We start from the raw sequence: 107,392 nt of genomic DNA on the forward strand, positions 1-107,392 counted from the left end.
TGCAAACTTACATTTGAAATTATTGTAATCGTAAAGCTTACTTCAACTTTGGTACCATTAATTTTACTTGAAAAACTGTATCTTATCTTGGTTAGTCTTCTTTCAACTTAATTTCTGGTCTGAGGTTAGACTGAAAATTGTTCTTCATAAACTTGGTTTCAGTATCATTAAAGGCTGAATCTTGTCTTGGACTGCTTTAGGTAGTTCTCTCTAAAATCGGTAAACACTTAAATGCGCACAGTTGTTTATTTACACTTATGCTGTATAATATTCATCTGTGAATATTGAAGTAAATTGTATTAGAGCTGTTTTGCCTGTGGCTACGTTGTCAGGATTTCTACCTCATCAACTTTTTTCACATCGTAGTAGAAAAGTCCCATTCTGGGATATGACAGAAATACTGAATCAAATTATTAACAGATTTTCAGTATTTTTCTAAAACGTAGTTGATACCTCATCCTAATTTCTGACTAATCCCGTGGGGATGTTATTAAGGAATGCCAAATTATTGTTCATAGAGCAGACTAGACATTTGCTTGTTGAAACTGCAGGGTCAGCTTTTTTGTCCACTTGAAGTATATATTTTAAGTTTGGGCTTTGTGGAAATTGGAAGGATCTTGAGATTAAACTTGTTGTGAAAGTGAAATACTGTTGTTTGACTTAATGTTTTATTACACTTAAATTGCCTCAGATTTTTTTTCCTGCCTCTTAGTTTTTGTTGCATCATATTCTTGCAGGAGCTAATAATTACACGAATGCTTGCACTTGGGTCTCCAGAGTTCTTTTTGTGCCCCCAGTTCTGAACCAAGATTGTGGCTGTCTCAAGTGTCCTTTGACTTCCTGGGACAAGAGTGACTTCCACAAGCATTTGCCCACATGAAAGCAACTCGCTGCTGCTTTAGTCCTCCCACGGCTCTTGTTCACTTTCCCACATACCGCCTCTCCTAGCAACTAGTCATTGCATTTCAGAAGATAACTTTGGCTGCAGTAGTCAAAAGTAGTCACTTCGTCTGCACTCATAAGCAGGAGAAAGGAAAAGTGAATCTTTGCTTATTCTACTCAGGCAAGCACTCCTGGAAAGCAGTGATTGGTCTTTCACTTGGAGATGTAGATATGGTGCAGCACAAAGGTACCTGGCAGTAATCTTTTCTAGGCAGTGGAAGGAGAGGAGAAGTAAGACTTCTTATGGTTCAGAGACTTAGTTCACTCCTTAATTTCAGATGAAATCTTTGGGAACATTGACATAGGGACAAATCAAGCAAAAAATGTGGAAATTTCTTGGACTTCTTGATGTGGCTGTGGGTTCCTCTTGCTTTGTTTTTCTCTGGTACTTTTAATCTGTAATTGAAATCTGTTCTTGAAGTGATAACTATCAGCTCTGGATTATATTTATCTAAATGCTAGTATAGACTCTAATTTTGAAGTAAATTTCCGTGTGTGATTATGTCTGAACAAAGGTTATTGTATGAAACACATACAATGCTACTGAAAGGCAATGTCCTGAGGCTTGGACTCCTGAGGTCTTGCTGTCTACTTTCAAACTCTTACTACAAGTGGGTCTGACACCTTCTCCCCTCCTAAATATACCTTGACTTTTCCTGAAGGTACTCATTTATTTCCATGAGCGTTGCTCAGTCACAGTGTGGGCATCACTGGTGGTCAGCTGCTCCTTCTGCCTGCGGTACAGCCGACCCTCGGGATGTGTCAGGGAGAACTTGCGAGTGGGATTCTGCACCTGCTGGGCTATGCCAGACCCTGTTTGGCAGCTCCAGCCAGGTTACGGTAACCTTCTAAGAACTGCGTAACCCTCTAAAAAGAAATTCAAGATAACAGCTAGGGATTGATTTAGATGAGCTAGTACCCTAATCTCTTAGCTCTTCCCTACCAGGTAAATTTGAAAGTACAGTAACAGTGATCCTCTCAGTGTTTTAGAATTACAGGTTTTTAAGAGCTGTGTTCTGGTAACCCTGTCGTGTAAGACAGAAATGTTCTCTCCAAAGCTGGACCATCCTATAGTGCCAGTGTATTTAAAATTAATTCCTCTGGTGCTGATGTCTTCCTTGGCTTTTATTGTGGGAGCGGCTTTTTGTGGTGGGGTGGAATCTAATCCGATTACATACCCTTTCACTCTTGAGTCAGACCTTTGCAGGACAGAGAAGAGCTGAGCAAGGTCCAGGTGCTGCTTGACTATGGCACAGCTTATCTTGTGTCCTCGCTGTGGAGTTCTTCCATTGCTCAGCTTTCAAGGCTAAGGACTGTTTACAGGGTGAGTATGGTAGGCACTGCATGTCCTGCTGGAGAAGAGTAAAAAGCAGAATACAGAAAGCTGATCTAGGACTGGGATCTGCTATTTTAGTATAGCTTCTGCTAGGGAATAATCTTACTGCATACTTAAATTCCAGTTTATTCTTAGAAAAGGTAGCTATTTATAACTCCACAATACGTGAAATTAACACTTTTCAAAGAATATTAACTTGTAGAGTTCTTTTCTGCTCCTGCACTTGCACATCTTCAGTTGAAAAAAAACCCAAACAAACAAACCAAAAAACACCAAAACAACCACAAACAAAACCAACCAAAAAACCCCTGCAATTCTTGAAACAGGCCCCCTAACTAATTCCCCCAAGTGTAGTGGGTGTGAATATGGTTCTTTTACTCAGAGGTGGAGAACAGTTTTCTGTGTAAAAACAAGCATTAGGGAAAACATTCTCCAAAAAAGTTGACTCCTAAATGAAGCTACTTTATGGCTGTTGGTGGTGCAGAGTCACCTGTAGTCTGTGGTTTTGCTTCTGCTCCGTGTTGCTGCCAGGCCTGTGCTCCAGGGGTTTTCAGCTGTACTTGTATGAGCAGATACAACAGCGTAACTCTTACATGTAACCTAGAGCAATGTGGGTGTTCTTGGGTTTGGTTTTTTTCCCCCAAATCGTAACTGTAGATGGCAGGATGTGAGGGTTGAGGAGGAGGGGCTGTCGCAGCTGAACACGGTATAAACCCAAGTGTGAAGGAGGCTGCTCATACGCCATCAGGTGTGCGAGCGCTGCGCCAGAGTCTTGCAGAGAAAAGGTAAAACACAACTTAAACCGCTTTTTTTTTTTTCCCCCTTTTTGATAACATCTTAAACCTCTGACTTAGAGCTTGGGGACCGTGCGGGAAGGCAGAGGTGCTGAGAGTAAGCTTAGAGCTGCGATGGGGGCTGCGAGTCCGTCCCGGCCCCTCGGCAGAGCGGAGCGGATCGGGGCGGGCAGCCCCCGCCCGGCTCCTCCTCCGGCCGCCCCGGCTCTCTCGGGCGGCGGGGACGGCGTGCGCGGAGCCCGGGTACGCAGACGGGGGCGGCTGCCGAGCGGGACGGGTGGGTGCGTGCGCCTGGGGGAGTCTTCCTCGGGGGTAGCGGAGGGTCGGTCCCGGCGGCGGCGGTGGAGCCTTCCTGGCCCCTCTGCGGGGTGCTGGGGGACAACGGGGGGCGGCGGGACACCGCTTCTGGCCCGGGTGCCAGTCGGGATCAAGGGAGGTGATGGTAGAGGGCACCCAGAAGCCCCATTGCTCAGCCGAGGTCCCGTCCCAGGTCAGGAGAAGCCCTGGCACCCGGGGCAGGGTGAGCACCAACCTCGGTGTGTTTTGGCTTTGGTCCGGTTGCTCGGTGCCACTGAGAGTGTGAGCTTTGCTCCTGTGCTCGCTAACGGGGATTGGGTCAGGCTCGTCTGGAACAAGGGATGAATTTGTTCACTGTAGTGAATAAATAGTGCTATGCTGGGTTATTAAAATAACAAAAAAAGACCCACCACCCAGAAAACCAGACCTAGCCCACGCTGTACTGCTTTAATTGACTTGTTTCTAGCGGTTTTGGGGTGCGGCCAGGGGAAAGTGCTGAACTTGCCAGGACAGACTTTCCGACAGGTTGTCTCTCATGTCCTTAATAAAAACCTTTCTGCGGAAGACACAAGGACAACTTGATCAAGTCTTGATCAAGCAAGGATTGAAGGACCTGGAATGATCTCTGTAGTATGCCCAGACACTTGTACTTCATTGAAGAAATTAGAGTAGCTGCTGTCTTTGAGTACACGCGGCAGTAGCTTTTCCTGCTGTGGTGTAATGGCTAGAGGAGGACTATCTGGCTGGTTCCCAGTTGTGCTACAAATTCATGCACCTTTGTCTCTCTGTATCTTGGTTTCTGTGTATGTTAAAGAGGGATGAAGATGCCTTCCCTGGTGGCCTGGAGTGGAGAGGAAACAGGGAGGTGGCAGGACCCTGCTTCCAAGTTATCTGGGAAAATATGAACAGACATTAAAATGGGACCTGGAAGTTGTGAAGATGATTTCACAGGGGCTTCTGCTAAGTTGACTTCAATTTTGTTTGTTTATTTTGTGTAGTGAAAATTAGGCATCACTGGGAGACACATCCCACATACAACCAGTTTCCCCCTTTCTTCAGAGGGCTGTGCTGGAGAGGCTGCTTGTGTGCTGCCCCACTCCTCATGTGCTGAGTGCTGGGATAGTTGACCACATTATCTTCAGTGTGTGCTACCTAAGATGTCTGGGTCTTCTGGGAAGAGGCTAAGAGGAATAAGTAGATGGAATGACTTTAAAAAAAAATCTCTTTGACCTTACCCTTGTTCTGAAATAAAATAATGTGGAAGATTCCCACTTTCTAAAGCTTATTTAGGAAGGGCCCACAGACCTCTGTCCTGAAAATGCATGCAGGCAACAGCTTGTATGTGTCTGCAGGAGTGGTGCCATAGAAAAAATTAGCAGGCTGTGGCTTGTCCCTGGGGCTCGTAGACAGACAGCAGGAGGATAAGGTGTGAGTTGGGGTTAGTTCTGTAAAAGCGACTGGGTATGAGATGATCAGGAACATCTTGGCATCATTCATGCTGAAATGAGGACAGACTTTCTCATGTTCTTAGAGCTAAATTGAATACCAGAGATGTCAAAAAAGGATTTTTCCTATTTTCCTCCAGCCTCTGCTGTAGGTAATCAGTGCAACTGGCTGGCTTGGAAAGGTAGAATTCCTCTTCTTCTCCAGTATCGGGTGTTTGGGCAAGGACCGACCAGAATTTTGTTTCCTTAAGAGGGAAGCTTGTTATAGCAATCTTTAAGACCCTATTCCTGCTTGTGGTACTAATGAGGCTTGTCCTTCCAAGCCAGCCAGCAGGTGCCTATGCTTTGAGGCCTGGCTTCATTAGCAACCAGCTTGATGCTCTTTGGTCATCCGTTTGCTTCTGCTGCAGACAGCAAGCACCCCTTCTAGCACTGCTGTGAACGTGTGCAGGGAAGGCTCTCGGGATAGGGATACCACCAAGTGAAGTTACAGAGGTTTTTTGCCTTATAAGATGAAGTGGAAAACCTAAGGTCTTCCTGTCCCTCTGGGAAGCTTTTGGACAAAGGCATGTGTGTGGCATGGTGGTACATCTAAGGAATAAAGCAGAGAGATGCTGTCTTGCTGATATGCATGAGAAAGCTGCCGGGTGCAAGAAGCCTGATCCTCTCCCACCTCATTCTTTGGGAACAATTCACACCTGCTTGTGGTGTGAGTAGATCAGTAGCTGATCCACCTCAGGTGTGGATGTTTCGGGCTGGTGCAGGGCAATGCAGGTCAGGCCCCAAGCCAGGCACCCAGCTGTAGCCTTCCCAGATTTGCACAGCTTGGGGCAGGGAGTGACAGGGGACAATTACAGTAATTACATTGGAACCCAAAGCCTTGAATTAGTAGTTCCCAGCAGGGTATGTGACCAAGTTATCTGCCTTCTTTCATAACCTCAATATAATTATATTGTTTGCGTATTTATTTTCTTGTGCTGCCGTTGGTTTGTCCAAAGACACCAAGTTCCTACAGGTCGCTGTACGCCTTTTCTCAGCCGCTCCACAAAGCGTTTCTTCCCAGCATCTGCACTAGCTGCCTGCTGCCGCGAGCAAGTGCTGAGTGCTTGCAGTGCTGAGCAGGCGCTGGCTCCCTTGGGTGGTCTTGCATGTGGCATCCAGCACAGGATAAAAAAAAGATGAGACACTCATGGAAAAACTCCTGTTGCTTTAGCCACAGGCAAAGTCAGCAGCGTGAGCGCTTCTGTTAGAACAAACTACACAATAAGTTTAGCATAAGCTCTTGGGTTGGAAAAGTGTCCTTTATTCCCTAACTCGTGGGTCACACAGGACCTGATTTGCAGTGTGTTCGTGTTTGACAGTACCCCATGTGAGCAGTGCTGTGAGATCAAGGTCTCTTTGCGTACAGGAGCCCTGACTGCACAGGGGAAAAAAGCCTGTCAGAACTGTTCCTTGCTGCAGAACCAGAGCGCTTGAATAAACAAGCTGGTTTTGCAGAACATCTTATGGAAATTTAATCTTGTTTATCACTTGGAGGAAAAAAAGTCAGAAGTTTTAGACTGAAATTTGTGATGTTTGTTGTAAGGAGAAGTTAAACGTTTCCTTGTTGTTTTCTTTCTCCCTGTGGCTGGGCAGAGGGGGTGCCTGGAGTTCCCAATGGAGGTGGCCCACTGCCTCCAAACCTGGGCAAGAAAAAAAAAGTAAAATTTACTTATGGAAAATAGGCTGAGGGAGACTGAAAGAGGGGGCAGCAGAATTGATCTCTTTTCCCTCCCTGCACTCAAACGTCAGATGAGCCCCTAGCAGTGGACACCTCTCAGCAAGCCAGTGCCACATCCTTCCCAGCAGACAGAGCAGCACTGAAGGGAACCACAGAGATAACTGCAGTGACAGGGGGTCGCTTGGCTTGTTAAGAATATGCTTTAATATTCTTAACAATATTATTCTAACAATGCAGCATATTCTTTTCTGCTTTCTCTCCTACTCTGAAATAAAAGGAGGACAGTTTGAAAAATGAGCTGGAGATGCCTTTTGTTGCAAGCCAGGTCTCTGAGATGAGAAGAGGTGGTAATTAATTAAAGGAGCTGACTGGTGCTTTTGAGTATCTTCCTGTCCCAGTACAAGAGTAACGTTTGCCCCAAAGTAGTGCACATGATGTGTTAACTGCTCTGATAACTGTAGAAATGGTGTGTATGTGTTTATATGATACACACAGATAACATCTCATGGTAGTGTTTTGTGCCAGGCAGGTTTAGCAAGGTACATGACATCAGCTGCAAGCCTGTCTCCCTTTCTTGCAGAGACACCAGCCCCTGGTAATTTTGGATTCCTTCCCAGCCAGGTGCTTGCCCCATTGTAGGTGCAGCTGTGCTGTCGGACCTGGTTTCACATCTGGGTGACCACGGTGGCTGGTGGTGTTGGGTTCACTGTGTTTTCAGATCAGAGTTTGGTTCTATCTTGTTAGTAAGACTAAGCAAGCAAGATAGTTTGCAGATGGTGAAAGTCATGTTGGGAAGATACTTGTCAGGAAGAGCTTACCTCTCTCTTCCCTCACTTGTCTCACTCCTCCAAATAAGGTACACGTGGTTACACTCTTACTTAGCTTTGCGTAAGTTGTCATCATATTTATGTGGCCAAGTGAGAATCTGAGTACAAAACATACGAGATTTGACTGCATCTGGTTTAAAAAAAAAAAGATTATATTTGACTCACGCAGATGTTTTTGGAATTCCCTTTCTTAATGGCCAGGAAGATAAAATGAAAAGGTCCTTCACCCACCGCCCCATCCCCCAGCAAACCTGCTGTCTAAGGTTGCTCTGCTGCTGCTAATCCTGGGCTAATGCTGATGGGCAGCAGGTGATGATGAAGCTTTCTTTCAACTCCTGCTCCTGTGACTGTAGCTGGGCTGAAAGGCAAAGAATTCATCCTACAGATTAGTTGATTTAAGCCCAAGATAAGACCAAGTTGTAGAAACATCTCGACCTGTCAATGTTTTATATGAAAGAAACCTGAAATCCCCCCACACCTGTCACATCTGGTTGAAAGCAGAGACTTGTCCTCCTTTGGGTGTTGTGTGCTCTGGAATTAGCTCCTAGAAAGAATGTCCCGGAGGCATGGCAAAAGGGTGACCTTACCTCTGTGACATGTGCCAGGGCTTGAAGGTACTGAGGGACAGAAGGGCTTCTGAGATGAAGTCATGTTTTGTATTTACCTCCTTTTACTTAAGTGAGCTTGGGATTTGGCAGCAGCAGTCTGGTGGGGGTGTTGGGAGGATGCATTGAAGGGTGATGCTTGTAAAGCACCTGGAACTGGGTAAAGAACTGCAAGACACAGAGTGTTATTGTGTCTGTAATCCCTAATGACACTTCTTTAATCCCCTCTTCATTCTGGACCCATGCAGGTAACTGAGCCTGGCCTGCTACAGGTATCTTGCCTTGTCTGATGTGAGAGGTATGAGGTGCAGGCAGCAGCATGGGCTTAATGGGTCCTTGCTCTGACCAGGCGTGTCTGGGATGGGTGCTAGAGGTTTCCCTGGCAGAGGGAAGGGTCAGAGACTGATGACCTTGTACAAGACAGAGGGATGCCCCTTGCTTCAGGTGTCTCACCCACTCTTCTGAAGAGAAAAGCCTGCCCAGAGGAGAAGTTTCTGTTGCTTAAAACTTGGCTTGTGTTGTGGGGTTTAAAGTGTTACATGTCCCCAGACTTCTGGGATTACGCATAGGAGGGTCTTCCCACCTGTGGAAACACAGGGGTGCTGACATGCAGTTTCAAAAATTGGGGAAACTGAGGAAGTGAGATGCCAGCCCTGAAAGTTAAATCCAAAGTCAAACAATAAGAGAGAGGAACTACTGCTCAGCTCCTTCCTCTGACTAAATATGTTCCTTCCTGTAGGAGCTAATACACAGAGACGTGTCCGAGGGTGATAGCAGTGAAAGGCTGGACTGGGACAGGCAGCGTGGGGACCCCGTGGGACACCCCGGGAAGCTGTTTCCCGACCCCCTGCTGTCCTGATGTGTGAGGTTGGCCAGACTATGCTTTCAAAAATTGTCACCTGGAGTGATGGCAATGGGCCTATTTTGGCGATTTCGCTAACAAGCATCATTTCTTCCCAGCTGCTTATTAAGTATATCACTTGCTGCAGAGACAAGTCTTTCCTGAGAAAAAGCCGTCTCTATTTTCTTGGAAAAACAATTGGTTAATAGAGCTGGTTATGAAGAAATGCACTTATTCGTCTTTAACCACATGAAGAAAATCTGCTTGTGCAATGAGAGAGGCAGAGACCCAGCATGAATCTGGTCAAATTTGCTCTAGTGAGTGCACCCAGCGCTTTTAATCTGGAGAAAAAAATAAATATACATGTTTTAAATAGAAAGCCAAGGCCTCTGCCAGACATGCTTGGTCTAGATCTGGGCAGGCTTGGAAGTGTCACTGAAGTCCACCTACGATGTGATGGCAGCCTTGCTGATTTCAAAGGAAAAATGAGCAGAAAATTGACTTTGCTGGACACTTATTCATAAAAACATCTCCCCAGAAAGCCAGTCCTTGGAAAATATAAGGCATGAAAGAGCCTGTGGTTGAGTGTTCTTGAAGACCCGCAATGAGGGTGGGCAGCAGCGCTGGCCGTGGCAGGCCATGCAGGACAGGTCCCCCTCTGCTGTACTCCACAGCAGGGACCTCTCAGCTGGACCCCAACTGATGGGGGGCCAGGGGGACGTGGCTGTGCCCTGTGCTTGGTGAACACCCAGAGGAGCCATGTTCAGCTCTCCACCAGCTCCCCAAGGGCAGCGGGGGCCCTGGTGGGACTCAGCTTTGAGAGGGAGGTGCAGTGAAGAGGAAGGAGATGGAGGGAGGAGAGTAGAGGTCTGGATGGCCACAGAGGGAAGGAGAGGAGGGGAGGCTGGGCAGTCTCTCCCGCCCCTGCGAAGCCTGCTTTCTCTGGTTTCGATATGAAGGGAGATGAGTATCTAGGGAGTAGGGAGACTTCCTTTTCTGTCATTCCCTTTATTTTCGTGTTTTTTCCTTCTATCTGTTTCCCACCCTCCTCCTCGGGGTAGAAGTTGCTTTTCTCCCTCAGACCAAATGTTTCTGAACTCATCACATGAGACAACCAGCAAGGAGATGGTCAGCTGCAGGTAAAGAAACCGGCTTTAGGAATTGCATTAATATTCCTCTCCTTTTTTTTTTTTTCTTTTTTTTTCTTTCAGATTTGTCACCATGAGCCTCTTGTCATTTGAGTCCATCTGTGTTTTCCTGCTTCCCCAAAGTATGTTTAAAGTCATCGTTTTGCATCAGTGGTTTCTGTCTTGGATGCTTCCCTGTCTCTGGCTGGAGTTCTTTGTTCCCAGGAACAAGAGCTGAATTGGGGCCTCTCCAGGAGGTTTATGGATAAACCTCTGAAACATAGTTTCATGCAGAAGGGGGGAAAGTAATACCTGGAGAAACAGCTTTTCTGAGAATCCAAACACATGTGACATTTGTATGTGAAGTGCCTAATTGATATGGGAAAAGCTGATGTTATTATTATGATAGTAAAAGTTCATAAATTTCTCCAGTGCAATTATTTGGTGCCTCCAGTGCTTATGACTGTAATCTTTGGAGCCTAAGCCTGGCCTAGCTCCCTGCAGGTGGTGAGCAGAGGGACTGTCCTCCTGTGTGCTGGAGTCGGGTCCTTGGCATTTTTTATGCTGTGTCCCTGCTAGAAGGAATTTCCTCCCATACACTGTTGTGCTGTGTCACCAAATTTTTTTTTAAAAGTGTGAAATCTATGCAACAAAACCAGCAGTTTTTGCTGCTACACATTTTAGCCTATGAGTAATTTTTTTTAAAGTCAGTTTCTAGTGTTGATGGGTGATTATCTGTTTGATCCCACAGTTTTGCTGGCATTGGGTATACAAGAAATTCATGCTGACCAGGAGATGATTGGCAAGATCTCAGCTGCTGGCCAGTGTAAGTTTGCTTTTTAAAGCAAGTCATCTACTTTCTGAATTCCTTCTTTCTTTGTTTTTCTTGTTTGTTTTTTTTTTAATTGTTATATTCTTTGTTTATTGTACCCTATTCAGTCCCTAAAGTCCCCAGCAATGCTCTGGCAAGCACAGCATTGTGGCTGCTTCTGCCCTAGCCTGGCTTTTCCCCTCATTGGTATTAGCTCTGCTGGGATGCCGACCTACTCTGTTTTTCCCAGACTGTCTATTTGCCAACTGGCTGGTGTTTCTGTCAGTTCCTTCAGAGCTTGTTTCAAGCAATCCTGATTTAAGCAGCCATGTTTAATGGCAGACTTGATTCATGGGCAGACCTCTTGTGGCTGATCTGTTCAGGCTGTAAAGCCATCACCAGCCACGATGTGGTGAGAAGGGACGACTGGGCTCTGGCTGGCCAGCAGACCATGTTCCCCTACAGCTCCCTTGATGTACATGCAATTGGTTACCCATAAACTGTATCACGCATTCTCCTGCTAGCCATTATTTTCTGTTGTTTGTCTGTCAAATGATAAATTACATTTTTTCCTATGCCAGGCATGCCCTCCAGCCCCATCCCATAGCACTGTGTGTTCAGCTCAGACTTTCCATCCTGATGTGCTGTGTTTGGATGTTTCTCACTGATGCACATCACCAAGAGCCCTTCGATGGGCTGCAGACGTCCTGCTTACGAGTCTCCTTAAGGACCTGCATTGCTGCAGCTGTGCAGCTGCAATACGGAGATCCCCACTCCTTGTACCGCTGTACTCCCGAGCAACCTGAAGACCATTTCTCCATGCCGAGCCCATACTGGGATGGGGGCACAGCAGTTTTCTCAGTGCGTGCTTAGGCAGGCAGCCATGGTCAGTGACTGTGGGCGAGCACCCAGGTTGTTGCATCTCCACGTTCAGATCAGCTGTGAGGGCAAGGCTGACAAGCTGGGATGGTGCTGACAAGGAGGCCATGCTCCAGCTCGTCCCCAGTGCAGTGCTCCAGGGCAAGGCTGGTTGCCCTATGAGAACACCCAGCGACCCAGAAGGGAATGCTTTACAACTTTCACTCCCTCATAGTCTGGTATTAGAAAACCCTAATTATAAAGACAGGTTTTTGCTAGCAGGACTGATTTGGAAAAAAGCAATGATAATAAAATGATGATGATGATAATGGGGATAGAGAAAGGGCACGGGTCCAAGGGCTTTTAAAAGTTTGTTGTGCTTGCTGCCTGTATAGAGCTTCTGGGTTCAGTTTCCCTTGAAGTTGGTTCTGGTAAATGCTGCAGAGGTGACTTCAAAATTTCTGTGTGCTTTGAAAATATCTCTTCAGAGTCTGCAGGCTGACACTTTTTTTTTTTCTTTTTGTTTGTTTGTCAGTGAAATTATGGGTTTCCACTGCACCTCAGGAACTTGTACTTGGGAGCAGACATGTTCATGCAGGCAGGGGTCATACAAGGACGTATCTCTGAAGACGGGATAAAAGGCAGATTTTTGTGAAAAGTGTTTCTGTCAGTGCCTCGGAGCTGTTCAGGGAGTTTGTGTTCAGAAAAATAAGAGTGTGTTTTGAAAAACATGCTGCAGATGAAATGCATCTGGCTCTGTGGGACTCTGTACACTTTGCAAACACCTCTGTGGCTTGGCTGGGAGAGGCTGCAGGTCCTGCTGGGCACAGCCGCCGCTCCCCGCTGCTCACCCCTCCACGTCCTCGATGGGAGAGCAGCTCTCTCTGTGGTTAATGGTATCACTGCATCAGCTCATTGGGGTTGTTGCTCTCATGCTGTCACTGAGCTGCTGACACCAGGCTGGGGACCTGAAATCTCAGGTGAAAGTCTTGCAGACTGTGAGGGCTGAACGGGCACTGCTGCAGGCCAGTGCAGGAGTGCACGTGGGCTTTGGGTTGTGAACACTGGGCTGCCCCAGTCTGTCCTCGGCAAGTCCATTTGTCTGGGCTTTCTGCTTTTGACTGTCTGCTTCCAGAGAGCGGGACTAATGAAGTGCAGTTTCACAGTGTGTATCTTTTTCTCCTAGTGATGCAGTGTTCTGCTTCATTAGACGTCCTTTTCCTCTTGGATGGCTCCTACAGCATTGGCAAAGGAAGCTTTGAAAGGTCTAAGCACTTCGCAGGCAAGCTCTGTGATGCCTTGGACATCCATCCAGACAGGGTGAGTGTCAGGAATGTCTCAGTTTCAAGCAGCTTGGCAATGTGTGGAAAGGCCAGTGATAACGTGCTGAGTGAAATTGCAAAATTCAGCTTAGCAGCTACCATGGAGTCAGAGTATTTATTCAGAAAGATGCAGTGGAGGTTTGTGAAGCAGTGGGGTCAGAGGACACTTCTTGATTCTTTACAGATTTTAAGCAGTTCCATTTGGTCTTCAGAAAAGACATAATCTTTCAGGTTAGAGATTATGACTTGTGGGGGTTTCCGCAGCTTGGGCAAATGATGGTAAGGAGTCAAAGTGCGTGTGCGAGGCTTTGCAAGATGCTGGGTGTCTCAGGTTAAATGGGCATTCACTTTTCGTGGCTCATACTAAATTGACTGAAAGTAGAGACTTGCATCTAGGAACCAACTTCAGTGTAGGCTTAGGCAAAAGAATTTGGACATTTAATATTTGCAGATTTGGTGGTTTGTTTTTTTTTAAAATACCATCCTTTCCTTAGTCTTTCTCTTAATTCTCGCATAGACTGGACTGAAAATCAGTAGCCTTTTCTCCTTTGAAGCTGTCACATTCCATAAGACTTCTTGTAAGGCTTCAGTGAAATATTCTGGATGTACTGCCCAATACAGACAATTTAGTCTGTTTGCATTTTCAGGCATTTTCAACTATAGAAAATGGTTTTAGAGGAGGTAGTGAAAAAATAATTGGTTTGTGTTGCCTACTGTGCTCAGTGCCAGAGGGAGCTGCTTTTAGTAATGGAAAGATTGCCTGCACGGTGTATAAATGGCTTGGCATAAAAGGTGTTATTTATAAACTTACTGTCCTTGAGGCTACTAGCTGCTCTGAATGGATATAGATCTTGAGTTGCCTGTAACTGCAGCAGAGGCTCCCGCTGTTTGCAGATGGACTTTTTTTGCCTTGTTTATAGTCTATATAGGTGATGCTGTGGTTTATGCTCTTTTTTTTTTTGGCGTTCATTTTGATTGCCGGTGGCTCAACATGCAAAATGGTGTTTGTCTCGATACAATATAGTGCTCCCAGATCTGTAAATTGATCAAAAGTGTAAAACTCTCACAGGCACCTTTCATAATCTTTAACCTTTTCTTTTAGGTCCGCGTGGGAATGATACAGTTTAGCTCAACTCCCCACCTTGAATTCCCGCTGGATTCGTATCTAACCAAACAAGAAGTGAAAGAGAGAATCAAGAGGATTGTGTTCAGGTCAGCTTGTTTTACAGCTCTTCTTTTTTTCTGGGCTGTGAGTGATATCTGGACTGAGAGTTTTTTGAGGTCCAGACACCTCCGTCTCTGCTGTGCATATGCCAACATGATGCCCCAGGGAGGGGGATGGATGAACACTGTCTGTGGTCCATAATCCACAGTCCGCTAAAAATGTGCAACCTGGTCTGTGTCAGTGAAGGTTGATAGGGGAGAACGTTTTCAGCGTCCCACTATAACATGGTAAATAGGGGAGAGTTTTCCATGAGCCTCCTGGCAGGTGTTTCTGGCAGTTTGTGCCAGGCGGTGGAAAATCAAGTGTGGCATTCCCACGGGGCTGAGCAGAGGCAGGACAGTGGTGTGCATCTTTGTTTTTTGGTGGTTACAATTTCCTTTGTCCTATGAGGTAGTGACGCATTGCTGGTCCCTAGATATCTGTGCACACGTGTCTTCTGAATTCAAGAGGATCAGGTTTTCAGGTGGAAATCTTTTTTCTTCCTGAATGTTAAGACTTGGATGTCTTCCCACCACCTCAGGAAACAGAGCCAGAAGCCCAAAGAAGCACTATCCTTAGAGCCTCTCAAAATCCAAACTTTTCATGTCTGAGAAATACATGTGGATCTACACAAGATCTGACAACCACCCCAAAATAACACTTGTTTTGATGATAGATGAAGTACTGGTATGGTCTGTAAGTGTCTGCTATTTCTTTAGCTGATCTGCATTAGGGCTAAAGGTTAGCTCAGTGTTTTCCGTGGATGTCTGCTGCTCTCAGCATGATGTACATATTGCAAGGAAATGTGGTCGCTTTTGACTTTTTCAAGCAAGATCAATTGGCTGGATTTTGTTGTATTGCTTTTGATGTTTATCAAATCAAGAAAATCTCTCATGTAACGTTACAGGAAAAACAGAAAACAACATGCACTCCTCCTCTTTGGCTGTTGCTCACAAGTCTGTGAGAGCAGAGAAAGTGAAGCAGTGTTTGGTGTCTGGCACTGAAATTCCTTGATGACAACACATGGTTGCTGACAGATCAAACAGAAATAATGACCTTGTGCTTGGCTAGTTTAAATGAAAAGCTGACATTTCAAAGTAGATAAAATAGTCACAGATGGATTCCAATTGGCTTCCGAAAATACGGGGTGTTTGACATCTTGGTTGAGAGGCTCCTTGATGTGCTTCTGATGAGCCTTTGGGCAGCGAGGCATTTTCTGACTTCAGCCCTGTGCTCTAGACATGGAGCCGAGAGCACTTGAGAGGAGGCAGCATCAGACTAAAGTGAAGCATCTGTGATTTATTTGGAGACTGCCAGTCTCTCTCTGTGAATCTCTTCCAAATAGCTTTTGAGTTCGTTGGCCAATTTCAACTAAATTTTGGTGGTGATCTCCAAAGCTATTTTTTTTACCAATTTCTTTCCTACAAGTCCATGGCTGGTTACAGGAGAGAAACCTTCATAGTGCTGTTTTTGAGAAAAGGCAGCAGGTAAAGTCCACATCTCCTTTGGCTTCAGAAAATCCTTATTGGAGTAATGCCTTAAACACACATCCGCTGTGTCAAAACCCAGTGAACCTCCAAATGCAAATTAATAAGAAACCAATGAGCTTTGGTACAGACTCTATTAACTTTTTCTAATCCTCAGGGCTCACATCAACTCAGCTTACTGAGTTCGTCAAGATTTAGTCATCAGCCTGACTATGCACAATATATTTTCCCTCATGCACAGCACTTTTCACTGAAGTGTCTGACAGCTACTGACATACTGGTCAGGAAAAGGCAGATTTGGACATGCTGTGAACACAAGGTTGTTGAGTATGCTTTGAAATGGTGGACTGCAGAAGAGGAAGTACCTGAAGAAAGAAGTTCAAAGCAAAAGGGCCTGGCAGATACTGAATTAAGAAGTCTCTGTGGAAATCAGAGAGTATACAGAAAAGAATGAACTTGGGCATGATCAAATGCTTTTCTAAAACACACGAATCAGATGCTAAAGCACAGGAGAGATGTTCAGAAAGCAAATGGGGTGTGTTTGTATCAAGGAGAACATGATGCCTCCAAGAAAGGGTATCACTTGTGGTTTGGTTCCCCTTGGTTGCTCTCGAGGGCAATAAAAGCAGCCCTAAAAGGCAATCATAGAAAGTGATTTGTAGCACAGCTTCTTGGGCAGAATTAGAAGACAACTGGAAATGTCTCCTCTGATCTAATGGCTTAATTACCAACAGGTCTGGAGTGTGTTCCCAGTGAGCTGGGCTCTATCTGGTGTCAATGGCCTGTTGGGGCTGGCACATTACAGACCTCTTGCATTGTGCAGATGGAGAACTACCAAGAAAGGAAGAGGGAGACTCCTGTCCATGCAGGATTTATCCCTTTGAGATAAGCAAATGTTTAGCCCTCCAACAAAAAAAAAAGAGATAATGTCTTGTAGGTAGGGATCAAAGTTGGTGACAATAGCTGAAGAGCTTGCAGTGAACCTCCGGCTTTGTGCTGACATGCAGCATACCTCTCAAACAGGCAGCTCCAGTATCTATGGGCTCAGCAGGGCAGTTAGGCTCTTAGGTTGAGGAGGCGTCCAGCAGTTAGCAAATCTCATTCTTTAATAATCTCACAAGAAATGAGTCTCAGGATTTCTAGAGCATCTTTGACTGAAGCTGCTCTCTGGCAAGCTGTAGCTTATTTTCTACGAAAATTGCATTCAAGGTTGCTTTTCCTTGGGAGTTATTGCACAGCTGCAAGGCTTGATCTGCCATTCCCTAACACTTAGCAGCAGCCCATTTTACCTGCTGATTTAATGCCACTGCTGGAATGTCCCCCCTTTGGCATCAGAGTCCTTATGTGGGTTTAGTACTTTGCTACTGGGAGGATTGCATCAGAGTCCTTATGTGGGTTTAGTACTTTGCTACTGGGAGGATTGCTGAGTATTGAACTAATCGCTTTCTACCTCAGAAACCTTTCCTTCTCCAGGGCAGAATTCAAAGGCTGTCAAAATATTGAGGTAGCTGGTTTCTGTCTCCGAAATGAGAAGTAAGGGGTACAGCTTGTGTGAACATAAGTGGCTGGTGCGCCTTCACTATCATACCAGCACTGCTGGCAAGCAACCTTGCAGATGTGAGAGTGTTGCTTTTGAGTTTAGCATTGGTTTTAGACAATTGGAGCATCAGGTGGCTTTTCTTAATGTTTATCTGTCTTAGTGCAAAAGGTACTGGTGAGGCCCTCAAGAAAGCTTGCCTTGTGTTCAATCCTTCTGAGTTTCCAGGGGTACACTAAGAAGCTTTCAGTATTTTTATTTCCAGGAGCTTTACTACTGGATGGACAAATGACTTTCTGTAGAAAACCAAATCAACCTGTGGATCAGCGAGGGAGAAAAAGGCAAGGACTCTGCATGCTGCTGGGCTGCAGAGTCTCGGTTACAAACTGGGACGTGTAGCTCCCTGCATTAGCCTTTGGTCCAAGAAGAGCAGAAGGTCCCGTGGAGGGAAAGGGATGATAGATGACAAGAATTTGTAGCACGTTTATGCATCAAGAGAAAGGAAAACACTTCAAGATGCTGGTCTTCGTTCATTTTGCCCACTTGTGCTGTGCTTTTGACTGGAATACAAGAGGTGGTTGTAAAACAGCTTTTCCACACAACTGTTAAAGAAGCGAATGCAATTTTCAGATGGAAAAGCAGAAGCAGTTAAAACATTTGTCAGAGATGGAAATAAAACTCAAATATCTGAGAGCTCTGGTTCCTCTTCTGATTGCAGGAACGCTCTGCTGTGTTAAAAGTCTTCTGGAGACTACTCTGGGTTGGAGAGGAGGAAGGTAAGGGTGGGTAGATGGGACCTATGGATAGGAAGATGACAAGAATGGCAAGATCAGACATCTCTGTGGATGAGTTCTGTGGCAACAGGCAGAAATATGCTAAGTTCCCCACTACCCCACCAGGGTGGACATTTGGAAATCAAGTGGTAAATTCAATATTGGGAAAAGAGTTTTGATTTCTGTTTTTTGGTTTTTGTCTCACTTCTTTCTAGAGGTGGGAGCACAGATACAGGTCGGGCTCTGAAGTACATTCTTCGCAAGGGATTCCCTGGTGGCAGAAACTCGAGTGTCCCTGAAGTCCTGATCATCATTTCTGATGGAAAGGCCCAGGGCAGCACTGCAGTGCCTGCAGTGCAGGTGAAGGAGAGACACATCACGGTTTTTGCAGTGGGAATCAAGTTTCCAAGGTAGGAAGCTTGCCACAGAGTTGGAAATGGAGGTCCAGCTAGCCAAATGGGAAGTCTAGCAAGTGAGGGATGGTCTTGTGCTAGATAGGAGTTTTGGAAAGAGAAAAGGGAATTTGTGGGGTAACACAGGCATGGAGGAAACACTAATTTGGTGGCTGGTGTAGAAGGAGGATCAGAGTTGGTGAAGAAAGCTCTTCCACTGAGTAGAGCTAGGCTACTACCTGAAACTAAAAACACCAGGATCTTGAAAACTGTTTGAAGGCTGTCATGGTGTTGCATCAGCTCTCTACTTCTTCACAGGGTTTGTTTTGATACTGAATTCTTTGGGGATGACTAAGTGTCTCTTGACACAAGTGGTTGATCCCCCCCTCCTTGCTCGGCAGGTGGGAGGAGCTGCACTTGCTGGCTAGCGACCCCACCGAGCAGCACATGCTCTTTGCTGGAGATGCTGATGATGCTGCCAACGGCCTGTACAGCACCCTCACCGGCTCTGTCTGCAGCACCACCGCTCCAGGTAACCCCTGTCCTGGCTTCTCCTGCATGCCAGTATTTTGAGCTTGGACAATGTCACTGAGTGAGAAAGATGAGGCAGTGTCAGAAAGCGTATAGGGGAATTAGCAGGTGTGCACTTTGAGGTAATGTGCTTCTGGTGCCCAGACCGGGTGGCATGCTTGCCATCTACCTCTCCAAATACCTACAAGCTGCAGGATGCTAAATCTTTCCATGTCTCGATTCACCTCTGAAAACAAGAATATTGGTCCTTGCTTTTATCATAGGGGATAGAGGGATAAACACAGTTGTGTTAAATCTTCTAATGGACTTGGCTGTGTGTTAAGAAGAGGCCACCAGGGACTTGCAACAGAGAGAAAAGATAGAACTAGGGTGGCCCAACGGTAGAAGAAGATCAAATACGTGCATGGTGAAGGCATCACAGGGACTGAAAAGTTGTCATTGAACCGTGAGCTCAGCAGTGCGAGTTTTATAGCAAAGCACAGGAGGGTGAATAGTGAAAACCCCAGAAAGCAGGGTAGGCTGGTGAGCTTGTGGACAGAAAATTTCTCTTCTGGGGTTTCATGGATGCTCTTTGAAGCATTGCCTGGTCTGCTGTTGGCAGGCAGATGAGGAGGACCAACCCATTTCAAAATGGTGCTCTACTCCCACAGACTTTGTATTTTCAGGCAGTTGATCCTCATTTGCATTTGTTCTCTGCTACAGGCTGCAAAGTTGAATCCCACCCTTGTGAACGCAGGACCCTGGAGACTGTGAAAGAGCTGGCTGGATACCATGTGTGTTGGAAAGGCTCAAAGCAGCCAAATGCAGTACGTGCGTCGCTGTGCCCTTTCTACAGGTGAGTTGGACACCCACGTCTCTAAAAGTGAGTGGGGCTGAGAGAAGATGAGAGATACAGTAATGAGGCTTTTATCTGACCTTGACTCTTTACTGGGATGAAGATCCCTCAGAAGACTGGTGCAAACATGGTCTCTGGACCTAGAAAGAGCCTCTCCCTGCTCTGACCATTGGCTGATCTGAGAAGCAAAGGGTAAGAGGAGGAGCTGAGACAAAGAAGCAGAAGATGATTTAGCCCAAGAGCATCATAAATATTATAAATGGAATTGGGATTAGTTTCTTACCTGTTGAACTGAGATGCTTTGAAGTTTACATCTCTGTACTGACTGTGCTGCAGAGGGTTCCCAGGTCTGGCTCCCCGTGCTGGTACTAGTTCTGTTTTCATCCACTCAGGCTTTCTTCCTTTCAGAGAAGCCCCTTTTGCTTTGCTTGGCTGCCCTGGGGGGCTTGGGAAGGACTTTCCTATGGAGAGGCTCCACTCACTGGCAGGAAATACCCCCTAGTCATAGTGCGGCAGTGCCAAAACTGGGATGCACACAAAGAGATGCATTGTCAGGTCGATGGCAGTGAGCTGCATGAGGGAAATGTCCTCTTGCCCAGGGAGAGGAGACTGGAGCTGAAAACCAATAAAGCACATCAGGTCTTTCAAATAATATTGTCACTGCAGTCAGTGCAGCGGGAGAAATGCTTTAAAAATGAGCTGTGAAGGGAAAGGCAGCTTCGTGCCCTCTTTGCTGATAAAAAGAGCTGAGTGAAGGTGGTGGTGTACAGAAATTGGTAGGGGGAGTTGTTTTTCCTTTGAAGAGGCGCTTCGTGTGTTTGTTTTAATACCAGGCAGTCAGATTAATGTTTGAAAATCACCCTAGATGCGGGCTGTGCATTGACGGCCTGCTGCATAGATATACTGGGGGACGATTGTATGGACAATTCCAGACAGGTCCTAATGGCTGTGAGCATTTTCAGATACTTGTACCTCAGAGCCAACGTGGGAAAACAGAGCAGCTCGTGGCTTGCTTACGGCATCCCAAAACTGACAGTTTTGGCCACAATTGCTGTGAGTTTGAGCAGCCCTAGTGTAGAGCACTGGAAGATTAGTGGCATGGTAAAGCTGCAAGTATTAAAGAAATAGAAAACTGATTAACAGGGATGAAAGTTTAAAGCAGAAATCATCTCACTGTCAGGAACCAACGTTAGCTGCCGCCTTATGTGTGTCAAATATATGTTCCTGCTCTAGGGTGGGTTTTTTTTTCATATCGCCTTAGGGCAGGGAAATGATGGAGGAAGTTGAAAAATCCCACTGGGAGGCACAGCTGAGAACTGAGGATTTCTTCCCAGTCTAAACCTTGCTTGTCCACTAGTTGTTACAGCTGGATAAGTTAGATACTAGAATTAATGTTGAATAAGAAATTCTCACCACTGTAAAATTTTCTTTTCATTCCAATTTAGAGCAAAAAGTTTAACATCTCTTTTGTAGCAACTAAAAAAAAATCCTTTGAACTTTAAAAAATCCATCCATAATCTTTAAACGTAAAACGTTAAAGTAGAATTAAAAAACAAGAGTAGATTTGATGAAATGATGTTTTTTCTTTTGCCACCCCACTCAGAATGGACATCTTATTTTGAAATACTTGTTTGGAAAAATTGTGTTTTCTAAGGAAAATTTGTTCCATTTAAAACACAGTAAGGTCAACCTTGAAGATACCTTGTTAACCTTTAAATTTATGATAGGTTTTGTTCTTCCTGTTTCAGATGGAAGAGAGTCTTGATAAAACACCCATCCAGATGCTTCCGAACTGTATGTCCAGGTGGGACTTAGCCTTTTTAAAAATTTTTAAAAATATTTACAAAGCAGGAAAGGCAATAACTAAAGAATAAAAATATCAGTTTTTACTCTCACTTCTAAAAATTTTGTTCTGAGTGAGAGATTGTGATCCTTAGCAAGAAGTTGATATTATATCCCATTTTTGTTGTCTCATGGCTACCTATGACCAGAGTTCTTTTCGATTCAAATATCTCCCCATCATTTCTCCTTCCACTTGAGAAGCCAGTTAATCCTCACCTGCTCGTGTTCCTGGGGCAGAGGCTTGCACTGCTCCCCAGTGCCTGCAGGGAGTCACTGCTCTCCAGCTAGAGGAGTATGCAGTGAGATGCCTCCACGCATTCACTTGGTACCACGAACATCATCAGTTAGGAGGGAACCTGACATTTGCTGATTGCCAGCCTGTTTTTGTGACTGTGGAAATAGCTATGGTCCTTGAGTTCTGCCCTTAACCCCATACTTTTGCTGGTTCAGATGACAGTTTTCTTTGTCAGTACAACACTGTCCAAGCAGCAGGCCAGACTCTGATCCCTTAATTGCTGGTGTGAATCTGGAAGGGCTGCATGAACCTTAGCAATTCTGTATTTACATGAATGTAACTTCATCGGCGTTATTCCAAAGCAAGTGAAGTGAGGTCGCAGTCTGGTTTGCTCTCTTCACCACTGCCTGTTGGAGAGCCTTCCCAAAATGACATCGCCATGGAGGTGAGTGAGGGTGCACGTGGCCTTGCATTAGTTCAAACTCTGCAGCAGGATGGACGGAAGTTTGACCCCTTTTCCACTAATGGCGATGCTTACACTGGCAGGGGATGGGAAGGGTCAGGCTCCCTGCTGACTCCCTGTCTTTCCCTTCCTTGGTCCTGTTTAGACCCTTGTGACTCCCAGCCATGCCAGAATGGGGGCACGTGTGTCCCAGAGGAACTGGACAAATACCACTGCCTTTGCCCGGTGGGGTATGGAGGAGACATCCACTGTGGTAGGTGTGAACCTGCACTCTCCCTCCTTCCTTCTTGGCCGTGTCCTGCCTTTGTGATGCCCGTTGCATGGCCGTAGGGACAACCAGGGTTGGGCTGCAGCCTTTGGGCTCTTCTCTGGGAGACAGGCTGAGTTTTCTCTCGTGCTGGTTATGGCAGTGTCAGGCCCGGTGACTGGGTCTTGCTGCTTAGAAAGCTTGTGGCTATGGAGAGCACCAATACTGACAGTCTCGCCATGGTGTGGCTGCCTTTGTTTCTAAGTGCAGGTGCTACGTGAGCAGAAGGACAGAGAAACTAGGAGAGATGCTTAAGTATGTCTGTTGGTCCCCTCCCTGCACACATGGGCCCAGGAGGGACTTCTGATTTGGGGGTTCAATTTAAGAAACTCAGGAAGGTCCCGATCTCCAGAAAATGCTTTGTACTTACTTCCCCCAGAATCAAGTGAGACACTTTAAAGTGTCTCAGGGTGTTACACATGAAGGTCTGGTGCTTGGACTCTTTCTCCACATTACACTGGAATTTGGAGTGTTTTCCCCAAAGTACTAAGAGAGTGGAGCTGTCATTTCTAATTTGAAGTTTGCCATCCAAAGTCCAGTAATCCCCCCCAGACTCCCATAAATATTTCCTGTCTCTAAAGGCTTATGTGGCATCCAACCAAAATAAAGTGCACTCCTGGCACAGTTGTCCTCCAGCTCATGCCATGTCTGGCAGACCATTTAGGTTACTGGACACAATGTCCCTTCTCCACACCACAGGGCTTCCAGCAGGCCCCAGCTGAGGTGGCCGGTATGCTTGTCTTTTTCAGCACCAAAGCTGAGCCTCGAGTGCAGCGTGGATCTCCTTTTCCTGATGGACAGCTCGGCAGGGGTCATGCTGGAAGGGTTCCTGCGCTACAAAGCATTCCTCAAGAGGTTCCTCCAAGCAGTGATGGGCCAGGACTCGCCAATGAATGTGGGGGTGGCCCAGTATGATAACGATGTCAGGATACCCATTGCAGTGGGCCAACACAAGGATGCATTCAGTCTCATGAAGAGCATTGATGCTTTGAATTTCAGTGGAGGAGGAACCCTGACAGGCAGAGCCCTGCAGTACATTGCACAGCACGGTTTTAGGAGCACCCCAGTCTTTGCAGATGTACGGGATGATCTCCCACGTGTGGTTGTCCTGCTCACTGACTCCAAGTCCCAGGATCCAGTGGCAGAAGCCGCTAAGTACGCGAGGGACCGAGATCTCTTCTTGATTGGTGTAGGCAGCAGCCTCCTGAGAGCAGAGCTGAACAAGGTGACTGGCAATCCAAAGCAGACAATTGTCTATTCGGACCCCCAGGACCTGTTCAACAGGATCCCAGAGCTGCAGAGAAGAATCTGCAGTGTGGACAATCCTGAAGGTAAGACTGTGATATAGGCATTGTGGGATGAGTTTGTCAAACCATGAGAAGGTCTTCTGAACTCCACTGGGGAGGAGGGAAGGACAGACGGATGAATGTCCTTGTTTTCTTTGTGTCAGTCACAGATCCAGGGACTAACCTTCCATCACTGCTTTTTATGAAGGGTCTCTCTCTGTTGATGTGAAAGGGTCATAGATCACCCTTCACAGTTAGTGTTTGGCAGTGATGAATTTTGCCCACCACTTCCCCCCCTGCTTCTTTTTGGTCAGAAAGGAGTACATATATACTCTGAAAAATACTGTGTTTGCACTCTCTTATCCAGGCTGCCAGGCACAGTCTCTTGATTTGGCATTTGTGGTGGATGCCTCAGCTGGAGTTGGCCTGGAGAATTTTCTGCGGCTGAAGGACTTTGTCAGGAGCAGCTTTTTGCACTTCAGCATCAACCGGGATGTCACCCAAATTGCCCTTGTGGTCTATGGCAGCAAAGCTCACACTGTGTTCGCTTTGGATACCCACACGAGCAATTCGGCTCTCCTCCGAGCCATCGACCAGGTGCCTTTCCTTGGGGACTCAGCCTCTGCTGGCAGCGCCTTGCTGCATGTTTATGGTGATGTGATGACAGTGCAGAAAGGAGCAAGACCTGGTGTCAACAAGGCAGTGGTGGTGCTCACAAACGGAGGCGGTGTGGAGGATGCAGCTGGCCCAGCTCAGCAGTTGAGGGACAACGGTATCTTGGTGTTTGTCGTTGTCATTGGGGATGCACAGAGGGACACGCTGCTGAGGGTTGCTGGGTCTCCCAACTACCTGGTCCACATTTCCTCCTATGAAGACCTGCGGCATTACCAAGACCTGATCATTGAAAGAATCTGTGAAGGTGAGAACATGCCAACCTTGCTCTTTATGCTGGTGCCACCAGCTGGTGGTAAACTTCGTAAAGCAGGCGTAGCAGGGACTTTCTTCTGTAGCCATTGTTATCGTAGGTTTTCTGATGCTTTACTGAGTGAGCTTGATATTACCTTTTGCATTTTACAGATGGGGAAACTATGGCATAGATATGTGGTGATTGTCCAAAGTGTTCCTATAGGAGTAGGAACCAACTTTCTTAAGAATCAGTCCAGTGGGTGAGGCCGGGCTTAGTGTGACTGGCTCTTTCCAGCCCTGCCAGGTCTAGGTTCTGCCTTCTCTGAAAGAAAAAGAAGTTTGCTCATTTTCTGACCTTGCTTTAAACCTGTAGAATTTGCTGTGCATTACTGTACGTCCTGCAGCGTTGTAGCGGGGGGCTTAAGGGGACACATTTCTGCAGCTAACAGTGTTGGTCCCCAAGTGAGGTCTCTGCTGTCTTGTTGAACAGGTTTGTGCCCAGGTGTTTGTGAAGTGGTGGGTCTGAATCCTCATCGCTCCTGTTCCTCCTTAGTGTCCTGCCACTGAAGTTATCATGTAGGCTCTCAAGATTTTGTCTGTGTTGCACAGGATTTAATCCTAAATTCATAATCTGTCCATTTTGAAGCCTACAAGCTGTTAAACTGAGGCCTTCAGACAAGTTATGATTAACTTTATTTGCAGGACAAAATCCTTATCTCCAAAGCATTCAAGAGGGAAGAATTTTCAAATATTCATATATAAGCTCATGTTTGTGGGGGGGAAAAAAAAGCGCACTTTCTTCAAAACTTTGAGTCCTGAGGGCCAGTCCCCAGCTGGAAAAAATTGACTCTGATACCAAGTTTGAAACAGTTGCCTGCTGAGTGTGAGTGCCTGTGTTTGATGGAAGTCAGCTTTTCAGAAAGGATAGCAGCCCTGGTTTGCAGGCATTTGTGGTGGCGAAAGTGCTTCTAGTTAAAATGCCATGCCTTGTTTCTCATTCAAAGTAGTCCGTGTTTAACATTTAGCTATTTGCTTTTGTTATGTTTTAACCCATTTGAAAGATCAAAGAAGAAACATGTTGAACTTCAGCACAGTCAAAGGTCCTTTTCATCTCTGGGCATGCCAGTTGCTCCTTCAGGGTTAGAAAGAACTACAGCGCCGTCTCTTTGGGGTGAGGAGCCGGTCTCCTGGCAGGCTCTGCAGATGGTTTCTACCTGGAGCTTTTCAATGTGCTCCTATTGCAGTGGTATTTTCAGCTGTGTTATAAAAGCAATCTACTGTACCATGAAATTAACTACGACGCCACGGATGAAGGGGAAGAGACGCCAAGGTTCAATGAGTCAGGGTAATGACATATCATTTCCTGAAACTGAATTGCTGCTTTCATTTCATGTGCAGGTAATCACTGTTTGTACTAGATAGACTGGGACCAAGGGCGATGTAAAGATAAGCCCTTCATTCAGTCTTCTACTCCAAGTCCAAGACTCAATAACAGAATCATTGTCTGTGAAAGGACTTCAAAAAATTTATGACTCATGATAAAAGTATGTGAAAAACAGACCCTGCCTCTGGACACCTGAAATATCATATTTATTCCAAGGCTCAGCTGAAAAGAGAACAGAAAAAAATGATCCAGGCTCTAGGAGAAAAGATCCCAAGCATTAAATATATATGAGCCTGATTAATGGAAATATAGACTCTTGGGATCATCAAAGGGTATAATCCCTGAAGTTTTTTTTAAGATGATACTGTGTTAACAGCAGGCTTGAGTTCAGAGAAATGGTGTCTGGATGGAATAGCATCATTCCCCCAAACAGGGACCATGAGGTTATACTTTGGGGCAGCTGTGGGGGGAAGTGGTGGACACATGGCATGTGGAGCAGAGCACCATGGAAAAGCGCTCTGGGGAGCAGCCGGCACCTGGAACACAAGTAGTGGACCCAAGAGGTCCCTCCAGCTTTTGTTGCCGGTGGCTTTACCACCCTACGATGAAAGCGAAAGCGCCTGTTCATGGGGATATGCTGTCAGGCAGGAGCCCATCTGGGATGTCTCATGACAACAAAAATGTTGTTGAACCCAACTTGGCTTCATATGAAATCAACAGGATCTAAAGACTGAGATGTCTCAGATCGGGGATTTGACTGTCAAAAAAGTGAATTTCAAAGATAATCTTGCCTATCTGAGGTGTAGGTTGAGAGCTGATGTGCGAACTCCATGTGTGAGAATGAGTACAACATGCGCTAGCTGCAGTATCTGTCCTGATGGATAGTGATAGAATTTACATTCTTTCCTTCTCCCCATTTTCCTACTCTGTGTGCTTTTTCTACCGTGGAGCAAAAGGCAAGGCTAGGAGGTCCAGACTCTGCGCCATGTAGTTGTTCAGCAGAGGAATTTCACACCCTTACCAACGCTGCGAAGGAGTTGCCAGCAGACTGGAAGCAAATTCCTCTGGGATGCAGCTACTTAACCTAACACATTCACAGCAAGGCAGCATGAAACACTGCCAGCCCTGCTGACAGCTGGGCTCTGCTGTGTTAAGTGGGTTGGGAAAGCTGTCACATACTTCACAAGAACAGACTAACAACAACTTGGGCCATGGTTGCAGGCTTTTCTGTCAAACCTCCTAGAAAAAAGCCCAGAAGTTTTTCTTGTGGTGTTTTCCATTCGTGCCATCCCTGCTTCTCATCTGACTTCTTGTCCTTGCTGCTCTCTGATATAAACTCAGGTCCTCTCCAGGATGAAAATGGGGTTTGAACTCTAGTGGTGTTTGGGGTTGTGAACTGCTTGGAGCAGGGCGTGTGTCTTGCTCTGCACTGGCAGTGTCTGGATCTGGGAGGGGTTAGAGTTGCTCAGGTGTTCATTGCACAGCTCTGAAGATGCTCTGTTTTGCTTTTCTTTGACATTCAGCCTAATGTGATGTCACTTTTTTAAGCTTTATTAGGAATATTGGCCTCCAGATCAGAACATTCAGCAAAGCCGTTCTTCTCCCTTTTCTCTAGGTTAAACACAGAGGAGCTTGTCCTCTGTGTCAAGAAAGGGTTGTGAGCTTGCTCCCTCTGCCAAGTTAATGTGGTTTTCCCATGCCATTAACCCTAGATGATGTTTTCTGACGTCTGGGATATATAGTTGCTGTTATTTTTGCTGCATTCCTGAGGGACACAGGTCCTAGCTATTAATACTCTGTAGATGTGCCTGAGCTTTCTGTTCTGCTTGTGTTCATTGCAGAAGCAAAAAGCCCCGTGAACCTGTGCAAACCCAACCCATGCATGAACCAGGGCGTGTGCATCCTTGGGCCTGGGAGCTACCGGTGCGAATGCCACGGCTGGGAAGGACCCCACTGTGAGAGCAGTAAGGATCAGCAGATGGCAACCGCAGCAGATGTCATCCGTTCTGCCCAGCCCCTCTGAATGGATCCCACCTCTCCACTTCTCCCTTGAGCAGAGATGTGGCTGTAACTCTTGGACAGTTGTTTGGTGGCTGGGTCTTGGTGCTGATGTGGCTGGCCTCTGTCACATGCAAGGTGGAGATGTTTGGGCTGCTGAAGGGAACAAGGGCTTCTCTCAAGAAGCTGTGCCTGTTTTACACATTCACTGAGCGAGTTGACTGTGAGGGGACCCCAGGAAGGTCTAGTAATTTTGATAATCTTCCACTCTGTTCTGTTCTTTTTTTCGCTCTGCGCTGTTAGGAGAAACAAACCCTCCTTGACTCCTAGAGTGGAAAGCTCTGGCTCCCTTTTAATGGGAGGGAGCTGTCTCTGTTGGAGTGTGACCTTCTATTGCTTTCAGTGCTTTCCGTGCTGCAAAAGCCTCCCCATTGCCTTACTCCTCTTCAGCAGGGGAGCAGTGGCCAGGAGAGGTGAGCCTCCGGCTCCCTAGAGGTGGTCCTGTGCCCCTGGTGAGAAGTTCTCAATTAAATGCTTTTTTCCCCCCCTTGTATTGTGCTCTTTACCTGAGCCCAGGAGTTCTGACTTCCACCCCATGGCCTCTAACGTCTGTCAGCTGAGGCCAAGGGGGTGCTTGTTGGGTTGTAATGGACTGAGCATGAACTTATCCCTTGGTCCTAAAGCTGTTATCCCATGTCTGTGTTTCTGTTCTGCAACAGGAGTTCTCCGGGGTGATTCTCCGAGATCCCTGGTCCTTCCTTCCCACTCCCATGTGCAGCGGAGTTCAAGCGGTTTGCAGCACTTCTCCAGAGCTCCCTGGCACACCAAAAGGCATGTGGATCAGAGACGCTGACACAGATGCGCTGAGTGCTCCAGTTCTCTGGCTGGGAACCCTTGCTGCCACTCGCAGGCACGATCCAGCAAGCCACTCCTGTCCTTGGCAGTGACTGAGTTGCTCCAGCACAGGGACTATGCTGAGGCCATTCCCAGTTCCTGCATTGCACAAACTGGGCTTCCTAGTGCTCTCTTTATTTTTTAATTGAAGTAAATATTTGTGTTTAAGTATTTATTATTGGCATTTTGCATTTCCTCATCCAGATTCTAGTGCTGTTTGGGGTTTTTTTTTTTTTTAAATAGACTTCTTGAGAGGTCTTTGAGGTAGTCTGAAAATATGTAGAAGTCTGAGCAATTCTGGAGCTCTTGCTGAGGTGGGATAACATAGGTTACGCACTGGCAGCCAGGTGCTGGAGTGAATGGCTTGTTACAGGCAGGAAGACAAATAAGAGGAAGAGGAAGGAGAACTCATTAGGAGCCTCATTCTGTTTTGTAAGTTGTCCATGCTGCTTTCTCTGAATTTATTTGAAGTGATTTAATATGGTTTAGCTTCATGGGCATTTTGTAGCTGCTTATTTTTGGTAAGGAGAGGTATGAAAAAGATTGGTTCTGCAAGAGCATCCAATGGTTTGTGCAACTCCAAGGCAGAGCTGTGACCGTCAGTGTGTGTTACAGTTGTTAATAGGGGTGTTGGCTATTTTTCTCTTAGATTTGACCCAGGTCAAATCCAGTTACCTGTGCTGCAAACACACCAGGTAAGGGCAATCCCCCAGTCATTTCCAAACAAACGTTTGGACTCTTGTAGTCTCTGGACGGAGCCATGGTTTGTACCATTCTGCTGGTCTTCGGACCTTGGTCTGTCTGCTTTCAGGTTTAACTCCATTCCTTCCCTCCTGGCCTCACTCTTATCTGCCAGCCGTGGTCTGACCTAGAGGGGACAGGACCAGGACAGCCTCCTGAGTGGCTTACGTGAGTGCTGGGAGCAGGGCATGGCAGGCAACGTGCAGGTCGGAAGACTAAGAGGCCTGGACCTCTCCTCCCAGATCTCATCTACCCTTTCCCCTCTCCTCCTCCTGGCCACCCCTTTGCTCTTTCCTTTGCCAGTGCATATTTTTCTCTTATTCCTCCTTCTTTTCCCCATTCCAGGTCAAGTCCCACCTCTTCTTTTTGATGCTGTTTCCATGGCTCTGAGCTTTGCCATGTCACTTTGCTCTCCTTTTGGAGCTGGCTGGCGAGAACAGGGTGCTTGTCCTGGCCTGAACCTGGATGGGTGAGCTGAATGGCATTTCTGCCTCCCGTCGTTTTAAGCTGGTCTTGTCCTCAGTGCAGCAGTGGTCTGTGCAGCACAGCCTGGGCCTCTGGTGGGCTCTGATGGCTCACGTGTCTCCAAAGGCAGTTTGGCCACATGCCTGCATCCTTCAGAGCATCAGCCTCACTGGATCACTAGATCAATTTGCCCATGAAGCTGTAAAATTTACATAGTTGCTCCCCCAGGGCCCATGGCTCACACTGTTGTGTTGTTCTCTGGTGCCTTTCCCATGGCGTCCATCACCTCGGGATAGCAGGAGCAGCTCTGGGCAGGGCTGAGGGAGAGACATTAACTGTGACTGCCAGCGCTTGTGAAAATAGCATCTGTTGTTCCCAGAGGAAGAAAAAATCCCTTCACCCAGATGTCCTGGCCCCATGTTTGAATAGTAACATTAGATGTACAAAGAGAGTCACAAATTACTCCGCAGGTTTGTTGTCAAAAGAAGAATGGTCTAAGGCACTCTCAGGGTTGAAAGCTGGCACTGAGACAGAGGCAACAGTGTCGTACCTTGTGGGAGAAACCAGGCTAGGAGAAAGGAGAATTTCCTCTTTCTTTTCACTGCCACTTTAGTAGATTGTCTGTGTCCTTCAGTGCCTAAGGCACAGCAAAAGAAAGGCTTAGTTGAAGGGCTGACATTTGGGATAGAAAGAGAAACTAATCTATTAATGTTACTTAGGCATGGCTGTAGCTAAGCATTGCCTCTGCTGTCGGTCGTCTCTTGTTGTAGGGAGAATGGGCTAGGCCAGGCTCACAGCTGATACCCAAAGATGTGGTTTGTATTTTATGGTGCAGAAGTGCGCATGGAGATGGCTGGATTCCAGCCAGACTGCCCTGAAACCTCTTCCCAGCCTCCCTGCTCATCCTCTGTTGTATGAAGAGTCAGAGAGATCGTGACTTCTCACCGTTGCTGCCCTGGTGTGTCATTGGGTTTGCAGCTCCATGGTGGTTCCTCTGCTATAGTTTGTCTAACAGCATCGTTAGTTCACTCCTCACAGGCATTTGTCCTGTGCAGGATCAGTCTTCCATCTTAAGCGTATTTACCTTGTCTGGCTCGCTGCTCTGGAGCTGGGACGTGTTTTCCTAGCCTCATACAGGTGTTTAAAGCCTTTTCCTTGTATCTCTGTTGCCTGCAGTATAGTTTGTGCAGTGCTGCTGAGCACTTTGCCTTGTGGCAAACGTGGTTTGGATGTAGTCTTTCTTTGTAAGTTCTTTTTATGTTATTACTTAGCTAGTAAGTACATTTTTAGAGTGCATGGGCTTTACTGGGGCAAAGCCTGCTTGCTTGGGTCCTGAGTTGGGGGAAAGCCTGTGTTTGTACTGTTGTGCTGGTTTTAAGCTCAGATAGACAAACCTGTGTGATTCAGGGATCGCTGACTGTGAAATCTCATGCTGGAGACAACATTTTAACGCTGGATGGGATACGTCTAGCCCTGTGCATCAGTTTCTCAAGTAGAGATTGTATGAAAGATTGGAAACTCATGGAGGAATTTCAGGAAAGCTGGCTCCTAAACCCAGCCCTTGGCATCTGGGTGTATCTTGGGGAGGTCTTAGTGCCCGAAATGCCGTGGGGATCCCTGTGTGTCAGGGATCTACGTGTGCCGCGACTGTGACCTTCCTCCTAAATGCGTCTGATTGCTGAAGCCTTGGATGGTTGCTCAAACGTGCTCTGGCAGCGGCAGCACCCACCAGATCTCTTCTTGTAGAGGACAAAGCACTTTGCAAGGTAAGGAGGTGTTGGGGCATTGGGAGGAGATGGGAAAAGCTGAGCTGGTAGCAGAATCAGAATATATGGGATGGTCTTGGAGAGACTTGCTGATCCCACGGGCAAGCAGGACATTGCTGAGCAGTTGTTGGGGCTGTTTTGTTTTGTTTTTATTTTTAAAAAAATTTGAGTTGAAGATCCTGGCTAATTTCGAGGCTCTTTCTCCTGCAAATTTTAATTTAAAAAGAGTGAGTGACTTGTGTCTCTGACATGATCCCTTATTAAATTCACTCTCACAGATTTGCTTTGATTCAATCAAATACTTAATGAGAACTTACTTGATGGGAGATCGTTCCCTTAATGCTGGGTCAATGTTTGAGCCTGGCACAGCCACTGAGGAGGTGGAGTCCCTGCGAAGCCAGCGCTAATCCTGTCTGGCATCGGGGGAGTGCAGAGGACACTCTCTGTGCCAGGTCGTTGTTAGATGTCTGGGCTGTTACTCATGGAGCTGTGAGTTACTCTCGCTCTGTGGGATTGCTGGATGAGCCTTGGCTGGTCATGGGCCATGTGCTGACTTCAGGGGAGAGCCTGTTTCTCCTTTAAGAAACTGGGATGTAAGTAAGTGCCTTGAATTTCACTCCCTGTAGTCTTACCTTCCCTCAGCAAGCAAATTCATGCCTGTTTGTGATGAGTAAATGTGTTTAGTGCCTGTACTGTAAAGGCTGCAGCAGGGATGCTGGGCTGCGGACCCCGCTGTGCCACCCTCCCTGGGCACTGACACCCAGGACCAGGCTGTGAGAGGCAGAAAGGCAGAGGGGTGCTGGGGACAGCCGGAGCTGATACCGAGGCCTTATAAAGCAGCCGTAGGTGATGGGCAGCACTGCTGGGAAAGGGCAAAAACAACTGCTGCTGGCCCTTCAGCTCACAAAAACAGCAGTCCCAAATCGAGTTGTTCTTTGGGGATTCCTGGGCTCAGAGGCTGACGGGACAGTAATCAGCTTGTTGGCAGGTTTCTGAGGAGAGGAAAGGGAGCGGGACCTTCCCCAGGACTTTGTGCCGTAGCTACGGTGCCTTCCCAAGCTTTCTGCAGGAGTGGAGCCTAGTAGTGGTACAGCCACCAGAAGGTATTTCACAAACGCGTCTGGTTTGGTGTCTGTTCTGTAAAGACGGGCCTCAATCACTTCCTTTACTAACTCTTTTCCTTCCTTTCCAGCTAAACCCCATCCTGGTTCTCCCTTCAGTGACTGCAGCAGGCACTAAGCATTGCACACAGTTGCTATCTAGTGGCCAGGGGAAGGTAGTGGATGCGTTTTTCTCTGCTGGGTTTTGTGCAAGAGGACTGTGCTACTGAGCTACAGGCAGGACATTGTTACATGTGTTTGTGCAAATTGTCAGGGTTATTGCTATTTTTCAGTGGGTTAGCTGTCCGAAAATATTTTTGTTTGACAGTGCAGTCACTATAGAGGACCAAATTATTTAAGATTCAGTCCACTGCAGTTGTAGACTGCGTAGCTAAGGGACGTTGTAGTAACTAACAGGGGTTTGATGTGTTTGAAATTTACTGGAACGTAAGAGCAGGGACAAGACACATATTAAAAAGAAAAAAACACTGGTAACATAATATACTCAATGTTTTATTATAAAACCCTCTAAAGCGCCACTTTATAGGTCACAGTTACAACAAAGGAAATGCCTTGAGTTAGGAGAACAATGGGGATGCAGAGACATTGTTTAACGATTCTTGTCTGGGGAATGTGTTGCTCAGGACTTGCCTATGTTTACCATCCCCTGATGGAAATATCCCAGCAGGACCACCAGAGCTGACTGGGCTGTGGTGCGGAAAGCAGAGCTGCTCTCATCCATCGCTGTCTCAGTAACACTGTGAAATGCCTGGACAACTTCTGGAGAACGACAGCAGGGTGTATGGTGAGGTCATGGTACTACACGTATATTTAGGGTGTAGGGAGGGTCTCCTACCAGCTCATGATGGGGCAAAACAAAAGCTTCATGGTGTCCGTGGCCTCCCTGGGCTTTGGAGAGGAAAGTCCCCTGCGTCCTGAACCAGAAGTTTCAGTGGTTTATTTGCATGAGTTCTTCCTATGTGCGACGCTCGCACAGGGACAGGCCTGACAGCTGGGGCCGATGACCTCCTCCCAAAGCCTGGGATTAGCAAATTCCTCCCATCTGCACCACAGCAGAGACTTTAAAAGTAATAAAAACAGGAGGGCACTTTTCTTGCCTCCAGGATAGCCTGATGAAGTGCTTTGTTGCACCCCAGCTCCGTGGCGGTGACGAGCAAGCCCAGAGCCCCTTCGCATCACATCCTTACTCACCCCAGTGCCATCACCAGCTCCAGCTGTCACAGCCCTGTGCAAGCTGTCACAGCCCTTGTGCAAAGAAGGAGCATCCCTTTAGAGATGGCCTCAGGCCTGTCAAAAGATTTCAAGGGTTAGGAAGGTCTATTTTGCCTTGGCTGATGCTCATCGGTGTGGCTGCAGGACCCCAAGAACAACCCAGCCAGGGTACTGGTGCTGCTGTAGCTTTGCAAGGTTGGAAAACAGCTGCACTCCCTGTCAGGTTACAGGGAGGAGAGGGTGCATGGACTTCTGACACCTACCCCCCCACACCTCCCACCTCCTTTCAAATTTCAATGTTTCTAAGTTTAGCAGTCCTGAATGTCCAACATCATTTCATTCAGTTGGACTCAATGATCTTAAAGGCCCTTTCCAACCAAAAAGATTCTATGATTAGAAAGCTTGGCTAGGGTGGAGGGGGGTGGGCTTTGCAGGCCACACTGCCAGGGCCCAAAGGCTATATTAAGTTTAATAATTTGGAAATAAGGATGAGAGCACCAAGACAGCCAGCAGCCCACCAGAGACATGGTGGTGCAACCTTGTCTGCTGGGGCTGGAGGAGAGCCCTGCCCATGTGGAGGGGCCCCTTTTGCACAGGGATGTGTTCAGCAGACTCAGAGAGCATCAGCAAAGTGGTACTCACAGCCAGGGCAGGAGCATGGGGGCAGCTTTACCTCCCCTCCCCTTTGAAAGGGCAAGCCCTGAAGGGTGCATCCAGCTTACCAGTCCAACAAATGAGCAGGCCTGGGCCTTTGATAAATTATTAACAAGCATTCAAATGTGATTATTTATTATTTTTTTTCAGAACAAACTCCTCAGGTGAAATAGTTCGAGATCTTCAAGAAAATTAACTGACTCTGCTTGGCAGATCTTCTCTGCCCAGAGCTCTTGGTGCCACCAGTCTGTAACACAGCTTACAGCCCAAGAAGGTGAGCAGGGACCTTCCTTGATATTCTGGCAAATCTGCACCAGGCTCGTAGGAGTAAGCACATGCTGGGATGCATCGGGACATCAACTAAAAATCCCCTGGACAGGCTGCTGCGTGCTTCTCGTTCATGTCTCAAGCATCGCTCAGGCCCTTGACTGAAGGCTGGATGATCCGCAGCCGAGTGATGACTGGCAGCAAGACAAGTGAGACTTGAGTTGACTGCAATTTGCCATGACAGGTTGAAAACCACTGGGGTATAAAGAATAGCAGAGGCCCTTTCTGAACCCACTACTGTCACTAATATAGAAACCTTAATAACTCATTGATAAACCTTCAGAGTAGAAATACACAAAACACCCCTATGTACAGTAACATTCTTGTTTACATCAACTGGGTTAGGAATTTGATGCAAGGATTGCCACTGGCTGTTATTGTTTTAGCTACGTGATTGGGACTTGTCTGGAAAGAGCAAGATCATTTGGGATAATGTGTATCGGCAGCTGTTGTGACTCCATTGCTGCGTCCGAGCAGTTGGCGCGATGTGGAGGAGGCACTTGTGTCATTGTGTTTCACACCCAACCTCCACCTACAGGTCATTGAGTCCCCTTGGCCATGCGTGGGCCATTCCAGTCTTTAGTCCATCTCTGAAAAATGTGGTTCTAACTAGCTCCCTTCTTCTCCCATTCCTGCCAAGGAATAAAGGCAAATTAGTCAAAAGGCAAATCTGGCAAGCCACATAACGTGCACAGGATCAACCAGATCATCTGGTCCCCAGGTGTTTTTGGCTGCAGGGTGAGTCGGGGATGTCTCTGTTATCAGCAATACACACATTCATTCATTTAAATTGCAGCCAGGGCAAGCCCAGGTGAAAAGACCAGATAACAACCAGGCTGGCCTGCTCCAAGCGGTGCTTGGTCAGGGGTGCTTCCCAGACCACGACACCAGACCCACCACAATCCCATCCCACTCCAGCCAGTCTGCTCCACTGCCAGGAGCAGAAAGCAGCAGCTGTCCCAGATGGGTTTTAATCCTTAACATTACCTTAGCTTTCTGTAGGACTGTTCCCTTCCCCGTCACCATGACTGATAAAGGCCGGTTTTTTAAAGCCGTTGCTGAATTGACTGGTGAGTTCTCTGCGCTGTTTGCTGGACTGACACTTTTTGCCTGAATCTACAATAAAAATAATAGAAATCGTGATGACTTCAGACTACCAAGAGAGATTGCTGCCCTTCACCGCCATCTCCTAGAAAAGCTCAACACAGTCACGGCCCACTTGCACTGAGAGGTGTTTTTCAGTGACATGCTGACTTTGAACCACCACCAAGATGTGCATGTGGGGTGTGTTTGGGTGCTGAGGGCTCAAGCAGAGGTACACAGCAGGGCTTAGGCACTGACCATCTCCATTTCAGGAGAACCAGGTTCTCAGGAAGGACTTTAGATGCCTGAATTTCCCCCCAAAAAACTACCATGGCTCAGCTGAGCACAGAAGGAGCTGGGCTCAGACCTGATGGCCCTGGAGGGTGTTGCTTAAGGTCCCACAGGGAAATACAGCCTCTCTCCTGAGCCCCAGCTCCCTTTCACTTCCCCATTGCTGCTCTTACCTTAGTATTGTATTATTATAATAATATTTATATTATAGTAATTAACATAAAGATAATATATAAATCTAATCTATAAAAATATATAATGTTATGTATTATAATAATATAATACTGTTATTAGTTATTATATTAAGCAGGCCTAGACCATGCGACTGCCCTGCTGCTGGGAAGCTGCTCTGCAGCCTGGGGGTGCCCCCCACATACCCGGGGGGCTGCATTCTCCAGGTGCGTAGTGTCCACTGCAGTGCCCAGTGTCACGGGGCCAGACTCTGCCTTCTTCAGGTTCTCCTTCACTTCCACCAGGCTCAGCTCCAGGTCCACCCTCCGGCTCTCCTTCCTTTTGCACTCTTCTTCTATTTCCTTCAGCCTCTGCTCCAGGCTCTTGTCTGTGAAGGGAGGGGTAACTTGGTGATGGCTGGGAACTCAGGGAGCTCCTTAGGGGAGCAGGGATCAGGGCATGTCCTGTTACCTTTTCCTTGTATTTTGCCCCAAGAGGGACTGTGACAGAGCAAGCTCTCCCTCTAGTGCCATTTGGGCTATGTGGTTTGGCTCAAAGCACCAGGTCTTCCCTGTGCCCCTTCTGGTCCCAGGTGGGCCAGGTTCATCACCCACTCCTTCCCTGTGGTCCCATCTCAGCTCATTTCCATGTATCACCCCTTGCCCTGCTGTACCTGTGCTGCCTGCAAGCGTTTCCTTCAGCTCCCGCCTCTCCTTGCGCAGCTGGGTGAGCTGAGCCCGGATTTCATCCTTCTCCTTCTCCAGCCGCTCCTTCTCCTCTGTAAACCGCTTCACCTCCGCCTCTGTCCTGTTTTTGCCCAGCTTGGTTTCTACTGCCGCTGGAAACACAACCCACCAAAACAAGCTCAGCCAGGGGAAAAAGCAGGAGGGAAAATCTTTTCAGGTGCTTGGAAACAAAACAAATGAGGGTCTGGAAAGTCCCCAACCAGGAGACTCACCAGCGCCTTGGGCACTGCAAAGGTACTGTAAAGCCGCAGCAAACCAAACCACAGGGCAAACCTCATGCCTGGAGCCCCACCTCCATCCAAGCCCCTGCTGCAGCAGGCACCCACCGGGCACCCACCTGCGCAGTCCACTCACCTGGCAGTGGCATCTTGGGCCGGTGCGCGGGCAGGAGCTGGGGACTGCCCGCCATCACCATGCCCGCCAGCAGCTCGGGGGCTGGCTGGGGGAAGGCAATGTTCTGCTGCTGTGTCTGGATTTTGACGGCAGGCATCTGTGGTGGTGCCTCGTCAGCCTCTGGCTTCTCTGGGTGTTTCTGGAGGGGAAAACGAGGTGGGATGATGTGGTGGGGGGATCTGGCCCACTGATGAAGCCTGGCCCCACACAGCACATCAGGACAGTACCTGCTCTGAGGTCTCCATCGCCTTACTACAGGGCTCGGCCTCCTTAGCCACGAGGGCTGTCTCGGCTGTGCTCTCTGCTGCAGCCTTGGTGGCAGCCCTTTCTAAAGATGGTGAGCTGGGGGGTGAAGGCTGGCACGACTTCTTGCTAGCACAGTGTAGGAACGACTTCACTGGGGTGAGATCCAGGTACACTCTGTCTTGGTCCCCCTCCAATTTGTTCTCACTCTTGGGTGCTTCTTCCTGCAAAAGGAGCAAATTCCCCTTAAAAGGGATCATCTGCTAAAGCCAGACATAGAGGCAGTCTCACTGCAGAGCAGCAGCATCACAGGCAATCTGGAGTTTTTTTCCCCATAAACCTTCAAGTGCTCTAAAGGAACTGAGTCATTCCTTACAGGACTTTTTGGTGTACTGAACGAAAGTCCCCTCCTGCCATCCTTCACTAGATCTTTCCAATGGTAGCAGCAGCCTCACGCAGGGATCTCACACTGTTGTACACATAGCAGCCCCTGCCAGCTCCTTTGCCTTTCCCAGGATAACAGCCCTGTTCCCCAGCATGGCCCATCTTTCTTGCCCTTACATGCAGGACTTGTTCTTACAGACAGCAAGAGGAATGTTGACAGACTGGGCTCCAAACTATCCACTGTCTATCTCCAAATAATCCATGCTGTTTGCTGACAGAAACTGGGGGGTTTCATCCCAGCTGCCTGAGCATCCCTACAGCAGCCTGCTGCTCTCTCCTGTTCCTTAGCAGCTCCTCTGCAGCATCCACTTCTGACCATTCCAAAAGCCTGGATTTCCCCAGGGGCTGGGAATCCCTTTTCTGCAGTTTGAAAAAAACCCTTCTCCTTCACTGCTGGAGACTCTGCCTGGCCTGATGTTTGCCTGTGGTCTCTGCAGAGCTCGCTGCAGCAGGGCAGCTGCCTGCAGCACGGGGCATCTTACCGCAGGCAGGTCTGGCAGATCCACGTCGTCGTACAGCTCCTCCTGCGGCACCCTGCCCTTTGGCAGGTTGTCGATATAGGCGTTGGGCTCAGAGTACTTCCTCTGCATTAAGCTGTGAACAGGCAGCGGGACATCCCATCAGGAGGGAATGGTCTCGCTGCATTGTGCTGAATTTTGGGGCATGAGCGTCCTGGGGTCTGGGCAGGACTGCAGGTGAGGCGAAGGTAGAGCCATGCAGTAATGTGATTGCTGCTCCTGTTTCCCCATTAAGCAGCACCCACCAGAGCAGGGCTACATTTCCCCTCGGCTCCTTCCTTTCTCGCCCAGCCCTCAGGCACAGCACCGCAGCAGCACAACTGCCCTGCCCCAATGGCACACTGAACCATGTGGCTGGGTGAACACAGCCCTGCACTCCTCCCCAGCCAAGCCCACCCCCACCAACCTGCCTTTGCAAATGCCACCTGGGCATGTGGCCCTAGCCCCAGGGCAACCTGCAGCTCAGGTTAGATGGGTCTTGGTGGGACAACGACAAGCGCTCTCCTGTCCTGCACTGAGCTTCCAAAGAAACCGACTGAGCCGCAGCTGTGAATTTACCACCTCTTCCCATGACAGCCACCATCCTGCAAGCAGAGGGACTCCCCACCCTGGCTCTGGCTTGCTTCCCCTCCACCAGTCCCTGCGGCCTCATGCATTACCACTGACGTACAAGAAGGAGTTCTTTGCGGCGCTCACAATGCAGGAAACCCGGTCAGCATCCACGTAATCATAGGTAAATTCCTCCGGGTCTGTTTTCGAACCTGACTCAGACAAGAGGAGGCCCAGCCAGTGACCCATTTCTTCTGAGGACTTCGCCTACGAGGTGATCAGACAGATAGTACAGGTTGCAAGAGCAGTTTCTCTGCATGCCCAAGGCTAATGCAGGCTTAGCCTTGGGTAGGGAAATAATGCTGGCAGTCCTCTGGGCTTGCAAGGGGAAAGATGAACAGCTGGGTATTTATATTAAACCTGAGACTGCATTAAAAGAAGAAAGAAGTACTGCTCTGCGTATGGACTGATTCGCAAATTTGGAAGACACATGAATGCAGCTCTTCCCTTAACTCCTTCCTAAAATTTCTCGTCAGTCTGCATTTTCCTTTCAATGATCAACTCATCTGCCTGCAAGAGTAAGAAAGAGAAGTCTCTGGGGCTGGAGATGCTGGCGGGGAGCCAGCTTTGGCAAGGAAAGCGTGAGGATTTTATTTTGCACCAGCAGAGCGCAGCAATTGGATTGCCAAACACAGACATGCAAGGGGACCTGAGCACACCAGGAGCCTGGAGTTCCTGAGGCCAGAGCCCAAACCCCTGCCAGGGCTGTTTGCACAGGGGTGAGGGGAAGGGAAGAGTTTAAAGTGGGATCAGAGAACATCAAAGAAAGAGAGCTCCTCGCTTTAACGTGGTCAGTACCAAATTCCCAGCTGCAGTCAACAGTTCATTTTGCAAAATGAAGAGTTAAATATGGTGCCCTGAAGTCAGCTCTAGCAAATAGCCACATGCACTTCCCAGCAGTGGGAGATTTCTACCTGAACCAAGAAGTGGGCTGATGCAGCCATCTTTTGCTTTGATTTGAGGCGTTAGAGCAGTAAGCACAAAGTAAAATTCAGGGCAAGTGAATCCCAAACTGGAAAGTATATTTTAAGCTTTCAATCTGTTTTATTTAGCAGAGACTTCAATCCCTGGGAAGCCTGCCAGCCAGCCAGTCTGTACATTGAGTCTGACATCCCAACAAAATACAGATTCTTCCATTCCCAAAATGTAAGTTTTCCCAGCACCTCTTCTTCACATCTGTAATGAGGCAAAATTTCTTAGAAACAGACCTACTCTCAATCAGAAGCTAAATAAAAACACCTTCAAACTTCATGGCAGGCCCCCGAAGTCAGTTGTTTAGCTATAAATATTCCACCCACTGGAAAAATACAGGAAATTGCTCACATTGTCCACCTCCTACTATAATCACACTGTCGTCAGAGAGAACTAAGATTAGAGATAAACAGTCCTGGATGCAGGCAAAGGAAAGTAACAAACAGATGGAGATGAATTCACTTGCACTTTCAGGGGCAGATCTGTGATTGGTTTACTTGGGATGCATGACCCATGTCTTTGAGACTGTGTTTTCAGAAGATGAAGTTCTCTGTTCCTCCTAACCACAGACTTAAATCCCTGAACTAGCATTCATCTAACATTAACCATCTGAAATGCATTCCATATAACTTAATCGTCCAAGGTTATCCTATAGTCAGCGGAGAGAGATGGGCACCTCCAGAGGACCCTTCATCCCATCCTAAGATGAGTGCCTAAGATGAAGGCTGAATGGTCCTCTGGAGGCACCAGCATCAGAGACAGCCTGGCTTACCAGCTAGGTGGGACACCTTCTAGGTGACTGCAGGCAGGTGAACCAAATTCCCACACTTCAGGTTCTGTTTTGCTACACTGAGGGTTCCTCTGAAGGACCTCACCAGCATTATTTAGGCCTACAAAGAAAGACACCCAAGCTGATATCTTAAAGCAGAGTTTTCTTGGAGATATACACCCTACCTCCAGAATGACCCGTTCTTCCCCGTTGTGCAGGATGCGGAAGGAGTAGAGATGATCAGGGCTTGGCTCTGGGATAATTTCACAACCTGCCAAACTCAGGGGCTGCTGAGCCAGTTTGCTTCGGTTTTTGTCCTGGTAGAAATGGAGGTGACCATCTTTTATCTGACACCAACGGGACTTCCACTGGCTGTTCACTAGCACATTCAGGTAACCTGCAAGCAAGCACAGGTTACTTAGACGCATTTTCCACTCCACAGGGAGAGGGAATCCAAACTCATTTGCGTGCATGGGGATGTGTAATGGGTTAAATTCTAAGATCACCACACAACACAAAGCCACAGGCAACAACGAAGAGCAAAAGCACAAAGACAAGCTGTCCTATCCATATGAAACAGGGTAAAAATGGTAAAAATCTTCAAAATGAGACCCTTGAAATTCAGGTTAGGTTTGGAGCAGCAAGTTGGCTGCAGATGGTTGGACAAAGTTGGTCCTAGATGGTGAATACCAGCTGACCCACAAAACTCTCGTCCTGCTGACTCCCACACCCTGGGCTGATGCCCAGGAAGAGGAGCACAGATGCCCTCTGTATGCATGTTTGGTATTATCTGCCCTTCCTCGGGTCACCCTGCGAGCTACTGCTCGCCCTTGTAAGCTACACAGTCACCTTAATGTGTATGAGGCACCACAATCTGCATGGATGTACTGGCACGGACCAGCAGACTGCAGCCTCTTTGCCTCCCCTAGCAGAACAGCCTGGCACATGCACGTTTGAGGAGGATGATTCCTGGTGCTTATCCTGCCCTGCACACCAGGACCCAGCCCTGAGACAAGTCCCTGCAGAGGGGCTCATGCTGCCACTTACTTGAAGTCTCCAGGGATCTCTCTGGACTATCCAGGGAGCTGGATTTTTTCCTCCCGAGGTTCATCAGGTTGCTCAGTTTCAGGCCAGTTGTGCCCTTCTTCTTAACTACCAGAAAAGAAAAAGACGTATGTGTGGCTTTCCCAACTCACAGCCAGACACACAGCCTGCTGTCCCAGCTGGGTGTCCTCCCCCAAAGCTGCCTGCGCTGCCGTCCTGCACCCAACAGCGCTGCAGCACACACATCTGTTGCAGAGGGCAAACCTGCGACTCAGGGACAGGCTGTAATAGTCCAAAGCCCGGGGAGATGATGATCAGGATGGCACCAGTAATCTCAGTTAAGTGATTTGCCGAAGACAATCTATATTGCTTTAAACTTGGGTTAGTTCTGACCAAACACCAGTCACTGCAGGGGCTGGGGGAAGGCTGTTTGCACAGGTCTTGCTGTGCAGGTGCCAACCTCCCTTCACTTTCTTACACTACAAAGAATTGAATTAAAAACCATTACCCATAAATATTTACTGCATTTGAATCTTTTCCTTTCTAAAAGCGGGACTTAAGGTGGGCAGGGGGAAAGCTTATGCCGAAAGAGCTGCTTCAACATTTTCCTACCGAGCACATCAGTCAGAGCATGAATACGGCTGTGTAATCAAAGAAGAAATCAAGTTGGATCTTTTTAGTCCTGATTTTCCTTCCCACTGTCATAACAAAATGATGAAGTCCTAGTGTAGAGGGGACTCAGCAGCCAAGCTCCATCTGTTGGGTGACTCCAGTGAGTCCTCAGCATGGATTTCTCTTCCTCTCTCTCTGGTATATACAGCTGGGTTCTACTGTCCTTCTAACAGAGCATCTCCTCTTTTAACGTACTCACCTGCCCCATCTTATAGATGGGAAATGCAGCTTAAAGCCCAGAGTCGGCTGCCCTAGTATGAAGGTGTAACTCTCCCATTAGACACAGCTCAGCATTTCACACAGGTACTCCAGCTTCTCTGCAGAGATCCAGCTTAGGCTGGATTTATGCCATCTCAAACTGTCCCAAAGTGACTTGCTCAGAGTCACACAGGATCTCTGTGGTAGGGCAGGTATCACACCCAGGTTTCTCCAGCCCTATCCTAATGCTAACTGCTGAGAAATCCCAACGTCCACCTGTCACTTCATTATGGAAAAAAACCCAATGAAATCAGATGCACAGGCAGTGAATTCACATGCAGCTTTCACCCTGCAGTGGCAGGAGACGCTACAGAAACCCTTGCTGCACGCAGGGTCGATGGCCCGGTTTCCCTGTTGTTCCCAGCATGAGGTTTACCATCTTTTGTCTCAGCTGTCTCTGGGTGGCCGTCCGTGCTGCTCCCGCTCTCAGAGGCTGCAGAGTACCTCTCGGATACCTCCACCTGTCAACAAGCACCAGACACAAGCTCTGCAGATGCACGTGACCCATTCCTCCAGCCAGCACCTGCCACAAGTGCCTTTCCCCCCCTCCTAAATTACGAGGTCCCACCCTCTCCACAGCAGATGCCTTCACACAGACATCCCCTGCCCGCCCACCCACGCTGTGCTCTCCTCATTGGTTCTGAGCCTGGCACAGGCAGACCCGGCACATGAACCGCCCCAGCTGGGCTCGCCTCAGAGGTGACGCGGTGGCACCACCGGTGCCACCCTATGGCCTCCTGCCCTGCAGCCTGGCTGGTGGGGGTATTTGCCAAGTCCCGGTAGGAGGGTGTGGTCAGAGGAACTGGCCAGGTGCCCAAAGAGGTCCATTTTGGGTGTCTACCAGAAACTTATGAAGGTTTCTTTCTCCTTCCACTGTTCTGGAACAATCTGCCCCCAGGGGAGTGTTGCCTAAACCTGGACTAGAGACTGGCCCAAGCCCTGGAGCCCAAGGGTCTATGTCCCTTCCAAAGCTCTTGGTGAGCACAACTGTGCCGTTGGATGAGAGAGTGGCTGCTGCCCTGTATGGTGGACAGCCCAATGCTGAGTCAGTTTTGGGGGAAAGATGTGGCAACAAAATTAAGATTGCAAAGGAAAACTAAGATTGTTCCAATAAAGCTCCTTTTCAGCAGAACAGGGGTCTGGTTACACTCGTATCAGTCTTTGCTCAGATAAAATTACTGCACCTACAACTATTATTTTTTAAAGGAACAGGGTAGAAAAGCCTAAGTGCCAGTTCTCTCTGTAGAGACAAGATGTACCTTCGGGTAACTGAGACGCTGCGAGTCTGGGATGTACTGGTTGCCTTCACTGCCTCCTTCGCACAGCAGACCGCTGGTCTCCTGGATTACCTGTGCAGGAGGGGAAGCCATAGCCTGTGAGAGAGCTGCAGTGACAGGATCAGTACTTCTCCTCCCACCCAGGACAGGCAAAACCACTGCAGCCTGGGAGACCTACAGTTTATGCTCCCTGCGACCCTGGGGACTTCCCTGGTGTTGCAGCAGGCAGCCAGCAAAAACTGCTGGATCCGAGTCAGCCGGGGAGAGGCTGCCAGCAAAGGCAGCCCTGGCGCCTCGCAGCCCTGCTGCCGCCCCAGGCTCCATGGAGGCTCCTCCTGCTGCTGCCATCTCAGGGAAAGGGCCACATCTTCCCCCATTTTCAGCCACTTCATGCTGGGCACCCCCACCAGACATCCCTCCTGCCGCTGCAGTGGGGCTGGGAGGTCCCTCCATGGCTTCCTGCATGCAAAAGGCAGCAGGGAGCTGCAGGAAGAAGCTATCCCAGGACATGAAAATGAAGTGGTGTATTTGTATACAGGCTTGCAGTGAGGAAGGGAGCCAGAGCACACAAGGACAGGACTGAGATAAGATATGGCCTCCCAGAAAAGCCAGGGTAGAAGCACGGGAGCACCAGCAGGGCAAGCCCCAAAGGCGCCACTGACCCTGAGCCACTGCTCTGCCTGGTCTTTACTCTGCAGCCCCAGCACAATGACGTCAGCGTTCATGGGGATGATCTTCAGCTTGTGCTCCTTCTTCCTCACTTGCTTTTCCTTGTGAATGACAGTGCAGCCCAGCAAATTCACGTCGAGCTGAGGGCTGTGGTCTTTGGAGCTCTTGTAGCACTGGGGAAGGAAGATGGGAGGGCAGGTAAGAGGCTGAGGAGGAGCCTTCCCTCTCTCTTGTTGTCATGAACTCAACCCTAGAAGTGGCTCAGTGCCACCGTGTGCATTAAGTTCACTGAACGCAAGGAGGTCCTATAGGTCCTACAAGGCTGCGATGTCCACACAGACTATGCACAGGACATCTCTATATGTATAGAGATACACACACATCTATGTACATGCATATATAGTCTCAAATACCTCTCACAGATACTGCTAGAGGGTCAAGTTTATGGTTAGCCAGTGGGAAAAGCATCCTTTCTGCTTAACCACCTCAGAAAATTTTCCCAAACACCATCTCTAGGCATCTTGGGAGTTTGGGATTTTGGCCACAGATGTGCCCTTGTGTCTCCCTCAGCAACCCCATGCCTGTGTCCCTTCTGAAACAGGAATGAGATCCCCAAATCCCTGGGACATGGGTTTTGAAGCATTGCTTCTAGAGGTACTTTGTTTTTGCCAGCTAGTTAATGTAGCCTGAGGTGCCACTTCCCTCCCTATCTCATGAAAATAGATTCTTTTAGGCAGAGAGTGAAGGATCTACCCACCAGTAACCTGGTGTCCTTGATAACACACAGCTGTTTTGCCCACTGTCCCAGCCACTTCTTTCTCCACAGGAACGCACAGATGCGGGCATCCTTCATCAGCTCAATGGTAGCCTCCGTGGATGGCCACTGATGGGTTGCTGACTTGCCTTTGCTGCTCTCTTCTTCATCATAGGATTCATAGGAGCTACTAACGGCTTCACCATCTTCTACAACAAAAGCAAAGCTCTATCATTAAATACATTCCTAGGACAACCCTGAGCCTATTGCTTGCCTCAGCCATGCTCACACATGCAAAAGCTTCCAGCGTAGGGACGTGTCTTTTGAGGCTCTCCTACAGAAGGATAATCAATAGGAAAACAAGTCTCATAGATCCTTTTTTCTTTCTAGCCCAATATTGATCTCATTGCAATGTTTTATGCCTAGTAGTCTCAGTTAGCAAACACTCAAAAGACACTTCTCAGTTGACCATAAACCCAAGAACATTCCCTTAGATATTTTCCAATGTTTGCTGCTTTTTTCCCCCCCAAAGATTTTTTTCTACTTTCCACTTCAAGCCACACACTCACAATTTTTAAGGCAACAGCAAGCTACAATCAGCCCTTGTCCTCTGAATGTCAGAAGTAAAAATGGTATTTGCAAGGCCATGCAGCAAGCAAATAATCTATTGTATTTGAGATGTCATTCCACTTGCCCTCCCTGGGCTAACAGGTCTCTCTCTACTCAGCATCTAAGGGACATCAAGGGGCTTTGAAGTAATACACTGTTGCAGCAGCAAAAATTAGGCATAAGTGGCAGCTGTAAATCACAGTAATCACATTTTTCAATGTGATTGAAGTAGCAAATGGATTGCTACTTTATTAGGATGAGTTGGGATTTTCAATACCCAGCTCTAAGGTACCATAGGTTATTGGACTTTTCAGCTGATAGGAACAGCTGGTCATTGGCACCAGGTTCATCAGAAACAATGAAAATGTTCCCACTGACTGCAGGGGAATTTGCAACGTTCTGCTGGCATTCCCAGTACGGCTCTTATTTGCAGGGTAAGCTCACATAGCAAGATGGTGAGATTTGGGCAGCATCTGTGTAGGGTTTTGCATTCCTGTCCTACCAAACAGCACGGAGGAATATCATTAAGTTTCTCTCACCAGAATTTAATCTAATTTTGATTCTCATCAAATCTTATTATCCACATAAAAGTAACATTATTGGATTGGTGCAAAATAAAAAGAGGAAAAGCAGCCAGAAAAGAGAAAAAAAAAAAAAGCATTAGGAGCTTCACTGAAGAACATTTCTTAAGTTGGGTTTATTTGTTCTTAAAATAAAAGGAACAGAGATGCAGTAACAAAGCTACAGCCCTACCCCCAGTCTCCTCTGGTGAAATCTCACTCTATAACAACCCTCAAGTGATCAAAGCTGCACCAATTAAACTAACTCATTAAAAAGCAAATACTCCCTTTCAAAGCCTCTGAATGGCCCTGACAGGACACTACTGACTCACCATCTCCATACCCTCAACGTATCAGACAGTCCATCTTTTACGGGAAAACATTACCCCGCGATGCATTAGCAATACGTAGACCTTGTCCACAGGCACCTGGGCAGAAATTCAGCTGGAGCAAAAGTGACGAGGTTTCTCGTCCCTAGAAATACCAAGAAGCTGAACCTCTGCACTGCTAGGGACCCTTCCTTACGCAGCAGCAGCTGCAAGAATGCCGAAGGGAACCTCATCTTCTAAATCTCCCCCCTTATCAACACGGGGCTCTTACTCACTGCCCCTTCTCGCCCCTTTTGAGTGTCTCTGGTGCCCCTCACCTAGGCGTTAGGCCTCAGGCTGCCACCATTCTCCCAGGGGAATAACACGTCTTCCATGCTCTCAGCAGGAGCTCTGGCTGCTCTTTTGTGCATCAACCACAAGAGCCTCATGAAATGAGGGCTTCTCTACTTGAAGAGCTGCAGCCATTGCTGGCCAGTGACACTGCCATGGCCTCATGATGGAAAGGCATTTTCCAGGCTGTGTAGTTGGCAAACTGGGACAAACTTTGCTTGGGTGACCTAAGACAACACTGTTGTTACTACTACGGCTCACTTGATCCCAAGTCATAGAGCTCAGGCACTTCAGTACAAGGTCTCTTCCACCTGCTGGCATTTTCAGCTAAGAGCACAGATTTATCTGCTCATCGAGGTGACATTGGTGGCAGCCATGTTCTGGGATGTCCTTATCAAGATCCACCTCTGCTTTCCTGTTTGTCTTCCCATGACCTCCCAGGGATCTAAATCAATACTGTCACGCTCCAACCATCTTGTATGCCAGAGCATCCTTTGCCTGAGCAGAGAACCTTCAACATTCACTGAACTTATCAATACAGCCAGTGTCACCACATATCAGCTCCACATCAGTGGCCAGAACCAGCAGAATAAAGGCTAGGAAAGTTCTCTTCACTGTCATCCTGAGCACAGGGAAAGACACAAAAAATGCCGCCTTGTGTATATCTAGCATGGGCAGAGAGAGGGGAGAGGTGGTGACCCTCCATGCGTGTAATGGGCAATGCCAGGGGGAGGCACCTGATCATCTTTGCTAAAACTGAGGTTTTTAAAAAAGAAAAGAAACAAAAAAAAAGCACTTCAGGTTTGGAAAGCATGCCATACCCATCGTTATTGTGGCATAAATAACGCCCTCAGTAACCTGCAACCCTGGCCTGGGTCCGGCCGCAGCAAGCCTACCAAAAAGACCTGCACAGTTCAAAGCAAAGAGAAAAGGAGACAAAGAGAGAAAGCCACAGGTAAGCAAATGCAGAGAACAAGGGCATCAGTCCAGCTCAGCCCCACGCTCCCCCCTCAGCCGGTGAGGCTGCCCCGTCCCCACGGAGCACACCGTATGGTGAGACTTCAAACAGGGACAACACTTTCAACCCACCCCCTCAAACAAGGCAATCCCTTTAAAACTGAATCATCGTCATCATAATTAAAATCAACCAGGGCAGATGAGCTGTTTCAGCCAGAATAATTATTGCTCAGTTGGCAGTCACGTTGCCCCTCACGTTTTCACTCTGTTTCTTATCGCAGCCTTCAATTATGCAAACGCAGCCGAGGACGATAACGGTTTAACACATTTTAGCCCAGGAGGAAAGGGAAGCAGCAGCATTTGCTGGAGCTGTAAAATGAAAGGCAGAGGCATTCCCAGCAGAGAGGTGGGAAACCTGCTGATGAAAGAGGGACCCCCAGACCCAGCGGTCTCACCCGCCTGCTTAATTTTAATTAATTCACAGTTTGTTACAGTGCCTCACAGTCCCACCTCTGATGCTGCACAAATCCTCTATCTCCTCAGCCCATCTGGAGGCTTGCTTTGATGTCCTTTCTTGGCAACGCACCCACTAATTTTAGTGATGTTCCTATTTTTGTTTGATTTCACTACGCCCATTTGTTTGGAGACACATGGGTGTCTTCCAAGGCTCGTGCTGTAATTCTGTTGGAAACACCACCAGCAGCTCCCTGGACCGCCAGCCCTTTCCCTGCCCAGCTTGTGGGGAGAGAACGGGGTGCATAGAGGGCTTGGGGGGTTAATGGGGTGAGGCTTTAGCATCCTTGGCCAGGGCAAACCCACGCATGTCCAGACCACCCTTCAGCAACACCAGTTGCACCAAGGTCTCAAGGCAGTCACTAGCAATGAGCATCACTCCACGAAGGACAGGTACAGGGTACTATTGCCATCTGAGAAGGCGAGGGGGAAAAGAAATGGGGAGCCCAGTTTTGTACTTGCTGAAGCAACGGGCAGGACTGAGACCTGCAGGTTTGCCCCATGTGCCGTGGGATTTCGGGCTTGATCTCTTGAGGCAAACCAGGACAACAGCAGCTTCCCAGCATTACTGCCTGACCTACCCTCTGCATGGTGTGCCACGCTTTGTCCTCTCCCGAGCCCCCTACAGCCTCCTCCTGCCACATACCTGCTGCTCCACATCTCTCCCTGCTCCTCCTTCCCGCTCACCCCACAGCACCTCCCCAAGTGTGAGGTTACTGAAAAGCACAGAGATTCTTGGCGACACGATGCTGCCTTCCTTCGCACCGAAACCACCTTAAAAGCCACTGGCATTATAGCACACCAGTTGGTTTGTGTAGATAGGACCTGCTGGGGCCTGCAGAGAGGACCAGCAGCTGAGCGGTCACAGGAGGCAAAGGCACCACACTCCTTGGTGGCGAGGGACTGCCTGGACTTGCATGTCCCATCTCTGCTCGCTTCACCGGCTCCTACCTCCGCTTACCGCTGTGATGCTGCTTGGTAAAACCCCAAGCCCGCTGGTCAAACAGCATTCATAGCAGCCACAGACTGCCCCATTGTGACAGTGCTCCCATCATATGGGGGTTTTCCTCTCTTTTTTCAACCATGCTTGCAGGGCTCTGATCTCTCACTTCCTTAGGCATCTGGCTGCCCTGAATTTCAGTGGATGGGGGGTGTATTTGCATCTTTGAGCAGCAGGTCACCAAGGAAAAGAGCTGGGTGTGCACTTATCGCTCCTGCCAGCCAAGGCTCTCAATGCAATGTGAGTTTATGGAGCTGCCTGGATGACATAACCTGATTTTCGCAGCACACAGATCCGTGGCCGTACTCTAGCTAATCCAGTGTATGTCTTTACATGCCATGGCTCTTAGAGTGTTATCCTCTTTCCCAATGTGCAGTGGGGAAAAAAAAAGTCCATTTATCTTACAGTGCAGGCAACTGGAAACCCTCTGCGGGGACAAGGCTGCAGTGACCTGTGCTGCCCCGGCTGCAAGAGGGCTTCACCCCCCTGTGCCCCGCACATCACAGCCCTGCCCTTAGCCAAACAACCCACAGCTTTTTGGCAAAACCGAGCTGGCACCTAACTACATGTGGTAGAGCTGGGGGTACCTCTCTTCCGCACCAGATGGCACGTTTCACCCAGGCCGTGATGAGCTTGCACCTTTTCCCACCTGAGCTGGGTGTGATTTTCCTGTTCACTGCTGTGATGCAGTTGCAGCCAAAATGAGATGGTTCAGGGAAACGAAGATCTTTCTACACCTCCCTTTTCTGTTTAGCACTGTAACTCCTGAGCCATTGTGAGAACGGCGACCCGCACTGAGCTACAAGCTGCCGAGGAGTGCAAGGTGCACACCTGCAGCGAGGGCTGTTCGGATCCATCACCCCTGGCCGCTTCAAGCGGTGGCACCACTGGTGCTTCCCTGACAGGGAGCTTCAAAGCCTGGTGATGCACACTGGGGCTGGAGAGGACTGTTTCTCTCATGAACAGCTCAGATTCAACAGCCAAGGGTTTAGATCCAAATCTTTTACCCTTAACTCTCACTTCTCTGCTTGCCTCAACTGTCCCTGCCCAGCTCTGCCCCACGCTGCATACATCATTGCACCCTACTCTGCTGCAGTCCAGGCTGATGAGCAGAGATCTGCTTCTGCAGCACAGTGATACAATCTGTCTCATTTGGGCTTAAATGGATTATAAAGTGATGACAAGATCAGCTCCGCTATTAGATCAGAGGGGGGTAATCTCTCATGAGGGGTGTTCACTGCAAGAAGGATGCATGAACACATCTTAAAAAGTGAGAACGTGGGAGCTCAGCCTGTGTGCAGCAGTCTCCTCCTGATGGGGTGGGGAGCCCACGGGTGACAGCTATCAGTGACACCACTAAGGACACTGCTGGGAGGTGCCAACCCAGGCAGCGAGCGAGCGTGCGCGGAGCGAACCCGCACGCTGTCCCCTCACATGAAGCGTGGCTTTTTAATCAGGTTTACAGATGGCTAAACTGCCACAAGAGACAGAGCTGAGTAAATGGCCAATTATAAAAGCGGTTATCACAGCTCACAGACCAACAGAGGCCGGGATTTTGAACCCCAAAGGGACATGAATGCAAGCCACCACAGCTTCACCACTCCTCAAGAGAAACCTGTGTTTGACTACAGCCTATCTGCCAGAAAACCATCAAGATGAAGAGAACCCACAATGGTTTATAATATTTTACAGTGATGTTCTATTAACTCAGGCGTACTACTTATTTCTACACAAAAGTTAAAAATTTGAGTAATTCAGTAGCCTTTTCTTTCCAACTAACATCAGATCTGTAATATCAAGTGTGACCAGCATTGGAAAACAAATTTGTCACACAAGCTGTAAGAAATGTCTGTGCTGTCGTTTACTCATTCTCATAAACCTCAAGTCCTCCCTCTCCCTCATGAAACCCCCCAGAGAGTTAGATGGGATATACCATTTACAGAGACATCATACGGCTCAGCCTCTTCGTAATAACCCTCTGGGGATTCAATCTTCGGGACCGGAGGTTGTTTTGTTTCAGGAATCTGCAGAATAAACAAATAAAAGAAGCATGATTTAAGGTAAAAACAGACACTTGAAAACAATGGGGCATCGTGGGGTTTTTTAGCACTGAAGTGCGTCCTAGTGGATGAGATCTTTTAGATGTGTACAGCAGGATTTTCATGTAAACTGGATGAGATGACATGGAAGAAAAAGACTGCTGAGGGTTTCCAGTGTACAGTTAGCTCAAATATAAAAGAATGCTCTGAAATTACTGTATAATTGTGCAATAAATATTATTTTCTTTAATATTGCTGAAAGCTCTGGGAAGATCAACTCACAGGTTTCCTCAAAAGCACCAATTGCAACGCATCAGCCTTACTGTGAACTGGACTTCTGCCTGCTGCATTGACACCCCCCAAGCTGCTCATCATGACCAGGGATGATCCTCTGTGCTATTGATTATCTTAACAGGGAACCAGAAGGGCAGACATTTGGTGCAATCCTGGCTTTACACTGAAAAGCACACCCTGAGTGGTCACTGGTCATGTCTCCAAGTCTCTGATAGCAAACCAACAGCTAAAAGTCTCTGCTTTAGGAACTATATCAGGAATCTTTAATTGTGCTCTGAGCAAAAAAAATGAAGGAAATGGATAAACAACACTGATGGAAAATAAGCCTTTGAAAAGAGTCCAAGTGCTGGAAAATCCCTGTGGTGCCTGCCAAACCCCTCCCTAAACACAAGCAAGGGCTGGCAGGAAGAACAGTGCCTTGATCCTTTAGAAATACCAACACATGAGGAAAAAAAAGGGGGGGGGGAAGCTAAGAAACAAACTTTTTACTTTTCAAGTAATTCACATGGCTGTTGAACGTGAGACAGCAGAGCTGGAGATCACAGTAGGATAAGAGCACAGCTTACACTTTTCCCCAAATATGTGGTATCCCATCTCCCATCATGACCCCACAGCAGTATCCCCTCTCCTCGCCCAGGTCAAACCACTCCTGGTCATCTGACAACAGTATGTTCTGGCTCCCACCGCTTCAACTGGCTTCTGGCTGAGACCTGTGCAAATCCTGGATAGGCTGTTCAGTGTGTGCAGGGCTAAAGCCCCACTCCTCCCAGAAGGACAGGCAGAATAGCAGGTCTCTCTCTGCAGAGACAGCAGTGTTGAAGGTCATGGATCATGGATGGTCCTTCATGCCAGCCCACATGATTGCTGCCTGGAGAAGAGAGGCCAGCTGGGCACCAGCACTGCAGAGCAGTCTAAGGCAGGATCAATCCCTTTGCATGTCATGCCAGCATCATCAAATGCAGGTTAAAAGCTGTCCATGCTGCCCTGGATATTTCCACCAGCAGGTACTTCTGCCCAGAAGTAGAAAGGAAGCTTTGAAGGAAAAGATGTTATGGCCAGCAATCGCCCACGAAGGTGGATGCTGCTGAGCCTGTGGGAGCTAGGTACCCTGATCACACCGACCAAAATCACACACCTCAGCTCCCACATGGGCAAGCTGCATGTGGCTCTGCCAACCTTGCAAACTTCTCAAGTGTTTCGGATGAAAACTTCCTACATGGGTCTGCCAGATGCTGTAAGCAGACTCTGAGCTTGCTTTCCAGAGCCACGTAGGACACACTGATGGAAAACACTTGCCTCCAAACACTTAAAGGTTTAGGAACTTGTCCTAATGTGTTAAATTAAAGAAATAAAAACAAACCCAGCCACTCCAAAGCTTTACTTAATCCCTTCCCTGGCCAGGGAATGTGTCTGCAATTGCCATCTGTGGTGGCCTCCTGTGTGTAGCCAGCTCACATTGTGCCACGGCCATAAACAAATTGCCTACACAAAGAAACACTGTGGGTTGGTTTGACACTGTCCCACAAGTGTCAGGGAAGGCAGGGCAGGGTGCGGGGGAAGGGGTTGCTCTGTTTTGTTTCCTACAGACAATGGAAGCCAACAGGGACTAGGTGGGACTGCACCTCAGCTGCCCCAGAAGTTATTTTTTTCTATTCTCTTTCCCTAAATGCATGGAGTTGTTTTGTCTCTAGCTTAAGTCAAAGAGTACATGCTGTGTTATCTAACCCAGGCTGGTCCTCTCAGAACATTTGCCTGATGCATTATGGCACAATGGAGCATGCAATTAAAACCATCTTGGGCATCCACATCTGCAGCGCGTGACCTTCTCAGCGGATGGCTACAGAAAGCGGCAGAGCTGCCAGGGCTACCGCAGATGAAAGGTCACCGATGTCTGAGCCACGGCCCGCGGGACTCATTGTTTAAAGGTTGCTTTGGGACAAATCCAAAGAAATTAGTGGGATGCAGCTGGGCCAGCCCTGTTGGGTTGCCCATTGACTGCTGGTGTCAGTGAATACCAGGGACAATCTGCTGTGCAGAGCTTTGTCACCAAATTTCTCCTGTGCCTCAAAAGGAAAGTGTAAAGCAACACCACAGGGTGCCTTAACATCACCAAATCACAGATATATTCCGAGGTCCTCTCCTAACCTCCCCGTTTCTGTGTAAGGAGTTGCACTCTCTCTTCCGTCGCCCCAGTGGCCATGGCTCCTGCCCGCACCACGAGCAGCAAACGCGGACAGGGAAGAGTCATTTCCCCACAGCAGCAATTTCCACACACTAACTGGGACCACATTAAAGCTCTCCCCAGCCGCACTCCTTGAACTATGCTCAGACAGCTTTGCTGCCAACAGCTCACTGACACTCAGATGCTCACAGTGAGGAGGTACTTGATTGCTTTATCCAACGGAGGTTAGCTCCAGTGGTACGCAGGTGGGAGAAGGTAGTTCCCAGCACAGGCCTGGGAGAAGAGAGATGGCTTAGGTACCCTCCTCAGCTAACATCCAAGACTCTTTTTTTCTAATTCCCTGATTTAACTTCCTGATTGCCCTATCAGAAAGCTGGGCTGCACCAAGCACAAGCAGAGATGCCTTGGGGACACCCGGCTGCTGCTTCCCCAGTCATGCCTTCATTCCACCGCACCACCATCCTCCTGCCCACCTCCCTGTCACAGCCATCACCCCCTCCAGCTCTGCGAAACCCAAAGCCAAACAGTGATTCCTGCTCCAGTCATGGCTCCCAGGTGACTATCCCCAGCCAGCTGCATGGGCAGAGCCCCCCAGGGCTGGAGCAGCTCCCAGCAGACAACCGCACTGCGTCCGAGGGTTTGCCAGCTGCATCCCATCCTACCCCCTCATATTCCCAGCTCCTGCAGCTAACTCCAGCTGAGCCACACAGCTCCCTGGGCAGAAGTCCTGGGGCCTTACCCTGTGTCCTGCTTCCTGGGAAAGGAGCAGATCCTCCTCTGTGGTTGATGGATGCACCACCTGGTCCTCTTCCATTCCTCCCCCTCCTCCCCATGCACACTCCCTGCTCTCCTTTCCTTTCACATCCCGAAATCCCAGCTACAGCAATTCCCATGTCGGAGCAACTACCGAACAGAAAGATCCAGGGGCTCGAGGATGACCCGTGTCTCTTGAGGACAGCCAGGCTGGCTTGCCGGCACAGAGACAAAATCCCACTGAAAGCTGATGGTGTTGAACTGGTCCCTGGCTAGATTTATAACTGGACCCTGACCAGATTTATAGCGGCCCTATGGAAAAAACTACAGCGCTGGTGACTCCTCCTCTCAGCCCTGTGGGCTCTGCAACCAGCATTAACGCCTGGCACGTCTGCCCACTGCACAGACAACACCAGGTGCTTCAACTGGAAGCAAACCTGATCTTCTCTGCTAAGGGTCAAACTGTGCAAGGCTCTGCCGGCGAGGGAGATCCAGGCACTGCCCAGGGATCACCCCACCACCTCGCAGCTGAAGTAAGTTCATGCCAGCAGCCCACGCACAGCTGCTTGGAGATTTCCAAAGCAACATTTGAGAGCCAACCTCACCTTTGTTTCTCTGGAAAACCTCAATTCTCTTCATTCTCTGAGCTTGGATTGCCATGCAGCGGGTGGGGGTTTCCCTGGCAGGGAACACAGCCTGTTTTGCACAGCGCTCCTGCACATGCATGGGAAGCCCAAGGCTCCTGCAGGTCCTGCTCCCTCTCTGCACAAGCTTTGGGAGCCACAGGGGTTTCTGGATGTCCAGCCGCCCCAGAGCATGGCCACCCTGCCTGGGCCACCAGCCGCACACTGACCTGCAGTGTTCGTAAAGACCAAACGTATAGCAGGAAACCCAAAACAATAGGGAGCCCCTAGTCAAATATTTTTAATTTCATTTTTATTTTTTAAAATAAAGCTCACCAGGACTATCTGTCTTAGTAAAATACACAGGCAGAGGTCTCTTAGTTTACCCATGCTGCATGGTACGTAACAAAAGTGAAGCCTGCAGGAGTTCAGACCCCCAGGCTGAGGGCTGGGCAGTGAAAACCAAAGGATTTGCAAAACATACCTTTGGAGGGGGGAGGTCCGGCAGGCTCTTCTGAGGAGGGGATGAATGCAGCCCTGAGTCTCCATTGGTCAGGGAGTTTCTCCGATCCAGCCCTGCAAGCCAGACACAGAATTATATCGATGGCACGTGGCATTTCCCAGCAGAACACTCGCTACCCGGGGCTGTGCAGGAACAGCGGGGTGCTATTTTGGTAAGAAGCAGAGTGACAATTACAGGCAGTGCTGCAGGGCCACCATGTCATTTCAGGCCATACCCAGGAACGTGGCACTTGGGAGACCCAGCAGAAGAACTGGCCTCTGGTTTTGGGGCATGTTTTTCCTTCTGGAGGGAAAACTGTGACCCTTAGACCCACTGCTGAAACTTTAAAGGGTCGTGAGAAGCAGCATGGGCGGACATGTCACAGTATCTGGAAATCCATAGCACCTCAGTCCTTGCTAGCTCTGATCCCTGCTGCTGCGAGCAGACACATCAGTGGCTGCCCTCACCTCACCTCTGCTGCCTTTCCAGAAAGCTGGAGCTAATACCACCCTGCTCCCCAAGCGAACTGCAAAGGCCGCTGCCTAGCTGGGCCACACAACGGTTTATCAAAGCCAGCCAAGAACAGCAACTGAATTGCTACTGAAGGAAGAGTTGCTCTTGAAGCAGCCCAGGCCAAACATGCAAAAGGGCATATGGCAGCAGAACTGCTCCAGGCGATCCGTGTCTGCCTCTGGGAAGCCAGATTTTCCAAGCAGCTGAAGGCAGAGTGATTCAGTAGCTGGAGGGTACATCGAAGGCTCAGAAAGCTTGTGTTCAGTCCCTCTTCTCCCACCACAGAACTCCTGGGTGGCCTCAAACAAGTGCCCCAGTCCCACGACCTCCGAGGCGGCGCAATGCAGCAACACTCAGGAACAAGTGGGAGCAAGGCACCAAGTGGCTGAAAAATTAAGGACTCTGAAGGCATTACAGCGTGCAGAGGGGAGGTCCCCTTTGACAGCATGTCTCTTGCCAAACACTTCGAGAGAAATGAGGGTAAGGTATTCAGATACTGCAAGTCCAGTAAATTAAAAGGGAATTGGGTCCAAAATACGCAGCGAGTTGATGCTCTAACTCCCTTTGTCACCTGCTGATGCTCCAGCCACGTTCCTCGGGCACACACAGAAACCATCACGGCATCACACAGTGCCCAGCAGCAGCTAGCACTACGCTCTGAAGGCGCAGGCAGGAACTTTGCTGCATATTTCTGGGCTTTAAAAATAGAAGCTGGAAACCACATTACTTTGTTCATGGCTGGGGCTCGAAAGCCACGATGACAGCTCTGCCCTGCCAGGCTGCAGCCAGCTCCTGGCCTGATGGCACAAGAGCTCAAAACACATCTCCCGTGACAAATTGCTTCCTGTGACGCAGGTCTCCTGGTCGTCAGCGCTGGTGAACTTCAGTAAGTCAGGAGGACATGGAGACCCATGGATCAACAGACACCAACTCCAAGCAGCTGTTTGCACCTTGCAACTAGGGCTGCTGGATATCTTGTAAGGTTCAAACAGAGTAAAGCAGATGAGCCTATGACACAGACTGATCATGGGGAGATCCACGTACCAAGATACCCCATGATTATACTGCCAGAGTCATATATACAGGCTGCTGTTGGAGATCGGTCTTTTCTGTAAAGGATCAAGGAGATGGCACTCTCAGGGCAGACACCTTCCATCAACAGCAGCTGCTGAGGCCATTGCTGCTTTTGGAAACACCAGAAGTAAGTCTGAGATTTCCTAAAGCCCCTCTACTCAAGAGGGGATTATCTCCACACTCACAGTTGTCCACACAGGGAACTTTTTAGAGGCCTCTTTAGCAGAGAGAAATGGACAGGCCAACTCACATCCTCCTGCGCCAGGCAGAACCTCCCATGCTCAGCTCCACAGAAGAGAAATCATTGCAGCAACAAAAACCACTGCCAAACCCTTTGCAAGTGGTGGCCATCTGTTCTCAACCCTCCAGCAAACCTAGCAATCATCCCACTGAACCTCACCATGCCAGGAAAATGCTGTTTCTGTACCAGCAGTTCATCCTCCTCCCACCAACCTTGGAGCACGGGACGGAGACCACAGCTTTGGTCCTCACCCTGCTGGAAACCTGCCCACCTCCATGGACACATGCCCATGTACTCCAGCTGAGGAGCAGAGCAGGATGCGATGGAGCTTTGATTTTCAGGCTCTGTGCAGGAAGAACTACCCCTTTAACCTTCATCCTGACAAGAACCCTGGGAGATGTTACGGGGTTTTCTGTTCCAAGCTTGCAGAGGGCAGCTATCACTGTGCCGAGCACATGGGGACATGCACCTAATGAATGCTTTCTGTACGGAGAGTCCACACAGCATGTACTGTACGTATCCCTTCCTTCTCCTGCTACACACGTCAGCACCACAAATCACAGACTCTTTCCTTATTGGGGTGGGAGGGAATGAATATTTTTTCCTAGGCAAGCATTAACACTTTGCAGGTGTCTTCTGATAAAGATGTCTCTCTAAAATCCAGAATTTGGAGAGAATTTAGAAGAGGGAAGGAAGAAGTAAAAACAGCCAAACGCCTGCTAAAATTCACATCTGTACTAACTGTTATTTATCCATGCTCTCTGTTCTTTGTAAAAGTGAATCGCTCCTGGTATTTGGGCTAAGAGGACTGCAGTGCGCACCACCAGGAACCCTACGCTGCGCATCCATCCCACCTCCCAGACTCCTGCACCTCGATCCCTCTCTGCTGACTTCCACAAGGAGATGGCATTTGGCTCACTGAAGAGTCCCATGGATTTGCAGGGTAGACACTTGCTGTGTTTCTCAAGAAAATGAGACCAACTAAACGATGGTGCCTTCATCATTCACTGCAGTCACTTCATTTACTGTGCCATAAAAAGGCATGTCAAAAGCAGCGTACTGTTCAGCTTCAGTCCTTACTGATGGAATGGGAAGCAGTGAGTGAAATACAGTTTTTGCAGAAATAGCATGTTTCAAGGTTTGGAGGGGGGACTTTTGGAGCTGATGTATTATTACTTTGGAAAGCATTTCACCCTGGACCACTAGAGCATACTCGAGCACAGCTACGTCAGTGAAGAAATCCCACAGGGCATGAGAGGTCCCACTGACCTCAGCCACAAAAGTGTGGTCACCACATTTCGGTGGTGGATTTTGGTGAAACAAACTGCACAGAGAGGCAGTGGATAAAAGGGGCAAAGGGAGCTGCATAATCACTGGGGGATCCATATCACACCCCCTAGCACCAGCGGGTACTAGGGCCCCCTCCATCTGCTAAATCTGAATCTGCAGGTCCCACTTCTGACCAGGCAGGCACAGACCTCTCCATGCAGTTACAGAGGCAGGATCAGGGCTGTACACCCAGCTGCAGCTATGGCTAAGATCCCATACATGTGTCTCACTGACTTCAGCATTTCCAAATAACTCAAAAGTTTTACTTGGAAGAGTGAGGTTGTTGAAAATGGAGAAAGAGAGAAGCGCCAGGTCCCACAGGGAGCGACTGAGTGGGTAGGCTCATGGCCTTGATAGGGAAAAGTCTGAAATAAAAGAACCAACTCTAAAAATAAATTGTCTGAAACTGCTCCCGTGTTTCAGCATGGTGGATCAGTGCAAGTCTTGCTTTATCCACCCAAATGAGAACTTAGGTAAAGAGATGTTTCTGTTGCTGCTCAGCTGCCGGGAGCTACCGGGAGGCTGCGCAATCCTGTTACGGAGCATTACAGCATCACCCAGAGGGCCCTGTCTGGAGATCATATTGAGGCTGCACACGTAATCTGGGAGGACATACTGTCTTCAGGGGTATTTGAAGTTCACCTAAATTCAGCTGCAGGTAGTTTAAAAAACAAAACAAAACCAAACCAAACAAAAAACCCCACCACAAAACAACAAAACCAAAACAAACAACTCTGGAAGTGGAGCTATCCCAACTATTGCAGGACCAGCACATCAACAGCAGGCTGCACTGCGTCCTCTTGTCTCATCTATTTGGATCAGAAACCGTGGGGCAGGGTCAGCCTCTGACTACGTGTGCATTAAGGAGATGCATGTCAGTAATAATCTCACCCTACACAATTATCAAAAACAGCCTTTATGATGAACTTCAAAGAGCAAGGACATTTTTAAAGAATTATGTTCTTTCCCATGTTACAAATCCCAAATCTGTGAAATCTAAATTGGAAATGAATATTTTATCTTGGTTTAATTCCTTGGCTCGTACACTGCAGAACTCTTGCGTCCCCCGGGAGATGAAGGTGCTCTGCCCGTGCAGATGGCGAGGGTGCAGGCTGTGCCTGGGAACTTGCCTCGCAAGGTTGTGATAACGCAGACCCTCTGGGCTAGTACAGAGCGACATGCTAAAGAAGACACATACTTTCAAGGTCTCAGAGAGGTGAAGTGACATGTTTCGTGGCCAAAGGAAACATGAGGTCTTCCTTAAATATTTCAGGCACTGGAGCTGCAAGCCTTAGAAGGCAACATTTTTATCCCAAAATAACGCCCTCCAAAGTGCTACTTCCAGGAATAACCTCACAGTGTTGGCAAGGACCATGATTTCCAAAGGAATGTAATGAAAATGGCAGTGCTTCCACCCCATCAACTGCCTCGTCCCTCAGAGCTGCCAGAGGGGCCTCCACCGGTCACAGTAAAGCAAGGCTCTAACTACATGTGCTTTCATTGCACTGTTAAATATGAAGCAACCATTAACCTTTATCTTCCCTACCTTTGTCTTGTTTCTCCTGGTCACCCTGCTGTTTATGGATGGTCACTTTGTTCATATAAATATATTCCTCATCACCACCTGCAACCAAAGGGAAAAGTGAACTCTTTACCCACCCGCTGCTTTCACATTACTAAGTTTTTCCACAAAGACAGATGTAAAAAGTGTCTCTGCTGAGTACATTTTGGGGAGAGCACATTGGTTAAGGCAATGTGCAGAAAAAAACCCCAAGCAATAATAAAAAGCAGAAAAATTAAATGCTTTATAGTCAGGAAATTCCATAAGTTAAAATTTCTACTTAAATACTAACTTGGCCAAACAGTACATCCTGTGTATCTTACAAAGTGGATTAAATAAACTTAAGGTTTAATAAGGAAAACAGAAAGTATCAGGAATCTTGGGAATCCTTTGCTTGTAAAGCTGGACACATAACTATAGTAATTTTACATAAACAATTAGAGGTCACTGCAAAAATAATCTCCGTTTCATTTTCTCCTTCCAATTTTCATGTCTCCCCTTCCCACCAGCCTCCAAGAAAATGTTGCTTCAAGACCTTGTAGCATTTCCCAGGAAAGCCCACCACCCCATCCTCAGTTTTCTTGCCCGTACTGCTGGACTTGGTGTAGACTCGCAGAAGGTCGGAGAGGAAGCTCTTCTTCACAACAGCCGTGCTGCTCAAGTTCTCCTTGTCCAGTATCCTCAGAAAATCTTCAAGTTCTGTGAGCAGCTGCTGGAGAGCTACAACAGCAACAGAGACAACTGTTGGCAAAGCATTTGGGTGGCATTTCAAAAGAGGACATATATTAATTCTGAATTTTCCAAGATCCTCCGCACTTTTCTGCCCAGAAATAATTCACATTTAATTTTCCAGCCTGAGCCCTCCCTCTAGTTTTGAAAAGAAAGTGGGTCCCAAAACCAAAAAGGCTCCAACTTCCCTTAGTCTGTTGATACACCAGTAAAATCCCATGTAAATATCTATTCTTCTTCCTATAGGACTTTTTGCTCAAGGCAGGGAAAAGCCTGGAGGGATTCTGAGCATTAGGGCTGAGATTACACAAAAGCAGCTACCAAAATCTTGACACTTGAATTTCGAGTCCCAGCAAACATCATTCAAACCTCATCTGGATTTGGATCTACTAAAGACTCTGCTTTCTGGTTCCTCTTTCCAAGCCTCCTCCTTATTTCTCTATCTGTAATAATTTGAAAATGTTTATGTGTCCCTCCAAAAAAAGAAAAAAAAAAAGCACATACATAATTCAAAATTCAGTAACTTCTCAAGCCGTCTTGCTTGGGTAGCGACCACAGAGATCACTGTACCATGTGGAACTGAAGACCCAAGATTGAGCTGCATCTCAGAGACCCTCAGGAAAACCTGCCGTACCAAAGACATCCCTGCATACCCGCAACAAGCGACTTGGACACACGGTTCCCCAGTGCTGATGGCTCAGCCAGGCTAATAGGCTTGTTTTCCTTCTGAGGAGGTGCTACTCAGCTCTGCCACCGACAAATCACTTCTCTGACAGGGCTTACGCTGAAGCAACAGGCGTTTAATCGCTTGCTTTTGTTCATGCTGAAGTTTATCGTGGGCTAATTAGCAGCAGTGGCAGGAGCCCATTCCAGGGAGGAAATAACAGAGTATTATGTGGAGAGAGGAAGCGCTGTGCAAGAATGACGCTGTGTGGGAAAAGCACAGAAAACCCAGCCAGGGCCGTTCCTCCCCTTTGGAGGCTCCTCTGCTACCCTACTCCATCGCTCCCTGATGCTAAGGAGCTGTGGGGCAGATGGGCAGCAAAGCTTGGGTTTGCCACCACCAGGCTGCAGACCAGGCTGTGACTCTTCAGCACACCACCAAGGAACGTGACATATAGATAATTTAACTGGGCCAGTGCTCCATTCCCTTTACTTACAGCATTTCCATTCTGTGTGTTCCCATGGTACACGTAGCGTGAGTGAGTGACTATGGTGACTCCCATGGTGAGTCATAGTACACACCAATGAACTAGAAAAGTGTTAATATTTTGGTTTCATAGGGCAAAACATCTGAAGCATATCTAAAGTGCTACCACCTCCGAGGTCACAAAGAACATTTGTGTAAGACCAGGAGAGAGCCATCATCTTCTTACTCCCCCATCTTTAGCCACCAGGCGACCCTCTTTCTCGGGTGAATACATGTTAGAATATTGATAAATAAAGCACAAATTACACTGTAAAGGTTTATGTTGCTAGTCGTTAATTGAAAAACGTGCTACTGCTCTCCAACTGTATTAATCCTCACCAGCTTGACTGTACAACAGTCTAATGACTCCAGATGAATCAATAACGGCTCCAGAGAAGATTACCAACTAGTAGTTCTTCACACTTCGTTTTATACCCTCTACACCCAATTAATTCTCTTCTGGTCTGATTTAGGTCCAGCAGGGAATGGAAAACGCCTGTATCGTGCTGTGATAACCTGAATGTTTTTGTTAGCTGCTGATTTGCCCAGCTATAAGCCACTGCAAGCCAGAGAAAGCAAGAATCACTTCAAGAAACAACAGCATTTTTCAAAAACTGTAAGGAAACTGGTAGTATTTGGTGACAACAGTATTAGATGTCCCCAATATCATTAAACAATGAACTGTGAGCATTTGGTGTCAAACACACTCAAACTTCGAGGACCTTGCTTCTTCTAAGTTTAAGGCAACTCCACCAGCATAAATCACAGCCTTACTCTACTCGCTCATCTGCTTCAATGGCCCACTTCAGAAAATTTAAATTGAGGTCAGTTCCTTCTGTCCAGGCCTAAATATATGCTCCTCTTAGTTCATCCTAGTGGACAGGACGTTTATGTGTTGGGGATGGTATCAGAAGAAACAGCACAAAAAATACCAAATTTGAAGCTTCAGAAGCAGGTCAGCTCCCAACAGCTGCCCGCATGGAAGTCACAATACCACATTTGCAGGGAAGGGGGTATAATTCCCATTCCCTCCTCCACCCCCACGACTGCAGAAAATGACTTTATTCTTCTCCCAGGCATCCACATCTAGCACACACATAGGGCCCAGCTGTTATGAATAGTGCAGCCCATACAGTAAGTTACATTTTCCAGCCCACCAAAGCTGAATTCAGGCCTCTAGTGACTCAAAGCAACTCATTTAGGACATGATCCTGGGGCCACAGAGGTCAGTGGAAAGACTCTGTCAGACTTCAATGGGTTCAGACTTCAGGGACTCAAGAGAGATTAGTTTTGTTCTTCTTCACCAAGAAGCAGGACATAAACCATGTGCTTCTATCCAAGTATCTCTTTGATCTCAGCTAGACATTCCCAATCTAAACCTGATACCTGCAAAAATAAACTGCCACTGAAATGAATGTGACCATTCATTCTCTCATATCAGAAGGAGAACAAGCTAATACTTACTGGAGTGATGAATGTGAGAAGTAAGAAGAATTAATATGATGGGGGTCTATAAGATCCTCTGTGCAAGCAAGAATTGCAGCAGGTCCCAGCAGGTGATTAGGACTAAAAACAGTTGAGAGCCCACGTACGTCAAACCTTCTCAGGATTTTGAATGCTGGAAACCACTGCTTGATTTCAGCTAAAGACCTGTCATGCTGTGGTGATGATGTATTGAACACGCTCGTGGCAAAACTAGGCTGATGGTTATCCAAAGCAGCCTGAAACAAACGGCTCTCCCTCCAAGCTGCATTGTTTTGCTCTCCTTATCTTAGAAGTTTAGAAATGAGAGCACATAAAGAGGTGATTCCTGTAGGTAGACTTGCTCTTCAGGGCAATAGTTATAGGTGCAAGGAACTTGTTCTCAAAATCAAATGGCTGTGAGCAGCAGGATGAGAGATCAGAAGCAGACAGAAGCCCGAGTCACAAGGCAGTGCAATTCTCAGAGATGCTTTTGAGAAACCTCCTTCCACGTTACTCTCCTCAACTCTTGTAGCCCTTCTTCGTGAATCCCCAATTACAATGTGACTCAAGTTCTCTTTCTGGCACTGTCTCAAATAAATACTTCCATAGCACTTACAAAAATTCAGCCTACTTCATGGAAAACAGGAGATTACCTCTAAAGTTAAGACTGGCCCAGAAGAATTAAAAGACTTAGCCAAGGTCACTGTGAATATCTCTACTGAATCCAGTCCTCCCAAGCCCCAGGATATGACCTACTCCATCTCCTTACAAAGCATGGCCACACATATGGGGTACCATTAGATAGTGCAGCACAGCTCAGATCATGCTGTTGTGCTCCATGGCCACAGGTATCAGTCACTGGATAAAACCAGAAGGATTTTGCAAGATGTGATGAAGAGTGGTGTAGGGTCATCACAGCAGAAAACTTGGCTGATTTACATCTGCAATGAGTGGGTGATCGTCATTGAAAGGACCGAACTTTAAAGTGTATAGAAATATTACGTCTTTACTGGTTACAACCAGAACTACCAGCTCCTCTTGCATGCACTTAAGTGGAGGATGAGAGATGTTCTCCCCCCTTTTACTCCAAGACAATGCAACCCTTTTTACAGAAACTCCTGGGCAGCCCTCTGACCAGAGCAGACTCTATGTTTGAAGGCTGCAACTTTGGTTGCAGCAATAAGAAAAGCATTGCTTGAAACACAACTGATCCGTTCCAACGTAGATTCAGTGGCAGTAGGATAGCGCTGAAAAGGGCTTCTTTTGGCAGCAGTCCATGGCCTTTCTTTAGAGACAGTCTCTTGCATTGCTATCCTAGTTCATGTGAAGCTAGGGCCAGAAATGCAGCAGCTTGCAAAGACCCCACTGAGGAAGCACATTCCTTGCAAAAGAGCTGCCAATTTTGCCTGACACCAAGGTCACTGAAAGGTAAATGACCATTAAACTAGATTATAAAAGCCATTCCTACCAATAACCACTGATCTTTGTCATTCTGCTATAGTAACAACCTATGTCTACAACTAATTACTTCATGTCTTGGCCTTATGAGGAAACGGAAAGACAGGCTGAGAATGAACTTTCATTCAAGTGTTTTAGTAACCACTGGGCAGGATTATATTAGACCACTTAATCTAAATTCAATTATTTATTTTATCAAGGTAGAGGGGCCCCAGCCACCGGACAAAGAACTGTAACAAGATACATACTAAAAGACAAACCCTTTCCTCCACTGAGATGAGAGGTGAAAGATAAAGAGTATCATTTGCTAACAGGAAACTAAGGCATAGAGAGATTAAGCGATTTGTCCGAGGATACCAGCATATTCTCCAGCTGATCAGGAACACAACCCAGTTTTCCTGTGTCCCAGCCTGCAGCTCTCGCTCCCAAACCATCCTTTCTTGGATCCCGAAGCACTGGGAGATTTCCCACCCTCTTGCCAAAAGCAAGAGCTGGGTTTGGTACTTTTTGCTTCACCCCTGCCCCAAGAGGCTAAGCCAAGCTGCTGGCAAACAGCACAGATTCAGGCACCCGGTAAATACCTGCAGCCTGGGGCGTGCCAAGCTTTTTGCTTCAAAAGCCTTGGAAAGTCCAGAGATAGCGAAACTGATAACAGCGCTGTGATTCATGCAAGTGTCAGAGGCCACAGGATTGGAGAGGCTCCCAAGGGGCACCTCGAGGTGCCTGTGCATCCCCAGCCTCCTCAGAGATCCTCCTCCGTGCAGGACATCCCATGGCAGCCTTTCAGCCCCCATTTCCCGCTGACCAGCCCCAGCTGGCAGCCCTGGGATTCCCCAGGGGCTGCTTTGGCAGAAAGCAGTTCCTTTCTTGCCCTGGTTTCTTTCTTCCTTCACTGCATAAAATCAATAGGGCAGCTGACGAGCGTGCAGAGAGGACAGGCGGGTACAGAGACAGCATTCAGGCTGCTGAATAGCGAGTGCTGTCAGTGGAGCAGGAGGACCCAGTCCAGGCCTCCTCAGCTAATTTGGAGTCTTACAGTAACAGTTGGCCTTTGCAAGAGGAAAAGTCACCCACGATGACAGCTAGAGAAGGCCATTCTCCCCAGCTGTGAGGAAAGGCAGATGTGTAGATGGTGACAGCTGTAACAGCTGGATGACCCCTACCACGGGGCCGCCTTCCAAAACGGCAAAGCGGATCCTTTCTCAGGCAAACCAACCCTCCTCATCCTGCCGGCTTCGGGGTCTTGCAGAGGAGCAGTGAAGAAAAGGGTACAGCAATCTGTTGGCCCTTCTGCAGCGGTTACAGCTCCTCTGCCCTGCGCTGGATGACTCTGGCTTGAGCGCACGCCAGCAACGTAACGCAAGGAAGGACGTGGGACAAATGGCTTGCCAAAATACAGCACCAGGAACGAGTGACAGCTCTCTCGAGTCCCAGAAGGCTGCTCCTCTGAAATGCATCCCCACCACACTGAAACCCCCCCAGCATTCACCCAGGGTGATGAGCAGGAAAAAAGCAGACAAGGGTGGACTAAAGTTTACCAGCTTGGTTTTGACCATCAGAACCCAGGCTTTACTTCCCACACTTGCACCTGCAATGACTGGCCAGCCTTCCTTCTAGCTTTTCATGGGAAAAGAAGAAAAAGCCCAACCCAGTGTTGGCCAGTTGAAACTCCTCCACTTTTTCACAGAAAAGTATTTCATAAATATTTGTAGAAAAAGAAATCTCTCCACAGCAAAATGAGAAGCGCTGTGTTTATCGAAGGGGGAAAAATAATTAAAAAAAGACAAAACACCAAGCTTCCAGTAAACAGTGAACTTTCTCATTATAGAATCACTGCTAGATTAAACAAAATAAAAGGCAAAATTCACAAAACCGAGGCAAGCTAAAATTCCTCAGGATAAGAAAATTGTAAAATGGGAGAACTCCTATCATAGTTTCCCTATTAAGCCAGACAAGTGCCAGACAGTTATGACCACTGTCACAAAAGCTGTCTGATTTTCAGATATAATGAGTGCTCACAAGGAAGGAAGAAAGAAAAAAAAAAAAACAACCACCCAGGCTGCTTCTATTGATGTACCTAAAATCCAGTACCGCCTGGCTTCACACTCACGTTGGGAACATTAGGCTCCTCTTTGTTGCAAAGTATGAATCATGGAAGGACAGAGGCAAACAATGTGTCTCGTTGGTTGTGGGCTGTGAACTGCACAGATGAACCCAAACAGCTCTGCGTGGGCTGCTCTGGAAGTTTGAACAAGACTCGTATTGAGAAGTGGCAGCTCTAACCGAGGAACTCTGAACTTTAACAAAACGGCAGCAGAAAATGCACACAAAGCTTTTCTTCAGTTAGCTGAGCAAACAACAGACTTCTCTTCCCTTCGCTGGAAGGTGAGAAACAGCATCCAAGAAAAATTAAGGAAAAAAAAAAAAGAAGGAAGAGAGAAGAGAAGCAAAATACGAAAATTACTGTCTCGTAAGGAGTTTTTACAGAGCAGTCTTGTATTTTAGTGCCATATTGCTTTATTATTTGCAATAGAGGGTATATGCATGAAACTTCAGGGGCAATACAGTGATGTTTTTCTTTGCAAAGGGTCTCAGTCTTTCCATGACAGCACAACTGGTGAGTCACTGAAGGTCTCACACTGGCAAACGAATTTGTTGGATGGCATCTGAAAGAAGCCGGCATCTCTTCCCTTTGTAGCAGGCCACATTAGCAGAGTGCCCATCAAACTCAGAAGAATCACACAGCTTTACTAGGCTACGGACTGCAGGTCTGTGCTTAGGTGCTTAGGGATGCACGTGGCATCAGCAAATGGGGACATATCACAAAGTGCCATGGAAAACCGTGCTGGGACCTGGGATCGATTGGACTGTCACCCTGAGAAGTGCTGCATCCTCAGCGTGCGGCGGACCAGGTCACACACCACTTGTGCAACTCGGTAACTCCTGCTGGGGCAGGACCGAGCTAGGAAAACACCGGGGAAGTAACTAAAGAAACATCAGTGCAGTAGCCAAGAGGGTAAGGAAGGGTCAAACCAAATCAAGGTAGCCGTCAACCAGAAAAATCTGGACCAAGTCAGGCAGGGCAGGACTCAAAAGAGAGTCCACTTTCTAAGGTAAATATCCCCAAGAGCAGGCCCTAACAAGCTCCCTTCCTAGCAAGGAGGAAAACAATCCCAACAACTCTTACAAAGCAGAAACTGTGTTTGCTGCCAAGCCCCAGAGTTGAATCCTGCAGTGGCATGACACAGAGATGTGATTTCCTCTAAGGCTGCCACCATTGATTCCCTTCTGTCCCCACAGTCCTTTCTTCTGTTTTTTCCCTTATTCCTTCAGTTTTCTGCTAAGATTGGGGTTTTTCCAGTCTTGTAAGTTTTGCTCTCCTCTCCATTCCTCGATCCTTAGAAGACTGCATGGCTGACTTCACTGGGGAGGTTGGTGACCACCTGACCTGCAACTTGAACTACATCCGTTATTTGCTATCTAATGTAATGCAGAGCTACATCCAGGATGGGGCTACCAAGAGGCGTTTGATCAAGTAGAACAGCTGCTTTCAAGAAAAAGAAACATGCAAAAAACTCAACTATGTGACACAAACACATGGGGCTCTACTGCTCAAATCCAGTGCGAGGAGGCATCCCGCAGCTGCCCACTCAGCCCAGCCTTGTTCTCCTCTGCCTTAATGCAGTCTTTGCTCCATGAAGATGGCAACACGTGCTCCTGCACCTCAGCTCAGGTCCCTACCAATGCTCCTGAACTAAGGAGCGTGGCTGTAGTCAAAATGCTGTGGCAGACTTTGCATCATCCTTGTTCATCACTCCACATGGCCACGTCTGGAGGAAAGCACATTTCCATCCCTCTCTGCATTACAGAATAGCAGCAGAATAGTGAGCACACTGATGTCCTAATGCCTGTCAGAGCCCACAGCCACAGGACCCCTCTTTCCCATGGAAAAAGGAAACCTGGAATACCACATTCCCAAAATAGTGACTGGGAAAACGCAAGGTCCTAATGAGAGTAACTATCACAATGATGATGAACAACAGCCCTGGAAGAACATCCCGCAGTTTGTACCACTTCAATACAAATAAAGGAGGTTCACTGCCAAAAATATTTGGAGATGGATTTCTCTCTCGCAGGCAAGACACAAATTAAAGGAAGCTGCCAGATACACAGAGGGTTGTGTTGTTTTTTTTTTTTAAGAGAGGACATGCACATACACATGCACATGACCTCTGAAGGCCTCATATCAAAGCATTTTCCCACCATTCTCTGTTGATTTAATGGCATCATTTCTCCAACAAACAATAGAAACATAACACAAGGGGAAAGCAATTATGTTTGAGAAAGCAAAAGCAAGAGCTCTGGGGTCAGAGAGAAAGACAGACACACAGCCCTGGAGCTCCCAATCTTTTCCTTGCCATTTCCTCTGCAGCAGGGGCTCTTCGAGCCATGCCGCCCACAACAGCCAGGGCTGCGCCTCTGTTCCTACCGCTGAAAAGCGGAATGACTACACAAGGCTATTGCACTGGTGCAGGGGAAAAACAGGTTTTAAAAGTACCCTGAAGTATATCAGAGTAGGCTGGCAGAGCCTACAGCAACACTGTTATTGATTGTTAGATTTCTTTCTTAATAATCTTGCCCAATCCCTTGTCCAAACATTGCATGCAGTCCTTATCCATCCTCTTCAGGGTAAGTTGGAAGCCTAAACACCAGAGGGAGCATCATGCAGCCAAGGCGCTGAGCTGTGTTGATGCAGCAATGTGCAAACCAGAGATTTTCTCTGGCATCCCAATATATAATCATCACCAAATTCACTCAAAAACCAAAACACAACCCCAAAACACCCCCCTCTCCCCCCCCAAAAAATCCCCCAAGCTACAGCCATCACCAAAGACAAAAGCTCACCCTCCTTCCTAACAACAAGATTCAAAGCAAACCAACATTTACTGAACTTCAGTATAGGCTTAAGGGGTGCGGAAAGGGAAGTTTTAGGAACGACTACACAGTACTTCAGAGGTCAAATTAGAAACCCTCTCCTGCCATGAGTCACCAGTGCTCAGTGAGTAGCTCCCGGCAGGGCTCCAACATCTGCCACCACAGGAGGCCAGAGCTCCCACCCACCCTCCCACATGGGGGGAGAAGGCATGGATGCCAGAAAGTGACCTGAGGACAGGGCTGGATGTCCTCACTCTTAAATTCAAGAGATGCCACCTTTATTTCCCTCCCACACCTCCAACATGGCATTTCACTGAAGTCAGGGTGGAAGAGCAGCCTCCCAGGAGCAGGCAGCTCCCCTGTTCGCTATAGATTACCAAAGCAGCTGGGCACCACACGCGCCCTGTGGGGAAACATCAATGTTGTCCTAACGCTGCAGCGATGCTCCAGACAACAGAGGCTCTCCCTGCTTCACACCCCAAACATGGCTTTCGTCACTCAACAGGTTTTCAAATGCAGTTCAAGTTTTTGGTACCATTTAGTATCTGTGTTATTAATCCACACATTGCCCAAGAAGCTCCCAAATATTTTTTCTTAGCAGAGCCTCTCTGTCCAATGCTCTTAAAAGCAAGTATCAGCTGCCTTGGGGAAAACAAGTGTCACTCATGGGGAAGAGCCTCAGAAGAGAGCCTGTCCCAAGCCACCCAGTTTATGCAATGGCTGCACAGACATTACTCTTCCAATGAAGGTCCCATTCACTGTGTGAAAGAAACGTGCCCTGCTAAAACACAGGTGACAATACTTGGGGGCAAAATGGTGATACAATACTTCTCATAAGCCAGGAGTGTACTGGGATAAGTGATGCAGTAATACGCAAACCAGCACAGAACCAGTGAAAATAAAGGGTCAGGATGCTGGTGCCATGGAGACTGCTGGAGCTGCACACCACTGCACAAGGAGATACAACGTGAGCTCCTGTTTGTCTCCCTATGGGTCCAGGCCTCACATGGTGTGATGGTCAGACTCATGGAGCAGGGATCAGAGAAGCCATGGACATTTACCTACTAAGATAAACAGCTTCTGCAGTGACCTACCTAATGGACAGCTCTTGGTTTGGCTCACGGTGATGGACCTGTCCCCACTGCCTACAGCTGCTTTGCTGCATGGGGAAATCTCTTACAAGGTATGGGAGAAGCAAGCACCGAAAGAGCTGACAAGACTGAGAAATAAACCTTGCTTTACCATCAGGGTGACGGGAGAAGCCACCACCTGCACCATAGGCTTGAGTCTTATCACTGAGCAGCAGCAAGTCAAACTCATGGAGATGTGGAGGTGGGAAAGGGAGGCTCGGGATGAGACAACCATATCACACCTCTGCCTTCTTTCCCAGCCAGGCCCCACAGGAGCCCAGGGGGGCTGAGGCAGTGGAGAACCAGGACAAAGACTGCCGTTTCTTTTTTATCATGTGAACTGGAAAACTTCTCCCTTTCTATCGTGACTGTGAGGCATGGGAAATGAAAGACAGCTCTCAAACCAGCAAAACAACCATTTACCGGATAAAAAAGATTTTCTTACTTTTGTCTGTCTTGCACTTTGTTTACATGAATGAGAGCCAGTTATCCAGACTGGGAACAATACTCTGAATTAAATCTCTGAAACCCATTACATAAATATGCTGAAGGTATTACTAATCCTATCACAGATTTAAGAGTTAGATCATTATTTTCATTTACCATTTCAGCAGAAAATCTGACAAGAAACTGCTGACGAACGAGTTCAAGCCCTTCCAGCAAATTCAGCTTCCTTGGAGCTTTTCTAACTTCACATTTTACTCTTTCATCTCCCTCTTAACAGACTTTGGAGGCATCCTGGTAGCTTGGCTATAATTTACCCAGCCTGGCATTTCTCTTTTCTCAGCATTACATGCTAACGAACACTTCTGTCACCCTCAGTAACTGAGGACCCCTTCCCACCCCTGTTACTCAGGTAGCAGTGGTTTGTGATCAGCAGCTCGTGACCAACTCCCTGTGGTCAGGGCAGGCCACACTGCTCTCGCCCAAAACCACATTGCCGTGTTTTCCATCCAAAAGGTGAACATAATACAGCTAAGCGTTGGCACTAATAGATTAATAGCTTTTAATGAAAGTAATAACTTGAAGGAACTCTCAAGTGCAGTCTGGCTAGTCCACAGCTCTGCCTCCAGCACTGGAAGCAATTCAATCAAGGACATGATTAGCATCTTGCAAGCAGGAACTGCCCTCAAGATAGTTTTCTAGTACTCACAGGCATAAAGAGACGCACGTCCCCACACCTGCTGGCTAGCTGGTAAGTAGCAGCCAGCCAACCCAGCAGCCCTCCCGTTTTGCAGGGAGGGTACCAAAAACCAGTGGCCGTTCAACTTGCTGATGGCCCAGAGAAAAAGAGGCAACAGAGACGTTGCTTTGCCTACCTATACAGGGAGCAGGACATTTTGGATATTGCTTAGGGAGGGATCGTAGGCTGCCACTGCAAACCTCCACTCAACCTTCTGACTTCCCTTCCACCAACTCTGCACTTAAGCTCCAGCCCCAAAGGCGAAGCCAAGGCAGATGGGGAGCACAAAGCCACAGAGCCTTTCAATCTTCTTAGGTTAGGTAAAACACAAGGATTGTTTCTGTCGTGGTTTGCTGCAATTTCATTTGTTTTATTGTTATCCACTTGCCTGGGCTTTCTAAGAAGCAAAGAGGCAGGTGAAGAGAAGGAAAGACAAATGACTAGAAAAACACTCCCCATTTTTAGGGCTAGGCATATTCTGTTACAGAATTCACCAAAAACAATTAAAAATGTGATTTTTTTTTTTTAAATAAAGTAAAAGCAATTTTGGTTTCACTCATTTCTCTCAGAGGAAAAAAAAAAAAAAAAAAAGAAAGAAAAAGTGGGTAGGAGGACGGTGTATCCCCAAAGACCAGGCAGTTGCCGTCCTACCCTTACCTCTGAGGTGCACAGGGTGATTCAGATCCCTCCCCTGACCGAAGGGATTTGAATTTGTCTTCTCTGGAGGCTGCTCCATCCACATATGTTACTACAGAGGTGAAAGAGCATGGGCTTTCCCACCCAGGGAGTCCCACCTCAAACAGCACCTGAGATGTAACCACCGCTCGTTTCTCCCTGATACACTGAAAAGCTTCTACTTATCATTGTGCCTAGTCCTTCGTCACTTGACTTTGGTTAAAAAGAAAAACAAGTATCATCTTTTGTTTGCCCCCAAGCCAAGATTTCTGTCTGGCAGTCACCCCAGTGCAGTCATTCCTCTTGCACTGGCACTGATGGACTTTGCTGCCTACCCACAGTTGCTGCTTCCCGACACTCGCCTATGTGAAAAACTTACCCAAGGGGAAATGTTTGGCCTGGTAGGCAGATGGAACGGGCAGGGAGCTCCATCTCAGCCTTCAACAGGGACATCTGTTACAGCTGCTGAACAGGTCTCACACTGCACAAAATGCAGACCAAAAGCCACAGGCACAAGAGCTGCCAAGCTCTCAAGGGCTGCTCAAGCTATCAAACTCCTCAGCTCTTCCATGGCATTCAAGAAACATATGATCTAAATTTCCTCTCCATTTTGAATAACATCTGTCTGAAATTTCCAGGTGGGACATGCCAACTCATGCTTCTACAAATTCCTCCTCCTAGGGGGCAAGGAAAGTGCAGGAAACAGTTTCAGGGATGTAGAAGAGAAATCGTATCTATAGGAACCTTTCAGCAACAAAATAATACATTGCACATTCCCGCCCACGGTTATCCATCCTCATGCAGAGCGCTTCGGGGGCAACGCTCCAGCATGTTTTATCCACATTTGTATGCCTGTCTAAGGGTGTCATCCCAAAAGGGCATTTGAGGATGAGTGTTGCATGTTGGTATAAAGCAGCAGAACACAAGTGAAATCCCTGATGCAGGGCAAGACACCTTGGTGAGGACCAGCAAGTCTACCCCTAGCCAGGTGTGGGCAGATGTAGTGGGGAATAAAGGAGGGAGTGGGAGGAAAGGTCAATCAAGAAAAATATGTGTGAGAGCTTATAACCCTCAATGCTGCAGCATCTCCACCTTGCCCTGAGCAGGCCGGCGTGCTCACACAGCATGCCACCAGGTCCTGGAAACAGCACCTTGGGACAGCACGGTGCTCACTAGCTCTGCCTCTGCTAGCTTGGGTGTCTCTGGGGCAAACTGCAGACTCACCTTTTGCAACGCTTGATAAATTGGTCCTGCAAACCTGGGAGAGGCTACTGTGCAGTTAAATACTTCAGAGATTTTTCAGAAATCTACTTTCTTCAATATTCACCCTTCGTCACAGGTGGCCTTTTAGGTCAAAGCACAAAACTTCAGCGGTGGGGCTCATAACCCTAAGCTTCGGCAAAGATACGCACCCAGCACTGACTGATGCTCAGACTCTGGCTTCACCGAGACATGTTTTTCTGTTATCACACCTCACTGCACCTGGATCTCTGCTTCCCACCTCGGCCATCTCGCTTTTCAAATTTTCTGCCCTATTTCAGGTGGCTGCAGGAACTTGCTCTCCTGGCTGACACAAGGCACACTACCTTCCTCACATGAGTCAGCAGCCAGCAACAGGAGAGCTGTTCTTTGTAATTGAAAAGGAATTAAGTGATTTTGAAGCAGGGGAGTGTTTTAGACTAGTTAGCTGACTGACAGCAGGGGAATTTCAGAAAAGGCTGCATTATGAGAAACAAACTTCAAAAGAAGTGACAAGGCCAGAGTGTTTGTGGTGCCTGAGGAAGTCATTAGAATTTAAAAGGGACACAGATTGGGCAAGTACACTAGGCTAAGAAAGATGAACTGCTGCCAAAAAAGTTTCTTTAGCTTTCTCAGTGCTCCTTAGCCCATATTAGAAATACAGCTTCATGAATATCCGTATCTAAAAACATTTTTACAGAAAATAGAACTAGATGATTTTTAAGGTCCCTTCCAACCCAAACCATTCTATGATTCTATATGATTCTATGAAAACCCTTGCAATTACTGAAAACATGAGAAAGATGCCACCATCAAAAACTAGATGCCTCCTGCTCCTGTTTCTCTTTTCAGCTTATTAATTGCTGTCTTGCTTTCATCATTCCTGAACAGGAGAGGGCTTCTGCAAACCCCTCAGAGATAAGATGTTTCTTAGAGGACTGTTTTTGTATATGGCACAGTTTATCTTCCTTCATTGCAGGGTTTGTTTTTTTTTTTCGAAGCAAAGGCTTCAAAGGCTTCCCAGGGTCCATGAGCACTTATGCTTGCTCTGCAGTGAGTGACCTGCCAGGTCACGAGCGCTGCTCCAGCTGGAGAGGTGTGATGTTAGGGATCAAACTGAATGCAAAACTCGGTGGTTTCCAGTCACCAAGGATCATTGCTAAATTTCTGCTGCTTTGAGATTTCTGCTATGCCACAGGAGGTTTTGAATTGGAGATTCAAATAAACACAGGGCTGCAACTGCACAACCGCAGCTGAAACCAGCAATGTTTCTTCTGGTTTTCCTGAGCAAGCTGAAGCAGCTCACAACAAACTCAACATTGAGCCCCTTCTACCAGGAGGTCTCAACACTTCTGGGAGAGCAAAAGCCAAAGCCAGAGGTCTGCAACAAAACCCAAGGCCAAAAGATCTGCAGTTCTGGAGTGAAGCCACAGCTGGTGTTGTACCAGGGCCATTTCTTCCCATCATCTATTCCCTACCTGAAGGCATTAATGATCATTTTTTTGATCATGTCCCCTACAGTACAGACTCTTTTGCTCAATGGTTCATATCCAGACAGTGACAGAGACAACTAAAATGAGTCAACAGCCCTCTGAAGGCAAACAGGGCTCCTGTTGTCTCACCAAGTGCAGGTGAGATGTGGTGAGTCAGGCTGGAGGAATGAGCTCAAGCAGCAGCACCTGGTGCAGCCAGTCCCTCCAGACCGCCCCATTCCCAGCTCAGTGGGTCACGGTGGTTAAGGCACTCAAGTTGCTTATCTGTCAAGTATGTAAAAAAAAAAGAAAAATATTTGCTGGAAGTTTGGCAAACTTAAACAGGCTTCCAGTAACACTCTGAGGAAGCTCACAGGATGTCATAACATGAAGTATTTACTGAAAATTGTCTCGGCATTCAAATGCTCCTTGTGAATTTAGTTCAAGCTGTGTTGGATTCCATCTGCTTCAGACTTGTGGATCCAACTGTAATCTCAAAGGAACGGAAGTCTTCACCCTATGTCACTTATCCTCATGGGTCTCACAGGCCCTCTGTTTCACAAGCTCCTGACACAATTTTGAGGGAAACAGAACAATCTTTGTACAAATGCAGCCACTCCTGAAGGAAGATTCATCACAAGAAGGTATGCTAAGGGTGCCATATTTTGGGACGCAGTGGCAGACTGGCAAAGGCATCTTGCTACGGAAGCCGAGATACCACTTCAAAATTTGCTCCAGGAGGTATTAGTGGTACCATCAGCCTGACCCAGATGCAAGCAGCCACTTAGGAATGTGGGCCGTGAATCAAAGGCAACTGGACACGCTGCTCACCATGCTCACCTCTGTAGTCACTGGTTGGAAATCGGTGCTCCTTAGCTATGTCAGCTCAACTGGCCAGACAGGTCTACCTGGACCTTTGGACTTGCACGGGAAGTTGGAAGGTTGAGTTTAGAATAACTGGGTTACATATAAAAGGAGTATTCCTTTGAAAGCACAGAAATGCTCAGAGTATACATAAAGATCTCACTATTGCTGTGCAGTCACCACAGATACCTACCTGAGCTGTATCTTCATCTGATATAGATCTATATAGCCCCACTGAACCCTACCAAAAAGTTCTAATTTAAGCACAGAGGAGAAGGATGCTCTCTTATCAGGAAACTCCAGTTTTACGCAGGCACAAACAGACAGTGCAGAAATTTCCCAATTCACATCAGATCCAGATGTCCAGGCTCTGGGGATCAGAGCACCAGATCAAAACACCAGAGAAAAACCAAAATGAAAGTGAAACAAATGCAAGCTGTATTTCATTGAAATGGAAACCCACAAACCACTCCATATTCAATGGGAAGCCCAAACTTTGGGATTTTGTTTGGTTTTAAGAAAAGACAGAGAGAATCCACCATCCTTCAACAGCCAATAACCCCACTGGGCTACTGGGGCTCTCCTCTAGGATGGGAGAGACCAAGGACCCAAACCGAGCTCAGAGTGTGTAGCACCACAGACAACTCCTCTGCATACCAAAAACCAGTTCCTCTGGAGCCGCTCTCTCCCATTTTCTCCCATTTAAGTCATTCCCCTACATGTACATGTATACATGCTACTACTGTTCCTTGGGGTACTGACTAGGTTGGAAGAGACCTCTGAGCTCATCGAGTCAATTCTTGGAGGGTAGGATCCTTCCAAGACAGAGGCAGTGATCTCTGAGGCTCAGGCCTGGGAACCCCCTAAACCAGCCTCTTCCTGCACGTCACAGCCCGTCTCAGAAATTACAGGCTGCTGCAAAGAAGCGCTTCCAGGTTCTCCTTTTTCTTACTACAGAAGGAAAAACCCCACTGATGTACAAACCTGCCTGCTTTCCTTCCCTCCTCCTGCTTTTGACTGCAGTTCCAGCAAGCACACCCTACTGGGGTCAGACCCAGCAACTTCTGTGATGGGCTTGCCTCATGCTGATATTTGGGTTAGGAAACAGACACTGCATTCTCAGTTGCCTTTCAGAAGACCCTGTGGACAAGGGGTCTGCTCCAACCTCCCCTTCACGCCACCCAACTCACTATGAGCTGCTCCTGGTCCGACTGGTAAAAGTCGGATCAGGATCTGGCCTTGTTGCTGAGGGATAGCCACAAGACTGAAAACCAACACTGAAAAACAAACAACTCCCAAACCAAGAGTCACAAGGCAACCCTAAACTTCTGTTTGAAAATATTTAGGCAGGATGTCTTGCTGAGCTGACACATCTGGTTTCCAGAAGGACTTCAGATGGGAGCGTGCTGAACAAAAACTTTTCAGGATACCCACGAAAGAGGGAAACAGGGAGCCTGGGACACACTGCTGCAGTCACACAGTGAAGGGAGGACTCAGGGACTTTGCCTCTCTCAGGGAGCTGAAGAGCCCCAGGAGAGCCATCCCCACGGCTCTCCCCACTCAGCACAGTGATTAGACTTGGATGTAACCTGAAGCAAAGTCCTCTGGCCCTTGCATGTACCGAATAAAGTAGGTGGGTGATCTGAAGGCTGTGTTAAATTCATGTATTTCCCTTAATCCATGACTAATAAGCCCATCTTTTAGCAACTCAGAAGGGCAGACATTTACAAAACACTGTACTGTTGAGACTGGCCTATTTATGGCCCTGGTTCAACTAAAGAAGTCAAGCACACGGTTAACTCCATCCCTTGATGGCGCATCCTTGCGCACACAACTCACTTTTAAGCAAGTCCATGACGGGATCTGAGCCTGTGCTCAGGCTGGCGGAGGGACGTCTCAGTGGTAAAGCAGGCAGGAGCTTTCCCAACTGGCAGTCAGTTTAAAACCTCCCAAAGCATCCCAACCAGTGGGCAGAGAGGAGAGGAGCTCCTGAGATGTACACCATGCTCATTCCTAACACATTTCACCTTCCAGTGCAGGCAGGAAGCAGGACTCAAATTTTCAACAGGACAAAAATATCTTTTCTTTCCCTCGCTACACTCGGTGTGGCCTGGGAGCACCAACCAGACAAAAAAACTGGCTGGTACGTACACCAACCCAGCCCTCCCTGCACGCTTCCCACTCAGACAGGCATCCCTTCTGCAAAAGGGGAGAGGCAGGTAAGCAGGATGCATTTTGTCTCTTGCTTACCTAATAAAAAAAAAAGATCATAAATTATGGCTGGTTTCCAGGTCCTCATTATTGTCCAAATAGCAGTAACAAAGGTGAGAAGGCAAATGTAGCACGTACCCAGGGGACCTGGAAACACCCAGCTGTTCCCAAAATAGGAGCAGCTTGGCGAGTTGCAGCTGGAGCACGGCTGGGACCCCCCTTCCCGGCACTCCGCTCTCCCAGGCAGCGCTGCGAGCAGCGGGTCAGGAGGTGCATTCCTCTGACAAAAATACTATGAGAAAAAATGACCGAGCGGCAGCCCCAGCACAGCCCCCCACAGAAGCTGCTGGAGCTGCACTGGCCCTCTTCACCTCCGTGATGGCATCGGGACTGACGGACCCCTGGGAAAAGGGCTGCTTCTCACGACGTCCCTGCAGAGCGCCTGGCACTGCCTGCAGCCCTTACGGGATGCTGCAGTGCGGAGGAGAAATTGTGCTGAGATCCTGGCTGCATAAGGAAGAAGGGAGATATGTAGCAGACCTCGTTGTAAAAAAAAAAAAAATTAAAAATGTAAAAACCCTGAAATCAGCACAAAACCCAACAGCAATCAGCTCATCGCCATAGGAACAGGTTTAGTGTTATGGCAGCCAGACGAGCGGGTCCTGTAGGCTAGTGTCCTCCTGGTAACCTTGGGAAAATCATCGGCTCTTAATTACAAATCTGGGGGAACATCGGATATTAGTGTTTGTACTGCCACGTTACATCTTGGCTCTGGTTAAGGCTTCCCTTGGCTCCCAAGGTGCTGGAAGACAAACATGTATTTTCTTTTCATTTCAATATAGCTGAAAGCCACAGCCTGAGCAACGATGAGAACTGTATGCGATTAGGAATAAATGAATAAAACATTCTTAAACAAACAAACAGAAATCCCCTGGCCTCAAATCTCAGACCAGGACCCTGGAGCTAGAGGGATGCAGTAGTGGTGGAAACCATTGGGGCAGCATGCCCAAATGGACACCCAGCACGCCACAGCGGAGCAGATCCACTGCAGCAGCAGCAGCCACCTGTCTGCTGAACAGCCAACGGGGCTCAGGGCTTGGGTCTGTGTTTCGGGGTCTCAACATAGCAAGTTTTGGGTCTCAGCATGGCACACAACCCTGACCAGACGGGACAGTGAGTCTTTACTGACATACTGCCAGTGTACCTTATAGAGATCTTCTTCCACCCCGGGGCACACTGCCTTGCTGAGGGACAGGCTCAGGCTTTCCAGGTGTTGCCTCCAAGACCACACAGCCCCACATCAGCTGCTGTACAACCCCCCCAAGCCCAAGGAGCCCATGACATACTTGCTTTGTATTTCTTGCAAGGGTGCAGATGGATTGTGCCCAGCCACAAGGCACGATGCAGACTTACTGCTTTGAGGTCTGGCAGATTTGGGCTACATCCAGTTAGCAAGTCCTGTTTGAAAGCTGGCTAATAGCAGTGACTCTTTGGCCCGAGCAGCGTGTCCCACAGGTTGCACTGGTAGTGTGCGAGGGAGCCCTTTCCTTCATTCACTTCCCATTTCCTGCCCGTTTTCTTCAGCAGCAAACTCCCTGTTCTCATAGCGTGGGTGGGATATACAGAGAGGAAAGGAGCAAGCCCTCTGCACTGTACTTCTCCTCCTCCGCTGTCTCCACCTTCCATCATACAGTAACAGGACCACAAGCTATTTTATCCTGCCTCTTCCAGGAAGGAGGAAGCCTGCAAACACAGCCCTTCTGCTGAAGAGCAGCCAGGGATAAGCATGGAAAGAGAGAACAGCACCCATGGGCGAGGCTGGACATGCAGTTACCACAAGAAATCAGTGCAGCAGTGCAGGGGGAACTGCCTCCCCCATGGCATCCCCAGGCAGCTTTGCTTATTATGAGGAGACAGCTGCTGGAGCAGACAGGGGAAGGAGAGACCCAGCAGAGTAACTCAAACCTCCCTGCTCCGATTTTGTTATTCTAAGAGAAAAAGGGACAGGAGGGAACATGGGGATGCTGCAAAACAACCAGCTAACCCTGAGGGTGCGGGGCCAGGCTTGGCTCAGCCCCTCCGTGTCACAGCACAGGCTGCACGCCCACCGCAGGAGCAGCCCCAGAAGCAGCCCTGGTGCTCCCTCTCCCTTACCATTGTGCAAGTGAGATCAAAGTTACACTGCTGCAGGCTGCAGCTAATGCAAGGAGCAGCTGAAACGGTCAGAGCTGCACAGGCAGCCTCCCCATCACCTTGGGTGCTGCAGGGTGAATGCAACCAACCCTCTTATCTTGGCTGCAAGCATCATAAATCTTCAAAGCCCTTCCCTGTGCAAGCCTTTTTCCATGCTTCTGTCCCTGCCTTGAGCTCATGTACAAGGTTTTTCAAGGAAAACGCAAGGAAATTTAGCCCAGCAGTTTCATGCCTCATCAATGGTTTTCTTGAACCAGCTCCTACTGAGCCCTCACAGCTGAAACCCAGCGATCTGTGTCGGCAACAAAGCCCGAGGACAGGCAAGGAGCGTGGGGGGAACCCACCATCTCTGGCCAAGATCCTTTGTGCATCGGTTTCTCCTCCCGGCCTCTGCAGCGTTCCAGCCTTTCTGTGTTGTAAGTACACACGCAGCGCCAGATGACTCAGCCCGCTGCTTCCCCTCAGGATTTACAGCCGAGATACGGGCAGCGGTGCAAGAGAAGGTGGAGGGAGCGGCTTTACACCACGTGAAAACAATGTCATTTGTTTTGCTGGGCAGACTCTCACCCTCCGACAGGAACACTCCGCCAGAGAGGCAATGCCAAGCATGGGAGCCGTGTGGCATCCTCCGTGAGCAGCTGGGCAAGGCCCCTTGCAAGGTGCATCCTGCACAAAGCTACAGGAGTCATGTGGGATCCCGCCTAACCAAGTCCTCCAGCAGCTTTCCTCCAACACAGCTGTGGATGTCAAAGACACTGACTCAATATACTGTAATTTAAAACAAAACTAATCTCTTCAGTTAAAAAAAGAATCAGTTATCCTGAAGACTTACTCCCTTTCCCTCTCCTCCTGAAAAAAATCAGAGATTACCAAGCCTTTGGCTAAAAACTGCTTTCCTGGAGGGATGGAAACCTTGACAGTGGTCACACGTAAGGAGTTACAGATGTGCCTTTCCACTAGAAGTCCCTCCTGCCCAGCTGAACTCCAGTACACATAGGAGACGCGATGTGCCAGATCCTCTGGCAAGGAACATCCCAGTGACACTTCCAAACCTCTAAAAATAGAGGGCAGCCAAGGAGGATGGACACGGCAAACACTGTGCTTGGCTGAGCTGGAGGGCAACCTGGCCAGCAGCTCTGCCCACATCAACCACTGCTGGCCAGGGGTGGGAGCTCACCTTTCGCTCATGGCAAAGGAACAGAAAACGGATGCTTGCAAGCGCCTGGGAAGCAACTGACCTGCCAAGAGAGACTTTATGTTGAGCCAAATAAATAAATAAAATAGAGAGCGTTTTCCCTCCAGCCAAGCAGAACTGCTGATGAAACCACCTTTCTGCATGACACATTTAGCAGTGCTTCGAGGAAATCAAGGAGGCAGTAAATCCATTCGCACAGAAAAGCCTCTTTCCCCAGCCCTGACAGTACTCTCTCAACACTCGAGATTTTCCTCTGTAGAACAGCTTAAGAGCCACAAGTTCACAGACACCTGGAGTGTGCCAGAAGTAGATCCAGCATGATGGGATGAGTGTTCATCCATGCAGCTGTGTCACGTGTTATGGGAACTCAGGCCCCGATCCAGGAAGATAAAACTCCCCTGAGCAATACAGATTGTGCCTCTGTGGAGAAGCATCATAGGATGGCTTACATACTCTTTCGTTTAAAAGTTCCTCCTCTGTTACTAAGGGTGTACATAGCATGACCAGCTGCTAGGGCTGGAGTAATGCATGCTCCATCCCAGATTTCTCACTGATCACAGAAATCCCTTCAAAGGGACTGTGCACTGTGCTGACAACCAAGAGGTTTCACTACTCCCATGGTTGAGGTGGGCAGGCACCTCCAGAGACTGACTAATCCTGCTTGGAGCAGGGTCAGCTGCAGCAGGTTACTCAGAGCAACCCATTCCAGTTTCCAACAGCCCTCACAGGGAAAAAGCTTTTTCTTACATTAAAATCGATTTTTCCTGTATTCCAGTTTGTGCCCATTGCCTCTTGTCCTTTCATCATATACCACTGAGAAAAGCCGTCTATCTTCTTTACTCCCCACCACCAGGCATTTATACAAATGCATGAGATCCCTGAACTGACTCTTCTCCAGGCTGAACAGTCCCAGCCCTCTCAGCCTCCCGTCCTGTGACAGATGCTCCAATCCCTTCATCATCTTCACAGCCCTTTCCTGAACAAGCTCCAGTATGTTCACTTCTTTCTTGTAGCAGGGAGGCCAGCATTTGAGCCAGCATTCGAGCCAGCATTCCCTGTGTGTCTCACCAGGGATGAATAGAGGGGAAAATCCACCTCCCTCAACTTGCTGGCAACACTGTGCCTATCACGGTCCCAGAGGCTGTTAGCCTGTTGCCACAAGGACACATTGCTGACTCATGTTCAACTTGGTGTCCACCAGGAACCCCAAGTGTTCTTTTGGAAAGCTGCTTTCCAACTGGTTGGCCCCAGCATGTACTAGTGCATGGGGTTATTCCTCCCCAAGGGCGGGACTTTGCCCTTCTTTCTTGAACTTCAGGATATCTCTGTTGGCTCATTCCCTAGGCTGGTGAGGTCCTTCCTAACAGCAGCACAGCCATCCTCCTCACAGTATTAACCCCTCCTCACAGTTTTGTGTTACCTACAAAACTGCTAAGGACGTATTCTGCCCCCTCAGCTAGGTCATTAACGAAGACGTTGAACAGTATTGGCCCCAGTATCAACCCCTGGGGCACACCACTGGTGACTGGTCTCCAGCTGGATTTCGTGTCACCAGTCACAACCCACTGAGCATGGCAGTTCAGCCAGTTTTCACCTCACCTCATTTCTCTAGCTTGTACTTCATCAGTTTGCCTACGACGATGTTATGGGAGAGTGTCGAAAGCCTTAGTAAAGTCAAGATAAACAACACCCACTGCTCTCCCCTCGGCCACCTAGGGGCTGTTATCTTATCGGAGTTTTACACACATCAAGACTGTAAGATGATAGGATGTAATAAAGAAAGCCAACATTTTCCCAAGCTGTCTACTCATCAAAAACTAAACACAAGTAGTAAGGTGTGTTTGGGGTTCTTGTTAAGGTTATTTAGAGTGAGTAACATTGCATATCTGTGGGTTGTTTGTGTTTCTGTTTTAGGACTAAAATACAGAGATAACAATACTCATATATCACCAGACAGACAGAATCTGGTTCCCTCACCTTATTTCTAGATACCATCTTAAACCAATCAACAGATGCAGTAGACAGATATTGTACGGGCTCACTTTAATCAGCATTCACCTGCATTCAGTTTACAGCTGAAACATTGGCCCTGTATCAAGTTACATCACACCATTTTGGCAGCATCTGAATGCCTCCCACTAGTGCATCACATTTTCTCTCTTGGCCTTTCTTTTTATAGGGTTAGAAGAACATCTTGTTCAGAAATTTTGTATAGTGTATACAAAAATCATACAAATAGGTCGATGCTGCTTTGTTAAAGTCTTGGGTGAGATCCAAAGAAGCTCTGGCCTTTTGTAGCCTGAACTTCATCCCAAGAGAACAGTTCACTCTACATTAAAGAAACCTTTACTTGGGTTTCACCAATGGACAGGGCTGCTACAAGGAGACTGGCCTGTTCCAACAAGAGGGAGGAAGTCTACCTGGAGATCCCTTACTACACCGGCAGCACACACAATCTTTATCCCAATGTAAAAGCCACACACAAGCAGCTCCTGGCCACAAGAGCGAGCAGCTTTGGACATACAGGATGTGTATGTAGAACTCTAACAAAATGGCTAAATACAGCTCACGAAGCCTTCAACCATTCCTTGCAGGCAAGGGCCCTCCCTACACACCCTGAAGGCAGCAGTTCAGGTAGAGTACAAACCACAACCTTGTTCTTCTTCAGCCCAAAAATCCAGCCAGTTCTTTACTTATCTACAAGCCCACCCATCCACAGCCCACCCCCTCAGTCCATAACATCCCAACCTGGGCACGCACTTGAGCTGGACAAGTCTGTCCCTGTGGCTGAGTACCACCACTGCACCCTAAGCCAGAAAACATCCAGTTTTCCATCCAGAGACAGGCTTTAAGACTGGGGCAAACATACTTCTTTTCAATTTACAGCAAACAAAATACTTGCTTTAGAGCAGTCAAACAAAATACTTCATATAAACTTTTCTCCATGTGGGAATGGAGTTGAGAAAAACAAATCAGAATAATTTACTCAAGGTAAAAAGAAAAAAAAAAGAAGAGAAAAACCTGAAAACTGACAGAAATTGCATTTGCTGGAGCAAAGTCATTTTGACAGAAATCTCTCTACCTTCTCCTTGTTTAACCCAGCCTAGAACTAGAGTCTAATTTCTTTGAAGTCCGTGGGAGGCTTTCCTCAATATAGTGATAATTTGGTCCTCAAACTGAAATAACACAAATTGTGGATACAATCAGCCAAATAATCCAAATTAGGAACTGAGGTTTTTAAGTTGAATATTTTATTTCAAACATAGACATTAACAGCATAAGGGCCTTGGAGGGCTTGGACAGCTCCAGCCAACAGGCAGAGCCTGAGGTGCTGTGGAAACGGGGACAGTAAATTCCCCAGAATGAGTTTATTTGTTGGCAAAGACAGAGCAATTCCCTTCTGATTTATTTCTACTTTGAAAGAGACATTCAACAGTTTCCCAGCATTAAGACATTTTCACACATAAGTCCAAAAAGGGCTTAGAGCTACTTATGCCCAGTTACTGTACATTTCCACAACAGCACAGAACCTTGGCAGGCTCCTCAACCAGCTGGTGAGCCTCAAATCCGCCAGAATGTGAGGAATAAAATATTTTTCCTCCCAAATTTCTGAACAGCTGTTTCTCAGGAAAGACATTGGCCAACTTTCAATGGATCTGCATAGTTGCAGGGCAGGAAGTAGATGCAATCACTTTAACATTGCTCACAAAGCCAAGGGTGTCTTCACCTCTCTAGCACCATTTTAGAGTGATTATTCCATAGCACAGAAAATGTTTCTTGAGTTAAGCTGAACAGGCTTTCTAGAAATGCAGAAGAAATGTCTAAGGAACTGAAGATAAGTCTGTTTGCTCTCTTCACATCACAGCCCCTCCATACCATTTCCATGAGTTCACTTTGGGAAACATCAAGATTATGTCAGGGACACAGAAACCTTCCAAACAAGGAACCCATAGAGCTAATGAGACTCCTGTGTCCTTCTTTTCTCTTCCCTTTCCCTGCCTTTGGCTACAGAGTTTCAGCCCTCCCTTGCACCTGCGACAGCATCCATCACACCCTGCACTGAGCCATATCCATTCTAGTTCAGTGGAAGATATATGCAGTAACAAAAGGGTTGGGGTTTGGTTTGTTTGGGTTTTTCTAGTTTTTTTTCCTCCCCACCGCTAGCGTGGCCAGGTAAATTGGCTCAGGGGGTGGACTGACTGGCAGAGCAGGCATAGAGCAAGCAGCAGAAGTGCCTTGGCTAGGGCAACAGCTAAGGACGCACACAGCAGCTCCCATTTCCAGAGGGTGTGAGGTGTTAAGCAACTCAGGTCCTCTCCTGTGACGACACCCTTAGAGACCTCACGCTCACTTCGCCCACTCCCTTCAGGCTTTCACCGGACTGGACGCTGTCGAAGGTCAGACTATCCCATCCCTTTTTCTCTCATTACTCTCGCCCCACCTCTGGCATCTCAGTTAATTCGAAGCCACCCACACACTCACTTCACATGTCAGCTTGATCCACTAATGTTTAACAGCTGACATTTTTCCCTAGTTTGTTGGTTCAGGGGCATGTTTTCTTACACAGTAACACTTCAGAATATCAAACCTATTTCATGCAGGGAAGAGTCTCCCATGAAGCCCACTGCTTCCCACCAGAAGATCCCTTTTAGTTAATATGTAGCTGATGCTCATCACTAAAATGCACCTTCAGTAAGTCACAGTGTCGTGCCCTGATCACTATCTCTGTTTCCAAGGTACCCAGAGCATGAACTTCCCACTAAACCCTTACATGCTTCCCCCCCACACCCCATCATGTTCACTTACAAACCAGAAAAAAACATCCACACCCCAGGAACCTCCTCCTGAGTCTCAAATCAGCAGCAAGGATGCTGGGCTGGATTCTCAGGGCCAGCAAAGTGCCCAATAACCAGTGGCCAAAGGAGGGCTGCTCCAAGGTGTGCTGAACCCAAGCAGCTCTTCCAGGAGGGCGGCTCTGTGCTCCCCTGCCTGTGCTGCCTGGTCCCTGACACTGGCCAGAGCACACACGCGCATGTCCTGGACTATGCCTCACTGCCACTTTCTCTCAAGGACGATTCTTCAGTGACATCAACTAGAGTCTGCTCACCCCAAAGAGCATGCTCTGGTGTCTCCTGCACAGCTGTCAGGCTAATGATGGCTTATTTTCAGGAATAAGAGACTGCTGCTACTATCAAGCCCCATCACAACAGAAAACCAAGCATAGGACCTTCCTAGGTGCCTTAGCTGCACACCCCACTCCAGGACACCTTGTGCAGCTGCAGGGGCTTTTCTGCTTCTCTGCATCCCTTCCCCACAACATCCTCTGTCTCACAGGACCACAGTCATGCCATAAGAAGGCTAGGAGATCTTTGGGCACTTTTGCAACACTACCATGATGCAATGCTGATGGGGTCTCCATGCCCTGGGCACAGGGGACACCCCTTCCTCCTGGTGCCAGGTACAGCCCCTTCCAGTCCACAGCTGGGTGTTCAGGAAGGAAATCCGTACCTGGGCAGGGGCTTTCCAAGGCTGCTGGGCCACTGTAGCCCTACCTGGAGGGATGAGCAGGAAACCTGTAGTGCAAAAGGCTCAGAAAGATGGAAACAAAGGGATAAGAAGTTTCACCCTGAACAACCAGTACAAGGTAGATGTTCATCACAGGCTCTTACTGTTTGCTATCTTCTACAGATCTTTTAGATTCAGACCCCAAATCAGTTACAGGTTAGCAGAAACCCTATTTACTTCTGCTGGGTTCAGATCAGGCCCTCCTAGGTGGAAAACCCTGCAGTTAATGAAAATGCAGTGCTCATGGAGCTTCCACTCCTATTAGCAAGTCTCTCTGAGAGGACACAATTTTCCATCCATGCATTAAGCCAGTCCAATACTGACATCAGCTCATTTCCATCGATCCTGATTACATAATAGTGACTTAATTCTCCACAGAATTGAATTTTCCATATGTTTGGATCTTTTGCAGTTGGTGCGTTATTTCCTCATTCCCTGACGGACTTATTATTATCTCTTCATCCTATACTTACAAAAGTTATGGTCTTCGCTGCGAGCAGAAATTTCTACAGACTTGTTTTGGTTTTCTGATACAACGTTTATCACATCAATTTTCTTCCATCTAAAAGAGACCTTCATGACAATCCCGCAGTACTGGACACACCTACGGCTTTGAGGATTGCCACCAATTCTGGACTGAAGTGACACATGTTTCGACATATGTAAGGAGTACCTAATAACTGTTATGGCACCCAAGTTTTCAGGTACATTGACTGCTCTTTGTAATTCATAAACATCAATTTTATGATATCTGGAAGTTGTGCAAAAAACCCCAACTAATTGCAAAGGTTATAGTTGCATAGCTGTAGACGGATATTCTCACTGTGTGTGTCCATTCTACTGAGTGGACTGTTTCTGTCAAGAGGTAAATGTAGCATGATCTCCCAGTGGCTTTCCACGGATAACACCCAGTAACACCTCTGGTTGGGTACTTTTGGCCGTTTCCTGGAGGACTGCAGCCCGCATTTCTAATCTCTTTGCTAACATACACATTACCAGTGCTACTCACAAGAAAATGTTTTTCCTTTAACATTCACGTGATGCCACTGTGTAAAGCCATTAATTTTCACAATAATGCTTTATAGTAAAGGCAGGGCTATGTACTCCAGACAGGAGTAAACTGAAGCGTGTGAATATGAAAAGCACCACCAGAGACTAGGTGTACACCCGTACTGCCATGCTACACACTGATGGGTGTTTACTTGGGATTAGCCAGAACTGCAACTCATTTTCAGTCCATCAGCCTCTCATTTGCTTATATGTCATGGTCAGTTTAATTCTGTCTTAATCTCCATTGACACAATCAAACATAATCCCCTTTATATCCCTGAAATTTCCCTTCTTTTCCTTTCTAGCTTCATTGAACTTATTTTCCACCTTTATCCAAGAAATCTTGCAAGCAGAGTTGAACTTGCTTGAAGTTAGCAGAAGTACTTCAGCACTTCTGTAGATTAAAGTCTAAAAGATCAATTACAATGTTGATCCCATCTGAGAATACTAGTCAGAGAACAGGCTAAACTCACCTAACACTTTTCTTCCCACCCTCCTTCCCTATCTTATTTATATTCACACCTACCTCCCAAGCTTCAGCAGTCCAGGCGTAGGCAACGAGTACAATTCCTGGCAGAGCAAGGCTCAGATTTCTTGTCAAATCAGCACTTTGTTCAGCACGAATACAAAAGCTGCCCTGATAAGTAACACTAGAAAGTTGTAGGAAAGGCTACAGTGTCCACAACTGCATGAGCAGCATCCAGCCCCTGGCACTGAGGAGTCAAGACTGGAGGCAGGAGGGCACGAGTGGTAGCTGAGTATGGCTTGCACAGCCTGGAGAAGAGAAGGTCTGGGGAGCTAAGAGCAGCCCTTCAACACCTGCAAGGACACTAACGAGAAGACCCAGCTCTCCAGAGAGGTGCACAGTGGGAGAACAAAAAGTGGACATAAATCAAAACAAGGAGATGCCAACTGGATACATGGGAAAAAAAATTCTCCATGAAAATTTGTTGTGGCAGCTCTGTCCTCGGAAGTTTTCAAGACCTGACAGGACAAATTCCCAGGTGACCTGGTCTGAGTTCAGTGTTGGCCATGCTCTGAGCATGGGGTGGAGAATTCTCTAAGTAAATTCAAAACTATTCTATTGAAGCGATTGGGATTTAAGGGAAACACATAATCTAAAAGAAGGATTCTTGAGCTGAGGAAGCCTTCTCTGTGGCAGGGGAAGCACTGCCACAGTAACACTATTTTAAAAAAAAACTAATGCAATCACCTGCTGCTCAAGCCTTCATACAAAGAAGCTCCCTTCTGTCTCTGCAGGACTTTGAAAATGGTGTTAGTTCCTCGAAATGCATCAGCAAAACAAACCATGATAATGATACGTACAAAGGGAAGTTGGAAGAGGAAGCTAAGGATTTGGTGCCATCTGGGACCTGAGCCCTCTCTGCTATAGGACAGACAGCAGGTGCCATCTCTCCCACACATCCCCAGGGTGAAAGCACCTGTGACCCCATTCCTTTCTCCTCGAGGAAGGGATGCAATCCACCAGCCCTCCTGCACGCCAGCAAGAGGTCAGTCCCTCACCTGCACACCCTGCCAGAGGCAGGCAGGGCTGCCCTAGCCGCTTCCCCAGCAGTTGCAGCAAGTGTAGAGAGCCCTCCTAGCCACAGCACAAGTAGTCCCTGCTACCTGCCTCAGGCCAGCCCTGCGCCCAGCGAGGACCTTGCTTCCCTCCAACCATACTCTCTCCGCTTTCTGTTTGCAAGCCTTGAGCTTCTGAACCATCTCCAAGCACAACTTCTGCACTCACACATGCATGAGCCTGACCAACTGCAAGGTGACATTACAGGAGGACAGCAGCTGCCTGCTGAGCACAGGCTGGCTGTGACACTCGTGACAGCCAGGACAGTTTCGACCATTCCTGCAGGTATTTAAAAGACACATGTAGATGTGGCACTTAGGGACACGGTTTAGTGGTGGACTTGGCAGCGTTAGGTTTATGGTTGGACTCGATGATTTTAAGGGTCTTTTCCAACCTAAATGATTCTATGATCCTGTGACAGCATGCAACGCAGGTAGCTGCATCCTCAGTGCATCCCCTGGTACAGACACGCTTTCTCCAGTTCTCACATCACAGCACTGGCTGTTATTTGGCATCAGTGAAAACAGCATTTTTTTTGCCATGCCAAGAAAGGAAATTATCTTACTCTTCCCTTATATACATCCAATACTAATAATTCACAGCCTTTATACATCATACCCCTAAGAGTAAAGAGATCTCCCAGACCATCAAATAATCCCCAAGAGAACTGAGGCAAGTCACCTCACTGGGAATATATCACATTTAAATGTGGAGAACATCAGAAAACGCACGCTTTCTGGAACATGGGATAAACTAGATGATCTAAAGGATCTTTTCTCTCTCTAATTTCACCACCTCTATATTCACATAGCTTGGGCCACCTAATCAAACTACTATTTTGCAACAAATTCTGTGACCAGGGAAGGCTACAATGCAGATCAAGGCAGTCCCTGCTGCCAGGCGTCTCTGAAGGACCTGCACATCCTCTACATCCCGAGTGAGCCCACCTGACAGTGCATTGCTACCCAATGGACTGGTCCCTCTCCTCTGCACACTGCTCCTGCTCCCATTCCTGCCCAGTCTGTCAGCAAGCCAAGTCAGAAGAAAAATACCCTGGTGAAAAGCTAGTAGCTGTCTGCTGGTAGATTGAGAAGGAGAGCAAATGCCAGAGATGGTGCAGGCAAGGAGGTGGGATTCCTTCTCAGCAGGAGAAGATAAGCTGTTAGATAGCAGAAGACTTCACAAGGCAACTGTGCCAAAGAAGTCTCCATCACCTACTGCATGCAGCCACCAAAAAGAATGAAGAAATGTTCTCTGAAGCTGCCTCCAGGTAGATACCCATTTGTCCCTAGCCTATAGAGGTCAGAGGCACAAAACAAAATATAGGTCAGTGGCTGGATGTAGAATAAAGCTGCAGAAATAATGAACACCAGTGACACTTTCCTTCCATACTGGGAATTGCCAACAGCTTGCTGCATTGAGACAGATGCGTTTCACCACATCCCCAGGATCCTGGCCACGCAGCACGCCAACCAAACCGCACATCTCACTCTACGCATGTGTGCTGCGGCAGGCGCAGAGACCCAGGCTGGGTCCAGCTGTGTTTATTCGGTCAGCTGCAGTGCCACAAAACACAGCTGCATTGATCTGGGTCTGGACACCTGGCTCCGAATAAAAGCAGCTCAGTAGCAAGAAGTTGGCCATCTCTGCTCCATCCAACTGGAGCTGACCCTGTGACCGAGCAGGGTCTGACCGCATCTGCCTTCTCATCCAGCGTGCTGCAAGTGGTGACAAAGGGGACATGACTAGTCAGGGTGAAGAGGAGGCAGCAGACAGGGATTATGGAGCCTGACTCAGGCCAGGAGACCCCAGTTTTCATCCTGGCCCCACCTCTGGCTTGAGCTGTGCTGCAGGAAGTCCTTCCCCTTCCTGGTTTGTCCACGTTGCTCATTATTCCTATCTCGATAGGAGTGATCTTCCCCCACCCTCAGTCCTTTCTGGCTTCAGGAAAACTCTTGGCAACCAACATCAGAAGTGTTTTTTCTCTGTTCAGAAAAGCCTCCACACTTCATTTCAGATGTTATGGTTTTCATTTTCACATAATATACACTATGACTGACGTGTCAAAGCCATCATAGCCTAAATCTTCGCGTTTTATTTCTAAACTCACTATAAAGAATTGTTCCCTGCTACTGACTGAGTCATCTCCTCTAGATCAAAGCTTCTCCTGCTCAAATTGAAACAAAACAGTTGGGCATGTGACTCTTTCATCTAGAAGCCAGCTCTGTCTGTGCTAAGCAGCAGCTCCCTTTACATATTCAAAATGGAATATTTTACTTCCTTCTGTCTGTGCTACAGCAGAACAGGCCTGCACATTTGGGAAAAACAGACAAGAAGTAAATGTATGAATGAGGGAAGGCAATTGTACGGTGAAGGACTGAAAGAAAATTTGAAATTCCAAGCCAGAATCTGGCATTAGCAAACACTCTCAGGAGCACCATTTCATCAACAGCTGAAGAGGCTTCAGCCCAAAGCATCAGAAAAGTCGAGGATTTCATGGACCGACAGGGCTTGTGCTGCAGTGCAGGCTTCGCTATCAGCTCCAGAGCCCTCAACACCACAGGCCCTCAGCCCTTGCTGAAGTCTCCACAGATGATTTGGCTGCATTTTCATAAAGCGTGTCTCCAGTGCGGTAGAGCCTCCTCATCTTTCACGGTCCAAATAATTATGTCTGGAGCAAGGGTCAGCCGCCTCTGTGCTGTTAGCACCCGGAACCATTAGCATTTCTGTTTGGTGAAGGAGCTGCCAGCCCTACATTCCTCTTCCACCACAAGTCAGCTTTTGTTACATTAAATGTAGATTTCCTGGCATGTCAGAGGCATCTTTACCAACTGCACCAGAAATACGGTTAAGTAATGTATCGATAAAAATTGGTAAAACCTAACACAAATCTTGGATACAGTCTGATCCTTGTGGTCAGACCATTGACTACGCTGGAGTGACACCAGGAATGAATTTGGCCCTTCCCATCTCCTCTAAATGTGGGCCAACAGACATTCATGTTTATCAGGAAAAACAAGAACATATGCTGAAAACAGAGCATTTCCAACAAAAACCTCAATCCAGCATGGGAACAAAAGCAAACTGAAAAGATTTTGTAGCTAATCAGGAGTGTCAGTGTGAGGTTGTCTAACGGGAATTAAACATTATTAAGAATACCTTAAAGAAAGCACTGGAGTATCTTCCAGACCTACACATTCCTTAGTGGAGACACCAGCCAACTGATGTAAGAACGTGTGATCTGCAAACGGTACACAACAGTCCACGGTTATCACCCTGGTTTTGGAGTAATGCTGGTTTCAAAGAGACAGCAAACAGCCTATGTTAACTGCAAGGATACTCCACTTTATCACATGCACAGCACTAATAGGACACCCTACAAATGATCTCCAGACCCTCTCACACAAGTGCCATTCTGTGTGCTCAACACCTGGCTGTGCTCCTGTTGCTCCCCATGACTTTGAGATTCCTGTGGGATTTGCAACTGACCACCATGAGAATAAAAGACTCACCATAGCCGAAGTGATAGCAGCAGCGAATGAAAAAACCAGCACATAACCTGAGGGGGATGTCATTATTTAAGCCGAAGAATTGAAGGAAGGCTGACATAGCCAGTCCAAAGAAACATGAAAAGTTAAATCCCGTGCCATTTAATACAGAATTTCAGCCAGAGTCAGACCTTGTCTCGGGGTGCTGCCCCAGCTGTGCCCCGGCTGGGCTGGGCTTGCAGGTGGTGCGGACGCCCGACGGCTGGGCATACATGTACTCCCTTCCTACAGCACCCCAAGATTGCCAGCCGGGGCACTGCCCAAAGCTCGCTGCATTCAGTTCTCAGCAGTATAATAAAACTGTCACTGCTCTTCTGGTTTAAGAGCTCCAGTGAACTATCGGAATTAAAAAGAAGTCATTCTGTTTTGGGGAATGCTGAGCCTCCTGGGTCTAGAAAGCATTTTTTTCTCTTCTCAGCCAGACGTGGGAAATCAGCCCTTAGGATAACGTATGCTGATTGCCATTTCGCTTCTCCCCACCCCCCAACTCCCACTTCAATTTCCAGAAATAAACCCCTTCTACATTCAAAGAGAGCATCTGTCTGAACAACCTGATCCCAAAACTACGTTCACTGAAGTTAACCAGTGCAGAGTGCTAACAGACACAGGCTTACAGCAACTACATCCTCGCCCAGGTCTGTTCTGCTTCATATACTGCCAGTTTCTGCTGGCTCAGTATAAGCCAGCGTAACCCATTTAAATAGATTTGATCAGTATTTTGGCATATATAGGTGATTAAATCAAGACCCTGCTGAGCTGAAAGTGTGAGTAGCTACCATGATTCAAGCGCTCAGATGCCAGACCACATTAACAGTGTCTCAATAGCTGCGGATCAGGACCAGAGACAGAATTACAACTCAATATCCCAGAAATCAAGAGTCTAGGTTAGCATAATAAACAACACTTCAAGACTGATTTATAAAACTGAGGAGTTTTCCTAGAACTAGGCCTTAAGAGTTCACACAGACTCAGATATAAGCCAAGCCATGCTTGCAAGCGTTGATATGTTTCTGACACGCTTTAATCAGTTACGGGGTCTGTACAATCTTGCATTAGGACAACCAGTACCAAACAAGCCAATAATTCCTTTCAGCACCTGAACGGCAACCTAATTTCCACGAAGTATCAGCTCACTAGGGGAACAATTTCAAAGCTCTAGCTGCAACAAATTAAACTGTCATGGCATCTAGGCAACTAGATAATACCATCAGCTAGCACTGCTCATTACAGAAAGCTGAAAGACACTGTGCATGGATACATGTGTATGTATCCTATAATGTGACTGGAAAACAGATGGGATAAAGTTGAAGCAGTAATGAGAACCTGTGTTTATAGAAAATAATACCATGCTTAACTCAAGAGTAAATCATTTACAAGTGTTGCTTTGCTAAATGGTATGGTAGCAGACTTCTATTTTCTATCAGTAAGAAGAAACGTGATCTTTTGGTTTTGTATTAAGGTAAGTGCATCTTCACTGTAAACTCAGAGAACATTTGGGTTGCTCCTTAGCCCATACAGCCCTGGTCCTGTAACAAGACAGATCCTTGTCAGCAGAAAAGCTACGTGCATGCTCGGTGTACAGAAGTGGGATTGTATTAACAACTCCTCAGTGTTATGATTAGTTAAGTTATAGACAGAATCCAGTAACACTTGATTATGACTATCATGAGAAGTTAGTCCTCATGTTTTCCTCCAGCTTTCTCACAGACGAGCCAAAGGAGGTATTGCAAGATGAATTGGTGGGGTGAAGGAGGCAGAGCACACAAGAAGTTGCTCTGCCGAGATGACTTGTTCCAGACATCACTGGCTTTTAGAGACATCACGCCTGCACATAGGATGAGTGTCACCAACTGCATTCATCTCTGACTCTGCTGCTGAGGGCAGCAAGACAGAAGTAAGTGGGGAGCACAAATACCATGGTGAGGGAAAACCAAAACCACCCAAAACAGTCACACAACGCACTTCACTGGTGACTTTGCACTGCTCTGGGGTACTTGTAACCATCTCTCAATGAAACAGGTGAGGTTGCTGAGCTCCAAAAGCACCCACAGCCCCAGCACTGGTTACACTCACAGCCCCAGGCACCAACCGCAACATTGCCGCAGATGAGGCAAGCCACCTGCATGGCTTGAAAACATTCACGAGAAAAAGCACGTAGCTACGGTGCTGCCCAGCAGACTCCAGAGCCCTGCAGCAGCAGATGGTGGAGCAAGAGCCACCTGGCTCAGCATGCAGCCTCTTCTTCTGTGGCCTCAGTCTTAGGGAGGACAGCTCCTGGCCCACAGGCAGCGGCCAGGCTTGCCTGCCTGCCTTTGCACCACATCTCCACTCAGACCTAGTGGGCTTGCCACTCTCTGCTTTTAAAGGCAGCCCCAATTTCTACACTTGTGGTACTTTGCTACCACAAGTGGCAGCCAGCTAACTGCTGCAACTGCATACCTGTAACCAGCAGACACCAAGGAGCATCTTTGCAATCATCATTCACAATGGGACCATCAGAAGTCAGAGCTGTTTGGCACTGGGACTGACGGGACACGTGAACTGGCTTATTCCACAGAAATGACAAATCGACAGCGCTACTGGAAGGCTGTGGGGCTGCAGCTGGCTCGGTTGCATTCCCCAGCAGAGGAAAGCTCCATGTCTCACACCCACTTGTTAAGACACTTTCAGCTAAAGCCACCAGTGACATCGCAAAGCCTTGTGCAACTCATGCTCTCTGTAAGCCAGCTCTTTCTTCCCAAGCCTTAATAGTTGTCATACTTTGTAGTGATAAATAGCAATAATGAGATCTGCAGAGCGACTTTGGATCAGAGATTTCTTTGCAGATACCTTATCTCAGCCCACAGGAGCCTGCACACATGCTTCCCCTCGCCACCTGCCTGAGCCGGCTGCCTCAAAGCACACGCAGGCTCCAGGAAGGACATTACCTCCTCACAGCAACCCAAGACTTGCTCCCCATCTAACTCGGCCAAGAGGGAAGGGCTCAAGCCACAACTTGAGCATGAACTGCAAGAATCTCCTGGCTCAGACCCACCTCTTTCAAAGCACTGCTGCCAAAGTGTTATGCGAACTTCTTCAAAAAGCATCCCAACTGCTTAGCTGCCCACCTCTACACCCCAAACTCAGTGCCGACTCTGGAAAGCCTAGATGCATTAATTATTAGCAAGACTGGGAGTCCAAAGATATTTTTTAAAAGATTCAGTCTCCCAAGTCACAAAAGCAAGTGAAAAAAAAACATGTGCATCACCTGGGTGCTGGGGGCGGCTGCTGTTCCTGGTTATCTCAGGAGGAGATTCCTATACTTAGAAGTAAGAAGCCCACCGGCTGAACTGCCAGCTAAGGCTTGTGAATCCCTGTTTCCCAGGGTTTTTCTAAGCCTTGCACTACACTCTTATCCTAAGCAGATGCAAAGGAAAAAAAAGAAAAAGCAGTCAGAAAAACCTTTATTCAAGACAGAGGACAGTCCACCCAAGGGGGGAAAATACTGGATTTTATTAAATTGCAAGTGGCCAAGTCTGTACATTATGTGGAAGTTTTAGTCTGATCCCATAATTCTGAGATATTTACTTCCAGACCGAGCTGTTTATAACCAAAGACAGTGTTGCCATACACCAAACCATCCTCAGACATGCTTTCTATGGAATTTTGCCCATGAAGAAGGCAATAGGTCAGTGGGGAAAAAAGAAAAAAAAGTATTTTAGTGAGTCCTGACCTTCATCTTTTGAACTTTAGACCAAAGCAGGGCCATTCCCAGGCCTCCCTTCCGCAGCACCCTGCTACACAGCGGGTCCTGCGCTGCCATAACTGGTCCTCACCGCTGCACCCCAGCCTGCAGCAGCACGGGCAACGGCCAGCCAAACCCTCCCTGCCAGCAGGAACCACCACACTCACGTCTCCTTTAGCAACAGCTGCTCTCATGGCCATCCTGGCCCACCAGCCGCAAGTTTAACCTCTCTCAGTGGTTTCGGCCCCAGTTGTTCTCTCTTTTGGCTGTGGCCGGAGTGGGAAGCTGGATTCAGACCTAAGGCTCAGCCCGACAGAAGGGGTGCGTGCAGGCACAGCGCCAGCCCTGCTTCACTGCAGCTCCTCAGAGGGCTCGGCTCTTCTGGTCACCCTTAGCAACTTGTGTTTGTTTTGGAGGTTTTCTGTCCTCCTAAAGCTCTGCTCCCTGGATTCAAGTAATTATTTTTTTTTTTTTAATAAATAAGAACTTTGGGTATTGGGAGATTGGTGTCTTCGTACCGAACACCTCTAAACAGGTTTTTCTTTTGTGAACTTTTACAGTCATTCCTCCAGTTCACACAAGGTTTTACCATTCACTGTAACACCCAGTAAGAAGTTCCCAAATTTAACCTCTCTTCTTCAAATTGCAGCATAGCTCTTACAATGAAAAGACCTTCTTCCAGCCAGGGAACTTGCCTGTTCACTGACACATCCCCATCCAGCCCCAAACAAGAGCCAAATAAGTGGTTCCAGCCCAGAAACTGGCTGCATCGGCACCTGTGCCAGCATCTCCTTGGGGCAAAGCCATGTCAGATACATCTCTGACCCACAGAGCTCTGCTGACAGTCTGCAGCACAGACTGGACCAGTCTGTCTCGTCTGCTGGCCCAAGAGAAAAGCACAAATTACTCAACTTCCAAGATGAAGTAAACAACAGCCCACAGGTCGTCAAACTGGCTGTGTGACTGCAGGATCCCAATTTACTTGCTCTGGATCTGTGCTTCAGCCAGGAAGCTTTGGAGAAGAACACCTATGTCCCAGGTGCACGTACTCTGCATCATCTTTAGTCACAGATGCACCTCTGATTTTTGGTTCCCCAAGATGTCCCCTATAGGTCTGGGCTCCCTGGTTGCTGTTGCCTGAAGATGCACTTCCCTGCCTCAGATGGCTCCTGCCTTTCGAGAGGGTACAGCATGTTCATTCGGGTTTACAGGGACTTCTGAAGAGAACAGCATCCCCAATTTCCTCTGATCCAGGCAGGATGGTTTTGAGGAAGGCACTAGCCACCTGTTAGGGAGCTTGGGGTTCAGGTCCTGGATTTGCCATAAAATCTTAAGGGATTCAGTCAAGTTATTTGAGATGGAAACATTGTGGAGCAAGTATTCAGTTGAGAAGGTGCCCAGAATTTAGATTTAAAAGCTTGCTGTGCTTTGGTGCACAGCCCTGTGAAGCCCGGGCTGCCCAGTTGCCTGCTTGTCCTCAGTCCACTGCTGCTGCTGGGAGCTGAAGAACCAGCCATGCTAAAAAAAAAAAAAAAAAAAGCAGTACAAGCATTTTTGCATAGACACTCCCTGCGTTCCTGGGCTGTGGATGTTCGATGAAAGCGATCAGTGAAATCCCTGAACAATAAACTCATTCACATGGTATCTCTGGTCACCACCCGGGCACAGCAGACACAGAGCCTGTTGTGGGGAGCAGCAAAGGTGTGGGGAGGAACGGGAGCGAGACCTGCCTCACACACCACTCACCACCACAAGAGAAAAGCGAGGGCTCGCACTTCCCAGAAGCACTCCAAAAGCAGGTGCCCAAAGGCTCAGAGCTTGTGAGCACTGCCAGCTTTAAGAGCAGGCTGCTGGCAATTCTGGTAGTGACACAGACATGCACAGACCCCATAGTGGCAGGGCTACAGGGTACTGCCCGAGCTGCCCTTCACTGCATGCACCCCTGCCACTCATGGTCAAGAGAAGGAACAAGCTGCAGTGACCATTTTGGGGTCAGCAAAAGCAGCACCCCCAGGCCTGAAAGTTACACACACACTCCAAAGGCCGTTGCGGCTCATGAAGCCAACATCCACCAGCCCCATGCCCATCCGCAGTGAGCCTGTCCTCGTCTGGAGAGCACCGGAGAGGCTCCTGTGCACCCAGTACAACTGAGAGCATCCTCAGGTGCCCTGTTTACGTTAAGAAATGCAGCTGTGCTAGAAGAGACAGAACTATTATCCTGGCACAGGTGACACTGTGTAGGATGGCTTGGTAGGGTGGACACAGTAGATGTATAATTGAGACAGGCTGTGGTTTCAGTCACAGAAAAAGGTTTCATCTCCTAAATCCCTGCTGAGTAAATGACTCTGTGCTCCTGCTGCCTATTCCCCGACAGAGTCCCTTCCCATCTTCAAAACTTAGCACTCTCACATAAGTTATTGTATATGTTACAAGGTTACGCAGGATGTTTATTTTCACCTGCATTTCAAAGAAGGCTCAGACCAGCAGCTGAAAATTGGATTGGATTTGGTACTGCCCTGTTTTCTCCAGTTGCCAATTACACCAAGACAATTAGTTAAACACAACAGCTGTGTTGACGCTCAGATGAGGAGAAACCACATATGTTTGTGTAGAGCCTAGATCATGTTAATATGAATTAATCCATTTCTGACTCATTAACAAGAGTTTATAAAGGGCCTCAGATTGTTACCAGGGCTCATGTCTTTCATTCATGTCTCCACTTTGCGGCTTAATCCCAAGCATATTTCCTTGTATTTGCAAGAACTTGTTAAAAGGAACACGTGCCGAAGTCCCATACAGACCCACACCCCTTTCCCCTCCCAGTTAAAACATGTTAACTAGCAAGCAAACACCTCATCTTTCTACCAAGTCACCATTTTAATCCTTACCAACACTAAACTATTGGCTTCTCTTAAGAAGCCAGTCTCTCCTCCATAGACAAACAATGCTCATCTCCTTAGAGGAGCACCACAAACACCGGCAATGCCCTGCAGAGCCATGGGAGACCCTCAGATAAGAAATGGGAAGCTTGCATCTTTGCTCAACAGAGGCAGTAGAACAAGAATGCCAAACACCTTTCTTTGAAGAACTGGGCTGCAAGTCACTCTGATTTCCATTACAGAGCTCTAACACATTAAAAATACAATAATAATCTTACAAACCTCTCAAGGCTCACATCACTTGACATTTTAGACTACACACACGAGGCTGCATTGCAGCAGAATCACCCATGACTGCGGTGACAAGGGGCTGGTCTGAGAGGACTTGACAGGGATGGCAGACGAGTAAGGGTGCCATCAATACACCCCTCACCATTAACAGTGCATTCAGTACCTCTTCCCTGCCCAGGGTCTGGAGATGGCTGGTCACAGAACAGCCAGCCATGTCTGACAAGCAGGGCACGGAGTAGACAAGAAGCCATACTGCCACCGTAACAGGGAGCACAAGATGGGACAGTTGTACAAATTCCATATTCAAAGGCAAAACACACGGGAAGGAGGAGACAGAGCATTTGCAGTGAACAGAGGAGGAACAAGAGATGAGCAGCTCTGCCCTTGTCACTACGTAGCTGTGGGTACAGCTAGTGCCCTCACTCACGCCTGCCCTCTGCTCTCTGCAGGTCTCCCCTTGTCCCCTTGGGCTGTTGGGTCTGTTGCCCCTTACGCCTCACACATACTTCCTCAGTCGCAGGGAGAAGGTGGATTTTGAAACAGTTATCTTCACCGACAGGAGAAGACAGTCTGTATTGCGGCCTGGCAGAAAAAAAAAAACTGCCACACCCCGAGATCATCCCTCAGAGCTTTAATAGCCTAACAAGAGTCAAAAGTCTACGTCTTCCTATGCAGCTGGCCTTGCATCCCCATTTGGAGAGGCTGGGAAAGGAAACCCATTCCCAGGAGAGTTTCACAATCCCTCCTTCACTTCCCACCATGCAAGTCCAACAGCCCGAGGTCTTCCCGCTCCACAGGTGCCACCCTGCCGGCCACCAGCCCCGGCCTCCCAGGCTCCCACCCCACTTGGCCAGACTTCTGCGGCAGCTTCCCCCTGGCTTTGAAACAGGAGGGACACCTCTTGTACCTGCCAGGTCAGAGCTGGGATTAAAGCACATCCCTGCCTGTGTTTGAAGGAAGGAAATGCTGCTGTTTGCTGATGCTTGTGACCTTCATTTCTTAAGGAATAGGAAAGATCTTGTAGTCATATTCCTCCTCCCAGAGCACCAGTTCATTGCTCAACAGCCCTCTTTGAGTCCATCCATCTCAACCATTACAGGATTTCCCTGCACAAGCACTCTGCCTGGCTAGTGACAAGGACGAAGACTCCCCATATCAGTCATGGCAGCAACAAGATATTCCCACCAGAACAGGCACATATCTCCTGTGCTTATTAATAACAACTTACTTGCCTGCTTTCTCCACCTGCTCCTCAGGGCTCACAACTCCCACATGTTTTCCCCCAGCCCTTCACTTCCCTCTGACTTGCCTCACCAGCCCCAGGTGACTCCAGCCACCCCATCACGCTGGGGACACCTCCCACCCACCAAACGAGCTGTTGCCATCACCTACAGCCATCACAGAGCAGGTGCCCTCATTAACGCACACCCGCTCCCACGCGCACACAGTCGTTACCACTAACACAAAAAGGACCGGCAAGGCTCTGCAATCAGTTGCACTCGCTATTCATTACACATGTGCAGAACACATCCCCACTGCTCTGAGGGAGCAGTGTGCATATTTAAAAAGACAATATACAAAACATAGTTGAATCTTAATGAATCTACTGCTTTGCTGCTGGAACTAAACTGAATTGTACAGACCCTGCCAGAAAAAAAAAAAAAGACTACACAATTATTTGACTTGTAATACAATCTTTAACATCACTTTTGCAGTATGTTACTGTTGTGCTTATCAGTCCTGTAAAGCATTGACTGTAAGGAGGAAAAGGATGAAAATGCAACCGGCAGCACAGTGCCAGCCCTGTCAGAATACTAAAGTACTTGCATAGTCAAAAAAATACACAAGTCCTGGCAAAAATTAACTTCACACCTTGACATATAAAGTCCCCACCAAAGAAGGATTAGGGCAGAAGGGCTATTAGCTTGAATGCTTCTGCTGAGACCTAACCAAACCTTGTCAGTTTGATGGTAGTGAGCCCAAATGGGGTCAGGCAGGAATATATTTGTCTAGTACCAAGTTCCTCACTTAAATGTTCAAGCTCCCTAAGGACAGCAGTTATAAGGAGAGTCATGTTTCCTCTCAACAGGTAAAATTTACTGCAGAATTACTCTGTGCTACACAAGTGCTGGATCCACCTGCTCCAGGAGAGACTTTTGCACACTAGCAGGAGCAGAAATCACAGAGTACCCACACATGGCCGAGTGTCCCATACCTGGGCACCTCACCCCACCTCCTCCCTCTGCAGCTAGCAAGGAGCACTGAAGTCTGAGAAGTTTCCATGAGTGCCCATGGCACCACAGATCTAAGATGAGCCATTCTTGGTGACAGTGACCAAGTAGCATCACACAGGAAGCGCCAGAGCCATTGATTGTGGGCAAATAAATGGGCTGTGGGTGACCACCAGCCGGAATGAGACCTGCCAGAGGGAAAGCAGGGAGGCTGCTCATCTGCCCTCTCCCTGACCAGCAAACCTATTTGCATTTAGAAAACAGGACACTCAATGTCGTGCCTGTTAAGCCCGGGAGAGTGGGAAGTCCATTCAGGTGGGCAATTTAGGGAGACAGACGGAGCGGGCAACGTCAGCCAAATTCAGGGGCTGCAGAAAGCGAAATAGGACGCTGCTTTTAAATGGCAAAAAAAAGGTCCCGGCCCGCAGACGGTGTAAAACAAGAGGGCCCCCCCCGCTCCTCCCTCGCTGCCCAGTGCCCGGGGCAGGTACAAGGGGACTTCACCGCCCCGTGCGGGGCCGCGCTGCGACCCGGCCGCGCTGCCCCGCACCTCCCCGGCGCCGCCCGGCCCCAGCCGCGGGGACGGGACCGTTCCCCCGCCGGCCCCGAGCTGCCCACGGCCCCACTCGCGGAAATCGCCTCTCCCGGGAGCTGGCTGCCGCCCCCACTCGCTGGCCTCCTCCTCCGCGGAGCTGGACCCCCGCCCTCCCCGCCCGGTCTCACTCGCGGGACAACCCCCTTCCACCCCACGGAACCGAGCTCGGGCCCCACTCGCGGGGACCCCCTTCTCCAGGAGCTGACCCCCGCTCCCACTCTCGGGAAACATCGCCATCGCCTCCGGAGCTGGCCCCCAGCCCGCCGCAGCCCATCGCCGCCGCGCTTTCCCACGCGTGGGGACAGCGAGTCCCGCGTCAGCGGGTCTGTCCCCCACGAGACCCTTCCCCACCAACACCGCCCCCGCAGGTCCCCGATGTCCCCCCGCGGGTCCCCGTGCGGGGCTGCCGCGGGGCACGGACACGCGTGGCGCCCCGCCTCACCTTTGTATTTCTCCATGGGGGCTGCCGCGGGGGGCTGCAGCCCGCCGGCTCCCGCGGGGCTCCGGGACACGCCGCTGCCTCCGCTCCGCTCCCCGCCGCGCTCCTGCAGCCTCTGACTCCGGCGGCGCCGGCGTCCCCGGCCGGCCCGGGCCGCCCCGCCCCGCCTGCCCCGCCCCGGAGCCGCGGAGCTGGCCGGGATCGGGGCTCCGGGATGGGGACCGCGGACCTGGGTTCGGGATGGAGAGCTGGGAGTGGGGGACGGGGATCGGCGACCGGCCCCGCGCCTTGTCCCGCACGGTGCGGCACGGCTCGGACCCTCCCCATCGGCGTGGGGCTCCTCCGGCTGCCGGTCCCCTGGGAAAAGAGGAGGGTTAGGGCCGGTGACAGGAGGAGGGTGCCTGGGGTGCTGGGCTGAGGCCGTGGGGTGGCTCCTGGGGCCCCTTGCTGCTCCCCAGGGCGGGGGTGCCCTGTCTGCTCCCTGTGTTCAGGGTGGTGGTTGCACTGGCTGCAGTGGGGCTGTAGGCAGGTTCAGAGAAAGGCCTTGGTCATCCCGGGACAGCTGTGTGTGGTCCCAGTGGCTCCCAGTGCTGAGACCCCAGGCAAGAGTCAGCCAGTGACCCACCTCCTGCCCTGCTCTGGGCTGGCAGCTTGACAACTCAGGTTCTCCTTCCACCTTCCCGGAGCAGCTGCTGGTTGTAACCCTGAGCCAGTGAGTTTGCACTGTCCTTTTCCAGTGGCTTCATTAAAGCTTCCCAGTAGGAGCTGCCTCCCAGATAGAGCAGATCTCACAGGAAGATGTCCCTGTCCTTGGGTTGCAGTAAGATTTTTCTTGCTTGACTTTCACCACAGACAGAGAGAGCATCCCCAAAGGGCTCGAATAATAACAAATGGAGAAGTGGGCATCCAGCCTGACCTCAATATAAGGGACAGGTGACAATCTGTCCGGAGACCAGTATTTTGGAGACACTGCAGGAATTTAATGTTTATATCAATAATGAAAACATTGAAAATTACAATAGACAAGGTACACGAGGATTAAGAGGAAGTTTTCTTTTGAGCACTAAGGTTAAGCCATCAGTGTGGGGACAAGGGAGCCACACCTGCCTATTACAAGATCCTTCTGGCAAGAGGAGAAGCTAGGCACCTGACCTGGATGGGCAGCTCCACTGTTCCTGTGAAAAGAGATACAACTGTTACCTAGAAAATCAATGGCTCTCCTTGGGAGCTGAAAAATATGGCAACAGAAGTCAGCTCTGCATCATGTACTAGAGCCACATCCAGTGGCTCTCTGTATGAGGATCTAGTCCTCCTTCCACTGAAGGATGAGAATCACACCAGGGTCACACCAAGGTCACATTGTTCTGAGGTTAATCCTCATCCTACTGCCTTGACCCTCACAGGACTCCCAGGCTTTGGGTCTAGGCAAAAGGGAGCTTGGGCCTGGCTTAGGGTTTGAAGTGTTGACCTGAAGATGGTGGTGTGGCCTGCAATGGAAATGAACCCTTTCTTGCAGAGAGCTGCAGGGCAGATGGGTGGGTTCCTCAAACCACACAGACTCTTGCACATTGACTCTGCTCTGCAAGCCGAGCTCTTGGCCATCAACCTATACCTTAAAAGCTTGCAGTACTCACAAATGGTGATTTCCACACATTCATCTGAGTGAGGGGCAGGGGGAACGCCATTGTTTCTGTGCAATAGCTGGGTCATGGTGTCATTAAGGAGAGGGCAGTTAGCCAAAGCCAGTGAGAAGCTCACAGAATCTGTATCCCCCAATTTTTGGACCTGTCAGCCCACAGATCATTGACATCTGTGGTCCAAGGCAGCCTTGGAAATGTTAGTGCCATGTATGTAGAAAAAAAACAATACGGCCCTCTTTACATTTTGAAGACAAAATAGCCCTAAGCAGGCTCTTTTGGCTCACAGGGAAAGCGAGCAACCAGG

The 107,392-nt window shown here is 48.2% G+C and overlaps 2 protein-coding genes across 5 annotated transcripts; one reads left to right on the top strand and one right to left on the bottom strand.

Annotated features, from left to right (window-relative positions):
• Positions 1–10,028: 10,028 nt before the first annotated feature.
• On the top strand, positions 10,029–28,958 carry VWA2 (von Willebrand factor A domain containing 2). Its single transcript, XM_068397456.1, has 13 exons — positions 10,029–10,077; positions 10,686–10,760; positions 12,790–12,923; positions 14,028–14,137; positions 18,142–18,336; positions 18,720–18,850; positions 19,552–19,684; positions 21,433–21,488; positions 22,370–22,477; positions 23,281–23,862; positions 24,185–24,736; positions 27,949–28,071; positions 28,825–28,958. The coding sequence occupies exons 1-13, from the start codon at positions 10,029–10,031 to the stop codon at positions 28,956–28,958; spliced, it is 2,382 nt and encodes a 793-aa protein (XP_068253557.1).
• A 4,605-nt stretch (positions 28,959–33,563) lies between these two features.
• AFAP1L2 (actin filament associated protein 1 like 2) lies at positions 33,564–105,544 on the bottom strand. Of its 4 annotated transcripts, XM_068398460.1 has the most exons (20): positions 105,452–105,544; positions 62,199–62,327; positions 61,593–61,670; positions 56,872–56,963; positions 52,430–52,520; positions 48,848–48,931; positions 46,202–46,407; positions 45,438–45,617; positions 44,758–44,847; positions 43,875–43,959; positions 42,572–42,676; positions 41,710–41,921; positions 39,845–39,990; positions 39,139–39,250; positions 38,197–38,436; positions 37,931–38,108; positions 37,504–37,668; positions 37,037–37,218; positions 36,273–36,401; positions 33,564–35,917 (listed from the first exon to the last, which is right to left on the bottom strand). In XM_068398460.1, the coding sequence occupies exons 1-20, from the start codon at positions 105,465–105,467 to the stop codon at positions 35,891–35,893; spliced, it is 2,547 nt and encodes an 848-aa protein (XP_068254561.1). In that variant the 5' UTR covers positions 105,468–105,544; the 3' UTR covers positions 33,564–35,890. The 4 variants fall into 4 exon arrangements, with proteins under 4 accessions (XP_068254561.1, XP_068254560.1, XP_068254559.1 ...); XM_068398459.1 differs by lacking the exon at positions 48,848–48,931; XM_068398458.1 differs by lacking the exon at positions 48,848–48,931 and having other exon boundaries at positions 46,202–46,404; positions 62,193–62,327.
• Between the last annotated feature and the right edge of the window lie 1,848 nt (positions 105,545–107,392).

The sequence above is a fragment of the Nyctibius grandis genome, chromosome 4 (assembly GCF_013368605.1).
Source record: "Nyctibius grandis isolate bNycGra1 chromosome 4, bNycGra1.pri, whole genome shotgun sequence".
Taxonomy (NCBI): domain Eukaryota; kingdom Metazoa; phylum Chordata; class Aves; order Nyctibiiformes; family Nyctibiidae; genus Nyctibius; species Nyctibius grandis.

Coding starts and splice junctions, on each gene's coding strand:
- VWA2 (XM_068397456.1), top strand. CDS start 10,029: ATGAGCCTCTTGTCATTTGAGTCCATCTGTGTTTTCCTGCTTCCCCAA. Junction 18,337..18,719: donor GTGGGAATCAAGTTTCCAAG/GTAGGAAGCTTG, acceptor CTTGCTCGGCAG/GTGGGAGGAGCTGCACTTGC. Junction 18,851..19,551: donor CTGCAGCACCACCGCTCCAG/GTAACCCCTGTC, acceptor TCTCTGCTACAG/GCTGCAAAGTTGAATCCCAC.
- AFAP1L2 (XM_068398460.1), bottom strand. Junction 46,408..48,847: donor TTATGCCACAATAACGATGG/GTATGGCATGCT, acceptor CTTTTGTTGTAG/AAGATGGTGAAGCCGTTAGT. Junction 37,669..37,930: donor GCCCAAGATGCCACTGCCAG/GTGAGTGGACTG, acceptor TTGTGTTTCCAG/CGGCAGTAGAAACCAAGCTG.